General features: G+C 39.4%; 2 protein-coding genes, 3 long non-coding RNA genes and 1 pseudogene across 35 annotated transcripts in view; 3 read left to right on the top strand and 3 right to left on the bottom strand.

The window, feature by feature from the left end:
- Positions 1-87, top strand: part of nsfl1c (NSFL1 (p97) cofactor (p47)) — a 44,799-nt gene extending 44,712 nt beyond the window's left edge. Inside the window, exon 9 of the mRNA XM_088440969.1 lies at positions 1-87. This exon is cut by the window's left edge and continues 361 nt beyond it. The gene's annotated coding sequence lies outside the window, so the exon portion shown is untranslated.
- Positions 88-9,989: 9,902 nt separating this feature from the next.
- LOC148426841 (uncharacterized) lies at positions 9,990-20,580 on the bottom strand. Of its 31 annotated transcripts, none has more exons than XR_015864786.1 (8): positions 16,083-16,207; positions 15,909-16,006; positions 15,673-15,798; positions 15,510-15,559; positions 14,287-14,351; positions 14,131-14,219; positions 13,754-13,824; positions 9,990-12,546 (listed from the first exon to the last, which is right to left on the bottom strand). It is a non-coding gene; the product is annotated as an uncharacterized LOC148426841 (long non-coding RNA). The 31 variants fall into 31 exon arrangements; XR_015864787.1 differs by having other exon boundaries at positions 15,909-15,961; XR_015864802.1 differs by lacking the exons at positions 15,909-16,006; positions 16,083-16,207 and adding exons at positions 14,672-14,713; positions 19,575-20,580 and having other exon boundaries at positions 12,344-12,546; positions 14,287-14,363; positions 15,376-15,559; positions 15,636-15,798.
- Positions 20,581-45,184: 24,604 nt separating this feature from the next.
- Positions 45,185-48,955, bottom strand: LOC148426840 (uncharacterized). The gene is made up of 2 exons (XR_015864925.1): positions 48,041-48,955; positions 45,185-45,678 (listed from the first exon to the last, which is right to left on the bottom strand). It is a non-coding gene; the product is annotated as an uncharacterized LOC148426840 (long non-coding RNA).
- Positions 48,502-133,938, top strand: LOC148426839 (charged multivesicular body protein 4c-like). Its single transcript, XM_088409154.1, has 5 exons — positions 48,502-48,826; positions 120,149-120,326; positions 122,547-122,661; positions 132,549-132,672; positions 132,811-133,938. Exons 1-5 carry the CDS (start codon positions 48,643-48,645, stop codon positions 132,876-132,878), a joined length of 669 nt encoding a protein of 222 aa, XP_088265280.1. The 5' UTR covers positions 48,502-48,642; the 3' UTR covers positions 132,879-133,938.
- Positions 133,939-139,092: 5,154 nt separating this feature from the next.
- LOC148426838 (uncharacterized) lies at positions 139,093-139,550 on the bottom strand. Its single transcript, XR_015864924.1, has 2 exons — positions 139,364-139,550; positions 139,093-139,220 (listed from the first exon to the last, which is right to left on the bottom strand). It is a non-coding gene; the product is annotated as an uncharacterized LOC148426838 (long non-coding RNA).
- Positions 139,551-143,407: 3,857 nt separating this feature from the next.
- The window catches only part of LOC148426837 (uncharacterized), a 1,484-nt pseudogene continuing 712 nt past the window's right edge, over positions 143,408-144,179 (top strand).

Raw genomic sequence — 144,179 nt, 5'->3', positions numbered from 1 at the left:
TTGCTGAAGATGCTGGGTTTCCAATGCACTAGCCTTCATCTGTAAACCAAGAACACCATTCCATAGGAATAAAAAATATGAAAAGCTCTTCGTTTTCCGATCACTTCCATTGCTTTTGTGGAGTAAACCAAGGAACAAAGACCATTTGGTTCCGGTTAGTTTTGAGCCTCATCCCCACCCACGCCATCCCACCCCCGTGTATGCTGTTATCCCAGCAAGACTGTAGGTTTTGTTTTTGTGTGGCATCATGCATAGTTTGGTTTTTCAATTAATACAAAATTATTATTGAGTAACAAGCGTTCCTGTTGTATAATGTCAACACTGGCCTGTAGCTGCAGAAGTTGGACGTCTTCTATGCATCCTGGAAAAACATTGGAATAAGTTTGGACCTCGGAGAAAATAAATTCCTTCAATGTGAAAAGAGGCGGGGTCTTGTGTATTCACCATTTTTGGGCAGTATTTGGAAATTCATGGTTTGATTATAGAAATATCATCCAGTATTTTGGACTCCCCTGAAGACGTCTCTGTCAAATTGTAACGTTCCTGCTTGGTATGTATATTTAGGGCCCGAGCAGCAATCGCTGCGAGGTCCCTATTGTTCCTGTCCAGATTATTATTTATATTATGATTATTATTAATATTATTATTAGGGCCCGTGCAGCAACCGCTGCGAGGTCCCAATTGTTCCTGTCCAGATTATTACTATTATTATTAGGGCCCGAGCAGCGACCGCTACGAGGTCCCTATTGCTGTCCAGATTATTATTAGCTGCGAGAGCCCTCTTGTTTTTCTCCAGATTATTAGGGCCCGAGCAGCTACCGCTGCGGCCTAAACATGCACGAAAAGTCACCAAATTTTGCACAGTTGTCGGGTCTGGTGAAAAATGTGATATTTTAGTTTTTCCTAAAACAAAGCAAAAAAGCTTGCTCTGCAGCGCCACCTAAGGTCGAAAAAGTGCAGCTGGTCCCGGCCCGTTTGATCTAGCGCTACGAAAATTTTGAGGCATATGTAGGACCTAGACATCTACAAAAAAATCAGCGCTAGCCATGTGCTCAAATGTACAGAAAAAGAGTTAGGAATTTTTGAATGTGCATTTTTGGCCCATTTTTGCACGTTTGCAGGTTCCAAACTGCTCCTTGTTTCTCCTAAACGCTTTACCCAATCGCCTTCAAATTTGCTCTGGTCCATATTCAGACATAGGGGCACAACTGGGCAAAATTTGGTGAAGATCCGCCGACATATATGATAGGGGTGGTGCTTCAAATTTTGTGTTCATTTTTTCCTTCGCAAAGAGTGACAAAAACCTTAATAACTCTGATGTACAAGCTTAAAGAAAAATCTAAAACTTCAGACACATTAAGACTTATGTCTTTAACACCTTTAAAATAAAGTGGGCCCCTGGTTTACGAACTACGTACAAACCTTTCGTCTTACGAACAATCTGACATGCCGCCGGTAATCGTGCAACACGGTTATCTTCGTTTTGCTGCGTCAACAAAGTTGTTTAGGCTTGTCATGGTCACACTGAACGCTATTGCTCTTACAATGTCACAGTCACTGTCTCACTCACGGTGTCAGTCAAAGAGTCAGTCACGGAGATGCCGATATGCTGTTGGTCGATTAAGGTCACAGTCCCGGTCTCACTCACGGAGATGCGATATACTATTGGCCAGCGTCACGTCAATCACAGAAATGTCGTTATGCTTGGCCGAACGCCTTCATCTACCTCAGTGTTTCCCAACCTTTTGATCACCGCGTCACATTTAAAGCCTTGAGAGTGCTGTCCGCGGCACAGTCATGGCCGTAAATTTAGACAGCGGACCGGGGGGATAATTTCCCGCGGCACAACTGACAATATCTGTGCTGATGTGCCACGGCACGATGCCGCTGTGCCGCGGCACACAGCGGTTGATAAACATGGATCTAGCTTGATGGCACAGCTGGTCGGTGTGTTGTGAAGACTTTGCAAACGTTTATCTGTTAGACGTGTCTGCTAAAATTGCTAGTGGCGGTAAAGGGAGAAGTAAGAGGATGATGACAATAGAAACGAAGCAGGAGATAATAAAAAAAAAATACGAAGGAGGCGCAAGCATGGTTAACCTTGCTCGTGAGTATGGCCGTAACAGCTCGGCAATCTTCTAAGGGCAAGACTTTCCTTGCCGGGGGACGGACCTCGATCGAGAACAAAATTGAGAGGCTTCTTCTATTATGGATTAAAGAGAAGGAAATCGCCGGTGATATGTTGTAGTTTGAGAAAAGTTCCCGTTTAAGAAAATAAATCAATAAATTCTGCGGGTTGGTCTCTGCTCCCCTCCGCCTCCACCCAGCTCAAGTCACGTCGCCCCCAAAGGTAAATGTCATTTTTCCTTTGTATATGTTATTTAATTTAACTGTACAGTAGATTGTTACTCAATTTTTAATATGTGTATAAAGTCGTGATGTTTTTACCTAAGGTTTTTGTACGCGTTGCACGCATTCACTAATTAACATAGGTTTGGATTGCCCGTCATACGAGCAGTTCGAGTTACGAGCGTAGCCGCTGAACGGATTAAGTTCGTAACACGGGGGCCCACTGTACTATTTTTGAAAAAGCTACGAGCGCCGCCTAGTGGTTGATTAAAATTCATTTTTTACACTTTCGTGTATTGTGCTCAGTCTGAGTAAAACAAGTGAAAATTGGTCAGAACATCATTAAGACATGGAATATCAGGGTTTTAAAATTTTGCAACTTTTCGATAATGGGCGTGGTCTGCACGCCATCTCAAAGTCAGATGACTCGCCGAAACGAAAAAAGTGGCTGTAATTGGCCTCAAAATGGCCTTATGAGTGGAAAATAGCCTCTGACTCCCGGCCCGTTTGACCGAGAGCTACAAAAATTTGTAGCCTTATGTAGGACCTCGAGCCCTACAAAAAAGTCAGCGCGAGCCATATGCTCAGATGTACAGAAAGAGAGTTATGAATTTTTGAATGTGCACTTTTGGCCCGTTTTTACTCATTTGCAGGTCCCGAACTGCTCCTTTTTTCTCCCAAACGCTTGACCCAATCGACTTCAAAATTGTTGTGTTTTATCAGAGGAGGAGGCACAATTGATCAAATTTACTGCCATCAAATATGTTGGGGGCGGAGCTTCATAATATGCCTTTGATGTTTACTTTGCCACATGTGACACAAACCTTTATAACTCAGCTTTACAAGCTTGGAAAAATCTGAAACTTCACAGACACATGAAGATTCAAGCCCTTCACACATGTTTAAAAAAATCTTCAGTTACTTATAAGGCCACCGAGTGGCAAACAAAAATGTCAGTCTGATGTCTCACCAAACGAACAAAGTTGCTGTATTTGGACCCAGATGGTCTTATCTTTTCTCAACTTCATATATTTGATGAGTTTCCAATGCGAAATACACCCATCAACGTATTTTTTGTCATAGGGCGAGCGCTACCTAGTGGCAGCCAAAAATATAACATTTTTTAATCGTTTTTATGTGTTTAGCGAAGCCCTTTAAAGTACTATCGCTGAAAATAAGTCTGACAAGCCTCTAGACAGCCCTGCTGACCTCCACCAAGTTTCGGTAATGGGTGTGGCCCCTACGTCCATTTTCATTCCGAAGCTTTATCGGACCATTAAAAGCTGCTGTAATTTGACCCAGATGATCTGATCTTCTCACAAGTTCACACATTGGATGAAAATCTTCTCCTGAAGACGTCGACAAACTTATGTTCCAGTTTAAAGCTAGCGCCACCTAGTGGCTGCAAAAAATGTCATTAGTCGAAAGATTACAGTCAATCCTGTTTGGTTTGATCTACAGCTATGAAACTTTTTAGGCAAATGAAGGACTGTAAGACCTACAAAAAAGTCAATAAGAGTGATGTGCTAGGATGTACAGAAAAATTGTTATGAATTTTTTTAAAGTGCAGTTTTGCCCCATTCTTAGACATTAGCTGGTCTAAATCTAGTGCCTTTTTCTCTTAAACGGTTCACCCAATTAACTTTTACGTTGGCATGGACTATTAGCAGATATAGCGGCACAAATATGCCAAAAATCGTGAAGATCCCATGATTTGTAAGATGTGGGCAGAGCTTCAAATTATTTTGAATATTTCCTTCGCCAAGAGTGACAAAAACCTTAATTACTCAGCTGTTTCAGCTTCAAAACATGTGAAACTCTGCAGGGACTTTAAAAGTCATGCCCTAATACAGCAATGTGATAAACTTCCAAATCATGTACAGCCCCACCTCGTGACGGACAAAAATCTCATTTTTTACAGTATCATGTACTGTGCAATGCCTGTTTGACTAAATCAGGGGTCGGCAACCCCTTTTTTTTCGTTTTATTGTGGTTTCTGTAGGGGGACAAACATGACAAAAACATTCTTAACATTTTCCAATGCTGTAAAAATGTGTAAAATAAATATTATATTTCAACATTTCTGTCAACGAAGAATTACGTCATAGCCTGAGACACGCGTTTCTGTTAGCAGGGCAGGATGCTAGGCAAGTCGCTGTTGTAAACAAACCGGCGGCCATCACCCATGGATCCCAAAGGGAAAAAGAGGAAAATAACTGAGGAGAACAGACGATTCAACATTTCTTGGACCGAATCATTTGTATTTGTTGCCAATGCAGAAGGATTGCTCGAATGTTTGCTCTGTAGCGAGAAGTTGTCAAACAACAAAAATAGCAATGTGGAACAACATTTTCAGGGAAGGCGTTCTACATTTACAGCCAAGTACCCAGTTGGCAATGAGAGAAAAAGTGCGATTGCATTACTTCTGCATAAATTAGAGAAGCGCAAAAATATATTTAAGAAGTGGATTGCATCTCCAAACTCCACGACTGCTGCAAGTTTCGTTGCAACCCGGGAGATAATAAAACGTGGCAAACCGTTTACAGTTGGTGACTACATGGAGTCATTCATCAACATAACACCAATTTAAGGACTACATAACCAAAACCGGGATAATACAAAAAAAAAAAAAAAAAGACACGCCTCTCTCCGCCAAGACAGTGAAGGAAAGAACGATTAAAATGGCAGGCAACACCAATCAACAAATCAAGGACATTAATTCAGCGCCAGCATACTCAATTGCCAGTGATGTGATCGATATTGAACAGACTGCGTGTTTATGCAGTTATGTGGCTGATGTTTTATTTTTATAGATGCAGGCTACGTTTTATTGCCCTCTATTGCCCCGATAAGGGCCACCTTATGCACGTTCCATTTTGTTTTTTTCGAATCCTCATGAATAAAATCTTCTAAAATCCGCTTTATTTAATTTAATCAAAGCAATGAAACATAATTCATTAATTTTTTAATTTAGTTAAACTTGAGGCGGCATCGCATAAAAGGAGTAGTCATGTGTGTCAGGATGCACTGCAGGATAAATAAACATTTAATCATGAAGCTTCGTTATGTATTCGTAGTTAATCATTTTGATAGTTGGCTAATATAGCTATTATAGATACTGTACATACAGCATGTGTTGCCTTCATTACAAGGCTTTTATTTTTTTGCGGCTCCAGACATATTTGTTTTTGTTTTTTTTGGTCCATTATGGCTCTTTCAACATTTTGGGTTGCCGACCCCTGGACTAGACCAATTGTTCTTTCAGCAACGCCGTTGGCTTGTGGTGTGTAAGGGGGCGGGTAAACTCTTGTTACTCCCCACTTTTGACAACATTTGTCTACTTGAGCATTCCTGAAATGAGTCCCATTGTCGGTTCTTAGTTCTTTTGGTATGCCAAGCCATTTGCATCCTTCGTTAAAAGTCTGTATAACACTATTGGCATTAGCTTTTTCTTACTGCGTTCACACCAAAGTGTCCTGACATTGAGTCCACAAACACAATAAGGTACTTCTCACCTTTAGTGCCGTTTACTCCCATGGGTCCTCCTACGTCCATGCAGATTGATCCCCAGGTAACAGTGCTCTTGATTGACAGTCCATCCGCTCACTGTCCTCGCCGTCCTGCATTGTACTGGTTTCACAGTACGCACGCGTGCAGAAGTTCGCGTATTTTCTTGTCGGGAATCCAAAGTTCCAGCTTTTCCAACTCTGTTCGTGTGGGCAAAGGGCCTCTGTGGCCTAGCGCTTCATGTACGGCTGTAACCACTTCCCTCATGAACTCTTCTGGGACGACTCTTCCACGCAGGGTCTTGTCCCAGCTTGTTGCCCCTACAACAACAACTCATTCCACCGCAAGCAATTAGGGTAGGCCGAGGCCTTCCTCTTCTCGTTATAGTGCTTGGCCAGTCAATCCCATTGCTTGATCGATGTTTCAATCTTGTTCAAGGTTGCATCTCGACCCATCCTTATGAAGGTCGTATCAGTTTCCATTTCAGCCGTAATTCTTCTTAGAACTTTGACATATCTGGTAGGGGTTATGACTTGTTTCAACTTTTACCACACGTTCAGTAGTGTGACCCCTTGTTAGTTGTTCTTTGGCTCTGTCTATGGGTATCTTCGTCCTCCTCTTCGTCATCCACCCATCTCTTGTAAACTTCCTCCGATGTTTCTCCCAGGCTGACAGGGTCTCTGGTGATGAATTGCAACCACATCTTCTTTGCTATTTCTCCCTCTGGTGCGTCGCGGACCAGGGGCCACATTGCATACAAGTATTTGCTTGCTGTTTCTTTCTGGAACTTGGGTCGAACCATTGCTTTCAGGGCTTTGAAGGCTCTCATGTCTTTCTCAGGGTCTTTGTGCACTATTCCATATCCCACGCTCTAGACAGGTGTGTCAATTCTGGCCGGGGTCCCCTTCTTTGACAGAGTCACCACCCATGGTGTTGTCCCGAGCGGTGCGGGAGTAGTTGTTATGGGCTCATCATCTTGATCCAACTCCAAGCTTTGAGTGCCACTCTAGCATGGACTGCTTCAAAAATCTGCCCATCACGTCATATAGGATAGTCACGAATTCTTCTCTGAAGTTCTTTGTCAGTTTCGTGCAGCTTACCAGGTTGTGGTAAGTCGGTAGTATCAGCAGATTCATGGAATCTTTGTAGGTGATCCTCACACCCATTGTCACTTTTTCATCTTTCCTTTCCATCCAAAACATGGGGTGCAAGTACTCTCTTTGTCCTACTTCAGGAATGAAATTCTTCCTCCCTTCCTTGGTCATGAGACATCCTATTCCAGGATTTTTAGCCAGTCGTTCAGATGCACGGTAGATGTCCAAAATCGGCTGCGGCTTCTTGACACCCTTACGAGTAGCTCCCCTAACCATCTTCAGAGCCTGACTTCCCATACTCATGGGGGAGGCGAATCATGTTATGGACTGTCGATCCTCTTCCTCAGCAGAGGTCCCCCGGTCAGTGCCTACTGTTTCGGGCACTAGCTTATCTTCAGACGCTTCGCTCTCATCATGGCTGAGGTTTTCCTCACTTCGTGGGACTTCTTGAATCGTCTCGAGGAGCACAGCCATGCCTTTGTCGTCAATGTCTTCTGTGCTCTAAGATGCTGCTCTCGGCTCTTCTGGAACCTCGACTCGAGGGGTTCGCGGTGGTAAAGGATGATAGGAGCTTGTTGACTCCGGTGATGTTACGGCTACAAGGTCAAATGTCACCACAGTGGTCTGACGCCTTTTCCTCTTCGCTCGCTCCTCTCGGGGCAAGCTACTTTTTCCTGGAGTTGCAAGTATGCTGCTGGGGGTCGATGCTCCTCCGCTCAAGTTGATTATTTGTTCTGCTTCATCTGCCATTTCAATTTCTTCTTCTTGCACGGGTACTATTTTGGTTCTCGGTGTGAGTACAGGCGATTGTGTGACGCTCCTAGGCGTGTAGGTCAAGATGGATGAAGCCATGCTGGGTGGTTTCAGCCTCGCAGGTTGTCTCATTTCCTGCTGTTGTTGAACTTCTTATAGCTGCTTTTCAGCTTTCTTGAGGGCTTGTTCTAAGTTAACTTTCAGGGCTTCCTGCTCTCTATCTTTTTTCTGCCCCGTAGATATTTGTATGATGAACTCTACTCCTTCTCTAGCAGTTAAAGATGACATATGTACCTTGAGGGCTCCAGCGGGGATGTCCTTGGCAATTTTCAATGACATCCGTCTGGACTTGATTCCATTCACGTCGATAGCCACTCTTGTGGCTCCTCGTTCCAAGGCCATGTCCATTGGGTGGCGAGGCTTTTGGCCATTTCCTCTAGGTAACTTTTTTGATCCACTTCAGCTCCCCACTTCGGAAAGCGAACATGTATCAAGAGATAGTGATGGGAGGCGCTGCCGCTCAACACGACAAAGTGGGCTCCCATTCTTTCTCTTCTGTAGTCCTCTGCTCCTTCACTCAGCAGTTTTGTTGGATTTTTTTGTTGTAAGGCAGTTTCTCAACTATATTTTGCAAGGCCCCCCCTAGAAAAGAGAAAACTTTTCGCCCAGTCGATACACTGAATATAAGATTATTAATGATGAAACTTTAAGTATACAAACACATGTATCCATTTTAACATTAACAACAGAGAAACGCAATATAAATCAACTTTCAACGACTGTTTATTTTTATCACGTTTATGCGGGGTATAGCTGAGTCTAAAACGGAAAAAAAAGCAAGTGCGCCAAAGTGCTTGAAACTAAAAGAAAATTATTACTTTATTGTAATTACATTCCACATGACAGCAAGTGTTCATTAAAAATTTTGTTCCTCGGATGATTGCTGATCTCATCTAAGAGCCCAAAAAGTCGAAAAGGAAAAATGAGTCTCAGATTCAAAAAGTTCCTTCTCAAAAATGTGGGTTCCGCACTGTGAACAGCAACTCTTCGGCAACTTCTTGTGCAAGTTTTGCACACTTCTGACTCTCGGTCAGTTCTTTGAGTTCTTCTGACTCCCAGTTTTTCACTTTTTCCTCTGCCAATCGATAGATTACGCAGTCCCATGACACAGTTCCTCTGGCTATAGCATATTTAGCAGCCCTTAAAAGCATTAAAAGTAATTTTACTGCGCACCAAAGCAGCAATTGGTAACGCATTCCACCCATACTAGCGTGGCACATACTATAAGGAAACTGGTCACCGTTGTCTCACTTTGACAGTCTTATTCTTTTCGCCGCAAGACCACACTAGTTTAGCTTTGAAAGTTCTTTTTTAGAAAGAGATATTCTTGAAAGATACTATCATGTATCAATTTAAGCTTTCAGTCATGAAATTTACAAGGTTAAGTCGCTCTTGCAATGTTTTGGGAAGAAAAACGTCTATAGAAGCGATTTTCTATTTTTTGGAACCGTGGATTCAAATACTCGATTTGACGCAATATTTTTTAATCAGGTCCCATCTGGTGTGCCACATGACTGATCTGCTCTTACCGCAGTCCTGTCAATCATCCAAGGACAACTAACAGTCCGTACCAACTCTCCATTTAAAGGGTTAAGATGTCCCGTTAACCGAGCACAGCTCTAACGCTGCATCGCCGGGCAACGAACATCTGCGTAAGCTGGTGTTAGAAATGATTCGTTCTGGTTCTCACTGCCTAAGTTTTAAAGCGTCTATCTGTCTTACGCCATCCCACTGCCTCGTCGAGTAACCTAATGCGACGTGCCCACCGAAAGCGAACGAGGCAAAAAAGCGGAGAGCTTTGTATCGTAGTCAATGGAGGCCGCACAACTGGGCGCGAATGCGCGTCAAGCGACGCGATGGACACTAATGGAGCGACGCGAATGGCCGCGCGCGGTCACGAGAAGCAAAACGTCGCCTTTTGCATGAATTTAATTTTTTTTTAACTTTCTTCACGGGAACATTCAATGGCTCACGCAGGGGGTAGGAATGAATCATGGCGGCCGCTTTGCGGTCACCGGGAGCCATCCAACATGGCCAGCTGAGCTTTCAATATAAAACAGTCAAGCAAGAGCACTAACCTGGCTTGTAGAAAGGCGGAAGCGAGAACTTGGAACAACTGGTATGTGCAGCGTTTGCTTAACTTAAAAGCTGTTGAACCGTAGTTACTGTGCTTAGCTAACGATAGCGCAGCATTGTCAGCACAATATTTAGCATGGTCTCAGCCACTTGATGGTGACATTGAAACTTTTATTTTTTGGCAGACTATTGCCGCAAAGCAAGGGACACGCAGTGTGAAAAAAAAAAGAAAAAAAGGTGCTGTTGGTGATAATATTGGCTCTGTCACATCCCAGAAAAGTGAAAGTTCTCAGCAATGCTCTTCTTTCCGGATCTACCGTAAAGTGCACAGCAAGCTCGCTCCACTCCCCTCCCCTCTCCTCGTGCGACAAAAAAGTGGACAAAAAGTACAACAGTGACAGAAAGCCAGACCTCTCCACGCATATGTGGCTCGTTCCCGTCAAGGGCTTTTTAAGGCCAGCAGCTACAGGAGAGCACTGCCAGGTTATACCTTCGCCTTGCTCATCTTCAGCACAGTGAAGCCCCAGCGGTCCCATTCCGTGTTTCCCCAACCTCGTGCACATCCTTGGTTTGCACTTTGTTATTCTAGTATATTCTCTTTCACATGTTTTTTGTTGTACTTTGTTTCAGTCGCTTTCATGTGGTCCCCGCTCCCTTGTTTGACTCACGCCCCCATTTTGGACTCTTACTTCAGACACGTTTTGTCTCGCTTTGTTTTGAACTTTGTAATTTAGGTTGTGCATTGTCATTTGGCTTTTTTCCTTTTTGTTCCACACTCGACGTACGCTTTTTGTTAAATAAACTGACTTGAGCCTAAACACCTGAGCGTCTGGCTGGGGTCCTCACCTGCATGCGGTTATTCACGACAAAAAACAGGTAAAGAGGAGGCCTGTCGAACATGCAGTAGCAGTTCATTGCATGGTTTTGGAACTGTGACGGCAAATGCTCATTCGCCTCTGACTTTAAGTCTAGCTTTCGGCACTCTCAGGAGCAACCACTCAGCTGACCTGAGAGAACAGCTTGAGGAATACGGGTGCAGCAGCTCAGCTAGGTAAGGTGTGACAAGACCATTCAAGGCTTTAAAAGCAAATAAGAGAATTTTAAAAAAAATCCTAAAATGGACAGGCAGTCAATGGAGTGAAGCTAAAATCAGTGAAATATTCTCATATTTACTTACGCCACTTAAAAGCCGTGCAGCAGCATTTTGAACCAGTTGCAGATGACTAATGGAGGACCCACCAACCCCCAGATAAAGTGCATTGCAGTTATCCAATCGAGTGGCCACAAAGCATCAATTACTCTTTGAAATTGTTTTCTCTGCAGGACTGGTTTAATTTTTGCTAGCTGCCTCTAGCTTTGCTAACTGGAAAAAGCTTGACTGCACCACAGCTTTAATTTATATGCAGTAGCTACGACGGTCTCGACTTACAATATTTCAAGGGCACGTACGCACGCAGTAAACAATTGGCCATCACCATGGAAGTGAAATTGGATATTAAGCGGTCTAAAAATGGTGAGACGCCAACAAACAAGTTGTTGTGCCACAGAGAGGCTGCTCGAGTGCTATGTTCTGTTTTTGGGTGTGTTGATGTAATAAAAGTGACGGTTGAGATCAAGGCTGGTCTGTCCTACAGGCAAAACAGTTTCCTGCCTGGGGCACTATGTGTACTCAGGGCGCCGCCAGTGGCCCTCACAAAAAAAAAAAGTGGGCGCTCAGGTGCTCCCTCCTATAAAAATGAAAAGTCACAAGCCCTCGGGCGTGCAGGGCACAAAACGGAGAAAAGAGAAAGGAAAGCCCAATTAAGAGGTAAGCTATGTCAACAAAGCACTGTTTTGCGTTTTGCGTTGTGTTATTTTAGGCTGATTGGTGCTAACGCTAGTGTTAGCTAAGTAATAAAGAGAAAGGCAAACCTAGATAAGATAATGCAGCTATTGCTAGATTCATACAGATTGAGATGAATGCTCAACCCTCACATTTGGGCTTCGGAATTTTATTACCAAAATCTAGGTTACTCCTATACACCTGCATTGCAGAGCTGCAAAACCCAAACCCTCATCATCATGCTTGCCTAACTTGCCTTGAGTCTCAAAATTAGTCGCAGGCTGCACCATTATACCAGTGATGATGTGGGTACAGCTAGGGTTGCCACCCGTCCCATAAAATACGGAATCATCCTTTTTTTTGGCAGTTACTCTTGCGTCCCGTATGGAACTGATACGGGATGCGATCTGTTCCATATTCTGTAATCTCTTTGTCAAAGAGTATTGAATAGCACCTTTTCTATGCATGCAAGCATGTTTAATGCCACTAGAACTGGCTGACTTTGTTAGTAATTTTGTTAAAACTGCACTATGTGACCTTTATAAATGTGAATGAGACATCCAATGCACAATTATCTCATTTGAAGATTGTTTTATCGTTTCTTTGTATTTTTTTCTCTTCCCTCCTAAAGGAGTAAAACTGACTTTATGTGGGCCAGAAAATCAATCAAAAAAAAAAAAAAACATGTTTGTGTTTTTTAATTTGTTGTGGTATCTGAGTGATGTTGGGGAGGGGCAAATGCCAATCTCGCTGGGGTAGCAAGATGCGTAGGACCGGCCATGGTTGAGATCGACCCTGCCTCCCCGCCGCCATTCTCACGAGAACCTGGCTGCAGAAATCCTCTGTCAACTCGGTTCCGGCGGAGCTTGCAGTCTCAGTACACCTCTGCTGTGAGAACAGGAAGAGGGGAGGAATTTCAAAATAAAACCACACATTCAAACTAAAATATTAATTCCTTGTGTATAATACACATTTTTACATTTATTTATATACTGAACCTTTCAACTTTTATAAACTTTATTCGTTATTTGTTCTGTATGAGAGCCAGTGACTTATGCCTGTAAACCATATTATGCCATTCTGTATATATTGCACGCGATATTTATTCTGTCCTAGTAGGATAAAAAGCCACCCATATTACCTGTATTTCATATACAAACAAAGCTTTTGATGTGGACATTTAAAGCATTAGCCTTGTCTTTTTCAAAACACTATATTAGACAATACAATATTGTCATGTTGTAGACTAATACACTGTGGTGGTTAACTATACAACTGAAGTCATAACAAAAAACTAATGGCGGGTGATTAGGGCTCAAGCGTTAATAGCTGTAAACCCAGGGATTTTTCAGACATGTATTTTAAATATATTATTTCTCACTATATGCAAAGGGAAATATTCTAAGCCTTTATTATAATTTTGATGATTATGGCATACAGCTTATGAAAACCCCAAATGAAAAATCGATTTTTTTTTAATATTTTATGAAATCAAAAAAAAAATCAATATTATAAAAATAAAGCTTGAAATATCTTGTTTTGCATGTAATGAGTGTGTGTAATATATTATTTTCACTTTTTAAGTTGAATTACTGAAACAAATGAACTTTTACACCATATTTTAATTAAGAGACCTTCAGCTGTAAATAAAGTAGTTGATCAAATGCAATGTTCCCATGAAGGGTAGGAATAACATGCCAGTGCAGTTATTTTCTTTTGAGTAGCATAATTAATTACTTCTCTCCTGTACATATGCCAATATCTCATAAGATGTGATAGACCTATACATCATTTTCTGTACTATACTTGCTGCCTCTTCACGATCATTTCACTTTGAATGGATTGCAACAGTTATTTTTCAACATGTTTTTTTCCAATTTGATTTTTTTATTATTCTGTAGGCTTTTCTGAACCAACATAAATATTGTTTTTTTGCTAATTATGTTCTTTTGCTGCTGGAACACCTAAATAACATTCAACCTCAAGTCTTGAAATCAGACTTCATAATGAAAGAGAATGATTAAATACTGAATGAGAAAACAAACAAAACAGATGAAAATATGATAAAATATTCTTAGCCTTTTATATTGACATTAATTTTCACTCAGCGTGATGTTCCACATCAGTAGGTCTGACTGAGACCTCAGCCTGCTGCTCTTCTTCCTGAAAATATAAATGATCAGTTGTAATTTTCAAATAAGCACCAAAAAGGTTGAAAGACTCTATCAGGGCCATTTAGCATAATCCACTTGACATATTAGAAAGCTCAACAAATGTAAATTCTCAATCCAATAATAAATTATCTAGACATTGTTTACTTCTAATTTGAAGCCAGTAAGTGTGTCTTAAACTCAAGAGTGACATTTCCACAATTGGAGCAATACTTTAAAAGGAGTGGGGAAAAAATAAGGAAATGGAAAAGCTCATTTCCAACCTGAAATAAAATCTGACCTCAGTCATGTCATTCACCTTTTTCTTCTTTAGCCTGAACACTGGGGGCACTTCACCTTATAGAAGGGCTTTGGAGGAATGTCAAGTGGGCAAAGCGTTTCCCATGGCTAACAAATAATTAAACAAATTAAATGAATAAAATGACTATCCCGTGTAAAAACTTTGTGATCTCACCTTCCAAGATCAAAATTTTCCATCAGAATGATGCCCCACCACTTCCGCAAAAGTGGCATGTCCATCTGAAAAATGAACTAAACAAATTGGAATGAAAGGTCAGAGTAAATGTTTATTTGATTGAATGTATTAACTCACAATAGTGAAGTCAAAGGGAGCATCTAATGTGGTGTAAAGGGAATACTAGGAATAAAACAGTGTATTTAATGTCATGTTTTATAGCACAAAGAATTACAGTCAAATAATGTCTATACTATCAACATGATGCCACAGTCAATCCCGAATGGTTGTCTTGGAAAACTCTAGGAAGAAGTCAGTTATGTAATGGTTTTACAAAATACTTTCGATCTTTCAATAGATACATCTATTTCACAGAAATTTATACCTGTAGTTGTAAACTGTAATCCAGTCTTCTCTGTCCAGTTTCCTGTGTATTATATACAAGGATTTCACATTTTAAAATGAATAACGAATTAATGCAAGAACGAAAAATAAAACCCTAATGTTTACTACTTACATAACGATGTGTATTATGTACAAGGGTTTCGTAAAGATGAATTAATAAAACGTTCGATTTTATTTTGAATTTGTTCTGCCCTCCCTTTTCTCACAGCGGAAGTGTACTGAGACTGCAGGCTCTTCCGGAACGACTTTAAAGAGGATGTCGGCCTATAGGTGCCTCTCGCCATTCTTGCCGCCGACCGCGTGCACATCAGCATGGAGTAAGATCGCTGTCTAAAAGGCGTATCCGTGTTTTCAAAGAAATGTATGCGTGTTTTCAGATTTGTATCAGTTTTTTACCACTCGTATGAGTAAGACTCTCGCGAGACACGTGCGAGAATCTCCCCTTTGGAAGCACGAATCTTCCTTTGCACGCGTAAAATCGCTGTCAAAAAGGCGTATCCGTGTGGAATATGCAAATTGATATGACGTCACCTCACCAGGCAATGTCAGTGGATCTGCGATTAGTCAACACGCTTTTTGACAGCGTTCAGATTCCATACGTCAACATTACAAAAATTAATTGTAGGTGTGGTTCCAATATTTTTATTGTATCTTAAAACAATAATTAAAAAGTTAGTAGGCTACTTAAATAAGGCTGGAACGTCCTTGTCCGGTACACAGGAGAGGCGAGGCACTTCCAATCAATTAAAACCACCATCTAGTGAAACACACGCACACAAACACACACTAGTGACCACAACAAAAATAAAATCACCAACACTGAAAATAGAAGCCCTCATCCAGTGTCGCCGGGGATGAGTCTCGAGCCCTGTAAAAGAAAATTTAAAAGCGGGTAAATAAATAGTTTCACGAACCATCAAAAATGCCTAAAGACTAAAATCAACCCAAAATGGGTGTTAAAAGTCCAGTAAAACAAATCACAGTCCGAACGGGGGAGAGGGCGCTGGCTTCCGCCTGGGAATTCTCGGAGGTGGACGGCTGGGACGTGGAGCACCTCCGGCTGAATCAGGTGAAAGCCGCTCGGACGTGAAGGTCCAGTAAAACCAGCTAAAACAAAGCAACAGCGGCTACAACGTTCAATGACCGCTGCATAGGGAAACACAAGAAACGATCACGCACCACAGGAAGGGACTCACACATGTAGAGCAGATACTCACGTCACTGGGAAGACAGGAACACAGCCGCTCATTCGGCTGTGTTGCCGATCAAACTGGGTTTAAGAAAAGCTTGCTGTGTTGTGCCCCTCGGGGCCTTACTTTAACAACATAGAATCGAAATCCACGATATCAAATTGGCAATGGGATAATACAAGGCGGCAGCCAAGACATTACCTTGCGTAACTTGATTGACGCCAATGGGAGGTACCCCGGAAGTGAGTAGATCTCTACGCAAATGGATCAGTGAAGGGCTAGAGCAGGGGTGGGCAACTCCAGCCCTCGAGGGCCGGGGTCCTGCATGTTTTCCAGTTTTCTCTCCCTAAAACACCTGATTTAAACCATTAGCTCATCAACAAGCTCTGCTGGAGCTTGAGAATAATCCTAATCATTTGATTCAGGTGTGTTTGAGAGAGAAAACAGGAAAACATGCAGGACACCGGCCCCCGAGGCCTGGAGTTGCCCACCCCTGGGCTAGAGCATAGGTGTCGAACTCCCGGCTTCGAGGGCCGGCATCCTGCATGTTTTCCGGTTTTCTTTCCCCAACACACCTGATTCAAATGATTAGCTCATTAGCAAGCTCTGCAGGAGCTTCAAAATGATCCCAATCATTTGAATCAGGTGTTTTTGAGGGAAAAGGTTTGAAAACATGTAGGATATCGGCCCTCGAGGACTGGAGTTCGACACCTGTGGGCTAGAGCATGACCTGTTTTATAGCGGGGCCTTAATTGTAAATTGGCCACCGCTGTGAGGTGCAGGGTACAACCCCTGCCACCAGGAGGCAGCTCTAGCACCTCGTGCCACACTAAATTTGCTGAGAATGGAGAAAATACTAACACCGATGTATTTGAAACTTCCAGTAGACCCAAAAATTAAAGAAACACACTTTAAAATTATGAACGCCACTCATCTAAATAATTATTACGTTTATGTTTTACTATTGAAGACAACATGTGCACGTTCTGTAAAAATGATATTGAAACCACGGATCGTATGTTCTTTTCATGTCCATTAATACAATTATTTTGGAAGGACCCCAATCTCTGTATCTCTCCTAAATTTGAATCACTTCCAGCTCATTTTTCAATCGATCCCATCATTTTTGGTGTCATACTTCTGAATAGGAAAATTGACATTCCTGTAAATATCTTATGTATGGTCAAATTTCTCATCCACAAGAAAAGGTTTCACCAATGTATCCCTGTCTTGATAAATGTTATCATAGTATTATGTAATTATGTTAAAACGTTGAAGTTTATTGCACGACCAGGTGTGCAAGTAATTTACAATATCTTGAAGGAAATCCCCTATGTAACATATTGTCTCTGTTAGATCTTTTTTCTCTCTCTTTTCATTTATGTTGTATTGTTTCCTTATCCAGTTAGTTGCTTATTGTCAGTATTATCTTTAAAAGACAACAAAGACAAACCCAGCTGCTAAGCAGCAAAATAGATCAACCAAGAGGGGAGGCTTGGCTCTCACTCTCGTGCTCGCCAACACCGTTTGAAGCCTAACTGTCCCCCGCCTGCTTTTTATTCATTCAGCAAAGCATTGCACATTACAAGATATAGCAAAAAGAGCCAGCCGGGCGCCACCAAGAGCTGGGCCAAGGTCCCAGCTCAAATTTTCCTGCATCAACAGTTTTATCTAAGGACAGGGGCGATATGAACTAGGACTGCACACTATTCTAGACGACATATAATGATAACAACTTTCTTTCACTATTTTGAAAATGTACGTGAATATTTTTCTTCAATTTGTAAATCTATCTATACTGTTCCCTTGGCAATTACGCTGTATTGAAATCAGGACTTTTAAACTATTGCCATTTTGTAATTCATTCTGTTTGTTAAATAAAGGTAAAAAAAAATCCATACATCAACAGCTGATTGTTTGCAACGTGAATGTCCATTTATCCGTAAATTATTTCATGAAACTGGACTGACAGGCTGATGACCTGTGACTCAAAATCCATATATTGTTTGAAAATTATCAATATAAATTATAAATTGGTAACGAATTAATTGTCACATAACCCCAACACTAAATAAGTATATAAATACAAAAAGAAAACTTTCTTGTAATTAATTAATCTTTATTTCATAATAGGATTCCACTTCAGCGTCCATGTGTTCCATTAAGACCAATTCTTTTCCAAATCAACTGCGGCACTTAGTTCGGACACCAGAAGTCACTAGCTGTTCCAGAAGCTTCCCGAATTTACGACATTCTCCCCCAAAAATTGCCATCATAGCCGCAAACGGCCCAAAAATGCTTCATTTGGGCTTTAATAAAATGCGCACACATTATCCTTAAGACTGAAGCCATTGAAAGCCTGTGTTAATTTCGCTTTCAATTCGGCCACTTTTTCATACATCTCCACGGCTTGTAACAGAATGACGTGGTTGCGCTCACTCGGGAAGAAGTGGCTGCTGGGCTGTTTGCGGTTGCACTTCAAAACAAGAGTTCTCTACAAAATAAAATGCGGTGCAAGAATAAAGTTTATCCGACAAAACGGGCGCAAAAAGAGGGAGAGCAATAGTACGATACTTTACAGTACAGTACATATAAAGTAATCTAATTCATTAATTTATGTTTTTTTTCGTTATTATTTGAATGGCATTCGGACTTACACTGAAATTTGGGTTACCACGCATCTTAAGAACAGATCCACGTTGTAAGTCGAGGACCATCGGTATGCATTTATTTATATGTCAGTGGTGGGCTGTCAGGGTCAGCAAGGCCATCTCTGTTAGCCTAATTTTGAATTTATTTAACTATATATTGACTGATCTGCTCTTACTGCAGTCCTGTCAGCTATCTGAGGACAACTAACAGTCCTGACCGACTCTCCGTGTAAAGGGTTAAGACGTCCCGTTAGTCCAGCACAGCTCTAACGCTGTATCGCCAGGCGACGGACATCTGCGTAAGCCGGTGTCGAGGAGGATACGTTCTGGTGCTCACAGCCTTTAAATTTTTAAGCGTCTACCCATCTTACTTTAATCCGCCGACTCGTCGAGTAACCGTTGAGACGAGAAGGTAGAAAAAACACGCAAATTATATATTTGGCTGCTCCTCACTCTAAAAGATCATTTGCACTTGTTAAGACCAGAATAGGGTTTAGCAGTCTTATACGACCACTCGGGTACGTTTGTTTTAACTTCAACCAACTCTGAGTAACTAAACTTTAATCAAGAATGGCACTGCCGATGTAAAGGCAATATCATTACTTCACTTACAAAAGACTAGGAGGATCTCTAATTTTGGTCTATAAGAATGACTGAGATAGAATAAAGAATGAAATTTTGAAATATTTATTTAGCGAAAGCAAAGCAAATAATTATTCACAGTATCAAAAAGTACATGGCTGGGCCTACCATGCCCTCTTAATACATAATACACAAAAACACATTCAATACATTTTGTCTTTCAGCTAATAAATGATTAAGATAAAACTTCGTCCAAGGCTATGAAAAACCATGCACAAAAACAAGTATAATGAAATAAAGAATTTAAAACATAATGAAAGGAGTGGAAAGTTTCTAAAAAGTCTAATACCAATTTTGGAAGAGAATCAAAGTGATCAGTTTCAATTCTCCTACATTGCGAATTAATGACATTATTAGTTGGGCTATCGGATGGATTTAGAATTTAGAATGACTTCCTTACCGGTTTGCTGCTTGAAATCCTCCGAAGGCTAACAACGTCGCAAGAATTTAAAAAGTGTCCAATTCTGAGAGTGACAGAGTCCTACTCCGACTTGGTGGTTTACACCCGAAGCCTGGAGAGGATCCTCACGCTTTTGGCAGGCAAAGGCAAAAAAGGAAGCTACGAGTTTTGGGTGTTGGCCTTTTTATAGGACCCCAATCCCATGACTCGATGTACGCGTAATGGAACATACTTTGAACGATCTTAGCCTTAAATGGAGGACTTTGAACGATCTTAGCCTTAAATGGAGGAAGTGAAAGTGTCACTGTGACACTTTGAGCACTTTTAATCGAACGATCGGACATGACTAATGTCAACTCAAGGCCAGGCAGCAGCCTTTCCACCAAAAATAAGCATACATGGGCATTTGTTCCTCTTTTGGTATGCTGACCTGGCAGCTCAGTGTCTGTGCTGGCCGTTTAGTAACTTTCCACTTGAACACCCGAACATTCCAATATGATTCAGCTGTATCTTGATCAAAGATACAGTTTAAAATGGTAATAACAAATTGCATATTTCAAATCAGGCTAAAAAAGGCAATAACATATCATATGTGCACATTTACAGAATAAACATGAACATAGGTCTTAACATTTGTGATCAACTGACACTTTTTCCAATGGCAGTTACAGAGTAATATTGAGCATGACTTATTGCTAAAAGCTTGCTTTGATCTTGTGGCCTCACAATGTGTCTTCATTGTGAGTTGACTTCATGGACTTCTTTAATGTTGGTTGTCTTCAGAGATGATTTGGTGTCTGCTGTTTATGATATATTTATTTATAATATATTTATATTATATTCATTTATTTGTTTTATTCCAGTCGAGGTCAATTCTGACTGGTATCTTAAGCCAATAATTTACATGGTAATTTTACATCAATTTGGCTCAATGTTACATCAACATGGCGCATTATTCCATCACATCGCTGCACTACCTGCGTTCACCACTATGTGTCGCCATTGCCCTCATCACATTACCTGACAATATATATTATATATATATATATATATATATATATATATATATATATATATATATATATATATATATATATATATATATATATATATATATATATATATATATAAATTACTCTCCATATTCTGTTATTTTCGTGTCATATTATATCCATATGGTTACACTCCTCCTAAGTGCTGCAGTTTTAGTGTACAGTTTTTAGTCAATTAAAATTCTGCTAACGTGTGCTGCCAGGCAGACTTCATGGCAGACTTAATGTCTGCCTGAGCACAAAGGCACTGTGCATTCACTTGAAAAGTAGAAGGCTTCTGTGCAGTGTGCAATGATATATTGTGTAAGGGCCCATAATTTTATTGTCTGCGTTCTCGTTAGCTTGATTTCATCCACCTGTCTGGTGACACTTTGTCCAGTTTTGCTCCCCTGTTCGGTCTTGCCTCATTTCCTAATTAAAACTTCCTTTTTTTGAGCCACATATTTCTCAGTTTTCCTGCATTTATCGGGTACCCTTCCTTCCTCCCCCCAACTCAGCATGCCCAGACATGACACTTATATTAAATTGCCATTTACTGTATAATTTAGCGTAAAATCTTGTTAAAGCTTGCCTGCTCTTCGGGGACTTTATAAAACTTTGTGGACAAATAATTTGAGACTATTGAAACTTATTCTAAATTTTGGCACATAGAATGATACGTTTTAATTGCTGATGCGGGTTTATTGATGTTAAATGCTCTGGAAAATAACGTGCATAGCCCAGTAATGTGTTTTTGCATGTTTGTTTAAAAAATCTCAAGTATCCCCCTGGTGTTTTGTTGGAATCATTATTGCTAGAATAGTTGTAATTATAGTGATCATACATTTGCTACAAAATATTAATGCTCGCAATGAAGAAATGCTTTGCTGTGTGAATGAATAAATATATACTGAATGATATTAAAGAATAAATAAACTGCTGATGTACTGCTAGGTATGTTGATGGTACCCTGAGAGAATGAGTGCACTGTTTGTGGGAAAAGAACTGTCTTGTCATTGTTTTCTCTCCAGCAGAAAGAAGGCCGCTCAAGCCTGCCAGTCGAAGCGTTCCCATAGCTGTGACTCTTATCGATGTTTTTGCTATGCATTATCAGAATGTTTCGCTACGTATTTTTTCATACATGCATTAGTTTCTCACCCACATGCTCACACATAGAAGGCCAAGTACACAAGGTCCCGGCCATAGACTTGCATTTTTTCCTGCCCCTTGAGGGCCGGGACCTTCATGTAGTTAGGGATTTCTGTATCAAATAAAAGTAAGGGGAGTTGTAGAGATTGGCAGAGCGCAGTAAAATTGTCCTTGGCCAGTTCCTCTTCGCTCCCCTCATGCATGAGTTGGGAAGATTGCCTTGTCTCCTTTTTTGTGTACAGTTTCTTACAAATGTCTGACAAATGAACCTGACAAGTTTCTTCAAGTACCCCCATTTGACAACCACTGAATAAGACCCTTGGAAAGTTTGGTGACACAAATTCCCTTGGATGATAATATGAGTTGAACGTTCATATATATGTGTAGTACATATACAGTATATGTATGCATATATTATGGCTGTCAAGGTGAACTGGATGTGAATTAACATTGCATAAAGCGTTAAGAGAAATTGTCCTCTGTTAACTCTGTTCTGACTTCTATGGCAGCTGTTAACTTTGCAATGCTGCCAAGACAGACAAAGATGGACATCGAAGTACTATGAAAGTTTTACTTTTTCTTCATTGGCAAATTGAGAAAACAAAATGTGCACTTTACAAGCCAGGTTTCTGAATTGTTTACATGAGAAGACTGTTGGGAAAATGCCAGTGGGATTTGGTAGTTTAGTTCGAGTAAAAACGTAGTATTGAAGGATCACAGGAAGCTATTACAATTGTTGATTCATGGATGAATAATTTATATCTCAAGGTTTTATTGCGGCCGGTGACTGGCGTTTAAGTACGTTTTTTTTTTTTTTTGTACATCTTATTTGGTTCTTATGGAAGGCCATACCCGCCAGTGGAAAAAAAAATTCCGCCGGTATAAAAAAAAAAAAAAAAAAACATAAGGTTCTTCTTTGCATGCAACATAATTACATCCTACATGACCTACAAATTTGCCATCTACCGGAGTACCACATAATACAGCAACAGTATGCAACATTATCTGGCAAGATACCACAACAGTGGGAACGGAATCCTGTTTAATTTTCTTTGATTTGGGAGTTTCGAAATAGTTCCAAGAACTGAATCAAGTGTTCTGATCGTCATGGATGCCAAGCGCGTTGAAAAAGGCGAAACGCTTGGACGGACGATTCCGCCCCTGGAGGCTCGGCTGCAGCCGAGTTTGCGAATTAGTTGGGCGCAGCTGCTACTGGCGCATTTAGCGGCTGCTCGCTTCTTATGACAGCCGCCGACGCCGCCAGTCTCGTTTTTTTTCTGCCGGCCAGAGCCAAGCAACCGCTGAGCCATCGCCTCTCCCGTGGACAAGGAGGAAGGTGAAGAAGCGGGACATGGCCAGAGCACAACAAGTGCGAGTGCTGGAGCCGCAACACGAGCTCAAATTCCGAGGTAATCTGCCACAGCAGTAGATTTAAGTAAAGTTGGCAAGATATTGGCAGATTCGGACTTTCGCGATCAATACCTCTCAGATAAAACGTCGTCGAAACACCAAAGTCGCCTTTATGCCTCCTTTGTCACGCGGACTACCAGCTACAATGTCAAAAAAAGACATTTGTAAAATATTTAAACCGTTTCTTTCGGTGAAAATACTCAATTGACCTCTGTGAGAAGCAGAGGCTGGGAGAGTGCGCAAGGGACCGTCTGCAAATTACGAGACGAGGGGGGGGGGGGGGGGGGGGGGGGAACCAATAACGCCACAATTTGTAAATATGAATTCAACGAACACATCAAAGACATTAACATAATCATATTGGGACAGTGCTTTTGAATAAAAAAGCGTTTAATTTTGGACAAGTTTTGTTCTTAAAAAGCATTAATAAAATGAATATTCATCTATAGCTCCAATATTGTTTAATATAAGGAGTCCAAAATCACTGGGCACATTCATGACATTTTCATGATCACACTACAACACACGTTTTTTAAATAAATTATTTTGATAAATTTTGAGGATTTATTTTAAATGCTTGTTAATCATTTATACCCTCAAAATCAATCACTGGCTCCCCTTTTTGAGTTGGGCTAAATCACTACAACGATCAATGAAGTACTCCCAATTATGCTACATCCTCTGGTTTTCAAATAAATCCCTTTGCCTAATTTTAAGGAATATTTTATCATTATTGATCAATATTTACCAATATATTGATCAATAGCTCTGAGGTTGGTTGGGTTAGAGACCCCAAAATCACCACACGCATCAATGAAATCCCTCTCCTTATGCTACATCCTCTGGTTTTCAAATAATTCCCTTTGCCTAATTTTAAGGATTTTTTTACGATTAATGATCAATATTTACCCATATATTGATCATTAGCTCTGAGTTTGGTTGGGTTAGAGACTCCAAAATAAACACACAAATCGGTGACATTCCTCCCCTTATGCTACATCCTCTGGTTTTCAGATTAATCCCTTTGTCTAATTTAATGATTTTTTTATGATTATTGATCAATAATTACCCATATATTGATCAATAGCTCTGCTGTTGGTTGAGTTAGAGACTCCAAAATCCACAAATACATCAGTGACATTCCTCCCTTCATGCTACATTCTTTGGTTTTCAAATAAATCCCTCTGCCTATTTTTAATGATTTTTTATTATTATTGAGCAATATTTACACATATATTGATCAATAGCTTTGCTGTTGGTTGGGTTAGAGATTCAAAAATCACCACAAAATTCGGTGACATCCCTCCCCTTATGCTACATTCTCTGGTTTTCAAATAAATCCCTCTGCAAAATGTTAAGGATTTTTTTATGATTACTGATCAATATTTACCAATATATTGATCAATAGCTCTGAGTTTGGTTGGGTAAGGGACCCCAAAATCACCAAACACATCAGTGACATTCCTCCCTTCATGCTACATTCTTTGGTTTTCAAATAAATCCCTCTGCCTATTTTTAATGATTTTTAAATGATTATTGATCGTTGGGTTGTTGGTTGGGTAAGGGGCTCCAACATCACCACACACATCAGTGGCATCCCTCCCCTTAGGCTACATTCTCTGGTTTTCAAATAATTCCCTTTGCCTAATTTTAAGGATTTTTTTACAATTATTGATCAATATTTACCCATATATTGATCAATAGCTCTTTGTTTGGTTGGGTTAGGGACCCCAAAATCACCACATACATTAATGACATCCCTCCCCTTATGCTACATTCTTTGGTTTTCAAATAAATCCCTCTGCCTAATTTTAAGGTTTTTTTCATGATTATTGATCAATAATTACCCATATATTGATCAATAGCTCTGCTGTTTGTTGGGTTAAAGACTCCAAAATCACCACGCACATCAGTGGCATCCCTCCCCTTAGGCTACATTCTCTGGTTTTCAAATAATTCCCTTTGCCTAATTTTAAGGATTTTTTTACGATTAATGATCAATATTTACCCATATATTGATCATTAGCTCTGAGTTTGGTTGGGTTAGAGACTCCAAAATAAACACACAAATCGGTGACATTCCTCCCATTATGCTACATCCTCTGGTTTTCAGATTAATCCCTTTGTCTAATTTAATGATTTTTTTATGATTATTGATCAATAATTACCCATATATTGATCAATAGCTCTGCTGTTGGTTGGGTTAGAGATTCCAAAATCACCACACAAATTGGTGACATGCCTCCCCTTATGTTACATTCTCTGGTTTTCAAATAAATCCCTTTGCCTAATTTTAAGGATTTTTTTATGATTACTGATCAATAATTACCCATATATTGATCAATAGCTCTGCTGTTGGTTGGGTTAGAGATTCCAAAATCACCACACAAATTGGTGACATGCCTCCCCTTATGTTACATTCTCTGGTTTTCAAATAAATCCCTTTGCCTAATTTTAAGGATTTTTTTATGATTACTGATCAATATTTACACATATATTGATCAATAGCTCTGCTTTTGATTGGGTTAGGGACTCCAAAATCACCACACACATCAGTGACACCCCTCCACTAATGCTCCACTCTCTGGTTTTCAAATAAATTCTTTTGCCTAGGTTTAAGGATTTTTTTTACGATCATTGATCAATATTTACATATATATTGATCAATAGCTCTGAGTTTGGTTGGGTACATATATATATATATATATATATATATATATATATATATATATATATATATATATATATATATATATATATATATATATATATATATATATAGTCATTTCCAGTGTCACTGCCGTCCCAGCCGTACTTCATGCGATAGATCCCGAGTTCATCCATTTCATTCCGTTCAAACTTCATATCATTCCACATATTCATGTTTAGTGCGGGTCTATTTTTCAAGTTTCAACTTTTCATCGTTTTCCTACATTTTAAGTTTTTGTACCGTAAAAATGGCCTAATGTTAAGTGAATGGGGTGGTCTTCGTACTTTATTTTTAAACTTTAACGGTATCCGCATTTCCTATGTCCCCGTGGCTCATGGGAATTGTAAGCCGTATTCCAACTTCATGTTCGTGGGTTCAATCCCAGGTTGCGTCTTTTCGCACATTCAGTGTTTTTTTTTTCCAGTTAATTCCGTATTTTCTTTTGGTTTCAACTCCTTCCCAGTTCATCCAATTCATGCCGTTCAAACTCCATATCATTCCACATATTCACGTGAAGTGCTTTTGTATTTTTCAAGGTTCAACTATTCATCGTTTTCCTACAATTCACGTTTTTATACTATTCATATTTAAAGTATTTAGCCTTTTCAAACTGTTCTTACTTTCATTTCATCTTACTTTTCATTCCACAGTTGAACTTTTCTCAGTTTTTTAACTTTGTATTATTCGTAGTTCTTCACAGAGTCTCGTTCAAACATATTTCATTCTCTTTATTTACAGCTTTCACAGTGAGGGTTGACATCGCCCCCCCCGTGGCCCAGTGGTAGAGTTGTCATCTTCAACATGTCCGTGCCCCGGTTCGGGCAAATCGCGTTTCACGTTTCCAGTTGTTTTTTCTCTTCTGCTTTTAATTCGGATCATCCACACTTTTTTAAGATTAAAACATTCGGATTTTTTTCAGTTTTCAACTTTGTGTTATTCATATTTTTTCACACATTCACATCATTCCACAGTTCAACTTTGTTCAATTTTTCAACTTTGTATTATTCATATTTCTTCACATTACCATTATACCACAGTTCAACTTTCAGCTAAAATTCAAGTTTTTCTACCGTAAAAAATGGCCTAATGTTAAGTGAATGCTGTGATTCAAAAACATGCAGGATACAAGCCCTCGAGGACTGGAGTTTGAAACCTACAGTTTAGTTACACAAAGTACACCATTTCCCATGATGCCGTCGGGCGGCCATCTTAGACCACTGAAGACTCCAACTCCCATCTGCCCTCATGGGCGGCCATCTTGGATATTTTCTTAGACGTCTCATTACCTGTCACTTCTGCTTCCACCTAGTACAGCATCTGGCTTGGTGAACTCAGCTTGATTCATACATTCAGTTTTTTTCAGTTTTTCAGTTTTCAACTTTGTTTTATTCATATTTCAAGCACTAAAAAAACTGAAAAGTTTGCTTAGGCATCATTTTTTAACTCCTGATAATGAGCTAATCATTTGAATGAGGTGGATTTGAATGAGGTGGATTGTGGATTGCTTGAAACAGTGAAGCATTGTGAATAATACAAAGTTGAAAAACTTTGTATTTTCTCTTCTGCTTTTACTTCGGATCATCCACACTTTTTTACGATTCAAACATTCGTTTTTTTTTTCAGTTTCTCAGTTTTTCAACTTTGTCGGATTCATAATTTTTCACAGATTCACTTCATTCTCCAGTTCAACTTTTTCAGTTTTTCATTCATATCTTCAAATTCCACAGTTCAACTTTTATTCAGTTTTTCAACTTTGTATTCATATTTCTTCACAGATTCACACCATTCAATCGTTCCACGTAATTCCACTTTTCACCTCCCAAACCTTCAACGGTTTCACCTTCACACGCAATTTCTTCAGAAATTGCACATTTTCTAGTTATTATTATTATTTTTTTTATTCCGACCGTTTTTTAGGTACGTTTCAACTCATTCCCAGTTCATCCAATTCATGCCGTTCAAACTTCATATCATTCCACATATTCATGTTTAGTGCGGGTCTATTTTTCAAGTTTCAACTTTTCATCGTTTTCCTACAATTTAAGTAAAAATGGCCTAATGTTAAGTGAATGGGCTGGTCTTCGTGCTTTATTTTTAAACTTTAACGTTTTCGATATTTCCCATGTCTCCGTAGCTCATGGGATTTGTGTATCGCATTCGCACTTCATGTTCGTGGGTTCAATCCCAGGCTGCGTCATTTTTTAGTTGTGTGAGTCTTTTTTAGTTAGTGCGGGTCTATTTTTCAAGTTTCAACTTTTCATCGTTTTCCTACAATTTAAGTTTTTGTACCGTAAAAACGGCCTAATGTTAAGTGATTGGAGCGTTCTTCCTACTTCCTTTTAAAGCGTTCACGGTTTCGTCATTTCCCGTGGCTCAGAAGTTCTGATGACGTATATCTACTACATGTTCGTGCGTTCGATCCCCGCTGTGTCTTTTCACACATTCAGTGTTTTTTTTCAGTTAATTCAGTATTTTTTTTTTGGTTTCAATTCCTTCCCAGTTCATCCAATTCATGCCGTTCGAACTTCATATCATTCCACATATTCACGTGAAGTGCTTTTTTATTTTTCAAGGTTCAACTATTCATCGTTTTCCTACAATTTACGTTTTTTATACTATTCATATTTAAAGAATTTAGCCTTTTCAAACTGTTCTTACTTTCATTTCATCTTTTCATTCCACAGTTGAACTTTTTTCAGTTTTTTAACTTTGTATTATTCGTAGTTCTTCATAGATTCACGTTCAAAAATACTTCATTCCCTATATTTCAAGCTTTCCCAGTGTGGTCTTACACTGCCCCCCAGTGGCCCAGTGGTAGAGTTGTCATCTTCAACATGTCCGTGTCCCGGTTCGGGCAAATCGCGTTTCACGTTTACAGTTCAACTTTCAGCTACAATTCAAGTTTTTGTACCGTAAAAATTGTCTAATGTTACGTGAATGGTGTTGTTAAGAAGTTTCTGATTATACTTAACGATTTCGTGTTTGAATCGTTCTGTTATTACTATTTACGTCTGGACATGTTTCTCCTGTGGTCATGTGATCTTCCTAGCAACCGCCTAGCAACTAATCACAAGTTGTGTTTCATTCCTGCACTACCAATCAGGACTCTGTTCACACTATCATAGGTTGTTTTGCTCTTTCACCGGTAGTCGGCAGGTATCGTTGTAACGGACAGTCATTTTTTCTGCTTTCAATCATTCTGTGGATTATCTCATTCCTTTCATTATTATTCCGTGCGTCCATGAGAATGTAAGTACAGTTTGAATATGTTGTCCGTTCGTGGTTTTGGATACATGTTTACGTTTGCACTGCTTCACTTTGTCCATTAATGTCTTAAGTTGTTATTGCACCTAAGTTTGGTATAATTGCTAAAGGCAAATATACCGTACTTTTCATACTTCACTTTTAGTATTCACGTTAAAGTTTCATCCACAAAATGTGCATATTTGTCGCATGTTTGCCGTGTGTGCCAATGTGATCCTTACGCCGTAAGGGAGTGACGTCACCGCCCACTCAAATCTATTCGGCACCATTAACCCTTTCCTACCTAACGCACATTTTGGAACGATTGGGTTGAATTCATTCTTCCTATCATTGTACGGTATGTTTGCCTGTGTTGTTTATGTTATTCTAAGCTAATATAGAGTCATATGAGCATATGATGTAACATATTGTACAATGTTAGTTATGTTAGTTATCAATGTTTAGTGAATGTTCTCTGCTCTCCTTTGCAGAGACCACACACCCACAATCAAACATAGAACACACACAGAACACACAAACACAGAAACACACACACACCAACCCAGATAAATAAATAGAACATTATATACAAATAAAGAGTGGCATGAGAGTGTGCATCGTCTTTATGTTCTGCCGGACAACCTGATAAGATTGAGGATCCTCTGAATCAGTCAAGTACAGTCCTTTCAAGGAGGTCACAAGTTTGGACGCTACTCCGACACCTCCATTACAGGTGTGATTCAAAAACATGCAGGATACAAGCCCTCGAGGACTGGAGTTTGACACCTATAGTTTAGTTACACAAAGTAATCCATTTCCCATGTTGCCATCGGGCGGCCATCTTAGACCACTGAAGACTCCAACTCCAATCTGCCCTCATGGGCGGCCATCTTGGATATTTTATTAGACGTCTCATTACCTCTCACTACTGCTTCCACCTAGTACGGCATCTGGCTTGGTTAACTCAGCTTGATTCATACGTTTTAGTTTTTTTCAGTTTTTCAACTCTGTATTATTCACATTTCTTCACTGTTTCACATCAATCCACAATCCACCTCATTCAATCCACCTCATTCAAATGATAAGCTCATTAACAGGAGTTTAAAACTCCAGTCCTCGAGGGCTGATATCCTGCATGTTTTTGAATCACGTCATTCACTTAACATTAGGCCTAATGTCACAGATTCACATTATTCCAGTTCAACTGTTCTCAGTTTGTTAACTATGTAGGATTCATAATTTTTCACAGATTCAAATCATTCTACAGTTCAACTTTTTTTCAGTTTTTCATTCATCTTCAAATTCCACAGTTCAACTTTTTTCAGTTTTTCAACTTTGTATTCATATTTCTTCACAGATACACACCATTCAATTGTTCCACATCATTCCACTTTTCAACTCCCAAACCTTCGACAGTTTCACCTTCACACGCAATTTCTTCAGAAATTGCACATTTTCTAGTTATTATTATTTTTTTTATTCCGACCGTTTTTTAGGTACGTTTCAACTCATTCCCAGTTCATCCAATTCATGCCGTTCAAACTTCATATCATTCTACATATTCATGTTTAGTGCGGGTCTATTTTTCAAGTTTCAACTTTTCATCGTTTTCCTACAATTTAAGTTTTTGTACCGTAAAAATGGCCTAATGTTAAGTGAATGGGCTGGTCTTCGTGCTTTATTTTTAAACTTTAACGTTTTCGATATTTCCTATGTCTCCGTGGCACATCGGATTTGTGTACCGCATTCGCACTTCATGTTGTGGGTTCAATCCCAGGCTGCGTCATTTTTTAGTTGTGTGAGTCTTTTTTAGTTAGTGCGGGTCTATTTTTCAAGTTTCAACTTTTCATCGTTTTCCTACAATTTAAGTTTTTGTACCGTAAAAACGGCCTAATGTTAAGTGATTAGAGCGTTCTTCCTACTTCCTTTTAAAGCGTTCACGGTTTCGTCATTTCCCGTGGCTCAGACGTTCTGTTGACGTATATCTACTACATGTTCGTGCGTTCGATCCCCGCTGTGTCTTTTCACACATTCAGTGTTTTTTTTCAGTTAATTCAGTGTTTTTTTTTTGGTTTCAACTCCTTCCCAGTTCATCCAATTCATGCCGTTCGAACTTCATATCATTCCACATATTCACGTGAAGTGCTTTTTTATTTTTCAAGGTTCAACTATTCATCGTTTTCCTACAATTTACGTTTTTTATACTATTCATATTTAAAGAATTTAGCCTTTTCAAACTGTTCTTACTTTCATTTCATCTTTTCATTCCACAGTTGAACTTTTTTCAGTTTTTTAACTTTGTATTATTCGTAGTTCTTCATAGATTCACGTTCAAAAATACTTCATTCCCTATATTTCAAGCTTTCCCAGTGTGGTCTTACACTGCCCCCCAGTGGCCCAGTGGTAGAGTTGTCATCTTCAACATGTCCGTGTCCCGGTTCGGGCAAATCGCGTTTCACGTTTACAGTTCAACTTTCAGCTACAATTCAAGTTTTTGTACCGTAAAAAATTGTCTAGTGTTAAGTGAATGGTGTTGTTAAGAAGTTTCTGATTATACTTAACGATTTCGTGTTTGAATCGTTCTGTTATTACTATTTACGTCTGGACATGTTTCTCCTGTGGTCATGTGATCTTCCTAGCAACCGCCTAGCAACTAATCACAAGTTGTGTTTCATTCCTGCACTACCAATCAGGACTCTGTTTACACTATCATAGGTTGTTTTGCTCTTTCACCGGTAGTCGGCAGGTATCGTTGTAACGGACAGTCATTTTTTCTGCTTTCAATCATTCTGTGGATTATCTCATTCCTTTCATTATTATTCCGTGCGTCCATGAGAATGTAATTACAGTTTGAATATGTTGTCCGTTCGTGGTTTTGGATACATGTTTACGTTTGCACTGCTTCACTTTGTCCATTAATGTCTAAGTTGTTATTGCACCTAAGTTTGGTATAAATGCTAAAGGCAAATATACCGTACTTTTCATACTTCACTTTTAGTATTCACGTTAAAGTTTCATCCACAAAATGTGCGTGTTTGTCGCATGTTTGCCGTGTGTGCCAATGTGATCTTTCCGCCGTAAGGGAGTGACGTCACCGCCCACTCAAATCTATTCGGCTCTATTAACCCTTTCCTACCTAACGCACATTTTGGAACGATTGGGTTGAATTCATTCTTCCTATCATTGTACGGTATGTTTGCCTGTGTTGTTTATGTTATTCTAAGCTAATATAGAGTCATGTGAGCATATGATGTAACATATTGTACAATGTTAGTTATGTTAGTTATCAATGTTTAGTGAACGTTCTCTGCTCTCCTTTGCAGAGACCACACACCCACAATCAAACATAGAACACACACAGAACACACAAACACAGAAACACACACACACCAACCCAGATAAATAAATAGAACATTATATACAAATAAAGAGTGGCATGAGAGTGTGCATCGTCTTTATGTTCTGGCCGGACAACCTGATAAGATTGAGGATCCTCTGAATCAGTCAAGTACAGTCCTTTCAAGGAGGTCACAAGTTTGGACGCTACTCCGACACCTCCATTACAGGTGTGATTCAAAAACATGCAGGATACAAGCCCTCGAGGACTGGAGTTTGACACCTATAGTTTAGTTACACAAAGTAATCCATTTCCCATGTTGCCATCGGGCGGCCATCTTAGACCACTGAAGACTCCAACTCCAATCTGCCCTCATGGGCGGCCATCTTGGATATTTTATTAGACGTCTCATTACCTCTCACTACTGCTTCCACCTAGTACGGCATCTGGCTTGGTTAACTCAGCTTGATTCATACGTTTTAGTTTTTTTCAGTTTTTCAACTCTGTATTATTCACATTTCTTCACTGTTTCACATCAATCCACAATCCACCTCATTCAATCCACCTCATTCAAATGATAAGCTCATTAACAGGAGTTTAAAACTCCAGTCCTCGAGGGCTGATATCCTGCATGTTTTTGAATCACGTCATTCACTTAACATTAGGCCTAATGTCACAGATTCACATTATTCCAGTTCAACTGTTCTCAGTTTGTTAACTATGTAGGATTCATAATTTTTCACAGATTCAAATCATTCTACAGTTCAACTTTTTTTCAGTTTTTCATTCATCTTCAAATTCCACAGTTCAACTTTTTTTCAGTTTTTCAACTTTGTATTCATATTTCTTCACAGATACACACCATTCAATTGTTTCACATCATTCCACTTTTCAACTCCCAAACCTTCAACGGTTTCACCTTCACACGCAATTTCTTCAGAAATTGCACATTTTCTAGTTATTATTATTATTATTATTTTTTTATTCCGACCGTTTTTTAGGTACGTTTCAACTCCTTCCCAGTTCATCCAATTCATGCCGTTCGAACTTCATATCATTCCACATATTCACGTGAAGTGCTTTTTTATTTTTCAAGGTTCAACTATTCATCGTTTTCCTACAATTTACGTTTTTTATACTATTCATATTTAAAGAATTTAGCCTTTTCAAACTGTTCTTACTTTCATTTCATCTTTTCATTCCACAGTTGAACTTTTTTCAGTTTTTGAACTTTGTATTATTCGTAGTTCTTCATAGATTCACGTTCAAAAATACTTCATTCCCTATATTTCAAGCTTTCCAGTGTGGTCTTACACTGCCCCCCAGTGTCCCAGTGGTAGAGTTGTCATCTTCAACATGTCCGTGTCCCGGTTCGGGCAAATCGCGTTTCACGTTTACAGTTCAACTTTCAGCTACAATTCAAGTTTTTGTACCGTAAAAATTGTCTAATGTTAAGTGAATGGTGTTGTTAAGAAGTTTCTGATTATACTTAACGATTTCGTGTTTGAATCGTTCTGTTATTACTATTTACGTCTGGACATGTTTCTCCTGTGGTCATGTGATCTTCCTAGCAACCGCCTAGCAACTAATCACAAGTTGTGTTTCATTCCTCCACTACCAATCAGGATTCTGTTTACACTATCATAGGTTGTTTTGCTCTTTCATCGGTCAGTCGGCAGGTATCGTTGTAACGGAGAGTCATTTTTTTCTGCTTTCAATCATTCTGTGGATTATCTCATTCCTTTCATTATTATTCCGTGCGTCCATGAGAATGTAAGTACAGTTTGAATATGTTGTCCGTTCGTGGTTTTGGATACATGTTTACGTTTGCACTGCTTCACTTTGTCCATTAATGTCTTAAGTTGTTATTGCACCTAAGTTTGGTATAATTGCTAAAAGCAAATATACCGTACTTTTCATACTTCACTTTTAGTATTCACGTTAAACTTTCATCCACAAAATGTGCATATTTGTCGCATGTTTGCCGTGTGTGCCAATGTGATCCTTACGCCGTAAGGGAGTGACGTCACCGCCCACTCAAATCTATTCGGCTCCATTAACCCTTTCCTACCTAACGCACATTTTGGAACGATTGGGTTGAATTCATTCTTCCTATCATTGTACGGTATGTTTGCCTGTGTTGTTTATGTTATTCTAAGCTAATATAGAGTCATGTGAGCATATGATGTAACATATTGTACAATGTTAGTTATGTTAGTTATCAATGTTTAGTGAATGTTCTCTGCTCTCCTTTGCAGAGACCACACACCCACAATCAAACATAGAACACACACAGAACACACAAACACAGAAACACACACACACCAACCCAGATAAATAAATAGAACATTATATACAAATAAAGAGTGGCATGAGAGTGTGCATCGTCTTTATGTTCTGGCCGGACAACCTGATAAGTTTGAGGATCCTCTGAATCAGTCAAGTACAGTCCTTTCAAGGAGGTCACAAGTTTGGACGCTACTCCGACACCTCCATTACAGGTGTGATTCAAAAACATGCAGGATACAAGCCCTCGAGGACTGGAGTTTGACACCTATAGTTTAGTTTCACAAAGTAATCCATTTCCCATGTTGCCATCGGGCGGCCATCTTAGACCACTGAAGACTCCAACTCCAATCTGCCCTCATGGGCGGCCATCTTGGATATTTTATTAGACGTCTCATTACCTCTCACTACTGCTTCCACCTAGTACGGCATCTGGCTTGGTTAACTCAGCTTGATTCATACGTTTTAGTTTTTTTCAGTTTTTCAACTCTGTATTATTCACATTTCTTCACTGTTTCACATCAATCCACAATCCACCTCATTCAATACACCTCATTCAAATGATAAGCTCATTAACAGGAGTTTAAAACTCCAGTCCTCGAGGGCTGATATCCTGCATGTTTTTGAATCACGTCATTCACTTAACATTAGGCCTAATGTCACAGATTCACATTATTCCAGTTCAACTGTTCTCAGTTTGTTAACTATGTAGGATTCATAATTTTTCACAGATTCAAATCATTCTACAGTTCAACTTTTTTTCAGTTTTTCATTCATCTTCAAATTCCACAGTTCAACTTTTTTTCAGTTTTTCAACTTTGTATTCATATTTCTTCACAGATACACACCATTCAATTGTTCCACATCATTCCACTTTTCAACTCCCAAACCTTCAACGGTTTCACCTTCACACGCAATTTCTTCAGAAATTGCACTTTTTCTAGTTGTGTGAAGGTGAAACCTTCACACTTATGTTTTTCTCCACCTTTATTGTGTGAAGGTGAAACCTTCACACTTATGTTTTTCTCCACCTTTATTGTGTGAAGGTTTCACCTTCACACTTATGTTTTTCTCCACCTTTATTATTATTATTATTTTTTTTATTCCGACCGTTTTTTAGGTACGTTTCAACTCATTCCCAGTTCATCCAATTCATGCCGTTCGAACTTCATATCATTCTACATATTCATGTTTAGTGCGGGTCTATTTTTCAAGTTTCAACTTTTCATCGTTTTCCTACAATTTAAGTTTTTGTACCGTAAAAATGGCCTAATGTTAAGTGAATGGGCTGGTCTTCGTGCTTTATTTTTAAACTTTAACGTTTTCGATATCTCCTGTGGCGCATGGGATTTGTGTACCGCATTCGCACTTCATGTTGTGGGTTCAATCCCAGGCTGCGTCATTTTTTAGTTGTGTGAGTCTTTTTTAGTTAGTGCGGGTCTATTTTTCAAGTTTCAACTTTTCATCGTTTTCCTACAATTTAAGTTTTTGTACCGTAAAAACGGCCTAATGTTAAGTGATTGGAGCGTTCTTCCTACTTCCTTTTAAAGCGTTCACGGTTTCGTCATTTCCCGTGGCTCAGACGTTCTGTTGACGTATATCTTCTACATGTTCGTGCGTTCGATCCCCGCTGTGTCTTTTCACACATTCAGTGTTTTTTTTCAGTTAATTCAGTATTTTTTTTTTGGTTTCAACTCCTTCCCAGTTCATCCAATTCATGCCGTTCGAACTTCATATCATTCCACATATTCACGTGAAGTGCTTTTTTATTTTTCAAGGTTCAACTATTCATCGTTTTCCTACAATTTACGTTTTTTATACTATTCATATTTAAAGAATTTAGCCTTTTCAAACTGTTCTTACTTTCATTTCATCTTACTTTTCATTCGACAGTTGAACTTTTCTCAGTTTTTTTAACTTTGTATTATTCGTAATACTTCACAGATTCACCTTCAAACATACTTCATTCCCTTTATATAAAGCTTTTTTACAGTGTGGTCTGACACCGCCCCCCAGTGGCCCAGTGGTAGAGTTGTCATCTTCAACGTGTCCGTGTCCCGGTTCGGGCAAATCGCGTTTCACGTTAACAGTTGTTTTTTCTCTTCTGCTTTTAATTCGGATCATCCACACTTTTTTAAGATTAAAACATTCGGATTTTTTTCAGTTTTCAACTTTGTGTTATTCATATTTTTTCACACATTCACATCATTCCACAGTTCAACTTTGTTCAATTTTTCAACTTTGTATTATTCATATTTCTTCACATTACCATTATACCACAGTTCAACTTTCAGCTAAAATTCAAGTTTTTCTACCGTAAAAAATGGCCTAATGTTAAGTGAATGCTGTGATTCAAAAACATGCAGGATACAAGCCCTCGAGGACTGGAGTTTGAAACCTACAGTTTAGTTACACAAAGTACACCATTTCCCATGATGCCGTCGGGCGGCCATCTTAGACCACTGAAGACTCCAACTCCCATCTGCCCTCATGGGCGGCCATCTTGGATATTTTCTTAGACGTCTCATTACCTGTCACTTCTGCTTCCACCTAGTACAGCATCTGGCTTGGTGAACTCAGCTTGATTCATACATTCAGTTTTTTTCAGTTTTTCAGTTTTCAACTTTGTTTTATTCATATTTCAAGCACTAAAAAAACTGAAAAGTTTGCTTAGGCATCATTTTTTAACTCCTGATAATGAGCTAATCATTTGAATGAGGTGGATTTGAATGAGGTGGATTGTGGATTGCTTGAAACAGTGAAGCATTGTGAATAATACAAAGTTGAAAAACTTTGTATTTTCTCTTCTGCTTTTACTTCGGATCATCCACACTTTTTTACGATTCAAACATTCGTTTTTTTTTTCAGTTTCTCAGTTTTTCAACTTTGTCGGATTCATAATTTTTCACAGATTCACTTCATTCTCCAGTTCAACTTTTTCAGTTTTTCATTCATATCTTCAAATTCCACAGTTCAACTTTTATTCAGTTTTTCAACTTTGTATTCATATTTCTTCACAGATTCACACCATTCAATCGTTCCACGTAATTCCACTTTTCACCTCCCAAACCTTCAACGGTTTCACCTTCACACGCAATTTCTTCAGAAATTGCACATTTTCTAGTTATTATTATTATTTTTTTTATTCCGACCGTTTTTTAGGTACGTTTCAACTCATTCCCAGTTCATCCAATTCATGCCGTTCAAACTTCATATCATTCCACATATTCATGTTTAGTGCGGGTCTATTTTTCAAGTTTCAACTTTTCATCGTTTTCCTACAATTTAAGTTTTTGTACCGTAAAAATGGCCTAATGTTAAGTGAATGGGCTGGTCTTCGTGCTTTATTTTTAAACTTTAACGTTTTCGATATTTCCCATGTCTCCGTAGCTCATGGGATTTGTGTATCGCATTCGCACTTCATGTTCGTGGGTTCAATCCCAGGCTGCGTCATTTTTTAGTTGTGTGAGTCTTTTTTAGTTAGTGCGGGTCTATTTTTCAAGTTTCAACTTTTCATCGTTTTCCTACAATTTAAGTTTTTGTACCGTAAAAACGGCCTAATGTTAAGTGATTGGAGCGTTCTTCCTACTTCCTTTTAAAGCGTTCACGGTTTCGTCATTTCCCGTGGCTCAGAAGTTCTGATGACGTATATCTACTACATGTTCGTGCGTTCGATCCCCGCTGTGTCTTTTCACACATTCAGTGTTTTTTTTCAGTTAATTCAGTATTTTTTTTTTGGTTTCAATTCCTTCCCAGTTCATCCAATTCATGCCGTTCGAACTTCATATCATTCCACATATTCACGTGAAGTGCTTTTTTATTTTTCAAGGTTCAACTATTCATCGTTTTCCTACAATTTACGTTTTTTATACTATTCATATTTAAAGAATTTAGCCTTTTCAAACTGTTCTTACTTTCATTTCATCTTTTCATTCCACAGTTGAACTTTTTTCAGTTTTTTAACTTTGTATTATTCGTAGTTCTTCATAGATTCACGTTCAAAAATACTTCATTCCCTATATTTCAAGCTTTCCCAGTGTGGTCTTACACTGCCCCCCAGTGGCCCAGTGGTAGAGTTGTCATCTTCAACATGTCCGTGTCCCGGTTCGGGCAAATCGCGTTTCACGTTTACAGTTCAACTTTCAGCTACAATTCAAGTTTTTGTACCGTAAAAATTGTCTAATGTTACGTGAATGGTGTTGTTAAGAAGTTTCTGATTATACTTAACGATTTCGTGTTTGAATCGTTCTGTTATTACTATTTACGTCTGGACATGTTTCTCCTGTGGTCATGTGATCTTCCTAGCAACCGCCTAGCAACTAATCACAAGTTGTGTTTCATTCCTGCACTACCAATCAGGACTCTGTTTACACTATCATAGGTTGTTTTGCTCTTTCACCGGTAGTCGGCAGGTATCGTTGTAACGGACAGTCATTTTTTCTGCTTTCAATCATTCTGTGGATTATCTCATTCCTTTCATTATTATTCCGTGCGTCCATGAGAATGTAAGTACAGTTTGAATATGTTGTCCGTTCGTGGTTTTGGATACATGTTTACGTTTGCACTGCTTCACTTTGTCCATTAATGTCTAAGTTGTTATTGCACCTAAGTTTGGTATAATTGCTAAAGGCAAATATACCGTACTTTTCATACTTCACTTTTAGTATTCACGTTAAAGTTTCATCCACAAAATGTGCGTGTTTGTCGCATGTTTGCCGTGTGTGCCAATGTGATCCTTACGCCGTAAGGGAGTGACGTCACCGCCCACTCAAATCTATTCGGCTCCATTAACCCTTTCCTACCTAACGCACATTTTGGAACGATTGGGTTGAATTCATTCTTCCTATCATTGTACGGTATGTTTGCCTGTGTTGTTTATGTTATTCTAAGCTAATATAGAGTCATGTGAGCATATGATGTAACATATTGTACAATGTTAGTTATGTTAGTTATCATGTTTAGTGAATGTTCTCTGCTCTCCTTTGCAGAGACCACACACCCACAATCAAACATAGAACACACACAGAACACACAAACACAGAAACACACACACACCAACCCAGATAAATAAATAGAACATTATATACAAATAAAGAGTGGCATGAGAGTGTGCATCGTCTTTATGTTCTGGCCGGACAACCTGATAAGATTGAGGATCCTCTGAATCAGTCAAGTACAGTCCTTTCAAGGAGGTCACAAGTTTGGACGCTACTCCGACACCTCCATTACAGGTGTGATTCAAAAACATGCAGGATACAAGCCCTCAAGGACTGGAGTTTGACACCTATAGTTTAGTTACACAAAGTAATCCATTTCCCATGTTGCCATCGGGCGGCCATCTTAGACCACTGAAGACTCCAACTCCAATCTGCCCTCATGGGCGGCCATCTTGGACATTTTATTAGACGTCTCATTACCTCTCACTAGTGCTTCCACCTAGTACAGCATCTGGCTTGGTTAACTCAGCTTGATTCATACGTTTTAGTTTTTTTCAGTTTTTCAACTCTGTATTATTCACATTTCTTCACTGTTTCACATCAATCCACAATCCACCTCATTCAATCCACCTCATTCAAATGATAAGCTCATTAACAGGAGTTTAAAACTCCAGTCCTCGAGGGCTGATATCCTGCATGTTTTTGAATCACATCATTCACTTAACATTAGGCCTAATGTCACAGATTCACATTATTCCAGTTCAACTTTTCTCAGTTTGTTAACTATGTAGGATTCAAAATTTTTCACAGATTCAAATCATTCTACAGTTCAACTTTTTTTCAGTTTTTCATTCATCTTCAAATTCCACGGTTCAACTTTTTTTCAGTTTTTCAACTTTGTATTCATATTTCTTCACAGATTCACACCATTCAATCGTTCCACATCATTCCACTTTTCAACTCCCAAACCTTCAACGGTTTCACCTTCACACGCAATTTCTTCAGAAATTGCACATTTTCTAGTTATTATTATTATTATTCTGCCGTTTTTTGGGACGTTTCATCTCTTTCCCACTTTATCCGATTCACGCCGTTCCAATTTCATCTTATTCCACTTATTCCCATTCGGGGCGCGTGTATTTTTATAATTCCAATTATTCATAGATTTCCCACAATTCCCTGTTTTCCGAGCCAAAAGTGCCATTGACTTACATTGGGTGATTTTTCATTTCAATATTACATCTTTTACGTTTCATATTTTCAAAATTTAACTCATTCAGCTTGCCTTAGGGATCATTCTCATCATTCCAGTAATACATAGTTTCCAATAATTTCCCATAATTCCATATTTTTCCCACCTTTAATATTTCATAATGCATTTCCAATGGGAGGGCTTCCCATTCATTCTCAATGGGACAATTAACAGTTCACATTTTGATGTTTCCCATTTCATATTCATAACATTGAACTTATTCATTCCACCTTATGGCTCATTCCCAACAATTCAATAAATCAAAATTATTAATAATTTCCCATAATTCCATATTTTTCACCTATAACAATTTGTTATTCATTCCAAAAGGCAGATTTTACTTTTCCTATTTGAAGCTTCCTCATTTTGCATTCAATTCATTCAGCCAATTCATTTCACATTGTCATCATTACACATATTCACACAAACCAGTAATTCATAACAATATTAATAAATTTACCCATAATTCCTCATTCCCATTTTCCTCACCAAAACTTTGTAACCTTCTATCTTGGCCATTCCTGCTCCGATTCCCACCGTTCCAACTTTAATCGATTCCCCCAGTTCCCGCCATTCCATGGTGGCATCCATTTTCCTTTTCCCAGAAATAAAAAATTACCCACAATTCCACTTTTTCAGTTTTTCCCTTATATCTTTGCCATTCCTTCTCCGATTTCCACCATTCCAACTTTAATCGATTCCCCTGATGCCCGCCATTCCATTCGTGTATCCATTTTCCTCTTCCCATAATTCAAGATATTCCCACAATTCCACATGCTGTACCTTTAATGAACCAATTCATCTTCAATGAGGTCATTCATTGTGTTGGGGTTTGGCCTTTGTGGACTACTGTTTAGGTAGACAAAGTACTCCATTTCCCATGGGGTCGTCAGGTGGCCATCTTGGACACTTGACTACATACAATGAGACTCCATTTCCCATCAACCCTCAGGGGCGGCCATCTTGGATATCTGATCAGACATCTCATGAGCGCTCAGCCCAACTTCCACCCAGGATGGCAGCCATCTTGGTTAACTCAGAACAATAAAAACGACTCTCTCCAAATGTTGAACATCCAATCTATTAAATATAATCTCCCAAATTTCAGAATTTGTTGTTTGAGTGTACTTTTTTTCTCACTTTTAGAAATTTTGTGATATTTTACAAAATTCAAAGAATTGTTGTTTTTTTCACTTAATGACTACAGGTGTTTGTCCGATTCAGTCTGATTCAGCGTTTGATCGTTCATCTTGAGCCTGCCAATGACCTCCTGGTGTCATTTACCCATAAAGCATCTTTTTTGCATAAGTAATAGCCCCCTAAAACCCGCGAAAAATCAGATTTTTTATGTTTCCTCTTGTGATATCTCCATTTGCGTCCGACCTATACTTATCGTTCCAACTTTAGGTGTTTCCCATTATGGGTTAGATTGCCAAGAACACCCTCGCACCAAAAAATTCAAGTTTTTACCATTTTTTTACCCATAATTCCTCAGTTTAATTGTTCTTTCCAAAACATTGTAACTTTCTGTCTTCGCCAAACTTCATCCGATTCCGACCGTTCAAACTCTAATCGATTCCATTCATCCACGCCAATTCATTGGTGTATTCATTTACCTCTTTCCAGGAATCAAAATTTTCCCACAATTCCACACACTGTACCTTTAATGAACCAAATCATTTTCAATGAGGTCATTCATTGTGTGGGCGTTTGGCCTTCGTGGACTACTGTTCAGGTAGACAAAGTACTCCATTTCCCATGGGGTCATCAAGCGGCCATCTTGGACACTTGCCCACATACACTGAGACTCCATTTCCCATCAACCCTCAGGGGAGGCCATCTTGGATATCTGATCAGACAACTCATTCAGTTTTTCCCTTCTATCTTTGCCTGTCTTAGTCCGATTCCGACTGTTCCAATTTTAATCGATTCCCCCGATGCCCGCCATTCCATTTTTACCCACAAATCAAAAATTACCCACAATTCCACTTTTTCTGTTTTTCCCTTATATCTTTGCCATTCTTCATGTGATTCCTACCGTTCCAACTTTAAACGATTCCCCTAAGTTCTGCCATTTCATGGTGATATCCATTTACTTCTTCCCAGTATTCAAAAATTACCCACAATTCCACTTTTTTTGTTTTTCCCTTATCTTTTCCATTTTTCATCCGATTCCAACCGTTCCAACTTTAATCGATTCCCCCAAGTCCCGCCATTCCATGGTGGTATCCGCTTTTTCCCCAGAATTTAAAATTTACCCACAATTCCACTTTTTCAGTTTTTCCCTTATATCTTTGCCATTCTTCATCCGATTTCGACCGTTCCTACTTTAATCGATTCCCCCAATTCCTTCCATTCCACATCATTCAACACCTCTCCTTTCAGGTGTTTCACCTTCACACGCAATTTCTTCAGGAATTGCACATATTCTAGTTACTATTATTCTGCCGTTTTTTGGGACCTTTCATCTCTTTCCCAGTTTATTCGATTCACGCCGTTCCAATTTTATCTTATTCCACTTATTCCCATTCGGTGCGCGTGTATTTTTTATAATTCCAATTATTCATAGATTTCCCAAAATTCTCTGTTTTCCGCGCCAAAAAACTTACTTACATTGGGTGATTTTTCATTTCATTATTACATCTTTCACATTTCTTATTTTCAAAATTTAACTCATTCAGCTTGCCTTAGGGATCATTCCCATCATTCCAGTAATTCATAGTTTCCAATAATTTCCCATAATTCCATATTTTTCCCACCTTCAATATTTCATAATGCATTTCCAATGGGAGGGCTTCCCATTCATTCTCAATGGGACAATTAACATTTCACATTTTGATGTTTCCCATTACATATTCATAACATTTAACTCATTCATTCCACCTTATGGCTCATTCCCAACAATTCAATAAATCAAAATTATTAATAATTTCCCATAATTCCATATTTTTTACCTATAACAATTTGTTATTCATTCCCAAAGGCAGCTTTTACTTTTCCTATTTGAAGCTTCCTCATTTTGCATTCAAATCATTCAGCTAATTCATTTCATATTGTTTAATTCATTTCATACCAGTAATTCATAACAATATTAATAATTTTACCCATAATTCCTCATTCCCATTTTCCTCACCAAAACTTTGTAACCTTCTATCTTGGCCATTCCTGCTCCGATTCCCACCGTCATTCCATGGAGGTATCCATTTCCCTTTTCCCAGAAATCAGAAATTACCCACAATTCCACTTTTTCAGTTTTTTCCTTATATCTTTGCCATTCCTTCTCCAATTTCCAAGGTGTGTTTGAGAGAGAAAACTGGAAAACATGCAGGACACCGGCCCCCGAGGACCGGAATTTCCCACCCCTGCTATATATTGTGTGTTGCCTTTTAGAATGCATGCATGAGTATGTATGCATACCTTTATATGTTTGAAAATATGTATATTTATTTTATTTGCCCCTCCCATTGTGTGTGGGTGCGTGTGTGCGCAGTATGTGTGTGAATAAGTGTTGCTGTCTAGGGAATTGGGGTTTTTGTTAACACACATGGAAATCATTTATTTGTACATGATCCTGTTACATGTGTGTCATTGAAGTTTTGTAAAATCAATATAATAAAACTATGCTTAAAGTCTGTGATGAAGTTTGCCCAGACAAAAGACAGCTCTTTTTAAACGTAAATAATGCTGAACAAAACATCACACAGAAGTCGACTTACCGTTGAACACCTTCATTGTTTTGAGGATTTCCTCAGCTCAAAGCCTGACCCGAACATTGATGAACTTGTTACAAATGAGACACCACCAAGTATCAGTCTCAGCCTCAAACAAGTGTACTCTGTTCAAGTTTAAAAGTTAAATATGCACATGACTTTTCCTTGAAGAAAGTCTTGTTTTTGGTTGAGATTTTTGCACTTTATTTTATTGTATTTCGATGCAATATATTTTTTAAATTATTTCAGTTGTGTGAATGATATAAAACTGTTCATATTATGTATTTCTTTGAAGTTGCCTAAATTCAGCCCACTTTTGCTAAATGAGAGAATATACTAAGATCACTTCATTCATTTAATGTTCATGTTATGAGTTTTTTTTTTTTTTTTTAATAAAGGACATTTGTATTTTGTGCCTGATGAAATTAAAAATCACTGACAGAAGTCATAAGAAAATATTGCTTATTTTATCCAATCATATTGTAATATATTTATGTTTTCAGAAGGTTAAATTTTGGTTTCAATGAAGATCAGTCCGGCCCTCTGCTCGTAACCAAATGTTTTATTTGGCCCTCCGTCCATTTGACTTTGACACCCCTGAATTACAGTGTAATGGATTTCATAAATAGGGGAACCACTGTATAAGTCGAACTCTCTAATATGGGAGGTTGAAACTTAAAAAACAAAACCTTGACTTGTCCCTGAAAAAATAGCGTCATTAAACAAAAACTTACATAATGCAAAATGTGCTAGTCATCGATTATTCCACGATAGCACTTGACCACTCGTTCTCATTTGTGCACTGACGATTGCATGTGTGTGTCTTTCCCTCATTTGATTTGCGTTGTGTGCACGGCAGGAGAAAGCTGGGTCGCGGAAGAGAAACATGGCAGGAGCCTCGTCCCCGTCCACACCGCCTTCCTGGCTCACCGTGTCCTCGGCCGTCGGGGACCGAGGGCCTTCGTTCTTGGCGTCATCGTGGGCAAGCTGTTGGTGTAGACTCGCGCCAAGGGATGGACAAGGCGGAAGCTTGCCGGCACTGGATGGAAGAGGACACCTTTTTTTTCCCCTCTGTCATTATTTTCAAGCACTGTTCTGGCTTGTGGCGGGGCTCAAAAAAATTGAAAGTGTAAGAAAACAAGCACAAGTAACAGTCGTGCTGAAGACTTCAAGCGATCTCCCACCGTCACTTCACACACGTCTTCTGCTTACCAATAATCGGCACACAGGTCGAACACTTGTCGAGTGAACATTTACATATATTGTGGGTTTACCTCCACTTTATCTATGGAAATGTTTGAGGCTAGAGAGGATGGATGTTTGCTTTCAGCGGCCCATGACCAATAGATATCCTGCAACCTTAAGTTGGGTGGGTGAGTGTTACATTTTCCACTAGTCACGCTGTGCAAAAATTTGTTGGGTTTTCCCAGAGTGCACTTCGCCAGCGACGGCCCTCTGCTTGTGTGTGCAAAGCTTGCTCATTTAGGGGCCCTCACCAATGCCACAACTTCATGCCACACTAATGTGGACCTTTTCAATAAACACTTGTGTCACGTCTAGGCATGGCGACGTGAGGCGGTGGAGGGAAAGGGGCTCAAAAACGCAGGAGGACGGAGAGGGTTTGGTCAAACAAAAGTGCTCTTTTAATAATAAAACAGGGCAGGAAAAGCAGAAGACAAAAACTTGACAAAGTAGCAAAATAAATGAGGAACGGAATATAACTCACGAGACTAAATGGGACTACGGGGGAAGACTGGAGGACGAGAGGCACAGGGAACACGAAGTGACGAGGTACAATAATCCGACAAGAGCAACAGAGGGACGGTGGTTTAAATACAAGGAGACTAATTACTGACAACACACTACAGCTGGATGGGGACAGGAGGCAGGGGAACCGGATAGGCTAACACGAGAGGAGCAGGGGCACATGGACAACAGGTGGACGAGATAAAACTAACGAGACAGAGAAAGGCAGATGCAGGGAAAAACACAAATGAATGATGAAATGAACCAGGAACTACTTAAACTAAATCCAAAAACCCGAAAACCCCAGACAGAACGTGACAACTTGTATGCAACAATCGTACAAAACTGTCGTCACTGCTTTGCATCATTGTTTTCAGGCTTTTCTATTTTTTCAATAAACACTTGTATGCAACAATAGTACAAAACTGTCACTGCTTTGTATCATTGTTTTCAGGCTTTTCTATTTTTTCAGTTCCATACGACAGTTTGCGTATCTATACATGAATTTTACCATCCATCGTAGCGAATGAGAAGTGTTGACAAAGTCAAAGAGTTGATTGTCATGTGCACAGTGTATAAACAAGTTTGAATGTAGAAGTACTAAGTTAAGACCCCCCCAAAAAGGTATTAACATACAAGTAACACAGGTGTGAACCGTAAGTGGATACTTTACGTACACATCTGGAACTGGTAAGATATAAGAATATTGAAAGCTAAGATTTGGGGGACGAAACAGGACATTGGGGCTAATCTGTTGTTGAATATGTTCAACTGTTTCCTGCAAAGCCATGTCAAATAACCTTTATTTGGAAGTAAGTGTGCGTACCAGCGTGCACGGGAAGTGTTGAGTATGAGCTTGCGCAAAATAAATACGGTGAGCAGCGCTCACAGCGGAAGGATTGGTGAAAGGCTGGTACTTTTCTCAACGAAATGCAAATAGCTAAAGGATATGAACTAATCCAGGGGTGTCCAAACCTTTTGCAAAGTGGGCCAGATTTGGTGTGTTAAAAATTTAGGGGAGGGTGGGGGGGGCAACCTTGGCAGGTGTTCTTTACATATAACAGCAATTAATTTAAAATTAATTTCAGCGAACCGTTCTGTGTTTTAACATTTGCTTTTTTATTTTCATTTCAGCTTAAGCATGTCTTTTGTAACCACTTTTTTTTAACACTTATTTACTTTTTTGTAACAGTTGAACAGAAACAATTGTACTCTTGGGTGCAAATTACATTTGAAACAAAAAAAAATGTCTCACCATAGCAGTTTAATATTTATAGAATTTTTAAACACAATAACAGAGAAATGAACAAATAATAGTCATATCAACAAGTGCGGGGCTCATTTAAAATTTGAAATTAGTAACCATAAAACTTGATTGGATTTTTAAATGGTTATTCTAGAGTGAAAACTTAAAAAAAAAAAAAAAAACTTTTCAGACATATCGTGACGGAAAAATGACTTGTCCGCATGAGTGTGATGGGTGAAACTGAGATATGGAGTGCAGGACAAAGGCCAGGTGTGGCTCTATGGCAGTAGCATGGATGCACAAGAAGATGAGAGTCCGATAGCCGTGTCCTCACACGGCTCTAATTTAAGTTCATAACCGAAAATGTCTTCTCACACAAATACGTCGAATGAGTTTATCATTTTCTTACCAAATGCTCGAATCTCTCGGACATTTGTCCTTATCCAGCTGTCAGTAAAAGTTGGCGATATAAAGCTGCTGGTGCTGACCGCAGCTCACAGCGTCACACTGCAGCTCAACTTTCCTCCTTTTGTTGATTGTCGCCATTTTAGAAAATCAAGGGCTCATACAGTCAATTAACTGTACTAATTTGCTGTTCTAATTGAGCCACATTTAGCACACGCTGGTAACAGCGCTGCTGCCCAATGTATTAATTCTCCATGCAGGCCAAACTTTATTGATTTTATGACGGAGGCTGCAGGCCGGCCCCGGGCCGGACTTTGGTCTGAACAAATCGCTTTGGCGCCAGCTACATGGATAAAACTGCCGCAAAAATGTCCAGCGCAACATCTTCTATACAACATATGACCGGCAGATGACGACAAAGTGCCAGCAATCGGGTGTCGTTGATTGTGACGTCACCGGGCCTTGTCCCGGAAATAGAGAAACATCAACACACACTCGATTGGGTGAAGTGACAGGAGTCACCAAGCAGCAAGCTAGCCAAGTCCGGCCGACGGAATATTTCCGCGAATACATCTATAGTTTTAGACACCGCGTTAACGCATAGCCATGCCATTGTTTGACAAGCTATTTGGCGGGGGCGGAAAAGGGGGTAAAGGACCGAGCCCACAGGAGGCGATCCAGAAGCTACGCGAAACCGAGGAGATGCTAACCAAGAAGCAGGAATTTTTGGAGAAAAAGATTGAACAAGAGCTGCAAATTGCCAAGAAAAACGGCACGAAAAACAAGAGAGGTAAGCCATCCGCGCGCCTATCTGTGGCTGGCGCGTCTTCCGCCTTTACGCGAGCTTATTGTCTTTCATCCTAGCTCGGAGTCAGCAAGTTAGCCGAGTTGTTGGCCGTCGTAGTTGTTTTGCCACTTGGCAGCCTCCTCCAGCGATAAGCGTTCGGACCGATCGATTACCTTAGATTATCTGACTTTTAGTTCACTCCCGAGTATGTTCCCCGGCGTTTTCCGCCTTCGCTCGCCATGCTTTTGATAAAGAGGGATTTCAAACTAAGTGGTCTAAAACTAATGAAGATGGAGAGGCGGATGGTGTCAGAACAAGAAGGCTTGGTGAACGACTCAAAGGCAACATCCTTCCACGACTCAAAGGAGTGCACTTAGTACAAAGTCGTCACAACTTGCTCCTTAGTTGACTAGCTGTACACTGGCACGTGATGGTGGGGGGAGCGCAATCTCGTTGAGCCTCTCAAACTACTTTATTTTTACTTTGCACCCTGTTCTTGTTTGATCAATGTTCCAAGTAACAGCGAAACAGCAGGAACCACCATGCTATTTTTTGCACTTATTTGTTCAATATGCACCAATCGGCCCAATCAGATCTGCTGTGCAACAACAAAACATTGGTACCTCTACTTACGAATGCCTCTTGTTACAAAAAAATCAGGTTATGAAACACATCGGAGGAAAATACTGTCTCCAGTGACCAGAGAAAATTCAAGATATGTTGATGCCAAATAATATGAGACTCGAGACACTAGCATTCGCGCCAGCGTGGGCACTGGGTAGCCTCTGAGTATCACCTGAGTAGCCTGCAGACTTGTTTTGCAAATAAGTGATAAAGCATTATTTTCTTACGATTATATTACATTATAATATATATTAAATTACATATACACTACATATAGCATATTACAGATATACATATTTATTCCAGCTGTTACTTGATTACAGTGGACCCCCTGGTTTATGACGTCCCTGCCTTACTTATTTTTCACCTTACAACGTGGACTGCAACGTTTTTTTGGCCCTTCTTTACGCCATTTTTTTTCGCCTTATAGCACTGCAAACATGGCGGTCAGTGTGTGTGTGTGTGTCTACGAGGCGCACCCGCACTCATAAGTCACTACCCGCGCCACTGCTTACGTCACTACAATGCGGGTCTGCTATTGGTCAGTATCACGACTCCGTAAGATACTGTTCGGAGTCATTGGTCAGAGTCATGGGGGTCACAAAGATGCTGGTCGGCTTTTGGTAGGTGGACAGGGTCACAAAGATGGCTGCATAAAGATTTTATCTTGTTTGAGAGTGCTTTTAATATGGTATTTATTGTGCATTTTAGTGCTTACTTCAAACTTTGATTGGTCAGCCATTGGTCCCAAGGTTGCTAGTAATGTTAAAGAGAGAAGTTAGAAGATGATTTATAAGGAAACGAAGTTAGAGATAATTAAGAAATACGAAGAAGGCTAAGATAGCTAGCCTAGGCTAGGCTACCTTCACTAGTGAATATGGCCATAACAAGCTAGTCACTTCACTTTAAGGAAAATAAATTCTTCATATATTTTTTTTTTATTTACGATACTATAAAATTTTTATACATGTATATTATATATAAGTAGCACTTACTATACTATTTTGATACAATGTTTTAATATGTATGTATGATTTTGATGTTTTTACCTAGAGTTTTACATGCATTAGCTAATTTACACATGTTTGGATTGCCTGCCCTATAGCGATCCCAACAGTGGAACGGATTAATCTCGTAAACCGGGGGCCCACTGTATGTCCTTTGTATGTTAAGCACATGTGAAGAAATTGACAATAAAATTGACTTTGACTTTGACTATTGCGAGAAATCAATAACATGGTCAGGGTCTTCACATAAACTGATAGCCCTTCGTATTACTCAGTACCAAAGAAGTAGCTCCCAGTTTCAAAAAGGTTGGTGACCCCTGCTCTAATGTCATGCGTTATCACAACTCGTGATGTCCAATGTATTTGTAAAACTTTTTTTTTTTTTAATCATTTATTAATATGCTTGCCCATAAACAAGACAATAGTTTTGTGCATTGATGTTTACTGTAGACTTCCACTTTTCATCTTCACTTAATCAATCAATCAATCAATCAGTCAATCAAATTTTATTTCTAGACCCCTGAATCACCGAAGTCTCAAAAGGCTTCACAGGTGAAAAGAAGTCATGTCGAGACTTCTTTTGAAAAAAGAAGTCATACAGAGACATCTTTTTGGTGTAAGGTACACAACAGCATCCCCTGTCAATGCTCCCAGAAGGGGAAGGAAAAACTCAATAACCCAAATTTGGGCAGAATCAGAAACCTTCACAAGGGACCATACATCGGAGGAGCCCCCTTCCAGGCCCACAGGTTGAAGTGGATGCTGCATGTACCTAATACAGACAGATAAAGATACACAATGCAAACAAATACAGATACACAATATAGACTAGAATATGTGCAATTCCTAAAGAAATTGCATGTGAAGGTGAAACATCTGAAGGGAGAGGTGTTGAATGATGTGGAATGGCAGGAATTGGGGGAATCTATTAATGTATAAAAGTCAGAATCCAACAAAGAATGGCAAATATATAAGGGAAAAAGTGGAATTGTGGGTAATTTTTGAATTGGATAGGCGGTCATTGGGGGAATTGATTAAAGTTGGAACGGTTGGAATTGGATGAAAAATGGCAAAGACCACCATGGAATGCCGGGACTTGGGGGAATCGATTAAAGTTGGAATGGTCGAATTCGAATGAAGAATGGCAAAGATATAAGGGAAAAACTGAACAAGTGGAATTGTGGGTAATATTTGAATTGTGGGTAAAATTGGAATGGCGTACATCGGTGAAATTGATTACAGTTGGAACGGTCGGAATCGCTTAAAGAATGGCAAAGATAGAAGGAAAAAACTGAAAATGTGGAATTGTGGGTAAATTTTGAATTGTAGGAAGAAGAAAATGGATAGACCAATGGAATAGCGGGAATATGGGGAATCGATTTAGTTGGAACGGTAGGAATCAGATGAAGAATGGTGAAGACAAAAGGTCACAAAGTTTTGGCAAGAACAAATAACTGAGGAATTATGGGTAAAAAAGTGGGAAAAAATTTGACATTCTTGGTGCGAGGGTGTTCTTGGTAATCTTATCAGATTAGGGAAACACCTAAAGTTGGAACAATAAGCATAGATCGGACACAAATGGAGATATCACAAGAGGAAACAGAAAAAATCTGATTTTTCGCGAGTTTTAGGGGGCTATTACTTATGCAAAACAGATGCATTGTGGGTAAATGACACTCAGAGGTCATAGGCAGGGTCAAGATGAACGGTTAAACGCTGAATCGGCCTGAATCGGACAAACACATGTAGTCATTAAAGTGAAAACAACAACAATTTTTTGCATTTTGTAAAGTATCACAAAATTTCAAAAAGTAAGAAAAATTACACTTAAATTTCAAATTCTGAATTTTGGGGAATTATATTTAATAGTTTGGATGTTCAACATTTGGACAGAGTCGTTTTTATTGTTCTTTGTTAACCAAGATGGCCGCCATCCTGGGTGGAAGTTGGGCTGAGCGCTCATGAGATGTCTGATCAGATATCCAAGACGGCCGCCACTGAGGATTGATGGGAAATGGAGTCTCAGTGTATTTAGTCAAGTGTCCAAGATGGCCACCTGACGACTCCATGGGAAATGGAGTACTTTGTCTACCTAAACAGTAGTCCATGAAGGCCAAACGCCCACACAATGAATGACCTCATTGAAAATGAATTGGTTCATTAAAGGTACAGTATGTGGAATTGTGGAAAAATTTTGAATTCTGGTAAGAGGTAAATGAATACACCAATGAACTGGTGGAGATGAATGGAGTCAATTAGAGTTTGAACGGTCGGAATCGGATGAAGAATGGCGAAGACAGAAGGTTACAATGTTTTGGCAAGAACAATTAACTGAGGAATTATGGGTAAAAAAATGGGAAAAAAACTTGAAATTTTCTGTGCGAGGGTGTTCTTGGTAATCTTACCAGAAACACCTAAAGTTGGAACCACTACTACAGGTCGGACGCAAATGGAGATATCACAAGAGGAAACATAAAAAAATCAGATTTTTCCCAAGTTTTAGGGGGCTATTACTTATGCAAAAATGATGCATTATGGGTAAATGACACTCTGAGGTCATAGGCAGGGTCAAGATGAACAGTTAAACGCTGAATCGGCCTGAATCGGACAAACACCTGTAGTCATTAAAGTGAAAAAAACAATTTTTTGAATTTTGTAAAATATCATAAAATTTCATAAACTAAGAAAAGAGTACATCTAAAGTTCAAATTCTGAATTTTGAGGGACTTTATTTCATAGTTTGGATGTTCAACATTAAGAGAGTGTTGTTTTTATTGTTCTGAGTGAACCAAGATGGCCGCCATCCTGGGTGGAAGTTGGGCTGAGCGCTCATGAGATGTCTGATCAGATATCCAAGATGGCCACCCGTGAGGGCTGATGGGAAATGGAGTCTCAGTGTATGTAGTCAAGTGTCCAAGATGGCCACCCGACGACCCCATGGGAAATGGAGTACTTTGTCTACCTAAACAGTAGTCCACGAAGGCCAAACACCCACACAATGAATGACCTCATTGAAAATGAATTCGTTCTTTATATGTACAGTATGTGGAATTGTGGGGAAATTTTGAATTCTGGGAAAAGGAAAATGGATACCACAATGGAATGGCGGGAACTGGGGGAATCGATTAAATTTGGAACGGTGGGAATCGGAGCAGGAATGGCCAAGATAGAAGGTTACAAAGTTTTGGTGAGGAAAATGGGAATGAGGAGTTATGGGTAAAATTATTCAAAATGTTATGAATTACTGGAACGTGTGAATATGTGTAATGATGACAATGTGAAATGAATTAGCTGAATGATTTGAATGCAAAATGGGCAAGCTTCAAATAGGAAAAGTAAAATCTGCCGTTGGGAATGAATAAATTGTTATAGGTGAAAAATATGGAATTATGGGAAATTATTAATAATTGCCAATTATTGATTTGATGGGAATGAGCCATAAGGTGAAATGAATGAAATAAATGTTATGAATATGAAATGGGAAACATCAAAATGTGAAATGTTAATTGTCCCATTGAGAATGAATGGGAAGCCCTCCCATTGGAAATGCATTATGAAATATTGAAGGTGGGAAAAATATGGAATTATGGGAAATTATTGGAAACTTTAAATTACTGGAATGATGAGAATGATCCCTAAGGCAAGATGAATGAGTTAAATTTTGAAAATATGAAATATGAAAGATGTAATAATGAAATGAAAAATCACCCAAAGTAAGTCAATGGGATTTTTGGCGTGGAAAACAGGGAATTTTGGGAAATCTATGAATAGTTGGAATTATAAAAATACACGCGCCCCGAATGGGAATAAGTGGAATAAGATGAAATTGGAACGCCGTGAATTGGATAAACTGGGAAAGAGAAGAAACGTGCCGAAAAACGGCAGAATAATAATAACTAGAAAATGTGCAATTTCTGAAGAAATTGCGTGTGAAGGTGAAACCGTTGAAGGTTTGGGAGTTGAAAAGTGGAATGATGTGGAACGATTGAATGATGTGAATCTGTGAAGAAATATGAATACAAAGTTGAAAAACTGAAAAAAAGTTGAACTGTGGAATTTGAAGATGAATGAAAAACTGAAAAAAGTTGAACTGTAGAATGATGTGAATCTGTGAAAAATGAATCCTACAAATTTGAAAAACTGAGAAACTGAAAAAAAACGAATGTTTGAATCATAAAAAGTGTGGATGATCCGAAGTAAAAGCAGAAGAGAAAATACAAAGTTTTTCAACTTTGTATTATTCACAATTCTTCACTGTTTCACATCAATCCACAATCCACCCCATTCAAATGATTAGCTCATTATCAGGAGTTTAAAAATGATCCCTAATCAAACTTTTTCAGTTTTTTTTTTTACTGCTTTAAATATGAATAATACAGAGTTGAAAAACTGAAAAAAAACTGAAAGTATGAATCAAGTTAACCAAGCCAGATGCTGTACTTAGGTGGAAGCAGTAGTGAGAGGTAATGAGACATGTAATAAAATATCCAAGATGGCCGCCCATGAGTGCAGATGGGAGTTGGAGTCTTCGGTGGTCTAAGATGGCCGCCCGATGGCATCATGGGAAATGGAGTACTTTGTGTAACTAAACTGTGGGTGTCAAACTCCAGTCCTCGAGGGCTGGTATCCTGCATGTTTTTGAATCTCACCATTAACTTAACATTAGGCCTAATTTCACAGATTCACATTATTTCAGTTCAACTTTTCTCAGGTTTTCAACTTTGTAGGATTCATAATTTTTCACAGATTCACATCATTCTACAGTTCAACTTTTTTCAGTTTTTCATTCATCTTCAAATTCCACAGTTCAACTTTTTTTCAGTTTTTCAACTGTATTCATATTTCTTCACAGATTCACACCATTCAATCGTTCCACATCATTCCACTTTTTCAACTCCCAAACCTTCAACAGTTTCACCTTCACACGCAATTTCTTTAGGAATTGCACATTTTCTAGTTATTCATCCGATTCACGCCGTTCCAATTTCATCTTATTCTAATTATTCGTGTGATGACCGCGTGTATTTTAATTTTTCAAATTATTGATCGTTTACCCACAATTCCGTTTTCCCCGCCAAAAGTCCCATTCACTTAACATTGGGTGAGTTTACGTTTCATATTTACAGCTTTCACATTTCATATTTTCAGTATTTACCTCATCCATCTTGTCTTAGGGATCATTCCCATCATTCCAGTAATAAATACATTTCAATATTTTCCCATAATTCCATATTTTTCCATCTTTAAATATTCATAATTCATTTCAAATGGGAGGGCTTCCCATTCATTCCCAATGGGAGATTAAACATTTCACATTTTGAGCTTTCCTAATTATATTCATAACATTTAACTCATTCATTCCGCCTTATGGCTCATTCCCATCATTCCAATAGTTCATAATTGTTCATGTTTTCCCATAATTCCATATTTTTCACCTATAACAATTCATAATTCAATCCCAGTGGCGGATTTAACTTTTCTTCATTGAAGCTTCTCCACTTCACACTCACATCATTCAGTTAATACATGTCACATTCTTAGTATTCATAACTATTATTATAATTTTACCCATAATTCCTTATTCCCATTTTCCTCACCAAAACTTTGTAACCTTCTATCTTGGCCATTCCTGCTCCGATTCCCACCGTTCCAAATTTAATGGATTCCCCCAAATCCCGGCATTCCAAAGGGGTAGCTTCCCAGAACTTAAAATTTTACTCACAATTCCTCATTCTGTAGATTTTAGATTACCTCTTGCGTTTTCTCCATTTGCGTTAGACTTATACTAGTTGTTCCAACTTTAGTAATTGGGTAGATTGCCAAGAACACCCTCGCACCAAAAATTTCAAGTTTTTTCCCATTTTTTTACCCATAATTCCTCAGTTAATTGTTCGTGCCTAAACTTTGTAACCTTCTGTCTTCGCCATTCTTTATCCGATTCCCACCGTTCCAACTTTAATCGATTCTCCGGATTCCCGCCATTCCATTCGTGTATCCATTTTCCACTTCCCATAGTTCAAAATTTTCCCACAATTCCACATACTGTACCTTTAATGAACCAATTCATTTTCAATGAGGTCATTCATTGTGTGGGCGTTTGGCCTTCATGGACTACTGTTTAGGTAGACAGAGTACTCCATTTCCCATGGGGTCGTCAGGTGGCCATCTTGGACACTTGACTAAATACACTGAGACTCCATTTCCCATCAACCCTCAGGGGCGGCCATCTTGGATATCTGATCAGACATCTCATGAGCGCTCAGCCCAACTTCCACTCAGGATGGCGGCCATCTTGGTTAACTCAGAACAGTAAAAACAACACTCTCCTAATATTGAACAGCCAAACTATTAAATATAATCCCCCAAAATTCAGAATTTGAATTTTAAGTGTACTTTTTTCTCACTTTTTGAAATTTTGTGATATTTTACAAAATTCAAAAAATTGTTGTTGTTTTCACTTTAATGACTACAGGTGTTTGTCCGATTCAGGCCGATTCAGTGTTTAACTGTTCATCTTGACCCTGCCTATGACCGCCGAGTGTCATTTACCCACAATGCATCTGTTTTGCATAAGTAATAGCCCCCTAAAACTCGCGAAAAATCTAATTTTTGATGTTTCCTCTTGTGATATCTCCATTTGCGTCCAACCTATACTTATCGTTCCAAATTTAGGTGTTTCCCATTATGGCTTAGATTGCCAAGAACACCCACGCACCAAAAATGTCAAGTTTTTCCCATTTTTTACCCATAATTCCTCAGTTACTTGTTCTTGCCAAAACATTGTAACCTTCTATTTTCGCCATTCTTCATCCGATTCCGACCGTTCAAACTGAAATCGATTCCCCCGATTCCCGCCATTCCATTTTTACCCACAATTCAAAAATTACCCACAATTCCACTTTTTCAGTCTTTCCCTTCTATCTTTGCCATTCTTCATCTGATTCCGACCATTCCAGTTCTCACCATTCCTTGCTGGTATCCATTTTCCTCTTCCCAAAATTCAAAATTGACCCACAATTCCACTACTTCAGTTTTTCCCTTCTATCTTTGTCATTTAACACCTTTGGCTTCAGAGGTTACACCTTCACACACAACTTCTTCAGAAATTGCAAATATTCTAGTTATTAGGGCCCGAGCAGCTACCACTGCGAGAGCCCTCTTGTTTTTCTCCAGATTATTATTAGGGCCCGAGCAGCTACCGCTGCGAGAGCCCTCTTGTTTTTCTCCGGATTATTAGGGCCCGAGCAGCTACCGCTGCGAGAGCCCTCTTGTTTTTCTCCGTATTATTATTAGGGCCCGAGCAGCTACCGCTGCGAGAGCCCTCTTGTTTTTCTCCGGATTATTAGGGCCCGAGCAGCTACCGCTGCGAGAGCCCTCTTGTTTTTCTCAAGATTATTATTATTATTATTAGGGCCCGAGCAGCTACCGCTGCGAGAGCCCTCTTGTTTTTCTCCAGATTATTAGGGCCCGAGCAGCTACCGCTGCGAGAGCCCTCTTGTTTTTCTCCGGATTATTAGGGCCCGAGCAGCTACTGCTGCGAGAGCCCTCTTGTTTTTCTCCGGATTATTATTATTATTATTAGGGCCCGAGCAGATACCGCTGCGAGAGCCCTCTTGTTTTTCTCCAGATTATTATTCTTATTATTATTAGGGCCCGAGCAGCTACCGCTGCGAGAGCCCTCTTGTTTTTCTCCGGATTATTATTATTATTATTATTATTATTAGGGCCCGAGCAGCTACCGCTGCGAGAGCCCTCTTGTTTTTCTCCAGATTATTAGGGCCCGAGCAGCTACCGCTGCGAGAGCCCTCTTGTTTTTCTCCAGATTATTAGGGCCCGAGCAGCTACCGCTGCGAGAGCCCTCTTGTTTTTCTCCGGATTATTATTATTAGGGCCCGAGCAGCTACCGCTGCGAGAGCCCTCTTGTTTTTCTCCAGATTATTATTATTATTATTATTATTATTATTATTATTATTATTAGGGCCCGAGCAGCTACCGCTGCGAGAGCCCTCTTGTTTTTCTCCAGATTATTATTATTAGGGCCCGAGCAGCTACCGCTGCGAGAGCCCTCTTGTTTTTCTCCAGATTATTATTCTTATTAGGGCCCGAGCAGCTACCGCTGCGAGAGCCCTCTTGTTTTTCTCCAGATTATTATTATTAGGGCCCGAGCAGCTACCGCTGCGAGAGCCCTCTTGTTTTTCTCCAGATTATTATTCTTATTATTAGGGCCCGAGCAGCTACCGCTGCGAGAGCCCTCTTGTTTTTCTCCAGATTATTAGGGCCCGAGCAGCTACCGCTGCGAGAGCCCTCTTGTTTTTCTCCAGATTATTAGGGCCCGAGCAGCTACCGCTGCGAGAGCCCTCTTGTTTTTCTCCAGATTATTATTATTATTAGGGCCCGAGCAGCTACCGCTGCGAGAGCCCTCTTGTTTTTCTCCGGATTATTATTATTATTAGGGCCCGAGCAGCTACCGCTGCGAGAGCCCTCTTGTTTTTCTCCAGATTATTATTATTATTATTAGGGCCCGAGCAGCTACCGCTGCGAGAGCCCTCTTGTTTTTCTCCAGATTATTAGGGCCCGAGCAGCTACCGCTGCGAGAGCCCTCTTGTTTTTCTCCGGATTATTAGGGCCCGAGCAGCTACCGCTGCGAGAGCCCTCTTGTTTTTCTCCAGATTATTATTATTATTATTATTATTAGGGCCCGAGCAGCTACCGCTGCGAGAGCCCTCTTGTTTTTCTCCGGATTATTATTATTATTATTATTATTATTATTATTATTTACTGTGCAGCGCTTTTCCATTTTTGAGGGCCTAAACATGCACGAAAAGTCACCAAAATTTGCACATTTGTCGGGCCCGGTGAAAAATTGGATATTTTTGTGTTTCCCAAAACAATGCAAAAAAAATGGCTCTGCAGCGCCACCTAAGGTTGAAAAAGTGCACCTGGTCCCGGCCCGTTTCACCTAGAGCTACGAAAATTTTTAGGCATATATAGGACCTAGAGACCTACAAAAAAGTCAGCGCGAGCCATGTGCTCAGATGTACAGAAAAAGAGTTATGAATTTTTGAATGTGCATTTTTGGCCCATTTTTGCACGTTTGCAGGTCCCAAACTGCTCCTTGTTTCTCCTAAACGCTTTACTCAATCGCCTTCAAATTTGCTGTGGTCCATATTCACACATAGGGGCACAAGTGGGCAAAATTTGGTGCAGATCCGCTGACATATATGATAGGGGCGTGGCTTCAAATTATGTGTTCAATTTTTCCTTCGCCAAGAGGGACAAAAACCTTAATAACTTTGATGTACTATCTTAAAAAAATCTAAAACTTCATAGACACATGAAAACTTATGTCTTTAACACATTTGAAAAAAGTTTTTTTCAATACCTACTAGCGCCGCCTAGTGGTTGATTAAAATGTCATTTTTTACAGTTTCATGTATTGTGCTCAGTCTGTTTGAGTAAAACAAATGAAAATTGGTCAGAATATCATTAAGACATGGAATATTAAGATTTTAAAATTTTATGACTTTTCGATAATGGGCGTGGTCTGCACGCCACTTCAAAGTCAGATGACTCGCCAAAACGAAAAAAGTGGCTGTAATTGGCCCCAAAATGGCCTTATGAGTGGAAAATAGCCTCTTACTCCCGGCCCATTTGACCTAGAGCTACAAAAGTTTGTAGCCTTATGTAGGACCTTGAGCCCTACAAAAAAGTCAGCGCGAGCCATGTGCTCAGATGTACAGAAAGAGAGTTATGTATTTTTGAATGTGCACTTTTGGCCCGTTTTTGCTCATTTGCAGGTCCCGAACTGCTCCTTTTTTCTCCCAAACGCTTGACCCGATCGACTTCAAATTTGCTGTGATGTTTTATCTGACTGTGAGGCACAATTGTTCAAATTTTCGTGATGATCCGCCATCAAATATGTTGGGGGCGGGGCTTCATATTATGCCTTTGATGATTACTTTGCCACATGTGAAACAAACCTTTATAACTCAGCTTTACAAGCTTAGAAAAATCTGAAACTTCACATACACATGAAGACTTAAGCCCTTAACACAAGTGTTTAAAAAAATCTTCAATTGCTTATAAGGCCATCTAGTGGCAAACAAAAATGTCAGTCTGATGTCTCGCCAAAACGAACAAAGTTGCTGTATTTGGACCCAGATGGTCTTATATTTTCTAAACATTACATATTTGATGGATTTCCAATGCGGAATACACCTATCAACTTATTTTTTGTTATAGTGCGAGCGCCACCTAGTGGCAGCCAAAAATATAGAATTTTTAAACGTTTTTATGTGTTTAGCTGAGCCCTTTGAAGTAATATCGCTGAAATTAAGTCTGCAAAGCCTCTAGACAGCCTTGCTGACCTCCACCAAATTTTACGAAGTTTCGATAATGGGCGTGGCCTCTACGACCATTTTCAATCCAAAGCTTTATCTGTCCAGTAAAAGTTGCTGTAATTTGACCCAGATGATCTGATCTTCTCACAATTTCACACATTGGATGAAAATATTCTCCTGAACATATCGACAAAAATATATTCCAGTTTAAAGCTAGCGCCACCTAGTGGCTGCAAAAAATGTCATTAGTCGAAAGATTACAGTCAATCCTGTTTGGTTTGACCTAGAGCTATGAAACTTTGTAGGCAAATGAAGGACTGCAAGACCTACAAAAAAGTCAATAGAAGTGATGTGCTAGGATGTACAGAAAAATTGTTATGATTTTTTTTAATGTGCAGTTTTGTCCCATTCTTAGACATTAGCTGGTCTCAAACTAGTGCCTTTTTCTCTTAAAAAATTCACCCCATTACCTTCAACTTTGGCATGAATCATTATCCAACTGAGGGGCACACATAGTCCAAATATCGTGAAGATCTCTTGACATAAAAAATTGGGGCGGAGCTTCAAATTATGTTTAATACTTCCTTCGCCAAGAGTGACAAAAATATTATTAACTCAGCTATGACAGCTTCAAACCATCTGAAACTTTCCTGCGCCTTTAAAAGTCATGCAATAATACAGCTATGTGATAAACTTTCAAATCATTTACAGCACCACCCAGTGGCGGACAAAAATCTCATTTTTTATACTTTTATGTACTGTGAAATGCCTGTTTGACTAAATGACCTCAAAAATGGTCAGAAAAGCTATGACACATTGGAACATTAAGGTTCCCAAATTTTATGACTTTTCATTAAAGGGCGTGGCCTCTATGCAAACTCAAAGTCTGATGTCTCGCCAAAACGATAAAAGTTGCTGTAATTGGACCTAGATGATCTGATGTTTGCAAAACTTCATATTTGGGATGCGAGTCCAATGTGAAACACACCTACAAGCCTATTTTTTATCATAGTACGAGCGCCACCTAGTGGCAGCAAAAAATATAGCAAATCCTTAATGTTTTTATGTACTCTGCTGAGCCCCTTGAAGTGATATCCCTTAAATGTTTTCTGAAAAGCCAGTGGCCATGCCTTATGCCCTCCACAAATCAGTACAATGTTTCGACAGTGGGTGTGGCCTATATGGCATTGAAAGTCACAAAATTGGAACAATAAAAGCTGCAGTAACTCCACCCACATTGTCCCACCTTGTCTAACTTTGACATATTTGGTAAGAGTCCTGCACTGAAGTCATCTACAACTACTTTTTCATCGTTATTAGTCCTTGTTCATACCCCGACCTGTTCATACCCCAACGTGCACAGGTCTGCGAGGGCCCTTTATAGCTGCTTGCAGCTCTAGTTATTATTATTATTATTTACTGTGCAGCGCTTTTCCATTTTTGAGGGCCTAAACATGCACGAAAAGTCACCAAAATTTGCACATTTGTCGGGCCCGGTGAAAAATTGGATATTTTTGTGTTTCCCAAAACAACGCAAAAAAAATGGCTCTGCAGCGCCACCTAAGGTCGAAAAAGTGCACCTGGTCCCGGCCCGTTTGACCTAGAGCTACGAAAATTTTTAGGCATATGTAGGACCTAGAGACCTACAAAAAAGTCAGCGCGAGCCATGTGCTCAGATGTACAGAAAAAGAGTTATGAATTTTTGAATGTGCATTTTTGGCCCATTTTTGCACGTTTGCAGGTCCCAAACTGCTCCTTGTTTCTCCTAAACGCTTTACTCAATCACCTTCAAATTTGCTGTGGTCCATATTCACACATAGGGGCACAAGTGGGCGAAATTTGGTGCAGATCCGCTGACATATATGATAGGGGCGTGGCTTCAAATAATGTGTTCAATTTTTCCTTCGCCAAGAGGGACAAAAACCTTAATAACTTTGATGTACTAGCTTAAAAAAATCTAAAACTTCATAGACACATGAACACTTATGTCTTTAACACCTTTAAAAAAAGTTTTTTTAAATACCTACTAGCGCCGCCTAGTGGTTGATTAAAATGTCATTTTTTACACTCTCATGTATTGTGCTCAGTCTGTTTGAGTAAAACAAGTGAAAATTGGTCAGAATATCATTAAGACATGGAATATTAAGATTTTAAAATTTTATGACTTTTCGATAAAGGGCGTGGTCTGCACGCCACTTCAAAGTCAGATGACTCGCCAAAACGAAAAAAGTGGCTGTAATTGGCCCCAAAATGGCCTTATGAGTGGAAAATAGCCTCTTACTCCCGGCCCATTTGACCTAGAGCTACAAAAATTTGTAGCCTTATGTAGGACCTCGCGCCCTACAAAAAAGTCAGCGTGAGCCATATGCTCAGATGTACAGAAAGAGAGTTATGAATTTTTGAATGTGCACTTTTGGCCCGTTTCTGCTCATTTGCAGGTCCCGAACTGCTCCTTTTTTCTCCCAAACGCTTGACCCGATCGACTTCAAATTTGCTGTGATGTTTGATCTGACTGTGAGGCACAATTGTTCAAATTTTCGGGATGATCCGCCATCAAATATGTTGGGGGCGGGGCTTCATATTATGCCTTTGATGATTACTTTGCCACATGTGAAACAAACCTTTATAACTCAGCTTTACAAGCTTAGAAAAATCTGAAACTTCACATACACATGAAGACTTAAGCCCTTAACACAAGTGTTTAAAAAAATCTTCAATTGCTTATAAGGCCATCTAGTGGCAAACAAAAATGTCAGTCTGATGTCTCGCCAAAACGAACAAAGTTGCTGTGTTTGGTCCCAGATGGTCTTATCTTTTCTAAACTTCATATATTTGATGGGTTTCCAATGCGGAATACACCTATCAACGTATTTTTTGTTATAGTGCGAGCGCCACCTAGTGGCAGCCAAAAATATAGCATTTTTTAAACGTTTTTATGTGTTTAGCTGAGCCCTTTGATGTAATATCGCTGAAATTAAGTCTGAAAAGCCTCTAGACAGCCCTGCTGACCTCCACCAAATTTTACGAAGTTTCGATAATGGGCGTGGTCTCTACGACCATTTTCATTCCGAAGCTTTATCTGTCCAGTAAAAGTTGCTGTAATTTGACCCAGATGATCTGATCTTCTCACAATTTCACACATTGGATGAACATATTCTCCTGAACATATCGACAAAAATATATTCCAGTTTAAAGCTAGCGCCACCTAGTGGCTGCAAAAAATGTCATTAGTCGAAAGATTACAGTCAATCCTGTTTGGTTTGACCTACAGCTATGAAAATTTGTAGGCAAATGAAGGACTGCAAGGCCTACAAAAAAGTCAATAGAAGTGATGTGCTAGGATGTACAGAAAAATTGTTATGAATTTTTTTAATGTGCAGTTTTGTCCCATTCTTAGACATTAGCTGGTCTCAAACTAGTGCCTTTTTCTCTTAAACGATTCACCCCATTACCTTCAACTTTGGCATGAATCATTATCCAACTGAGGGGCACACATAGTCCAAATATCGTGAAGATCTCTTGACATAAAAGATGGGGGCGGAGCTTCAAATTATGTTTAATATTTCCTTCGCCAAGAGTGACAAAAATATTATTAACTCAGCTATGACAGCTTCAAACCATCTGAAACTTTCCTGGGCCTTTAAAAGTCATGCAATAATACAGCTATGTGATAAACTTTCAAATCATTTACAGCGCCACCCAGTGGCGGACAAAAATCTCATTTTTTATACTTTTATGTACTCTGAAATGCCTGTTTGACTAAATGAACTCAAAAATGGTCAGAAAAGCTATGACACATTGGAACATTAAGGTTCTCAACTTATATGACTTTTCATTAAAGGGCGTGGCCTCTATGCAAACTCAAAGTCTGATGTCTCGCCAAAACGGTAAAAGTTGCTGTAATTGGACCTAGATGATCTGATGTTTGCAAAACTTCATATATGGGATGGGAGTCCAATGTGAAACACACCTACAAGCCTATTTTTATCATAGTACGAGCGCCACCTAATGGCAGCAAAAAATATAGCAAATCCTTAATGTTTTTATGTACTCTGCTGAGCCCCTTGAAGTGATATCCCTTAAATGTTTTCCGAAAAGCCAGTGGCCATGCCTTATGCCCTCCACAAATCAGTACGATGTTTCGACAGTGGCTGTGGCCTATATGGCATTGAAAGTCACAAAATTGGAACAATAAAAGCTGCAGTAACTCCACCCACATTGTCCCACCTTGTCTAAATTTTACATATTTGGAAAGAGTCCTGCAATGAAGTGATATACAACTACTATTTCATCATTCATAGTCCTTGTTCATACCCCGACCTGTTCATACCTCAACGTGCACAGGTCTGCGAGGGCCCTTTATAGCTGCTTGCAGCTCTAGTTATTATTATTATTTACTGTGCAGCGCTTTTCCATTTTTGAGGGCCTAAACATGCACGAAAACTCACCAAAATTTGCACATTTGTCGGGCCCGGTGAAAAATTGGATAATTTTGTGTTTCCCAAAACAATGCAAAAAAAATGGCTCTGCAGCGCCACCTAAGGTTGAAAAAGTGCACCTGGTCCCGGCCCGTTTGACCTAGAGCTACGAAAATTTTTAGACATATGTAGGACCTAGAGACCTACAAAAAAGTCAGCGCGAGCCATGTGCTCAGATGTACAGAAAAAGAGTTATGAATTTTTGAATGTGCATTTTTGGCCCATTTTTGCACGTTTGCAGGTCCCAAACTGCTCCTTGTTTCTCCTAAACGCTTTACTCAATCACCTTCAAATTTGCTGTGGTCCATATTCACACATAGGGGCACAAGTGGGCAAAATTTGGTGCAGATCCGCTGACATATATGATAGGGGCGTGGCTTCAAATTATGTGTTCAATTTTTCCTTCGCCAAGAGTGACATAAACCTTAATAACTTTGTTGTACTAGCTTAAAAAAATCTAAAACTTCATAGACACATGGAAACTTATGTCTTTAACACCTTTAAAAAAAGTTTTTTAAAATACCTACTAGCGCCGTCTAGTGGTTGATTAAAATGTCATTTTTTACACTTTCATGTATTGTGCTCAGTCTGTTTGAGTAAAACAAATGAAAATTGGTCAGAATATCATTAAGACATGGAATATTAAGGTTTTAAAATTTTACGACATTTCGATAATGGGCGTAGTCTGCACGCCACCTCAAAGTCAGATGACTCGCCAAAATGAAAAAAGTGGCTGTAATTGGCCCCAAAATGGCCTTATGAGTGGAAAATAGCCTCTCACTCCCGGCCCGTTTGACCTAGAGCTCCAAAAATTTGTAGCCTTATGTAGGACCTCGACCTCTACAAAAAAGTCAGCGCGAGCCATGTGCTCAGATGTACAGAAAGAGAGTTATGAATTTTTGAAGGTGCACCTTTAGCCCGTTTTTGCTCATTTGCAGGTCCCGAACTGCTCCTTTTTTCTCCCAAACGCTTGACCCGATCGACTTCAAATTTGCTGTGATGTTTTATCTGACTCTGAGGCACAATTGTTCAAATTTTCGTGACGATCCGCAATCAAATATGGTGGGGGCGGGCCTTCATATTATGCCTTTGATGATTACTTTTCCACATGTGAAACAAATCTTTATAACTCAGCTTTACAAGCTTGGAAAAATCTGAAACTTAACAGACACAGGGAGACTCAAGCCCTTAACACAAGTGTTTAAAAAAATCTTCAATTGCTTATAAGGCCATCTAGTGGCAAACAAAAATGTCAGTCTGATGTCTCGCCAAAACGAACAAAGTTGCTGTGTTTGGTCCCAGATGGTCTTATCTTTTCTAAACTTCATATATTTGATGGGTTTCCAATGCGGAATACACCTATCAATGTATTTTTTGTTATAGTGCGAGCGCCACCTAGTGGCAGCCAAAAATATAACATTTTTTAAACGTTTTTAAGTGTTTAGCTGAGCCTTTTGAAGTAATATCGCTGAAATTAAGTCTGAAAAGCCTCTAAACAGCCTTGATGACCTCCACCAAATTTTACGAAGTTTCGATAATGGGCGTGGCCTCTACGACCATTTTCATTCCGAAGCTTTATCTGTCCAGTAAAAGTTGCTGTAACTTGACCCAGATGATCTGATCTTCTCACAATTTCACACATTGGATAAAAATATTCTCCTGAACATATCGACAAAAATATATTCCAGTTTAAAGCTAGCGCCACCTAGTGGCTGCAAAAAATGTCATTGGTCGAAAGATTACAGTCAATCCTGTTTGGTTTGACCTACAGCTATGAAACTTTGTAGGCAAATGAAGGACTGCAAGACCTACAAAAAAGTCAATAGAAGTGATGTGCTAGGATGTACAGAAAAATTGTTATGAATTTTTTTAATTAAAGTTTTGTTCCATTCTTAGACATTAGCTGGTCTCAAACTAGTGCCTTTTTCTCTTAAATGATTCACCCCATTACCTTCAACTTTGGCATGAATCATTATCCAACTGAGGGGCACACATAGTCCAAATATCGTGAAGATCTCTTGACATAAAAGATGGGGGCGGAGCTTCCAATTATGTTTAATACTTCCTTTGCCAAGAGTGACAAAAATCTTAATAACTCAGCTATGACAGCTTCAAACCATCTGAAACTTTCCTGGGCCTTTAAAAGTAATGCAATAATACAGCTATGTGATAAACTTTCAAATCATTTACAGCGCCACCCAGTGGCGGACAAAAATCTTATTTTTTATACTTTTATGTACTGTGAAATGCCTGTTTGACTAAATGAACTAAAAAATGGTCAGAAAAGCTATGACACATTGGAACATTAAGGTTCTCAACTTTTATGACTTTTCATTAAAGGGCGTGGCCTCTATGCCAACTCAAAATCCGATGTCTCGCGAAAACGGTAAAAGTTGCTGTAATTGGACCTAGACCATCATATATTTTTAAAACTTCATATATGGGATGGGAGTCCAATGTGAAACACACCTACAGGCCTATTTTTTAATCATAGTACGAGCGCCACCTAGTGGCAGCAAAAAATATAGCAAATCCTTAATGTTTTTATGTACTCTGCTGAGCCCCTTGAAGTGACATCCCTTAAATGTTTTTTGAAAAGCCAGTGGCCATGCCTTATGCCCTCTGCAAATCAGTACGATGTTTCGACAGTGAATGTGGCCTATATCGCATTGAAAGTCACAAAATTGGAACAATAAAAGCTGCAGTAACTCCACCCACATTGTCCCACCTTGTCTAAATTTTACATATTTGGTAAGAGTCCTGCACTGAAGTCATCTACAACTACTTTTTCATCGTTCATAGTCCTTGTTCATACCCCGACCTGTTAATACCCCAACGTGCACAGGTCTGCGAGGGCCCTTTATAGCTGCTTGCAGCTCTAGTTATTATTATTATTTACTGTGCAGCGCTTTTCCATTTTTGAGGGCCTAAACATGCACGAAAAGTCACTAAAATTTGCACGTTTGTCGGGCCCGGTGAAAAATTGGATATTTTTGTGTTTCCCAAAACAATGCAAAAAAAATGGCTCTGCAGCGCCACCTAAGGTCGAAAAAGTGCACCTGGTCCCGGCCCGTTTGACCTAGAGCTACGATAATTTTTTGGCATATGTAGGACCTAGAGCCCTACAAAAAAGTCAGCGCGAGCCATGTGCTCAGATGTACAGAAAAAGAGTTATGAATTTTTGAATGTGCATTTTTGGCCCATTTTTGCACGTTTGTAGGTCCCAAACTGCTCCTTGTTTCTCCTAAACGCTTTACTCAATCACCTTCAAATTTGCTGTGGTCCATATTCACACATAGGGGCACGAGTGTGCGAAATTTGGTGCAGATCCGCCGACATATATGATAGGGGCGTGGCTTCAAATAATGTGTTCAATTTTTCCTTCGCCAAGAGGGACAAAAACCTTAATAACTTTAATGTACTAGCTTAAAAAAATCTAAAACTTCATAGACACATGGAAACTTATGTCTTTAACACCTTTAAAAAAAGTTTTTTTAAATACCTACTAGCGCCGCCTAGTGGTTGATTAAAATGTCATTTTTTACACTCTCATGTATTGTGCTCAGTCTGTTTGAGTAAAACAAATGAAAATTGGTCAGAATATCAATAAGACATGGAATATTAAGGTTTTAAAATTTTACGACTTTTCGATAATGGGCGTAGTCTGCACGCCACCTCAAAGTCAGATGACTCGCCAAAACGAAAAAAGTGGCTGTAATTGGCCCCAAAATGGCCTTATGAGTGGAAAATAGCCTCTTACTCCCGGCCCATTTGACCTAGAGCTCCAAAAATTTGTAGCCTTATGTAGGACCTCAAGCCCTACAAAAAAGTCAGCGTGAGCCATATGCTCAGATGTACAGAAAGAGAGTTATGAATTTTTGAATGTGCACCTTTGGCCCGTTTTTGCTCATTTGCAGGTCCCGAACTGCTCCTTTTTTCTCCCAAACGCTTGACCCGATCGACTTCAAATTTGCTGTGATGTTTTATCTGACTGTGAGGCACAATTGTTCAAATTTTCGTGACGATCCGCCAACAAATATGTTGGGGGCGGGGCTTCATATTAAGCCTTTGATGATTACTTTGCCACATGTGAAACAAACCTTTATAACTCAGCTTTCCAAGCTTGGAAAAATCCGAAACTTCACAGACACATGAAGACTCAAGCTCTTAACACATGTGATTAAAAAAATCTTAAATTGCTTATAAGGCCACCTAGTGGCAAACAAAAATGTCAGTCTGATTTCTCGCGAAAACGAACAAAATTGCTGTATTTGGACCCAGATGGTCTTATCTTTTCTAAACATTACATATTTGATGGATTTCCAATGCGGAATACACCTATCAACTTATTTTTTGCTATAGTGTGAGCGCCACCTAGTGGCAGCCAAAAATATAGCATTTTTTAAAAGTTTTTATGTGTTTAGCTGAGCCCTTTGAAGTAATATTGCTGAAATTAAGTCTGACAAGCCTCTAGAGAGCCTTGCTGACCTCCATTAAATTTTACGAAGTTTCGATAATGGGCGTGGCCTCTGTGACCATTTTCATTCCGAAGCTTTATCTGTCCAGTAAAAGTTGCTGTAATTTGACCCAGATGATCTGATCTTCTCACAATTTCACACATTGGATAAAAATATTCTCCTGAACATAGCGACAAAAATTTATTCCAGTTTAAAGCTAGCGCCACCTAGTGGCTGCAAAAAAAGTCATTAGTCGAAAGATTACAGTCAATCCTGTTTGGTTTGACCTACAGCTATGAAACTTTGTAGGCTAATGAAGGACTGTAAGGCCTACAAAAATGTCAATAGAAGTGATGTGCTAGGATGTACAGAAAAATTGTTATGAATTTTTTTAATGTGCAGTTTTGTCCCATTCTTAGACATTAGATGGTCTCAAACTAGTGCCTTTTTCTCTTAAACGATTCACCCCATTACCTTCAACTTTGGCATGAATCATTATCCAACTGAGGGGCACACATAGTCCAAATATCGTGAGGATCTCTTGACATAAAAGATGGGGGCGGAGCTTCAAATTATGTTTAATACTTCCTTCGCCATGAGTGACAAAAATCTTAATAACTCAGCTATGACAGCTTCAAAACATCTGAAACTTTCCTGGAACTTTAAAAGTCATGCAATAATACAGCTATGTGATAAACTTTCAAATCATTTACAGCGCCACCCAGTGGCGGACTAACATCTCATTTTTTATACTTTTATGTACTGTGAAATGCCTGTTTGACTAAATGAACTCAAAAATGGTCAGAAAAGCTATGACACATTGGAACATTAAGGTTCTCTACTTTTATGACTTTTCAATGAAGGGCGTGGCCTCTATGCCAACTCAAAATTCGATGTCTCGCGAAAACGGTAAAAGTTGCTGTAATTGGACCTAGACGATCTGATATTTTTAAAACTTCGTATATGGGATGGGAGTCCAATGTGAAACACAACTACAAGCCTATTTTTTATCATAGTACGAGCGCCACCTAGTGGCAGAAAAAAATATAGCAAATCCTTAACGTTTTTATGTACTCTGCTGAGCCCCTTGAAGTGATATCCCTTAAATGTTTTCTGAAAAGCCAGGGGCCATGCCTTATGCCCTCCACAAATGAGTACGATGTTTCCACAGTGGGTGTGGCCCATACGGCATTGAGAGTCACAAAACTGTAACAATAATAGCTGCAGTAACTCAACCCAAATTGTCCCACCTTGTCTAAATTTTACATATTTGGTAAGAGTCCTGCACTGAAGTCATCTACAACTAAGTTTTCATCGTTCATACTCCTTGTTCATACCCCGACCTGTTCATACCCCAACGTGCACAGGTCTGCGAGGGCCCTTTATAGCTGCTTGCAGCTCTAGTTATTAGGGCCCGAGCAGCTACCGCTGCGAGAGCCCTCTTGTTTTTCTCCAGATTATTATTATTATTATTATTATTATTATTATTATTATTATTATTATTATTATTTACTGTGCAGCGCTTTTCCATTTTTGAGGGCCTAAACATGCACGAAAAGTCACCAAAATTTGCACATTTGTCGGGCCCGGTGAAAAATTGGATATTTTTGTGTTTCCCAAAACAATGCAAAAAAAATGGCTCTGCAGCGCCACCTAAGGTTGAAAAAGTGCACCTGGTCCCGGCCCGTTTGACCTAGAGCTACGAAAATTTTTAGGCATATGTAGGACCTAGAGACCTACAAAAAAGTCAGCGCGAGCCATGTGCTCAGATGTACAGAAAAAGAGTTATGAATTTTTGAATGTGCATTTTTGGCCCTTTTTTGCACGTTTGTAGGTCCCAAACTGCTCCTTGTTTCTCCTAAACGCTTTACTCAATCACCTTCAAATTTGCTGTGGTGCATATTCACACATAGGGGCACAAGTGGGCAAAATTTGGTGCAGATCCGCTGGCATATATGATAGGGGCGTGGCTTCAAATTATGTGTTCAATTTTTCCTTCGCCAAGAGGGACATAAACCTTAATAACTTTGATGTACTAGCTTAAAAAAATCTAAAACTTCATAGACACATGGAAACTTATGTCTTTAACACCTTTGAAAAAAAATTTTTTTAATACCTACTAGCGCCGCCTAGTGGTTGATTAAAATGTCATTTTTTACACTTTCATGTATTGTGCTCAGTCTGTTTGAGTAAAACAAATGAAAATTGGTCAGAATATCATTAAGACATGGAATATTAAGGTTTTAAAATTTTACGACTTTTCGATAATGGGCGTAGTCTGCACGCCACCTCAAAGTCAGATGACTCGCCAAAACGAAAAAAGTGGCTGTAATTGGCCCCAAAATGGCCTTATGAGTGGAAAATAGCCTCTCACTCCCGGCCCGTTTGACCTAGAGCTCCAAAAATTTGTAGCCTTATGTAGGACCTCGAGCCCTACAAAAAAGTCAGCGCGAGCCATGTGCTCAGATGTACAGAAAGAGAGTTATGAATTTTTGAATGTGCACTTTTGGCCCGTTTTTGCTCATTTGCAGGTCCCGAACTGCTCCTTTTTTCTCCCAAACGCTTGACCCGATCGACTTCAAATTTGCTGTGATGTTTTATCTGACTGTGAGGCACAATTGTTCAAATTTTTGTGATGATCCGCCATCAAATATGTTGGGGGCGGGGCTTTATATTATGCCTTTGATGATTACTTTGCCACATGTGAAACAAACCTTTATAACTCAGCTTTACAAGCTTGGAAAAATCTGAAAATTCACAGACACATGAAGACTCAAGCCCTTAACACAAGTGTTTAAAAAAATCTTCAATTGCTTATAAAGCCATCTAGTGGCAAACAAAAATGTCAGTCTGATGTCTCGCCAAAACGAACAAAGTTGCTGTGTTTGGTCCCAGATGGGCTTATCTTTTCTAAACTTCATATATTTGATGGGTTTCCAATGCGGAATACACCTATTAACGTATTTTTTGTTATAGTGCGAGCGCCACCTAGTGGCAGCCAAAAATATAGCATTTTTTAAACATTTTTATGTGTTTATTTGAGCCCTTTGAAGTACTATCGCTGAAATTAAGTCTGAAAAGCCTCTAGACAGTCCTGCTGACCTCCACCAAATTTTACGAAGTTTCGATAATGGGTGTGGCCTCTACGGCCATTTTCATTCCGAAGCTTTATCTGTCCAGTAAAAGTTGCTGTAATTTGACCCAGATGATCTGATCTTCTCACAATTTCACACATTGGATGAAAATATTCTCCTGAACATATCGACAAAAATATATTCCAGTTTAAAGCTAGCGCCACCTAGTGGCTGCAAAAAATGTCATTAGTCGAAAGATTACAGTCAATCCTGTTTGGTTTGACCTACAGCTATGAAACTTTGTAGGCAAATGAAGGACTGCATGTCCTACAAAAAAGTCAATACAAGTGATGTGCTAGGATGTACAGAAAAATTGTTATGAATTTTTTTAATGTGCAGTTTTGTCCCATTCTTAGACATTAGCTGGTCTCAAACTAGTGCCTTTTTCTCTTAAATGATTCACCCCATTACCTTCAACTTTGGCATGAATCATTATCCAACTGAGGGGCACACATAGTCCAAATATCGTGAAGATCTCTTGACATAAAAGATGGGGGCGGAGCTTCAAATTAGGTTTAATACTTCCTTTGCCAAGAGTCACAAAAATCTTAATAACTGAGCTATGACAGCTTCAAACCATCTGAAACTTTCCTGGGCCTTTAAAAGTAATGCAATAACACAGCTATGTGATAAACTTTCAAATCATTTACAGCGCCACCCAGTGGCGGACAAAAATCTAATTTTTTATACTTTTATGTACTGTGAAATGCCTGTTTGACTAAATGAACTCAAAAATGGTCAGAAAAGCTATGACACATTGGAACATTAAAGTTCTCAACTTTTATGACTTTTCAATAAAGGGCGTGGCCTCTATGCAAACTCAAAGTCTGATGTCTCCCCAAAACGGTAAAAGTTGCTGTAATTGGACCTTGATGATCTGATGTTTGCAAAACTTCATATATGGGATGGGAGTCCAATGTGAAACACACCTACAAGCCTATTTTTTATCATAGTACGAGCGCCACCTAGTGGCAGCAAAAACTATAGCAAATCCTTAACGTTTTTATATACTCTGCTGAGCCCCTTGAAGTGATATCCCTTAAATGTTTTCTGAAAAGCCAGTGGCCATGCCTTATTCCCTCCACATATCAGTACGATGTTTCGACAGTGGGTGTGGCCTATATGGCATGGAAAGTCACAAAATTGGAACAATAAAAGCTGCAGTAACTCCACCCACCTTGTCCCACCTTGTCTAAATTTTACATATTTGGTAAGAGTCCTGCACTGAAGTCATCTACAACTACTTTTTCATCGTTATTAGTCCTTGTTCATACCCCGACCTGTTCATACCCCAACGTGCACAGGTCTGTGAGGGCCCTTTATAGCTGCTTGCAGCTCTAGTTATTATTATTATTATTATTATTTACTGTGCAGCGCTTTTCCATTTTTGAGGGCCTAAACATGCACGAAAAGTCACCAAAATTTGCACATTTGTCGGGCCCGGTGAAAAATTGGATATTTTTGTGTTTCCCAAAACAATGCAAAAAAAATGACTCTGCAGCGCCACCTAAGGTCGAAAAAGCTCACCTGGTCCCGGCCCGTTTGACCTAGAGCTACGAAAATTTTTAGGCATATGTAGGACCTAGGGACCTACAAAAAAGTCAGCGCGAGCCATGTGCTCAGATGTACAGAAAAAGAGTTATGAATTTTTGAAAGTGCATTTTTGGCCCATTTTTGCACGTTTGCAGGTCCCAAACTGCTCCTTGTTTCTCCTAAACGCTTTACTCAATCGCCTTCAAATTTGCTGTGGTCCATATTCACACATGGGGGCACAAGTGGGCAAAATTTGGTGCAGATCCGCTGACATATATGATAGGGGCGTGGCTTCAAATTATGTGTTCAATTTTTCCTTCGCTAAGAGGGACAAAAACCTTAATAACTTTGATGTACTAGCTTAAAAAAAATCTAAAACTTCATAGACACATGGAAACTTATGTCTTTAACACCTTTAAAAAAAGTTTTTTTAAATACCTACTAGCGCCGCCTAGTGGTTGATTAAAATGTCATTTTTTACACTTTCATGTATTGTGCTCAGTCTGTTTGAGTAAAACAAATGAAAATTGGTCAGAATATCATTAAGACATGAAATATTAAGGTTTTAAAATTTTACGACTTTTCGATAATGGGCGTAGTCTGCACGCCACCTCAAAGTCAGATGACTCGCCAAAACGACAAAAGTGGCTGTAATTGGCCCCAAAATGGCCTTATGAGTGGAAAATAGCCTCTCACTCCCGGCCCGTTTGACCTAGAGCTCCAAAAATTTGTAGCCTTATGTAGGACCTCGAGCCCTACAAAAAAGTCAGCGCGAGCCCTATGCTCAGATGTACAGAAAGAGAGTTATGAATTTTTGAATGTGCACCTTTAGCCCGTTTTTGCTCATTTGCAGGTCCCGAACTGCTCCTTTTTTCTCCCAAACGCTTGACCCGATCGACTTCAAATTTGCTGTGATGTTTTATCTGACTGTGAGGCACAATTGTTCAAATTTTTGTGATGATCCGCCATCAAATATGTTGGGGGCGGGGCTTTATATTATGCCTTTGATGATTACTTTGCCACATGTGAAACAAACCTTTATAACTCAGCTTTACAAGCTTAGAAAAATCTGAAACTTCACAGACACATGGAGACTCAAGCCCTCAACACAAGTGTTTAAAAAAATCTTCAATTGCTTATAAGGCCATCTAGTGGCAAACAAACATGTCAGTCTGATGTCTCGCCAAAACGAACAAAGTTGCTGTGTTTGGTCCCAGATGGACTTATCTTGTCTAAACTTCATATATTTGATGGGTTTCCAATGCTGAATACACCTATCAACGTATTTTTTGTTATAGTGCGAGCGCCACCTAGTGGCAGCCAAAAATATAGCATTTTTTAAACGTTTTTATGTGTTTAGCTGAGCCCTTTGAAGTAATATCGCTGAAATTAAGTCTGAAAAGCCTCTAGACAGCCTTGCTGACCTCCACCAAATTTTACGAAGTTTCGATAATGGGCGTGGCCTCTACGACCATTTTCATTCCAAAACTTTATCTGTCCAGTAAAGGTTGCTGTAATATGACCCAGATGATCTGATCTTCTCATAATTTCACACATTGGATGAAAATATTCTCCTGAACATATCGACAAAAATATATTCCAGTTTAAAGCTAGCGCCACCTAGTGGCTGAAAAAATGTCATTAGTCGAAAGATTACAGTCAATCCTGTTTGGTTTGACCTACAGCTATGAAACTTTGTAGGCAAATGAAGGACTGCAAGACCTACAAAAAAGTCAATAGAAGTGATGTGCAAGGATGTACAGAAAAATTGTTATGAATTTTTTTAATTAAAGTTTTGTCCCATTCTTAGACATTAGCTGGTCTCAAACTAGTGCCTTTTTCTCTTAAATGATTCACCCCATTACCTTCAACTTTGGCATGAATCATTATCCAACTGAGGGGCACACATAGTCCAAATATCGTGAAGATCTCTTGACATAAAAGATGGGGGCGGAGCTTCCAATTATGTTTAATACTTCCTTTGCCAAGAGTGACAAAAATCTTAATAACTCAGCTATGACAGCTTCAAACCATCTGAAACTTTCCTGGGCCTTTAAAAGTAATGCAATAATACAGCTATGTGATAAACTTTCACATCATTTACAGCGCCACCCAGTGGCGGACAAAAATCTTTTTTTTTTTACTTTTATGTACTGTGAAATGCCTGTTTGACTAAATGAACTAAAAAATGGTCAGAAAAGCTATGACACATTGGAATATTAAGGTTCTCAACTTTTATGACTTTTCATTAAAGGGCGTGGCCTCTATGCCAACTCAAAATCCGATGTCTCGCGAAAACGGTAAAAGTTGCTGTAATTGGACCTAGACGATCTTATATTTTTAAAACTTCATATATGGGATGGGAGTCCAATGTGAAACACACCTACAAGCCTATTTTTTAATCATAGTACGAGCGCCACCTAGTGGCAGCAAAAAATATAGCAAATCCTTAATGTTTTTATGTACTCTGCTGAGCCCCTTGAAGTGACATCCCTTAAATGTTTTTTGAAAAGCCAGTGGCCATGCCTTATGCCCTCCACAAATCAGTACAATGTTTCGACAGTGGGTGTGGCCTATATCGCATTGAAAGTCACAAAATTGGAACAATAAAAGCTGCAGTAACTCCACCCACATTGTCCCACCTTGTCTAAATTTTACATATTTGGTAAGAGTCCTGCACTGAAGTCATCTACAACTACTTTTTCATCGTTCATAGTCCTTGTTCATACCCCGACCTGTTAATACCCCAACGTGCACAGGTCTGCGAGGGCCCTTTATAGCTGCTTGCAGCTCTAGTTATTATTATTATTATTATTATTATTTACTGTGCAGCGCTTTTCCATTTTTGAGGGCCTAAACATGCACGAAAAGTCACCAAAATTTGCACATTTGTCGGGCCCGGTGAAAAATTGGATATTTTTGTGTTTCCTAAAACAATGCAAAAAAAATGGCTCTGCAGCGCCACCTAAGGTCGAAAAAGTGCACCTGGTCCCGGCCCGTTTGACCTAGAGCTACGAAAATTTTTAGGCATATGTAGGACCTAGAGACCTACAAAAAAGTCAGCGCGAGCCATGTGCTCAGATGTACAGAAAAAGAGTTATGAATTTTTGAATGTGCATTTTTGGCCCATTTTTGCACGTTTGTAGGTCCCAAACTGCTCCTTGTTTCTCCTAAACGCTTTACTCAATCACCTTCAAATTTGCTGTGGTCCATATTCACACGTAGGGGCACAAGTGGGCAAAATTTGGTGCAGATCTGCTGGCATATATGATAGGGGCGTGGCTTCAAATTATGTGTTCAATTTTTCCTTCGCCAAGAGGGACAAAAACCTTAATAACTTTGATGTACTATCTTAAAAAAATCTAAAACTTCATAGACACATGGAAACTTATGTCTTTAACACCTTTAAAAAACGTTTTTTTAAATACCTACTAGCGCCGCCTAGTGGTTGATTAAAATGTCATTTTTTACACTTTCATGTATTGTGCTCAGTCTGTTTGAGTAAAACAAATGAAAATTGGTCAGAATATCAATAAGACATGGAATATTAAGGTTTTAAAATTTTATGACTTTTCGATAATGGGCGTAGTCTGCACGCCACCTCAAAGTCAGATGACTCGCCAAAACGAAAAAAGTGGCTGTAATTGGCCCCAAAATGGCCTTATGAGTGGAAAATAGCCTCTCACTCCCGGCCCGTTTGACCTAGAGCTCCAAAAATTTGTAGTCTTATGTAGGACCTCGAGCCCTACAAAAAAGTCAGCGCGAGCCATATGCTCAGATGTACAGAAAGAGAGTTATGAATTTTTGAATGTGCACTTTTGGCCCGTTTTTGCTCATTTGCAGGTCCCGAACTGCTCCTTTTTTCTCCCAAACGCTTGACCCGATCGACTTCAAATTTGCTGTGATGTTTGATCTGACTGTGAGGCACAATTGTTCAAATTTTCGGGATGATCCGCCATCAAATATGTTGGGGGCGGGGCTTCATATTATGCCTTTGATGATTACTTTGCCACATGTGAAACAAACCTTTATAACTCAGCTTTACAAGCTTAGAAAAATCTGAAACTTCACATACACATGAAGACTTAAGCCCTTAACACAAGTGTTTAAAAAAATCTTCAATTGCTTATAAGGCCATCTAGTGGCAAACAAAAATGTCAGTCTGATGTCTCGCCAAAACGAACAAAGTTGCTGTGTTTGGTCCCAGATGGTCTTATTTTTTCTAAACTTCATATATTTGATGGGTTTCCAATGCGGAATACACCTATCAACGTATTTTTTTTTATAGTGCGAGCGCCACCTAGTGGCAGCCAAAAATATAGCATTTTTTAAACGTTTTTATGTGTTTAGCTGAGCCCTTTGATGTAATATCGCTGAAATTAAGTCTGAAAAGCCTCTAGACAGCCCTGCTGACCTCCACCAAATTTTACAAAGTTTCGATAATGGGCGTGGTCTCTACGACCATTTTCATTCCGAAGCTTTATCTGTCCAGTAAAAGTTGCTGTAATTTGACCCAGATGATCTGATCTTCTCACAATTTCACACATTGGATGATAATATTCTCCTGAACATTTCGACACAAATATATTCCAGTTTAAAGCTAGCGCCACCTAGTGGCTGCAAAAAATGTCATTAGCCGAAAGATTACAGTCAATCCTGTTTGGTTTGACCTACAGCTATGAAACTTTGTAGGCAAATGAAGGACTGCAAGACCTACAAAAAAGTCAATAGAAGTGATGTGCTAAGATGTACAGAAAAATTGTTATGAATTTTTTTAATGTGCAGTTTTGTCCCATTCTTAGACATTAGCTGGTCTCAAACTAGTGCCTTTTTCTCTTAAACGATTCACCCCATTACCTTCAACTTTGGCATGAATCATTATCCAACTGAGGGGCACACATAGCCCAAATATCGTGAAGATCTCTTGACATAAAAGATGGGGGCGGAGCTTCTAATTATGTTTAATATTTCCTTCGCCAAGAGTGACAAAAATATTATTAACTCAGCTATGACAGCTTCAAACCATCTGAAACTTTCCTGGGCCTTTAAAAGTAATGCAATAATACAGCTATGTGATAAACTTTCAAATCATTTACAGCGCCACCCAGTGGCGGACAAAAATCTCATTTTTTATACTTTTATGTACTCTGAAATGCCTGTTTGACTAAATGAACTCTAAAATGGTCAGAAAAGCTATGACACATTGGAACATTAAGGTTCTCAACTTATATGACTTTTCATTAAAGGGCGTGGCCTCTATGCAAACTCAAAGTCTGATGTCTCGCCAAAACGGTAAAAATTGCTGTAATTGGACCTAGATGATCTGATGCTTGCAAAACTTCATATATGGGATGGGAGTCCAATGTGAAACACACCTACAAGCCTATTTTTATCATAGTACGAGCGCCACCTAATGGCAGCAAAAAATATAGCTAATCCTTAATGTTTTTATGTACTCTGCTGAGCCCCTTGAAGTGATATCCCTTAAATGTTTTCTGAAAAGCCAGTGGCCATGCCTTATGCCCTCTACAAATCAGTACGATGTTTCGACAGTGGCTGTGGCCTATATGGCATTGAAAGTCACAAAATTGGAACAATAAAAGCTGCAGTAACTCCACCCACATTGTCCCACCTTGTCTAAATTTTACATATTTGGTAAGAGTCCTGCACTGAAGTCATCTACAACTACTTTTTCATCGTTCATAGTCCTTGTTCATACCCCAACCTGTTCATACCCCAACGTGCACAGGTCTGCGAGGGCCCTTTATAGCTGCTTGCAGCTCTAGTTATTATTATTATTTACTGTGCAGCGCTTTTCCATTTTTGAGGGCCTAAACATGCACGAAAAGTCACCAAAATTTGCACATTTGTCGGGCCCGGTGAAAAATTGGATATTTTTGTGTTTCCCAAAACAATGCAAAAAAAATGGCTCTGCAGCGCCACCTAAGGTCCAAAAAGTGCACCTGGTCCCGGCCCGTTTGACCTAGAGCTACGAAAATTTTTAGGCATATGTAGGACCTAGAGACCTACAAAAAAGTCAGCGTGAGCCATGTGCTCAGATGTACAGAAAAAGAGTTATGAATTTTTGAATGTGCATTTTTGGCCCATTTTTGCACGTTTGCAGGTCCCAAACTGCTCCTTGTTTCTCCTAAATGCTTTACTCAATCGCCTTCAAATTTGCTGTGGTCCATATTCACACATAGGGGCACAAGTGGGCAAAATTTGGTGCAGATCCGCTGACATATATGATAGGGGCGTGGCTTCAAATTATGTGTTCAATTTTTCCTTCGCCAAGAGGGACAAAAACCTTAATAACTTTGATGTACTAGCTTAAAAAAATCTAAAACTTCATAGACACATGGAAACTTATGTCTTTAACACCTTTAAAAAAAGTTTTTTTAAATACCTACTAGCGCCGCCTAGTGGTTGATTAAAATGTCATTTTTTACAGTTTCATGTATTGTGCTCAGTCTGTTTGAGTAAAACAAGTGAAACTTGGTCAGAATATCATTAAGACATGGAATATTAAGATTTTAAAATTTTATGACTTTTCGACAATGGGCGTGGTCTGCACGCCACCTCAAAGTCAGATGACTCGCCAAAACGAAAAAAGTGGCTGTAATTGGCCCCAAAATGGCCTTATGAGTGGAAAATAGCTTCTTACTCCCGGCCCATTTGACCTAGAGCTACAAAAATTTGTAGCCTTATGTAGGACCTCGAGCCCTACAAAAAAGTCAGCGCGAGCCATGTGCTCAGATGTACAGAAAGAGAGTTATGAATTTTTGAATGTGCACTTTTGGCCCATTTCTGCTCATTTGCAGGTCCCGAACTGCTCCTTTTTTCTCCCAAACGCTTGACCCGATCGACTTCAAATTTGCTGTGATGTTTGATCTGACTGTGAGGCACAATTGTTCAAATTTTTGTGATGATCCGCAATCAAATCTGTTGGGGGCGGGGCTTCATATTATGCCTTTGATGATTACTTTGCCACATGTGAAACAAACCTTTATAACTCAGCTTTACAAGCTTAGAAAAATCTGAAACTTCACATACACATGAAGACTTAAGCCCTTAACACAAGTGTTTAAAAAAATCTTCAATTGCTTATAAGGCCATCTAGTGGCAAACAAAAATGTCAGTCTGATGTCTCGCCAAAACGAACAAAGTTGCTGTGTTTGGTCCCAGATGGTCTTATCTTTTCTAAACTTCATATATTTGATGGGTTTCCAATGCGGAATACACCTATCAACGTATTTTTTGTTATAGTGCGAGCGCCACCTAGTGGCAGCCAAAAATATAGCATTTTTTAAACGTTTTTATGTGTTTAGCTGAGCCCTTTGATGTAATATCACTGAAATTAAGTCTGCAAAGCCTCTAGACAGCCCTGCTGACCTCCACCAAATTTTACGAAGTTTCGATAATGGGCGTGGTCTCTACAACCATTTTCATTCCGAAGCTTTATCTGTCCAGTAAAAGTTGCTGTAATTTGACCCAGATGATCTGATCTTCTCACAATTTCACACATTGGATGAAAATATTCTCCTGAACATATCTACAAAAATATATTCCAGTTTAAAGCTAGCGCCACCTAGTGGCTGCAAAAAATGTCATTAGTCGAAAGATTACAGTCAATCCTGTTTGGTTTGACCTACAGCTATGAAACTTTGTAGGCAAATGAAGGACTGTAAGACCTACAAAAAAGTCAATAGAAGTGATGTGCTAGGATGTACAGAAAAATTGTTATGAATTTTTTTAATGTGCAGTTTTGTCCCATTCTTAGACATTAGCTGGTCTCAAACTAGTGCCTTTTTCTCTTAAACGATTCACCCCATTACCTTCAACTTTGGCATTAATCATTATGCAACTGAGGGGCACACATAGTTTAAATATCGTGAAGATCTCTTGACAGAAAAGATGGGGGCGGAGCTTCAAATTATGTTTCATACTTCCTTCGCCAAGAGTGACAAAAATATTAATAACTCAGCTATGACAGCTTCAAACCATCTGAAACTTTCCTGGGACTTTAAAAGTCATGCAATAATACAGCTATGTGATAAACTTTCAAATCATTTACAGCGCCACCCAGTGGCTGACAAAAATCTCATTATTTATACTTTTATGTACTGTGAAATGCCTGTTTGACTAAATGAACTCAAAAATGGTCAGAAAAGCTATGACACATTGGAACATTAAGGTTCTCAACTTTTATGACTTTTCAATAAAGGGCGTGGCCTCTATGCCAACTCAAAATCCGATGTCTCGCCAAAACGGTAAAAGTTGCTGTAATTGGAACTAGATGATCTGATATTTTTTAAAACTTCGTATATGGGATGGGAGTCCAATGTGAAACACACCTACAAGCCTATTTTTTATCATAGTACGAGCGCCACCTAGTGGCAGCAAAAAAAAATAGCAAATCCTTAATGTTTTTATGTACTCTGCTGAGCCCCTTAAAGTGATATCCTTAAAATGTTTTCTGCAAAGCCAGTGGCCATGCCTTATGCCCCCCACATATGAGTACAATGTCTCGACAGTGGGTGTGGCCTATATGGCATTGAAAGTCACAAAATTGGAACAATAAAAGCTGCAGTAACTCCACCCACATTGTCCCACCTTGTCTAAATTTTACATATTTGGTAATAGTCCTGCACTGAAGGGATCTACAACTAATTTTTCATCATTCATAGTCCTTGTTCATACCCCGACCTGTTCATACCCCAACGTGCACAGGTCTGCGAGGGCCCTTTATAGCTGCTTGCAGCTCTAGTTATTATTATTATTATTTACTGTGCAGCGCTTTTCCATTTTTGAGGGCCTAAACATGCACGAAAACTCACCAAAATTTGCACATTTGTCGGGCCCGGTGAAAAATTGGATAATTTTGTGTTTCCCAAAACAATGCAAAAAAAATGGCTCTGCAGCGCCACCTAAGGTTGAAAAAGTGCACCTGGTCCCGGCCCGTTTGACCTAGAGCTACGAAAATTTTTAGACATATGTAGGACCTAGAGACCTACAAAAAAGTCAGCGCGAGCCATGTGCTCAGATGTACAGAAAAAGAGTTATGAATTTTTGAATGTGCATTTTTGGCCCATTTTTGCACGTTTGCAGGTCCCAAACTGCTCCTTGTTTCTCCTAAACGCTTTACTCAATCACCTTCAAATTTGCTGTGGTCCATATTCACACATAGGGGCACAAGTGGGCAAAATTTGGTGCAGATCCGCTGACATATATGATAGGGGCGTGGCTTCAAATTATGTGTTCAATTTTTCCTTCGCCAAGAGTGACATAAACCTTAATAACTTTGTTGTACTAGCTTAAAAAAATCTAAAACTTCATAGACACATGGAAACTTATGTCTTTAACACCTTTAAAAAAAGTTTTTTAAAATACCTACTAGCGCCGTCTAGTGGTTGATTAAAATGTCATTTTTTACACTTTCATGTATTGTGCTCAGTCTGTTTGAGTAAAACAAATGAAAATTGGTCAGAATATCATTAAGACATGGAATATTAAGGTTTTAAAATTTTACGACATTTCGATAATGGGCGTAGTCTGCACGCCACCTCAAAGTCAGATGACTCGCCAAAATGAAAAAAGTGGCTGTAATTGGCCCCAAAATGGCCTTATGAGTGGAAAATAGCCTCTCACTCCCGGCCCGTTTGACCTAGAGCTCCAAAAATTTGTAGCCTTATGTAGGACCTCGACCTCTACAAAAAAGTCAGCGCGAGCCATGTGCTCAGATGTACAGAAAGAGAGTTATGAATTTTTGAAGGTGCACCTTTAGCCCGTTTTTGCTCATTTGCAGGTCCCGAACTGCTCCTTTTTTCTCCCAAACGCTTGACCCGATCGACTTCAAATTTGCTGTGATGTTTTATCTGACTCTGAGGCACAATTGTTCAAATTTTCGTGACGATCCGCAATCAAATATGGTGGGGGCGGGCCTTCATATTATGCCTTTGATGATTACTTTTCCACATGTGAAACAAATCTTTATAACTCAGCTTTACAAGCTTGGAAAAATCTGAAACTTAACAGACACAGGGAGACTCAAGCCCTTAACACAAGTGTTTATAAAAATCTTCAATTGCTTATAAGGCCATCTAGTGGCAAACAAAAATGTCAGTCTGATGTCTCGCCAAAACGAACAAAGTTGCTGTGTTTGGTCCCAGATGGTCTTATCTTTTCTAAACTTCATATATTTGATGGGTTTCCAATGCGGAATACACCTATCAATGTATTTTTTGTTATAGTGCGAGCGCCACCTAGTGGCAGCCAAAAATATAACATTTTTTAAACGTTTTTAAGTGTTTAGCTGAGCCTTTTGAAGTAATATCGCTGAAATTAAGTCTGAAAAGCCTCTAAACAGCCTTGATGACCTCCACCAAATTTTACGAAGTTTCGATAATGGGCGTGGCCTCTACGACCATTTTCATTCCGAAGCTTTATCTGTCCAGTAAAAGTTGCTGTAACTTGACCCAGATGATCTGATCTTCTCACAATTTCACACATTGGATAAAAATATTCTCCTGAACATATCGACAAAAATATATTCCAGTTTAAAGCTAGCGCCACCTAGTGGCTGCAAAAAATGTCATTGGTCGAAAGATTACAGTCAATCCTGTTTGGTTTGACCTACAGCTATGAAACTTTGTAGGCAAATGAAGGACTGCAAGACCTACAAAAAAGTCAATAGAAGTGATGTGCTAGGATGTACAGAAAAATTGTTATGAATTTTTTTAATTAAAGTTTTGTTCCATTCTTAGACATTAGCTGGTCTCAAACTAGTGCCTTTTTCTCTTAAATGATTCACCCCATTACCTTCAACTTTGGCATGAATCATTATCCAACTGAGGGGCACACATAGTCCAAATATCGTGAAGATCTCTTGACATAAAAGATTAGGGCCGAGCTTCCAATTATGTTTAATACTTCCTTTGCCAAGAGTGACAAAAATCTTAATAACTCAGCTATGACAGCTTCAAACCATCTGAAACTTTCCTGGGCCTTTAAAAGTAATGCAATAATACAGCTATGTGATAAACTTTCAAATCATTTACAGCGCCACCCAGTGGCGGACAAAAATCTTATTTTTTATACTTTTATGTACTGTGAAATGCCTGTTTGACTAAATGAACTAAAAAATGGTCAGAAAAGCTATGACACATTGGAACATTAAGGTTCTCAACTTTTATGACTTTTCATTAAAGGGCGTGGCCTCTATGCCAACTCAAAATCCGATGTCTCGCGAAAACGGTAAAAGTTGCTGTAATTGGACCTAGACCATCATATATTTTTAAAACTTCATATATGGGATGGGAGTCCAATGTGAAACACACCTACAGGCCTATTTTTTAATCATAGTACGAGCGCCACCTAGTGGCAGCAAAAAATATAGCAAATCCTTAATGTTTTTATGTACTCTGCTGAGCCCCTTGAAGTGACATCCCTTAAATGTTTTTTGAAAAGCCAGTGGCCATGCCTTATGCCCTCTGCAAATCAGTACGATGTTTCGACAGTGAATGTGGCCTATATCACATTGAAAGTCACAAAATTGGAACAATAAAAGCTGCAGTAACTCCACCCACATTGTCCCACCTTGTCTAAATTTTACATATTTGGTAAGAGTCCTGCACTGAAGTCATCTACAACTACTTTTTCATCGTTCATAGTCCTTGTTCATACCCCGACCTGTTAATACCCCAACGTGCACAGGTCTGCGAGGGCCCTTTATAGCTGCTTGCAGCTCTAGTTAGGGCCCGAGCAGCTACCGCTGCGAGAGCCCTCTTGTTTTTCTCCAGATTATTATTATTATTATTATTATTATTATTATTATTATTTACTGTGCAGCGCTTTTCCATTTTTGAGGGCCTAAACATGCACGAAAAGTCACCAAAATTTGCACATTTGTCGGGCCCGGTGAAAAATTGGATATTTTTGTGTTTCCCAAAACAACGCAAAAAAAATGGCTCTGCAGCGCCACCTAAGGTCGAAAAAGTGCACCTGGTCCCGGCCCGTTTGACCTAGAGCTACGAAAATTTTTAGGCATATGTAGGACCTAGAGACCTACAAAAAAGTCAGCGCGAGCCATGTGCTCAGATGTACAGAAAAAGAGTTATGAATTTTTGAATGTGCATTTTTGGCCCATTTTTGCACGTTTGCAGGTCCCAAACTGCTCCTTGTTTCTCCTAAACGCTTTACTCAATCACCTTCAAATTTGCTGTGGTCCATATTCACACATAGGGGCACAAGTGGGCGAAATTTGGTGCAGATCCGCTGACATATATGATAGGGGCGTGGCTTCAAATAATGTGTTCAATTTTTCCTTCGCCAAGAGGGACAAAAACCTTAATAACTTTGATGTACTAGCTTAAAAAAATCTAAAACTTCATAGACACATGAACACTTATGTCTTTAACACCTTTAAAAAAAGTTTTTTTAAATACCTACTAGCGCCGCCTAGTGGTTGATTAAAATGTCATTTTTTACACTCTCATGTATTGTGCTCAGTCTGTTTGAGTAAAACAAGTGAAAATTGGTCAGAATATCATTAAGACATGGAATATTAAGATTTTAAAATTTTATGACTTTTCGATAAAGGGCGTGGTCTGCACGCCACTTCAAAGTCAGATGACTCGCCAAAACGAAAAAAGTGGCTGTAATTGGCCCCAAAATGGCCTTATGAGTGGAAAATAGCCTCTTACTCCCGGCCCATTTGACCTAGAGCTACAAAAATTTGTAGCCTTATGTAGGACCTCGCGCCCTACAAAAAAGTCAGCGTGAGCCATATGCTCAGATGTACAGAAAGAGAGTTATGAATTTTTGAATGTGCACTTTTGGCCCGTTTCTGCTCATTTGCAGGTCCCGAACTGCTCCTTTTTTCTCCCAAACGCTTGACCCGATCGACTTCAAATTTGCTGTGATGTTTGATCTGACTGTGAGGCACAATTGTTCAAATTTTCGGGATGATCCGCCATCAAATATGTTGGGGGCGGGGCTTCATATTATGCCTTTGATGATTACTTTGCCACATGTGAAACAAACCTTTATAACTCAGCTTTACAAGCTTAGAAAAATCTGAAACTTCACATACACATGAAGACTTAAGCCCTTAACACAAGTGTTTAAAAAAATCTTCAATTGCTTATAAGGCCATCTAGTGGCAAACAAAAATGTCAGTCTGATGTCTCGCCAAAACGAACAAAGTTGCTGTGTTTGGTCCCAGATGGTCTTATCTTTTCTAAACTTCATATATTTGATGGGTTTCCAATGCGGAATACACCTATCAACGTATTTTTTGTTATAGTGCGAGCGCCACCTAGTGGCAGCCAAAAATATAGCATTTTTTAAACGTTTTTATGTGTTTAGCTGAGCCCTTTGATGTAATATCGCTGAAATTAAGTCTGAAAAGCCTCTAGACAGCCCTGCTGACCTCCACCAAATTTTACGAAGTTTCGATAATGGGCGTGGTCTCTACGACCATTTTCATTCCGAAGCTTTATCTGTCCAGTAAAAGTTGCTGTAATTTGACCCAGATGATCTGATCTTCTCACAATTTCACACATTGGATGAACATATTCTCCTGAACATATCGACAAAAATATATTCCAGTTTAAAGCTAGCGCCACCTAGTGGCTGCAAAAAATGTCATTAGTCGAAAGATTACAGTCAATCCTGTTTGGTTTGACCTACAGCTATGAAAATTTGTAGGCAAATGAAGGACTGCAAGGCCTACAAAAAAGTCAATAGAAGTGATGTGCTAGGATGTACAGAAAAATTGTTATGAATTTTTTTAATGTGCAGTTTTGTCCCATTCTTAGACATTAGCTGGTCTCAAACTAGTGCCTTTTTCTCTTAAACGATTCACCCCATTACCTTCAACTTTGGCATGAATCATTATCCAACTGAGGGGCACACATAGTCCAAATATCGTGAAGATCTCTTGACATAAAAGATGGGGGCGGAGCTTCAAATTATGTTTAATATTTCCTTCGCCAAGAGTGACAAAAATATTATTAACTCAGCTATGACAGCTTCAAACCATCTGAAACTTTCCTGGGCCTTTAAAAGTCATGCAATAATACAGCTATGTGATAAACTTTCAAATCATTTACAGCGCCACCCAGTGGCGGACAAAAATCTCATTTTTTATACTTTTATGTACTCTGAAATGCCTGTTTGACTAAATGAACTCAAAAATGGTCAGAAAAGCTATGACACATTGGAACATTAAGGTTCTCAACTTATATGACTTTTCATTAAAGGGCGTGGCCTCTATGCAAACTCAAAGTCTGATGTCTCGCCAAAACGGTAAAAGTTGCTGTAATTGGACCTAGATGATCTGATGTTTGCAAAACTTCATATATGGGATGGGAGTCCAATGTGAAACACACCTACAAGCCTATTTTTATCATAGTACGAGCGCCACCTAATGGCAGCAAAAAATATAGCAAATCCTTAATGTTTTTATGTACTCTGCTGAGCCCCTTGAAGTGATATCCCTTAAATGTTTTCCGAAAAGCCAGTGGCCATGCCTTATGCCCTCCACAAATCAGTACGATGTTTCGACAGTGGCTGTGGCCTATATGGCATTGAAAGTCACAAAATTGGAACAATAAAAGCTGCACTAACTCCACCCACATTGTCCCACCTTGTCTAAATTTTACATATTTGGAAAGAGTCCTGCAATGAAGTGATATACAACTACTATTTCATCATTCATAGTCCTTGTTCATACCCCGACCTGTTCATACCTCAACGTGCACAGGTCTGCGAGGGCCCTTTATAGCTGCTTGCAGCTCTAGTTATTATTATTATTTACTGTGCAGCGCTTTTCCATTTTTGAGGGCCTAAACATGCACGAAAAGTCACCAAAATTTGCACATTTGTCGGGCCCGGTGAAAAATTTGATATTTTTGTGTTTCCCAAAACAATGCAAAAAAAATGGCTCTGCAGCGCCACCTAAGGTCGAAAAAGTGCACCTAGTCCCGGCCCGTTTGACCTAGAGCTACGAAAATTTTTAGGCATATGTAGGACCTAGAGACCTACAAAAAAGTCAGCACGAGCCATGTGCTCAGATGTACAGAAAAAGAGTTATGAATTTTTGAATGTGCATTTTTGGCCCATTTTTGCACGTTTGCAGGTCCCAAACTGCTCCTTGTTTCTCCTAAACGCTTTACTCAATCGCCTTCAAATTTGCTGTGGTCCATATTCACACATAGGGGCACAACTGGGCAAAATTTGGTGCAGATCCGCTGACATATATGATAGGGGCGTGGCTTCAAATTATGTGTTCAATTTTTCCTTCGCCAAGAGTGACATAAACCTTAATAACTTTGATGTACTAGCTTAAAAAAATCTAAAACTTCATAGACACATGGAAACTTATGTCTTTAACACATTTAAAAAAAGTTTTTTTCAATACCTACTAGCGCCGCCTAGTGGTTGATTAAAATGTCATTTTTTACAGTTTCATGTATTGTGCTCAGTCTGTTTGAGTAAAACAAGTGAAAATTAGTCAGATTATCATTAAGACATGGAATATTAAGATTTTAAAATTTTATGACTTTTCGATAATGGGCGTGGTCTGCACGCCACTTCAAAGTCAGATGACTCGCCAAAACGAAAAAAGTGGCTGTAATTGGCCCCAAAATGGCCTTATGAGTGGAAAATAGCCTCTTACTCCCGGCCCATTTGACCTAGAGCTACAAAAGTTTGTAGCCTTATGTAGGACCTCGAGCCCTACAAAAAAGTCAGCGCGAGCCATATGCTCAGATGTACAGAAAGAGAGTTATGAATTTTTGAATGTGCACTTTTGGCCCGTTTTTGCTCATTTGCAGGTCCCGAACTGCTCCTTTTTTCTCCCAAACGCTTGACCCGATCGACTTCAAATTTGCTGTGATGTTTTATCTGACTGTGAGGCACAATTGTTCCAATTTTCGTGATGATCCGCCATCAAATATGTTGGGGGCGGGGCTTCATATTATGCCTTTGATGATTACTTTGCCACATGTGAAACAAACCTTTATAACTCAGCTTTACAAGCTTAGAAAAATCTGAAACTTCACATACACATGAAGACTTAAGCCCTTAACACAAGTGTTTAAAAAAATCTTCAATTGCTTATAAGGCCATCTAGTGGCAAACAAAAATGTCAGTCTGATGTCTCGCCAAAACGAACAAAGTTGCTGTGTTTGGTCCCAGATGGTCTTATGGTTTCTAAACTTCATATATTTGATGGGTTTCCAATGCGGAATACACCTATCAACGTATTTTTTGTTATAGTGCGAGCGCCACCTAGTGGCAGCCAAAAATATAGCATTTTTTAAACGTTTTTAAGTGTTTAGCTGAGCCCTTTGAAGTAATATCGCTGAAATTAAGTCTGCAAAGCTTCTAGACAGCCTTGCTGACCTCCACCAAATTTTATGAAGTTTCGATAATGGGCATGGCCTCTGCGACCATTTTCAATCCGAAGCTTTATCTGTCCAGTAAAAGTTGCTGTAATTTGACCCAGATGATCTGATCTTCTCACAATTTCACACATTGGATGAAAATATTCTCCTGAACATATCGACAAAAATATATTCCAGTTTAAAGCTAGCGCCACCTAGTGGCTGCAAAAAATGTCATTAGTCGAAAGATTACAGTCAATCCTGTTTGGTTTGACCTAGAGCTATGAAACTTTGTAGGCAAATGAAGGACTGCAAGACCTACAAAAAAGTCAATAGAAGTGATGTGCTAGGATGTACAGAAAAATTGTTATGATTTTTTTTAATGTGCAGTTTTGTCCCATTCTTAGACATTAGCTGGTCTCAAACTAGTGCCTTTTTCTCTTAAACAATTCACCCCATTACCTTCAACTTTGGCAAGAATCATTATCCAACTGAGGGGCACACATAGTCCAAATATCGTGAAGATCTCTTGACATACAAAATTGGGGCGGAGCTTCAAATTATGTTTAATATTTCCTTCGCCAAGAGTGACAAAAATATTATTAACTCAGCTATGACTGCTTCAAACCATCTGAAACTTTCCTGGGCCTTTAAAAGTCATGCAATAATACAGCTATGTGATAAACTTTCAAATCATTTACAGCGCCACCCAGTGGCGGACAAAAATGTCATTTTTTATACTTTTATGTACTCTGAAATGCCTGTTTGACTAAATGAACTCAAAAATGGTCAGAAAAGCTATGACACATTGGAACATTAAGGTTCTCAATTTATATGACTTTTCATTAAAGGGCGTGGCCTCTATGCAAACTCAAAGTCTGATGTCTCGCCAACACGGTAAAAGTTGCTGTAATTGGACCTAGATGATCTGATGTTTGCAAAACTTCATATATGGGATGGGAGTCCAATGTGAAACACACCTACAAGCCTATTTTTATCATAGTACGAGCGCCACCTAATGGCAGCAAAAAATATAGCAAATCCTTAATGTTTTTATGTACTCTGCTGAGCCCCTTGAAGTGATATCCCTTAAATGTTTTCTGAAAAGCCAGTGGCCATGCCTTATGCCCTCCACAAATCAGTACGATGTTTCGACAGTGGCTGTGGCCTATATGGCATTGAAAGTCACAAAATTGGAACAATAAAAGCTGCAGTAACTCCACCCACATTGTCCCACCTTGTCTAAATTTTACATATTTGGTAAGAGTCCTGCACTGAAGTCATCTACAACTACTTTTTCATCGTTCATAGTCCTTGTTCATACCCCGACCTGTTCATACCCCAACGTGCACAGGTCTGCGAGGGCCCTTTATAGCTGCTTGCAGCTCTAGTTATTATTATTATTATTATTTACTGTGCAGCGCTTTTCCATTTTTGAGGGCCTAAACATGCACGAAAAGTCACCAAAATTTGCACATTTGTCGGGCCCGGTGAAAAATTGGATATTTTTGTGTTTCCCAAAAAAATGCAAAAAAAATGGCTCTGCAGCGCCACCTAAGGTCGAAAACGTGCACCTGGTCCCGGCCCGTTTGACCTAGAGCTACGAAAATTTTTAGGCATATGTAGGACCTAGAGACCTACAAAAAAGTCAGCGCGAGCCATGTGCTCAGATGTACAGAAAAAGAGTTATGAATTTTTGAATGTGCATTTTTGGCCCATTTTTGCACGTTTACAGGTCCCAAACTGCTCCTTGTTTCTCCTAAACGCTTTACTCAATCGCCTTCAAATTTGCTGTGGTCCATATTCACACATAGGGGCACAAGTGGGCAAAATTTGGTGCAGATCCGCTGACATATATGATAGGGGCGTGGCTTCAAATTATGTGTTCAATTTTTCCTTCGCCAAGAGTGACAAAAACCTTAATAACTTTGATGTACTAGATTAAAAAAATCTAAAACTTCATAGACACATGGAAACTTATGTCTTTAACACCTTTAAACAAAGTTTTTTTAAATACCTACTAGCGCCGCCTAGTGGTTGATTAAAATGTCATTTTTTACACTTTCATGTATTGTGCTCAGTCTGTTTAAGTAAAACAAATGAAAATTGGTCAGAATATCATTAAGACATGAAATATTAAGGTTTTAAAATTTTACGACTTTTCGATAATGGGCGTAGTCTGCACGCCACCTCAAAGTCAGATGACTCACCAAAACGAAAAAAGTGGCTGTAATTGGCCCCAAAATGGCCTTATGAGTGGAAAATAGCCTCTCACTCCCGGCCCGTTTGACCTAGAGCTCCAAAAATTTGTAGCCTTATGTAGGACCTCGAGCCCTACAAAAAAGTCAGCGCGAGCCATGTGCTCAGATGTACAGAAAGAGAGTTATGAATTTTTGAATGTGCACTTTTGGCCCGTTTTTGCTCATTTGCAGGTCCCGAACTGCTCCTTTTTTCTCCCAAACGCTTGACCTGATCGACTTCAAATTTGCTGTGATGTTTTATCTGACTGTGAGGCACAATTGTTCAAATTTTTGTGATGATCCGCCATCAAATATGTTGGGGGCGGGGCTTTATATTATGCCTTTGATGATTACTTTGCCACATGTGAAACAAACCTTTATAACTCAGCTTTCTAAGCTTGGAAAAATCTGAAACTTCACAGACACATGGAAACTCAAGCCCTTAACACAAGTGTTTAAAAAAATCTTCAATTGCTTATAAGGCCATCTAGTGGCAAACAAAAATGTCAGTCTGATGTCTCGCCAAAACGAACAAAGTTGCTGTGTTTGGTCCCAGATGGTCTTATCTTGTCTAAACTTCATATATTTGATGGGTTTCCAATGCGGAATACACCTATCAACGTATTTTTTTTTATAGTGCGAGCGCCACCTAGTGGCAGCCAAAAATATAGCATTTTTTAAACGTTTTTATGTGTTCAGCTGAGCCCTTTGAAGTAATATCGCTGAAATTAAGTCTGACAAGCCTCTAGAAAGCCTTGCTGACCTCCACCAAATTTTACGAAGTTTCGATAATGGGCGTGGCCTCTATGACCATTTTCATTCCGAAGCTTTATCTGTCCAGTATAAGTTGCTGTAATTTGACCCAGATGATCTGATCTTCTCAAAATTTCACACATTGGATAAAAATATTCTCCTGAACATAGCGACAAAAATATATTCCAGTTTAAAGCTAGCGCCACCTAGTGGCTGCAAAAAATGTCATTAGTCGAAAGATTACAGTCAATCCTGTTTGGTTTGACCTACAGCTATGAAACTTTGTAGGCTAATGAAGGACTGTAAGACCTACAAAAATGTCAATAGAAGTGATGTGCTAGGATGTACAGAAAAATTGTTATGAATTTTTTTAATGTGCAGTTTTGTCCCATTCTTAGACATTAGCTGGTCTCAAACTAGTGCCTTTTTCTCTTAAACGAGTCACCCCATTACCTTCAACTTTGGCATGAATCATTATCCAACTGAGGGGCACACATAGTCCAAATATCGTGAAGATCTCTTGACATAAAAGATGCGGGCGGAGCTTCAAATTATGTTTAATACTTCCTTCGCCATGAGTGACAAAAATCTTAATAACTCAGCTATGACTGCTTCAAAACATCTGAAACTTTCCTGGGACTTTAAAAGTCATGCAATAATACAGCTATGTGATAAGCTTTCAAATCATTTACAGCGCCACCCAGTGGCGGACTATAATCTCATTTTTTATACTTTTATGTACTGTGAAATGCCTGTTTGACTAAATGAACTCAAAAATGGTCAGAAAAGCTATGACACATTGGAACATTAAGGTTCTCAACTTTTATGACTTTTCATTAAAGGGCGTGGCCTCTATGCAAACTCAAAGTCTGATGTCTCCCCAAAACGGTAAAAGTTGCTGTAATTGGACCTAGATGATCTGATGTTTGCAAAACTTCATATATGGGATGGGAGTCCAATGTGAAACACACCTAAGAGCCTATTTTTCATCATAGTACGAGCGGCACCTAATGGCAGCAAAAAATATAGCAAATCCTTGATGTTTTTATGTACTCTGCTGAGCCCCTTAAAGTGATATCCCTTAAATGTTTTCTGAAAAGCCAGTGGCCATGCCTTATGCCCTCCACAAATCAGTACAATGTTTTGACAGTGGGTGTGGCCTATATGGCATTGAAAGTCACAAAATTGGAACAATAAAAGCTGCAGTAACTCCACACATATTGTCCCACCTTGTCTAAAGTTTACATATTTGGTAAGAGTCCAGCACTGAAGTCATCTACAACTACTTTTTCATCGTTCATAGTCCTTGTTCATACCCCGACTTGTTCATACCCCAACGTGCACAGGTCTGCGAGGGCCCTTTATAGCTGCTTGCAGCTCTAGTTATTCTTATTATTATTATTATTTACTGTGCAGCGCTTTTCCATTTTTGAGGGCCTAAACATGCACGAAAAGTCACCAAAATTTGCACATTTGTCGGGCCCGGTAAAAAATTGGATATTTTTGTGTTTCCCAAAACAATGCAAAAAAAATGGCTCTGCAGCGCCACCTAAGGTTGAAAAAGTGCACCTGGTCCCGGCCCGTTTGACCTAGAGCTACGAAAATTTTTAGGCATATGTAGGACCTAGAGACCTACAAAAAAGTCAGCGCGAGCCATGTGCTCAGATGTACAGAAAAAGAGTTATGAATTTTTGAATGTGCATTTTTGGCCCATTTTTGCACGTTTGCAGGTCCCAAACTGCTCCTTGTTTCTCCTAAACGCTTTACTCAATCACCTTCAAATTTGCTGTGGTCCATATTCACACATAGGGGCACAAGTGGGCAAAATTTGGTGCAGATCCGCTGACATATTTGATAGGGGCGTGGCTTCAAATTATGTGTTCAATTTTTCCTTCGCCAAGAGTGACATAAACCTTAATGACTTTGTTGTACTAGCTTAAAAAAATCTAAAACTTCATAGATACATGGAAACTTATGTCTTTAACACCTTTGAAAAAAGTTTTTGTAAATACCTACTAGCGCCGCCTAGTGGTTGATTAAAATGTTATTTTTTACACTTTCATGTATTGTGCACAGTCTTTTTGAGTAAAACAAATGAAAATTGGTCAGAATATCATTAAGACATGGAATATTAAGGTTTTAAAATTTTACGACATTTCGATAATGGGCGTAGTCTGCACGCCACCTCAAAGTCAGATGACTCGCCAAAACGAAAAAAGTGGCTGTAATTGGCCCCAAAATGGCCTTATGAGTGGAAAATAGCCTCTCACTCCCGGCCCGTTTGACCTAGAGCTCCAAAAATTTGTAGCCTTATGTAGGACCTCGAGCCCTACAAAAAAGTCAGCGCGAGCCATATGCTCAGATGTACAGAAAGAGAGTTATGAATTTTTGAATGTTCACTTTTGGCCCGTTTTTGCTCATTTGCAGGTCCCGAACCGCTCCTTTTTTCTCCCAAACACTTGACCCGATCGCCTTCAAATTTGCTGTGATGTTTTATCTGACTGTGAGGCACAATTGTTCCAATTTTTGTGACGATCCGCCAACAAATATGTTGGGGGCGGGGCTTCATATTATGCCTTTGATGATTACTTTGCCACATGTGAAACAAACGTTTATAACTCAGCTTTACAAGCTTGGAAAAATCTGAAACTTCACAGACACATGGAAACTTAAGCCCTTAACACAAGTGTTTAAAAAAATCTTCAATTGCTTATAAGGCCATCTAGTGGCAAACAAAAATGTCAGTCTGATGTCTCGCCAAAACGAACAAAGTTGCTGTGTTTGGTCCCAGATAGTCTTATCTTTTCTAAACTTCATATATTTAATGAGTTTCCAATGCGGAATACACCTATCAATGTATTTTTTGTCATAGTGCGAGAGCCACCTAGTGGCAGCCAAAAATATAGCATTTTTAAAACGTTTTTATGTGTTTAGCTGAGCCCTTTGAAGTCATATCGCTGAAATTACGTCTGAAAAGCCTCTAGACAGCCCTGCTGACCTCCACCAAATTTTACGAAGTTTCGATAATGGGCGTGGCCTCTACGACCATTTTCATTCCAAAGCTTTATCTGTCCAGTAAAATTTGCTGTAATTTGACCCAGATGATCTGATCTTCTCACAATTTCACACATTGCATGAAAATATTCTCCTGAACATATCGACAAAAATATATTCCAGTTTAAAGCTAGCGCCACCTAGTGGCTGCAAAAAATGTCATTAGTCGAAAGATTACAAACAATCCTGTTTGGTTTGACCTACAGCTATGAAACTTTGTAGGCAAATGAAGGACTGTAAGACCTATAAAAAAGTCAATAGAAAACATGTGCTAGGATGTACAGAAAAATTGTTATGAATATTTTTAATGTGCAGTTTTGTCCCATTCTTAGACATTAGCTGGTCTCAAACTAGTGCCTTTTTCTCTTGAACGATTCACCCCATTACCTTCAACTTTGGCATGAATCATTATCCAACTGAGGGGCACACATATTCCAAATATCGTGAAGATCTCTTGACATAAAAGATGCGGGCGGAGCTTCAAATTATGTTTAATACTTCCTTTGCCAAGAGTGACAAAAATCTTAATAACTCAGCTATGACAGCTTCAAACCATCTGAAACTTTCCTGGGACTTTAAAACTTTCAAATCATTTACAGCGCCACCCAGTGGCGGACAAAAATCTCATTTTTTATACTTTTATGTACTGTGAAATGCCTGTTTGATTAATTGAATTCAAAAATGGTCTGAAAAGCTATAACACATTGGAACATTAAGGTTCTCAACTTTTAAGACTTTTCAATAAAGGGCGTGGCCTCTATGCCAACTCAAAATCCGATGTCTCACGAAAACGGTAAAAGTTGCTGGAATGGGACCTAGAAGATCTGATATTTTTAAAACTTCATATATGGGATGGGAGTCTACTGTGAAACACACCTACAAGCCTATTTTTTATCATAGTACGAGCGCCACCTAGTGGCAGCAAAATATATAGCAAATCCTTAATGTTTTTATGTACTCTGCTGAGCCTCTTGAAGTGATATCCCTTAAATGTTTTCTGAAAAGCCAGTGGCCATGCCTTATGCCCTCCTCAAATCAGTACGATGTTTTGACAGTGGGTGTGGCCTATATGGCATTGTAAATCACAAAATTGGAATAATAAAAGCTGCAGTAACTCCACCCACATTGTCCCACCTTGTCTAAATTTTACATATTTGGTAAGAGTCCTGCACTGAAGTCATCTACAACTACTTTTTCATCGTTCATAGTCCTTGTTCATACCCCGACCTGTTCATACCCCAACGTGCACAGGTCTGCGAGGGCCCTTTATAGCTGCTTGCAGCTCTAGTTAGGGCCCGAGCAGCTACCGCTGCGAGAGCCCTCTTGTTTTTCTCCAGATTATTATTATTATTATTAGGGCCCGAGCAGCTACCGCTGCGAGAGCCCTCTTGTTTTTCTCCAGATTATTATTATTATTATTATTATTATTATTATTATTTACTGTGCAGCGCTTTTCCATTTTTGAGGGCCTAAACATGCACGAAAAGTCACCAAAATTTGCACATTTGTCGGGCCCGGTGAAAAATTTGATATTTTTGTGTTTCCCAAAACAATGCAAAAAAAATGGCTCTGCAGCGCCACCTAAAGTTGAAAAAGTGCACCTGGTCCCGGCCCGTTTGACCTAGAGCTACGAAAATTTTTAGGCATATGTAGGACCTAGAGACCTACAAAAAAGTCAGCGCGAGCCATGTGCTCAGATGTACAGAAAAAGAGTTATGAATTTTTGAATGTGCATTTTTGGCCCATTTTTGCACGTTTGTAGGTCCCAAACTGCTCCTTGTTTCTCCTAAACGCTTTACTCAATCACCTTCAAATTTGCTGTGGTCCATATTCACACATAGGGGCACAAGTGGGCAAAATTTGGTGCAGATCCGCTGGCATATATGATAGGGGCGTGGCTTCAAATTATGTGTTGTATTTTTCCTTCGCCAAGAGGGACATAAACCTTAATAACTTTGATGTACTAGCTTAAAAAAATCTAAAACTTCATAGACACATGGAAACTTATGTCTTTAACACCTTTGAAAAAAGTTTTTTCAAATACCTACTAGCGCCGCCTAGTGGTTGATTAAAATGTCATTTTTTACACTTTCATGTATTGTGCTCAGTCTGTTTGAGTAAAACAAATGAAAATTGGTCAGAATATCATTAAGACATGGAATATTAAGGCTTTAAAATTTTACGACTTTTCGATAATGGGCGTGGTCTGCACGCCACTTCAAAGTCAGATGACTCGCCAAAACGAAAAAAGTGGCTGTAATTGGCCCCAAAATGGCCTTATGAGTGGAAAATAGCCTCTCACTCCCGGCCCGTTTGACCTAGAGCTCCAAAAATTTGTAGCCTTATGTAGGACCTCGAGCCCTACAAAAAAGTCAGCGCGAGCCATATGCTCAGATGTACAGAAAGAGAGTTATGAATTTTTGAATGTGCACCTTTGGCCCGTTTTTGCTCATTTGCAGGTCCCGAACTGCTCCTTTTTTCTCCCAAACCCTTGACCTGATCGACTTCAAATTTGCTGTGATGTTTTATCTTACTGTGAGGCACAATTGTTCAAATTTTTGTGATGATCCGCCATCAAATATGTTGGGGGCGGGGCTTTATATTATGCCTTTGATGATTACTTTGCCACATGTGAAACAAACCTTTATAACTCAGCTTTACAAGCTTGGAAAAATCTGAAAATTCACAGACACATGAAGACTCAAGCCCTTAACACAAGTGTTTAAAAAAATCTTCAATTGCTTATAAAGCCATCTAGTGGCAAACAAAAATGTCAGTCTGATGTCTCGCCAAAACGAACAAAGTTGCTGTGTTTGGTCCCAGATGGGCTTATCTTTTCTAAACTTCATATATTTGATGGGTTTCCAATGCGGAATACACCTATTAACGTATTTTTTGTTATAGTGCGAGCGCCACCTAGTGGCAGCCAAAAATATAGCATTTTTTAAACATTTTTATGTGTTTAGCTGAGCCCTTTGAAGTAATATCGCTGAAATTAAGTCTGAAAAGCCTCTAGACAGCCCTGCTGACCTCCACCAAATTTTACGAAGTTTCGATAATGGGTGTGGCCTCTACGGCCATTTTCATTCCGAATTTTTATCTGTCCAGTAAAAGTTGCTGTAATTTTACCCAGATGATCTGATCTTCTCACAATTTCACACATTGGATGAAAATATTCTCCTGAACATATCGACAAAAATATATTCCAGTTTAAAGCTAGCGCCACTTAGTGGCTGCAAAAAATGTCATTAGTCGAACGATTACAGTCAATCCTGTTTGGTTTGACCTACAGCTATGAAACTTTGTAGGCAAATGAAGGACTGCATGCCCTACAAAAAAGTCAATACAAGTGATGTGCTAGGATGTACAGAAAAATTGTTATGAATTTTTTTAATGTGCAGTTTTGTCCCATTCTTAGACATTAGCTGGTCTCAAACTAGTGCCTTTTTCTCTTAAATGATTCACCCCATTACCTTCAACTTTGGCATGAATCATTATCCAACTGAGGGGCACACATAGTCCAAATATCGTGAAGATCTCTTGACATAAAAGATGGGGGCGGAGCTTCAAATTATGTTTAATACTTCCTTTGCCAAGAGTAACAAAAATCTTAATAACTCAGCTATGACAGCTTCAAACCATCTGAAACTTTCCTGGGCCTTTAAAAGTAATGCAATAATACAGCTATGTGATAAACTTTCAAATCATTTACAGCGCCACCCAGTGGCGGACAAAAATATCATTTTTTATACTTTTATGTACTGTGAAATGCCTGTTTGACTAAATGAACTAAAAAATGGTCAGAAAAGCTATGACACATTGGAACATTAAGGTTCTCAACTTTTATGACTTTTCATTAAAGGGTGTGGCCTCTATGCAAACTCAAAGTCTGATGTCTCCCCAAAACGGTAAAAGTTGCTGTAATTGGACCTAGATGATCTGATGTTTGCAAAACTTCATATATGGGATGGGAGTCCAATGTGAAACACACCTACAAGCCTATTTTTTATCATAGTACGAGCGCCACCTAGTGGCAGCAAAAAATATAGCAAATCCTTAATGTTTTTATGTACTCTGCTGAGCCCCTTGAAGTGATATATCCCTTAAATGTTTTCTGAAAAGCCAGTGGCCATGCCTTATGCCCCCCACAAATCAGTACAATGTTTCGACAGTGGGTGTGGCCTATATGGCATCGAAAGTCACAAAATTGGAACAATAAAAGCTGCAGTAACTCAACACACATTGTCCCACCTTGTCTAATTTTTACATATTTGGTAATAGTCCTGCACTGAAGTGATCTACAACTACTTTTTCATCATTCATAGTCCTTGTTCATACCCCGACCTGTTCATACCCCAACGTGCACAGGTCTGCGAGGGCCCTTTATAGCTGCTTGCAGCTCTAGTTATTATTATTATTTACTGTGCAGCGCTTTTCCATTTTTGAGGGCCTAAACATGCACGAAAACTCACCAAAATTTGCACATTTGTCGGGCCCGGTGAAAAATTGGATAATTTTGTGTTTCCCAAAACAATGCAAAAAAAATGGCTCTGCAGCGCCACCTAAGGTTGAAAAAGTGCACCTGGTCCCGGCCCGTTTGACCTAGAGCTACGAAAATTTTTAGACATATGTAGGACCTAGAGACCTACAAAAAAGTCAGCGCGAGCCATGTGCTCAGATGTACAGAAAAAGAGTTATGAATTTTTGAATGTGCATTTTTGGCCCATTTTTGCACGTTTGCAGGTCCCAAACTGCTCCTTGTTTCTCCTAAACGCTTTACTCAATCACCTTCAAATTTGCTGTGGTCCATATTCACACATAGGGGCACAAGTGGGCAAAATTTGGTGCAGATCCGCTGACATATATGATAGGGGCGTGGCTTCAAATTATGTGTTCAATTTTTCCTTCGCCAAGAGTGACATAAACCTTAATAACTTTGTTGTACTAGCTTAAAAAAATCTAAAACTTCATAGACACATGGAAACTTATGTCTTTAACACCTTTAAAAAAAGTTTTTTAAAATACCTACTAGCGCCGTCTAGTGGTTGATTAAAATGTCATTTTTTACACTTTCATGTATTGTGCTCAGTCTGTTTGAGTAAAACAAATGAAAATTGGTCAGAATATCATTAAGACATGGAATATTAAGGTTTTAAAATTTTACGACATTTCGATAATGGGCGTAGTCTGCACGCCACCTCAAAGTCAGATGACTCGCCAAAATGAAAAAAGTGGCTGTAATTGGCCCCAAAATGGCCTTATGAGTGGAAAATAGCCTCTCACTCCCGGCCCGTTTGACCTAGAGCTCCAAAAATTTGTAGCCTTATGTAGGACCTCGACCTCTACAAAAAAGTCAGCGCGAGCCATGTGCTCAGATGTACAGAAAGAGAGTTATGAATTTTTGAAGGTGCACCTTTAGCCCGTTTTTGCTCATTTGCAGGTCCCGAACTGCTCCTTTTTTCTCCCAAACGCTTGACCCGATCGACTTCAAATTTGCTGTGATGTTTTATCTGACTCTGAGGCACAATTGTTCAAATTTTCGTGACGATCCGCAATCAAATATGGTGGGGGCGGGCCTTCATATTATGCCTTTGATGATTACTTTTCCACATGTGAAACAAATCTTTATAACTCAGCTTTACAAGCTTGGAAAAATCTGAAACTTAACAGACACAGGGAGACTCAAGCCCTTAACACAAGTGTTTAAAAAAATCTTCAATTGCTTATAAGGCCATCTAGTGGCAAACAAAAATGTCAGTCTGATGTCTCGCCAAAACGAACAAAGTTGCTGTGTTTGGTCCCAGATGGTCTTATCTTTTCTAAACTTCATATATTTGATGGGTTTCCAATGCGGAATACACCTATCAATGTATTTTTTGTTATAGTGCGAGCGCCACCTAGTGGCAGCCAAAAATATAACATTTTTTAAACGTTTTTAAGTGTTTAGCTGAGCCTTTTGAAGTAATATCGCTGAAATTAAGTCTGAAAAGCCTCTAAACAGCCTTGATGACCTCCACCAAATTTTACGAAGTTTCGATAATGGGCGTGGCCTCTACGACCATTTTCATTTCGAAGCTTTATCTGTCCAGTAAAAGTTGCTGTAACTTGACCCAGATGATCTGATCTTCTCACAATTTCACACATTGGATAAAAATATTCTCCTGAACATATCGACAAAAATATATTCCAGTTTAAAGCTAGCGCCACCTAGTGGCTGCAAAAAATGTCATTGGTCGAAAGATTACAGTCAATCCTGTTTGGTTTGACCTACAGCTATGAAACTTTGTAGGCAAATGAAGGACTGCAAGACCTACAAAAAAGTCAATAGAAGTGATGTGCTAGGATGTACAGACAAATTGTTATGAATTTTTTTAATGTGCAGTTTTGTCCCATTCTTAACCATTAGATGGTCTCTAACTAGTGCCTTTTTCTCTTAAATGATTCACCCCATTACCTTCAACTTTGGCATGAATCATTATCCAACTGAGGGGCACACATAGTCCAAATATCGTGAAGATCTCTTGACATAAAAGATGGGGGCGGAGCTTCCAATTATGTTTAATACTTCCTTTGCCAAGAGTGACAAAAATCTTAATAACTCAGCTATGACAGCTTCAAACCATCTGAAACTTTCCTGGGCCTTTAAAAGTAATGCAATAATACAGCTATGTGATAAACTTTCAAATCATTTACAGCGCCACCCAGTGGCGGACAAAAATCTTATTTTTTATACTTTTATGTACTGTGAAATGCCTGTTTGACTAAATGAACTAAAAAATGGTCAGAAAAGCTATGACACATTGGAACATTAAGGTTCTCAACTTTTATGACTTTTCATTAAAGGGCGTGGCCTCTATGCCAACTCAAAATCCGATGTCTCGCGAAAACGGTAAAAGTTGCTGTAATTGGACCTAGACCATCATATATTTTTAAAACTTCATATATGGGATGGGAGTCCAATGTGAAACACACCTACAGGCCTATTTTTTAATCATAGTACGAGCGCCACCTAGTGGCAGCAAAAAATATAGCAAATCCTTAATGTTTTTATGTACTCTGCTGAGCCCCTTGAAGTGACATCCCTTAAATGTTTTTTGAAAAGCCAGTGGCCATGCCTTATGCCCTCTGCAAATCAGTACGATGTTTCGACAGTGAATGTGGCCTATATCACATTGAAAGTCACAAAATTGGAACAATAAAAGCTGCAGTAACTCCACCCACATTGTCCCACCTTGTCTAAATTTTACATATTTGGTAAGAGTCCTGCACTGAAGTCATCTACAACTACTTTTTCATCGTTCATAGTCCTTGTTCATACCCCGACCTGTTAATACCCCAACGTGCACAGGTCTGCGAGGGCCCTTTATAGCTGCTTGCAGCTCTAGTTATTATTATTATTATTATTATTTACTGTGCAGCGCTTTTCCATTTTTGAGGGCCTAAACATGCACGAAAAGTCACCAAAATTTGCACATTTGTCGGGCCTGGTGAAAAATTTGATTTTTTTGTGTTTCCCAAAACAATGCAAAAAAAATGGCTCTGCAGCGCCACCTAAGGTCGAAAAAGTGCACCTAGTCCCGGCCCGTTTGACCTAGAGCTACGAAAATTTTTTGGCATATGTAGGACCTAGAGACCTACAAAAAAGTCAGCACGAGCCATGTGCTCAGATGTACAGAAAAAGAGTTATGAATTTTTGAATGTGCATTTTTGGCCCATTTTTGCACGTTTGCAGGTCCCAAACTGCTCCTTCTTTCTCCTAAACGCTTTACTCAATCGCCTTCAAATTTGCTGTGGTCCATATTCACACATAGAGGCACAAGTGGGCAAAATTTGGTGCAGATCCGCTGACATATATGATAGGGGCATGGCTTCAAATTATGTGTTCAATTTTTCCTTCGCCAAGAGTGACATAAACCTTAATAACTTTGATGTACTAGCTTAAAAAAATCTAAAACTTCATAGACACATGGAAACTTATGTCTTTAACACATTTGAAAAAAGTTTTTTTCAATACCTACTAGCGCCGCCTAGTGGTTGATCAAAATGTCATTTTTTACAGTTTCATGTATTGTGCTCAGTCTGTTTAAGTAAAAAAAGTGAAAATTGGTCAGAATATCCTTAAGACATGGAATATTGAGATTTTAAAATTTTATGACTTTTCGATAATGGGCGTGGTCTGCACGCCACTTCAAAGTCAGATGACTCGCCAAAACGAAAAAAGTGGCTGTAATTGGCCCCAAAATGGCCTTATGAGTGGAAAATAGCCTCTTACTGCCGGCCCATTTGACCTAGAGCTACAAAAGTTTGTAGCCTTATGTAGGACCTCGAGCCCTACAAAAAAGTCAGCGCGAGCCATATGCTCAGATGTACAGAAAGAGAGTTATGAATTTTTGAATGTGCACTTTTGGCCCGTTTTTGCTCATTTGCAGGTCCCGAACTGCTCCTTTTTTCTCCCAAACGCTTGACCCGATCGACTTCAAATTTGCTGTGATGTTTTATCTGACTGTGAGGCACAATTGTTCAAATTTTCGTGATGATCCGCCATCAAATATGTTGGGGGCGGGGCTTCATATTATGCCTTTGATGATTACTTTGCCACATGTGAAACAAACCTTTATAACTCAGCTTTACAAGCTTAGAAAAATCTGAAACTTCACATACACATGAAGACTTAAGCCCTTAACACAAGTGTTTAAAAAAATCTTCAATTGCTTATAAGGCCATCTAGTGGCAAACAAAAATGTCAGTCTGATGTCTCGCCAAAACGAACAAAGTTGCTGTGTTTGGTCCCAGATGGTCTTATCTCTTCTAAACATTACATATTTGATGGGTTTCGAATGCGGAATACACCTATCAACGTATATTTTGCTATAGTGCGAGCGCCACCTAGTGGCAGCCAAAAATATAGCATTTTTGAAACATTTTTACGTGTTTAGCTGAGCCCTTTGAAGTAATATCGCTGAAATTACGTGTGACAAGCCTCTAGACAGCCTTGCTGACCTCCACCAAATTTTACGAAATTTCGATAATGGGCGTGGCCTTTACGTCCATTTTCATTCCGAAAATTTAACGGACCAGTAAAAGCTGCTGTAATTTGACCCAGATGATCTGATCTTCTCACAATTTCACACATTGGATGAAAATCTATTCCTGAAGACATCGACAAACATATATTCCAGTTTAAAGCTAGCGCCACCTAGTGGCTGCAAAAAATGTCATTAGTCGAAAGATTGGAGTCATCCCTGTTTGGTTTGACCTAACACTATAAAAGTTTTTAGGCATATGTAGGATTGTAAGACCTACAAAAAAGTCAATAAGAGTGATGTGCTAAGATGTACAGAATAATTTTTATGATTTTTTTTTTATGTGCAATTTTGCCCCATTCTTAGACATTAGCCGGTCTAAATCTAGTGCCTTTTTCTCTTAAACGGTTCACCCGATTAACTTCTACGTTGGCATGGACTATTAGCAGATATAGCGGCACAAATCTCCCAAAAATTGTGAAGATCCCATGACTTGTAAGATGTGGGCGGAGCTTCAAATTGTTTTGAATATTTCCTTCGCCAAGAGTGACAAAAACCTTAATAACTCAGCTGTTTCAGCTTCAAATCATGTGAAACACTTGCAAGGAGTTTAAAAGTCATGCCCTAATACAGCTATGTGATAAACATCCAAATCATTTACAGCGCCACCTAGTGGCGGACAAAAATCTAATTTTTTACACTCTCATGTACTGTGCAATGTCTGTTTGACTACATGAACTAAAAAATGGTCAGAAAAGCTATGACACAGTGGAGAATGAAGGTTCTCATTTTTTATGATTTTTTAATAAAAGGCGTGGCCTGTATGCCAGCTCAAAGTCCGATTTCTCAACAAAACAGTAAAAGTTGCTGTAATTGGACCTAGATGATTTGATGTTTGCAAAACTTCATATATGGGATGAGTGTCCAATGTGAAACACACCTACAAGCCTATTTTTTATCATAGTATGAGCGCCACCTAGTGGCAGCAAAAAATATAGCAAATCCTTAATGTTTTTATGTACTCTGCTGAGCCCCTTGAAGCGATATCCCTTAAATGTTTTCTGAAAAGCCAGTGGCCATGCCTTATGCCCCCCACAAATCAGTACAATGTTTCGACAGTGAATGTGGCCTATATGGCATTGAAAGTCACAAAATTGGAACAATAAAAGCTGCAGTACCTCCACACAACATTGTCCCATCTTGTCTAAATTTTACATATTTGGTAATAGTCCTGCACTGAAGTGATCAACAACAAATTTTTCATCATTCGTAGTCCTTGTTCATACCCCGACCTGTTCATACCTCAACGTGCACAGGTCTGCGAGGGCCCTTTATAGCTGCTTGCAGCTCTAGTTCTTATTATTATTATTATTTACTGTGGCCCTTTAAAAGTAATGCAATAATTTAGCTATGTGATAAACTTTCAAATCATTTACAGCGCCACCCAGTGGCGGACAAAAATCTCATTTTTTATACTTTTATGTACTGTGAAATGCCTGTTTGACTAAATGAACTAAAAAATGGTCAGAAAAGCTATGACACATTGGAACATTAAGGTTCTCAACTTTTATGACTTTTCAATAAAGGGCGTTGCCTCTATGCCAACTCAAAATCCCATGTCTCGCGAAAACGGTAAAAGTTGCTGTCATTGGACCTAGACGATCTGGTATTTTTTAAACTTCATATATGGGATGAGAGTCCAATGTAAAACACACCTACAAGTCTGATTTTTATCATAGTACGAGCGCCACCTAGTGGCAGCAAAAAATATAGCAAATCCTTAATATTTTTATGTACTCTGCTGAGCCCCTTGAAGTGATATCCCGTAAATGTTTTCTGAAAAGCCAGTGGCCATGCCTTATGCCCTCCACAAATCACTACGATGTTTCGACAGTGGGTGTGGCCTATATGGCATTGAAAGTCACAAAATTGGAACAATAAAAGCTGCAGTTACTCCACCCACATTGTCCCACCTTGTCTAAATTTTACATATTTGGTAAGAGTCCTGCACTGAAGGGATCTACAACTACTTTTTCATCCTTCATAGTCCTTGTTCATACCCCGACCTGTTCATACCCCAACGTGCACAGGTCTGCGAGGGCCCTTTATAGCTGCTTGCAGCTCTAGTTAGGGCCCGAGCAGCTACCGCTGCGAGAGCCCTCTTGTTTTTCTCCAGATTATTATTATTATTATTATTATTATTATTATTATTATTTACTGTGCAGCGCTTTTCCATTTTTGAGGGCCTAAACATGCACGAAAAGTCACCAAAATTTGCACATTTGTCGGGCCCGGTGAAAAATTGGATATTTTTGTGTTTCCCAAAACAATGCAAAAAAAATGGCTCTGCAGCGCCACCTAAGGTTGAAAAAGTGCACCTGGTCCCGGCCCGTTTGACCTAGAGCTACGAAAATTTTTAGGCATATGTAGGACCTAGAGACCTACAAAAAAGTCAGCGCGAGCCATGTGCTCAGATGTACAGAAAAAGAGTTATGAATTTTTGAATGTGCATTTTTGGCCCTTTTTTGCACGTTTGTAGGTCCCAAACTGCTCCTTGTTTCTCCTAAACGCTTTACTCAATCACCTTCAAATTTGCTGTGGTGCATATTCACACATAGGGGCACAAGTGGGCAAAATTTGGTGCAGATCCGCTGGCATATATGATAGGGGCGTGGCTTCAAATTATGTGTTCAATTTTTCCTTCGCCAAGAGGGACATAAACCTTAATAACTTTGATGTATTAGCTTAAAAAAATCTAAAACTTCATAGACACATGGAAACTTATGTCTTTAACACCTTTGAAAAAAATTTTTTTTAATACCTACTAGCGCCGCCTAGTGGTTGATTAAAATGTCATTTTTTACACTTTCATGTATTGTGCTCAGTCTGTTTGAGTAAAACAAATGAAAATCGGTCAGAATATCATTAACACATGGAATATTAAGGTTTTAAAATTTTACGACTTTTCGATAATGGGCGTAGTCTGCACGCCACCTCAAAGTCAGATGACTCGCCAAAACGAAAAAAGTGTCTGTAATTGGCCCCAAAATGGCCTTATGAGTGGAAAATAGCCTCTCACTCCCGGCCCGTTTGACCTAGAGCTCCAAAAATTTGTAGCCTTATGTAGGACCTCGAGCCCTACAAAAAAGTCAGCGCGTGCCATGTGCTCAGATGTACAGAAAGAGAGTTATGAATTTTTGAATGTGCACTTTTGGCCCGTTTTTGCTCATTTGCAGGTCCCGAACTGCTCCTTTTTTCTCCCAAACCCTTGACCTGATCGACTTCAAATTTGCTGTGATGTTTTATCTGACTGTGAGGCACAATTGTTCAAATTTTTGTGATGATCCGCCATCAAATATGTTGGGGGCGGGGCTTTATATTATGCCTTTGATGATTACTTTGCCACATGTGAAACAAACCTTTATAACTCAGCTTTACAAGCTTGGAAAAATCTGAAAATTCACAGACACATGAAGACTCAAGCCCTTAACACAAGTGTTTAAAAAAATCTTCAATTGCTTATAAAGCCATCTAGTGGCAAACAAAAATGTCAGTCTGATGTCTCGCCAAAACGAACAAAGTTGCTGTGTTTGGTCCCAGATGGGCTTATCTTTTCTAAACTTCATATATTTGATGGGTTTCCAATGCGGAATACACCTATTAACGTATTTTTTGTTATAGTGCGAGCGCCACCTAGTGGCAGCCAAAAATATAGCATTTTTTAAACATTTTTATGTGTTTATTTGAGCCCTTTGAAGTAATATCGCTGAAATTAAGTCTGAAAAGCCTCTAGACAGCCCTGCTGACCTCCACCAAATTTTACGAAGTTTCGATAATGGGTGTGGCCTCTACGGCCATTTTCATTCCGAAGCTTTATCTGTCCAGTAAAAGTTGCTGTAATTTGACCCAGATGATCTGATCTTCTCACAATTTCACACATTGGATGAAAATATTCTCCTGAACATATCGACAAAAATATATTCCAGTTTAAAGCTAGCGCCACCTAGTGGCTGCAAAAAATGTCATTAGTCGAACGCTTACAGTCAATCCTGTTTGGTTTGACCTACAGCTATGAAACTTTGTAGGCAAATGAAGGACTGCATGTCCTACAAAAAAGTCAATACAAGTGATGTGCTAGGATGTACAGAAAAATTGTTATGAATTTTTTTAATGTGCAGTTTTGTCCCATTCTTAGACATTAGCTGGTCTCAAACTAGTGCCTTTTTCTCTTAAATGATTCACCCCATTACCTTCAACTTTGGCATGAATCATTATCCAACTGAGGGGCACACATAGTCCAAATATCGTGAAGATCTCTTGACAGAAAAGATGGGGGCGGAGCTTCAAATTATGTTTAATAATTCCTTCGCCAAGAGTGACAAAAATGTTAATAACTCAGCTATGACAGCTTCAAACCATCTGAAACTTTCCTGGGACTTTAAAAGTCATGGAATAATACAGCTATGTGATAAACTTTCTAATCATTTACAGCGCCACCCAGTGGCGGACAAAAATCTCATTTTTTATACTTTTATGTACTGTGAAATGCCTGTTTGACTAAATGAACTAAAAAATGGTCAGAAAAGCTATGACACATTGGAAGATTAAGGGTCTCAACTTTTATGACTTTTCATTAAAGGGCGTGGCCTCTATGCAAACTCAAAGTCTGATGTCTCCCCAAAACGGTAAAAGTTGCTGTAATTGGACCTAGATGATCTGATGTTTGCAAAACTTCATATATGGGATGGGAGTCCAATGTGAAACACACCTACAAGCCTATTTTTTTATCATAGTACGAGCGCCACCTAGTGGCAGCAAAAAATATAGCAAATCCTTAATGTTTTTATGTACTCTGCTGAGCCCCTTGAAGTGATATCCCTTAAATGTTTTCTGAAAAGCCAGTGGCCATGCCTTATGCCCTCCACAAATCAGTACGATGTTTCGACAGTGGGTGTGGCCTATATGGCATTGAAAGTCACAAAATTGGAACAATAAAAGCTGCAGTAACTCCACCCACATTGTCCCACCTTGTCTAAATTTTACATATTTGGTAAGAGTCCTGCACTGAAGTCATCTACAACTACTATTTCATTGTTCATAGTCCTTGTTCATACCCCGACCTGTTCATACCCCAACGTGCACAGGTCTGCGAGGGCCCTTTATAGCTGCTTGCAGCTCTAGTTCTTATTATTATTATTTACTGTGCAGCGCTTTTCCATTTTTGAGGGCCTAAACATGCACGAAAAGTCACCAAAATTTGCACATTTGTCGGGCCCGGTGAAAAATTGGATATTTTTGTGTTTCCCAAAACAATGAAAAAAAAATGGCTCTGCAGCGCCACCTAAGGTCGAAAAAGTGCACCTGGTCCCGGCCCGTTTGACCTAGAGCTACGAAAATTTTTAGCCATATGTAGGACCTAGAGACCTACAAAAAAGTCAGCGCGAGCCATGTGCTCAGATGTACAGAAAAAGAGTTATGAATTTTTGAATGTGCATTTTTGGCCCATTTTTGCACGTTTGCAGGTCCCAAACTGCTCCTTGTTTCTCCCAAACGCTTTACTCAATCGCCTTCAAATTTGCTGTGGTCCATATTCACACATAGCGGCACAAGTGGGCAAAATTTGGTGCAGATCCGCTGACATATATGATAGGGGCGTGGCTTCAAATTATGTGTTCAATTTTTCCTTCGCCAAGAGTGACAAAAACCTTAATAACTTTGATGTACTAGCTTAAAAAAATCTAAAACTTCATAGACACATGGAAACTTATGTCTTTAACACCTTTAAAAAAAGTTTTTTTAAATACCTACTAGCGCCGCCTAGTGGTTGATTAAAATGTCATTTTTTACACTTTCATGTATTGTGCTCAGTCTGTTTGCGTAAAACAAATGAAAATTGGTCAGAATATCATTAAGACATGGAATATTAAGGTTTTAAAATTTTACGACTTTTCGATAATGGGCGTAGTCTGCACGCCACCTCAAAGTCAGATGACTCGCCAAAACGAAAAAAGTGGCTGTAATTGGCCCCAAAATGGCCTTATGAGTGGAAAATAGCCTCTCACTCCCGGCCCGTTTGACCTAGAGCTCCAAAAATTTGTAGCCTTATGTAGGACCTCGAGCCCTACAAAAAAGTCAGCGCGAGCCCTATGCTCAGATGTACAGAAAGAGAGTTATGAATTTTTGAATGTGCACCTTTAGCCCGTTTTTGCTCATTTGCAGGTCCCGAACTGCTCCTTTTTTCTCCCAAACGCTTGACCCGATCGACTTCAAATTTGCTGTGATGTTTTATCTGACTGTCAGGCACAATTGTTCAAATTTTTGTGATGATCCGCCATCAAATATGTTGGGGGCGGGGCTTTATATTATGCCTTTGATGATTACTTTGCCACATGTGAAACAAACCTTTATAACTCAGCTTTACAAGCTTGGAAAAATCTGAAAATTCACAGACACATGAAGACTCAAGCCCTTAACACAAGTGTTTAAAAAAATCTTCAATTGCTTATAAAGCCATCCAGTGGCAAACAAAAATGTCAGTCTGATGTCTCGCCAAAACGAACAAAGTTGCTGTGTTTGGTCCCAGATGGGCTTATCTTTTCTAAACTTCATATATTTGATGGGTTTCCAATGCGGAATACACCTATTAACGTATTTTTTGTTATAGTGCGAGCGCCACCTAGTGGCAGCCAAAAATATAGCATTTTTTAAACATTTTTATGTGTTTAGCTGAGCCCTTTGAAGTATTATCGCTGAAATTAAGTCTGAAAAGCCTCTAGACAGCCCTGCTGACCTCCACCAAATTTTATGAAGTTTCGATAATGGGTGTGGCCTCTACGGCCATTTTCATTCCGAAGCTTTATCTGTCCAGTAAAAGTTGCTGTAATTTTACCCAGATGATCTGATCTTCTCACAATTTCACACATTGGATGAAAATATTCTCCTGAACATATCGACAAAAATATATTCCAGTTTAAAGCTAGCGCCACCTAGTGGCTGCAAAAAATGTCATTAGTCGAACGATTACAGTCAATCCTGTTTGGTTTGACCTACAGCTATGAAACTTTGTAGGCAAATGAAGGACTGCATGACCTACAAAAAAGTCAATAGAAGTGATGTGCTAGGATGTACAGAAAAATTGTTATGAATTTTTTTAATGTGCAGTTTTGTCCCATTCTTAGACATTAGCTGGTCTCAAACTAGTGCCTTTTTCTCTTAAATGATTCACCCCATTACCTTCAACTTTGGCATGAATCATTATCCAACTGAGGGGCACACATAGTCCAAATATCGTGAAGATCTCTTGACATAAAAGATGGGGGCGGAGCTTCAAATTATGTTTAATACTTCCTTTGCCAAGAGTAACAAAAATCTTAATAACTCAGCTATGACAGCTTCAAACCATCTGAAACTTTCCTGGGCCTTTAAAAGTAATGCAATAATACAGCTATGTGAGAAACTTTCAAATCATTTACAGCGCCACCCAGTGGCGGACAAAAATCTTATTTTTTATACTTTTATGTACTGTGAAATGCCTGTTTGACTAAATGAACTAAAAAATGGTCAGAAAAGCTATGACACATTGAAACATTAAGGTTCTCAACTTTTATGACTTTTCATTAAAGGGCGTGGCCTCTATGCAAACTCAAAGTCTGATGTCTCCCCAAAACGGTAAAAGTTGCTGTAATTGGACCTAGATGATCTGATGTTTGCAAAACTTCATATATGGGATGGGAGTCCAATGTGAAACACACCTACAAGCCTATTTTTTATCATAGTACGAGCGCCACCTAGTGGCAGCAAAAAATATAGCAAATCCTTAATGTTTTTATGTACTCTGCTGAGCCCCTTGAAGTGATATCCCTTAAATGTTTTCTGAAAAGCCAGTGGCCATGCCTTATGCCCTCCACAAATCAGTACAATGTTTCGACAGTGGGTGTGGCCTATATGGCATTGAAAGTCACAAAATTGGAACAATAAAAGCTGCAGTAACTCCACCCACATTGTCCCACCTTGTCTAACTTTGACATATTTGGTAAGAGTCCTGCACTGAAGTCATCTACAACTACTTTTTCATCGTTATTAGTCCTTGTTCATACCCCGACCTGTTCATACCCCAACGTGCACAGGTCTGCGAGGGCCCTTTATAGCTGCTTGCAGCTCTAGTTATTATTATTATTTACTGTGCAGCGCTTTTCCATTTTTGAGGGCCTAAACATGCACGAAAAGTCACCAAAATTTGCACATTTGTCGGGCCCGGTGAAAAATTGGATATTTTTGTGTTTCCCAAAACAATGCTAAAAAAATGGCTCTGCAGCGCCACCTAAGGTTGAAAAAGTGCACCTGGTCCCGGCCCGTTTGACCTAGAGCTACGAAAATTTTTAGGCATATGTAGGACCTAGAGACCTACGAAAAAGTCAGCGCGAGCCATGTGCTCAGATGTACAGAAAAACAGTTATGAATTTTTGAATGTGCATTTTTGGCCCATTTTTGCACGTTTGCAGGTCCCAAACTGCTCCTTGTTTCTCCTAAACGCTTTACTCAATCACCTTCAAATTTGCTGTGGTCCATATTCACTTATAGGGGCACAAGTGGGCAAAATTTGGTGCAGATCCGCTGACATATATGATAGGGGCGTGGCTTCAAATTATGTGTTCAATTTTTCCTTCGCCAAGAGTGACATAAACCTTAATAACTTTGTTGTACTAGCTTAAAAAAATCTAAAACTTCATAGATACATGGAAACTTATGTCTTTAACACCTTTGAAAAAAGTTTTTTTAAATACCTACTAGCGCCGCCTAGTGGTTGATTAAAATGTTATTTTTTACACTTTCATGTATTGTGCACAGTCTGTTTGAGTAAAACAAATGAAAATTGGTCAGAATATCATTAAGACATGGAATATTAAGGTTTTCAAATTTTACGACATTTCGATAATGGGCGTAGTCTGCACGCCACCTCAAAGTCAAATGACTCGCCAAAACGAAAAAAGTGGCTGTAATTGGCCCCAAAATGGCCTTATGAGTGGAAAATAGCCTCTCACTCCCGGCCCGTTTGACCTAGAGCTCCAAAAATTTGTAGCCTTATGTAGGGCCTCGAGCCCTACAAAAAAGTCAGCGCGAGCCATATGCTCAGATGTACAGAAAGAGAGTTATGAATTTTTGAATGTTCACTATTGGCCCGTTTTTGCTCATTTGCAGGTCCCGAACTGCTCCTTTTTTCTCCCAAACGCTTGACCCGATCGCCTTCAAATTTGCTGTGATGTTTTATCTGACTGTGAGGCACAATTGTTCAAATTTTTGTGACGATCCGCCAACAAATATGTTGGGGGCGGGGCTTTATATTATGCCTTTGATGATTACTTTGCCACATGTGAAACAAATCTTTATAACTCAGCTTTACAAACTTAGAAAAATCCGAAACTTCACAGACACATGGAGACTCAAGCCCTTAACACAAATGTTTAAAAAAATCTTCAATTGCTTATAAGGCCATCTAGTGGCAAACAAAAATGTCAGTCTGATGTCTCGCCAAAACGAACAAAGTTGCTGTGTTTGGTCCCAGATAGTCTTATCTTTTCTAAACTTCATATATTTAATGAGTTTCCAATGCGGAATACACCTATCAATGTATTTTTTGTTATAGTGCGAGTGCCACCTAGTGGCAGCCAAAAATATAGCATTTTTTAAACTTTTTTATGTGTTTAGCTTAGCCCTTTGAAGTAATATCGCTGAAATTAAGTCTGAAAAGCCTCTAGACAGCCCTGCTGACCTCCACCAAATTTTACGAAGTTTCGATAATGGGCGTGGCCTCTACGACCATTTTCATTCCAAAGCTTTATCTGTCCAGTAAAATTTGCTCTAATTTGACCCAGATGATCTGATCTTCTCACAATTCCACACATTGCATGAAAATATTCTCCTGAACATATCGACAAAAATATATTCCAGTTTAAAGCTAGCGCCACCTAGTGGCTGCAAAATATGTCATTAGTCGAAAGATTACAAACAATCCTGTTTGGTTTGACCTACAGCTATGAAACTTTGTAGGCAAATGAAGGACTGTAAGACCTACAAAAAAGTCCATAGAAAAAATGTGCTAGGATGTACAGAAAAATTGTTATGAATTTTTTTAATGTGCAGTTTTGTCCCATTCTTAGACGTTAGCTGGTCTCAAACTAGTGTCTTTTTCTCTTAAAGGATTCACCCCATTACCTTCAACTTTGGCATGAATCATTATCCAACTGAGGGGCACACATAGTCCAAATATCGTGAAGATCTCTTGACATAAAAGATGCGGCCGGAGCTTCAAATTATGTTTAATACTTCCTTCGCCAAGAGTGACAAAAATCTTAATAACTCAGCTATGACAGCTTCAAACCATCTGAAACTCTTCTGGGCCTTTAAAAGTAATGCAATAATACAGCTATGTGATAAACTTTCAAATCATTTACAGCGCCACCCAGTGGCGGACAAAAATCTCATTTTTTATACTTTTATGTACTGTGAAATGCCTGTTTGACTAAATGAACTAAAAAATGGTCAGAAAAGCTATGACACATTGGAACATTAAGGTTCTCAACTTTTATGACTTTTCATTAAAGGGCGTGGCCTCTATGCAAACTCAAAGTCTGATGTCTCGCCAAAACGGTAAAAGTTGCTGTAATTGGACCTACATGATCTGATGTTTGCAAAACTTCATATATGGGACCGGAGTCCAATGTGAAACACACCTAGGAGCCTATTTTTTATCATAGTACGAGCGCCACCTAATGGCAGCAAAAAATATAGCAAATCCTTAATGTTTTTATGTAGTCTGCTGAGCACCTTGAAGTGACATCCCTTAAATGTTTTTTGAAAAGCCAGTGGCCATGCCTTATGCCCTCCACAAATCAGTACGATGTCTCGACAGTGAATGTGGCCTATGTTGCATTGAAAGTCACAAAATTGGAACAAAAAAAGCTGCAGTAACTCCACCCACATTGTCCCACCTTGTCTAAATTTTACATATTTGGTAAGAGTCCTGCACTGAAGTCATCTACAACTACTTTTTCATCGTTCATAGTCCTTGTTCATACCCCGACCTGTTAATACCCCAACGTGCACAGGTCTGCGAGGGCCCTTTATAGCTGCTTGCAGCTCTAGTTATTATTATTATTTACTGTGCAGCGCTTTTCCATTTTTGAGGGCCTAAACATGCACGAAAAGTCACCAAAATTTGCACATTTGTCGGGCCCGGTGAAAATTTGGATATTTTTGTGTTTCCCAAAAAAATGCAAAAAAAATGGCTCTGCAGCGCCACCTAAGGTTGAAAAAGTGCACCTGGTCCCGGCCCGTTTGACCTAGAGCTACGAAAATTTTTAGGCATATGTAGGACCTAGAGACCTACAAAAAAGTCAGCGTGAGCCATGTGCTCAGATGTACAGAAAAAGAGTTATGAATTTTTGAATGTGCATTTTTGGCCCATTTTTGCACTTTTGTAGGTCCCAAACTGCTCCTTGTTTCTCCTAAACGCTTTACTCACTCACCTTCAAATTTGCTGTGGTCCATATTCACACATAGGGGCACAAGTGGGCAAAATTTGGTGCAGATCCGCTGGCATATATGATAGGGGCGTGGCTTCAAATTATGTGTTCAATTTTTCCTTCGCCAAGAGGGACATAAACCTTAATAACTTTGATGTACTAGCTTAAAAAAATCTAAAACTTCATAGACACATGGAAACTTATGTCTTTAACACCTTTAAAAAAAGTTTTTTCAAATACCTACTAGCGCCGCCTAGTGGTTGAATAAAATGTCATTTTTTATACTTTCATGTATTGTGCTCAGTCTGTTTGAGTAAAACAAGTGAAAATTGGTCAGAATATCATTAAGACATGGAATATTAAGATTTTAAAATTTTATGACTTTTCGATAATGGGCGTGGTCTGCACGCCACTTCAAAGTCAGATGACTCGCCAAAACGAAAAAAGTGGCTGTAATTGGCCCCAAAATGGCCTTATGAGTGGAAAATAGCCTCTCACTCCCGGCTCTTTTGACCTACAGCTACAAAAATTTGTAGCCTTATGTAGGACCTCGAGCCCTACAAAAAAGTCAGCGCGAGCTATATGCTCAGATGTACAGAAAGAGAGTTATGAATTTTTGAATGTGCACTTTTGGCCCGTTTTTGCTCATTTGCAGGTCCCGAACTGCTCCTTTTTTCTCCCAAACGCTTGACCCGATCGACTTCAAATTTGCTGTGATGTTTTATCTGACTGTGAGGCAAAATTGTTCAAATTTTCGTGACAATCCGCAATCAAATATGTTAAGGGCGGGGCTTCATATTATGCCTTTGATGATTACTTTGCCACATGTGAAACAAACCTTTATAACTCAGCTTTACAAGCTTGGAAAAATCTGAAACTTTACAGACACATGGAGACTCAAGCTCTTAACACAAGTGTTTAAAAAAATCTTCAATTGCTTATAAGGCCATCTAGTGGCAAACAAAAATGTCAGTCTGATGTCTGGCCAAAACGAACAAAGTTGCTGTGTTTGGTCCCAGATGGTCTTATCTTTTCTAAACTTCATATATTTGATGGGTTTCCAATGCGGAATACACCTATTAACGTATTTTTTGTTATAGTGCGAGCGCCACCTAGTGGCAGCCAAAAATATAGCATTTTTTAAACGTTTTTATGTGTTTAGCTGAGCCCTTTGAAAGTAATATCGCTGAAATTAAGTCTGAAAAGCCTCTAGACAGCCCTGCTGACCTCCACTAAATTTTACAAAGTTTCGATAATGGGCGTGGCCTCTACGACCATTTTCATTCCGAAGCTTTATCTGTCCAGTAAAAGTTGCTGTAATTTTACCCAGATGATCTGATCTTCTCACAATTTCACACATTGCATGAAAATATTCTCCTGAACATATCGACAAAAATATATTCCAGTTTAAAGCTAGCGCCACCTAGTGGCTGCAAAAAATGTCATTAGTCGAACGATTACAGTCAATCCTGTTTGGTTTGACCTACAGCTATGAAACTTTGTAGGCAAATGAAGGACTGCATGCCCTACAAAAAAGTCAATACAAGTGATGTGCTAGGATGTACAGAAAAATTGTTATGAATTTTTTTAATGTGCAGTTTTGTCCCATTCTTAGACATTAGCTGGTCTCAAACTAGTGCCTTTTTCTCTTAAATGATTCACCCCATTACCTTCAACTTTGGCATGAATCATTATCCAACTGAGGGGCACACATAGTCCAAATATCGTGAAGATCTCTTGACATAAAAGATGGGGGCGGAGCTTCAAATTATGTTTAATATTTCCTTTGCCAAGAGTAACAAACATCTTAATAACTCAGCTATGACAGCTTCAAACCATCTGAAACTTTCCTGGGCCTTTAAAAGTCATGCAATAATACAGCTATGTGATAAACTTTCAAATCATTTACAGCGCCACCCAGTGGCGGACAAAAATCTCATTTTTTATACTTTTATGTACTGTGAAATGCCTGTTTGACTAACTGAACTCAAAAATGGTCAGAAAAGCTATGACACATTGGAACATTAAGGTTCTCAACATTTATGACTTTTCAATAAAGGGCGTGGCCTCTATGCCAACTCAAAGTCCGATGTCTCACCAAAACGGTCAAAGTTGCTGTAATTGGACCTAGACGATCTGATATTTTTAAAACTTCATATATAGGCTGGGAGTCAGATGTGAAACACACCTACAAGCCTATTTTTATCATGGTACGAGCGCCACCTAGTGGCAGCAAAAAATATAGCAAATCCTTAATGTTTTTATGTACTCTGCTGAGCCCCTTGAAGTGATATCTCTTAAATGTTTTCTGAAAAGCCAGTGGCCATGCCTTATGCCCTCCACAAATCAGTACGATGTTTCCACAGTGGGTGTGGCCTATACGGCATTGAAAGCCACAAAACTGTAACAATAAAAGCTGCAGTAACTCCACCCACATTGTCCCACCTTGTCTAAATTTTACATATTTGGTAAGAGTCCTGCACTGAAGTCATCTACAACTAAGTTTTCATCGGTCATACTTCTTGTTCATACCCCGACCTGTTTATACCCCAACGTGCACAGGTCTGCGAGGGCCCTTTATAGCTGCTTGCAGGTCGAGTTCCTTTATGTGTTTCATTACTTCCAAGTTTGTGTCTTTGTCCTGTTGGGTGACTTGTTAAGCACCATCAGGTTTTCTGATACCAGGTTGCACATTTTACTTCAAAGATGCTTTTTTGCAACAGTTCCATTCCATAGTCAGCTTTTAGCGCTGACACGTTGTCCTTTCTGCAGCGGCACTGCAGGCTTTGAAAAGAAAGAAGCGCTACGAGAAGCAGCTGGGCCAGATTGACGGCACCTTGTCCACCATCGAGTTCCAGAGAGAAGCTTTGGAGAACGCCAACACCAACACTGAAGTGTTGAAAAACATGGGCTTTGCTGCCAAGGCCATGAAGTCTGCCCATGAAAACATGTAAGCGCTTTGGCATCGTTGTCTTATGATATCAATTCTGGACCATGGATGGATGGAGGGATGACGGGAGGGAGAGACGATGGATGGATGGATCCATCCATCCATCCATCGGAACAATCCATCCATCCAACCAACCATCCGTCGGAACTATGCATCCATCAGAACCATCCAACCATCCGTCGGAACCATCCATCCATCCACCCACCCACCCATATCAATATCCACGCATGTGCAACAAAATAGACACAACGTCATATCTCGCACAACATGTACAGTCATGGCCAAACATTTTGAGAATGACACAACTATTAATTTTTCACAAAGTCTGCTGCTTCCTGGTTTTTAGGTGGTTTTGTTGGCTGCTTCTATAGTATAATGAGAATTATTGAGATTATTGTTTTTTGAGAATTACACAAAATTCATGCACTACCTGTAAGTCAATATTTGCTGTGCTGCCCCTTTTTCAAGACCTCTGCAATTCTCCTTTGCATCTCTCCTACTGTTCATCAAATCCTGACTGATGGCAGTCCATTCTTGCATAATCAATGCTTGGAGTTTGTCAGAATTTGTGGGTTTTTGATTGTCCACCTGCCTCTTGCCAATTGACCACAAATTCTCAATGGGCTTAAGATTTGGGCAGTTTCCTGACCAAGGGCCCAAAATCTTAATCTTTTGCTCCCCAGGCCATTTTGTTATGACTTGCTTTATGGCAAGAATCTCCATCATGCTGGAAAAGGCAGTCTTCATCACCAATCTCCCAACCGTCCGGTTGGGAGAAGTTGCACTCTGCGGACGTTCTGGTACCATTCTTTATTCATGGCTGTGTTTTTAGGCTAGATTGTGAGAGAGCCTACTCTCTTGACAGAAAAGCAACCCCACACATGAATGGTCTCACGATGCTTCTCTGTTGGCATGAGACGACTGATGGTAGCGCTTACCTTGTCTTCTCCAAACAAGCCTTCTTCCAGATGCCCCAAACAATTGGAAGTAGGAGTCATCAAAGAAAATGACTTTAACCTAGTCCCGAACATTCCAGTCCGTGTACCTTCTGCAGATTATCATTCTGTCCTTGATGTTTTTACTGGAGAGAAGTGGCTTCTTTGCTGCCGTCCTTGACACCAGGCCTTCTCCAAAAGTCTTTGCCTCACTGCGTGTCCAGATATATTCACACCTGGATGCTGCCATTCCTGAGCAAGCGCTGCACTGGTGGTGGTCCAATCCCACAATCGAAACACTTCAGGAGACGGTCCTGGCGCTTGCTGGACTTTCTTGGCCATCCTGGAGCCTGTTTGGCAACAACTGAACCTCTCTCCTTGAAGTTCTTGATAATTCGATTGATGGTTGACTGAGGTGCAATTTTACTCGCTGCTATATACTTTCCGGTTAGGTCCTTTTTGTGCAATGCAATGATGGCTGCACGTGTTTCCTTGCAGGTAACCATGATTAACAGAAGACTTAACAATGGCGTCATTCACCATCTTCATTTTAAAGTGTCCACTCACTCAATCATGACAGATTGATCCCCAGCCTTGTCTGCATCAACACCCACACCTTTGGTAATGTGTGTTATTGAAATTGCATGACCTGGTCCCTAAGAGGCAGGGCTGAAATGCAGTAGAAATGTGATTTTGGTGATAAAGTTCATTTTTCAAGGCAAAAAGGGACTTTGCAATTATTTGTAGTTGAGCTTATCACACTTTATAACATTATGGAGTATATGCAAATTGCCATTATGTATATAACTGTAGCAACAGACTTTGTGAAAGTTAGTAGTTGTGTCATTCTCAAAACTTTTGGCCATGACTATAGATGACTGGGGAGGGGCGGTGGGGGAATTGGAGTTGGAGAAGGTGGAGTCTGTTGATCAGTCCAAGGCCACTTGGTAGGAGGGGGGCGACTAGCTTTGGAGCGTCTGGAAAAATTCTATCCAGGAGAGGGAGTTCAGATAACGGTTTGTTTTGGGAGCATCAATCCAGCCTGACACTCAATGAAGGAATGGAGGAGGTTACGAAAGCACTCACCTGTTCTGCTGTCATCAGATGAGCCAGCACCAGTCTCGGCTAGCCGTTGTGGGCCGAGAAGTATGCTGCATTGAAATGCGCTTGGACATTTCCTACTGGGAAAAAAGCCCATTGATGCATTAAACATCAGTAACTGCACAAATAATTGTTTAAAAAAATAAAAAGAGTTGACAAAGTTTCCACTCACTGTCATTTTCAGGGACATCGACAAGGTGGACGACCTGATGCAGGACATAACGGAGCAGCAGGAGTTAGCCCAAGAAATCTCCGATGCCATCTCAAAGCCTGTCGGCTTTGGAGAAGATCTGGATGAGGTGGGAAGCACCACATCCGCCCGTTTGAATTTCAGGCAAAGCACTTTTTTAAAAAAAAAAAAATCTTTTTATTCATACATTTCGAAAAACAATGGTCTCTGAAATACAGCATGTAACAAAGCCTCATACGTGCACATCCGATAAACGAGTAAACATGCTTAAGGAGTGCAATACCAGATATTGCATGAGAAAAAAACCATTTGGTAAACAGGCATCTTCAGCAACCATTTTAACACCAAACATCCATCCATTCCACTCCACGCACTCAGACGTAACATGAAACAACCAAAAACACACAGTGTATCAACAAGTACGACCGTAGCCAAAGGATTAATGAAGAAAATAAATAAATAAAAAATAAAATTAAAAAAGGGGGGGGGGGCATCCACTCGCTGTCTGGGCAAATCACGACATTTTCCAAATAATCGTAGAAGGGTTTCCATGTCTCACTGAAGGAAGAACTTGCGCCAGAGAGTGAAAACCTCATCTTTTCCCACTTGATATGGGTCAGAACCTCTCGAAGCCAGCTGTTTTGCGTCGGAGGGAGAGCGTGCTTTCACTTAAATAAAATTAGGCGCCTTGCCAGCAAAGTAGTAAAGGCCAGTACGTGCCGCTTAGTGACTGGCAGGTAGGTACTGAGGAGGGGGGACTACCAAAAAGTGCGGTGCATGGGTCCAAGTGTAGGTCGACTCTGAGTACCACTGGTAATGTACGGAATATCTGATGCCAAAAGCTAGTAAGTGCAAGGCAGGAAAAAAACATATTAGTATGGTTAGACGGCGATTGGTCACATCTATTGCAACTATTGCTAAACCCAGGGTAAATTTTGGCAAGCCTCTCATTTGCACCCTCATAATGCACCCTGAAAAGAATCTTGCTTTGAATTAGACCATGCCTTGCGCAGACCGAGGAAGAATGTACAAGTTTGCAGATTATTGCCCATTGTTCGGCTAACAACGGTGTACCCAGCTCCTCCTCCCATCTCTGTTTTATAAGCTCTAATGATTGAGGGCTAGAGGATCCCATTAAATTATAGATTATGGAAATTGCTCGCCTTTGGTCTACGTCTACCATAAGCACCTGGTCAACCAAGGATTCAGGCGGTTTGTTGGGAAAAAAAGAATAGGCGGATCGAACGAAATGCCTGATCTGTAAAAAAATGGAAAAAGTGAGATTGGGGGAGCTGAAACCGGGCAGATAACTCCTCAAAGTTGGCAAAGTGGTCATTTATGTAGAGATCCCGGATCTGCACCATGCCCTTGCTTCGCCAGTTGGCAAAGGTAAGGTCAGAACTGGCCGGAGTGAATAGGTGGTTCCGGACAATCGGGGCAAAAGTTGATGGTTCAATCAGGCCATAATTTTTACGAAATTGGGTTCAAATTCTCAGCGAGCTGAGGACAACCTTGTTCTGAGGGATGACGTTCACTTTGAGTGGCAATCGTGTGGTAAGGAGGGAATGTAGGGGAAGTCTCGAGGATCTCAACTCAATTTCGGTCCAGGAGGGACGTGTGTTGAGACCTCCGTCCAACCAGCGGATAAGTTTCACTATATTGCATGCCCCGTAGTATTGAATAAAATTAGGTAGCATGAGACCACCTTGACATTTTGATAGTTGTAGCAAAGCCTTTTTGATGCTAGGGGGCTTGGCCGACCACAAAAATGATGAGATCAAACGATTTAGCTGACAGAAAAAATGTTTTCTTATAAAGACGGGGATGTGTTGAAACAGATAAAGAAACCTAGGGAGCACCACCATTTTGACAAGGTTGACCCTGCCCGACAAAGAGAGAGGAAGAGCCGGCCAGCGGGCCAAGTCCTGCTTGCATTTCTCCACTAAAGGACGGAAATTCGCCTCAAACAGGTTATTAAAGGCTGGGGTGATGAACACGCCTAAATAACGAAACCCACGTGGTGTAATCTTGAATGGGAGGGCAACTAAAGTTGTCTTAGACAGATGGTTGAGAGGAAGCAGTTCGCTTTTACCATAATTCAGTTTGTAACCTGAAAATTTGCCAAATTGAGTCAATATGTCTATGACAATGGGGACCGATGTAGAGGGGTTTGACAGATAAAAGCAGCAAATCGTCAGCGTAAAGGGACAGCTTATGAGTGATGCCGCATCTTGAGATACCTTCAATCCTTTCCTCGGATCAAAGCCAAATGGCCAATGGTTCTACAGCCAAGGCAAATGGGGGGGGGGAAGAGGGCAACCCTGCCTGGTACCCCGATGCAGAGTGAAGGTGGGAGAGCTGACATGGTTTGTGATGATACGTGTGGTTGGAGACTCATAAAGCAGCCTGATCCATGAAATGAACTGTGTGCCAAAGCCAAATTTTTCCATAACATAAAACAGGTACTGCCACTCAACCTTGTCAAACGCCTTCTCCGTATCCAAGGAGACCACTACCTCGGGCGGGCCAGATCCGGTGGAGCTGACGATATGAAGAAGCCATCTTGTATTGTACGAAGAACTCCGTCCAGTCATAAAACCTGTCTGATCAGCTGAGATCAGCGTGGGCAATGCTTGTTGTAATCTCATCGCCAGAATTTTGGCCAAGATCTTTTGGGCAACGTTTAAAAGAATAATGGGTCTATAGCTACCGCATTCTAGGGGATCTTCATCTTTCTTCAAAAGAAGAGAGATATTAGCCTCACAGAGAGTTGAAGGAAGTCTACCGGTAGAAAAAGCCTCATTATACGTATTCATCAGATGTGGAGCCACAGAATCCACGAACGTCTTGTAAAATTCTACCCAAAGCCATCAGGACCTGGGGATTTACCTGTCTGCAGCTGCCTAATCGCTTCACGCACCTCCATCAGCGTGATAGGAGCGCCTATCTTTCCAGCCAAATCAGCGTCAACTTTTGGGTAAGCAAGCTTTTCTAGAGGGTTGTGGCCCACCCAGACTCGCGGTACGCACTCTGATTTATAAAGGTTCAAGTAGAAACCTAAGAAAATGTCATTGATCAATTTAGGGTCTGCAGTGACTACTCCGGCAGATGACCTTAGCCTCGGTATTAACCTAGAAAGCGCGGTAGTTCTGGCATGATGAGCAAGAAGTCTTCCAGCTTTGTCTCCCATCTCAAAGTAAAGTTGCCTGGTCCTCAACAACTTTGCCTCCACCTTCACTGTTGTTAAAGTGTCATATTCAGCCTGCAGTTTAAAACGTTCATCGTAAAGAGCACGTGAGGTGTCAGCGGCATGTTGTCTGTCATGCTGCAAAATGCGCTCTGAGAGCCAAGCTAGTCTGCCTGTTTCTGCCTTCTTCCTCTGAGATGAGAACGAGATTGCTTGCCTTCGCAAATATGCCTTGAATGACTCCCATAGTATGCCTCTAGTGATGTCCGCCGTGTCATTTATTTGAAAAAAAGTAGTGATTTCATTCTGGTAAAAAAGCTTAAAATCTGGATTGTTTATTAAAAAAATGAGAAAGCTTCCATTGAATGGTCGGAACTATGGAATTTGGAAAGTTCAAGTCCACGGAGGTAGGGGCGTGGTCCAAAATAACAATGCTGTGATACACACTGGTGTTCACTCAATCCAGTAACCTGGTGTCCAAGAGGAAGAAGTCAATCCTTGAGTAACTACGGTGAACATGGGAACAAAAACGAAAAAGCCTTATCGGTTGGGTGAAGAAACCTCCAGGGGTCACTGAGACCAATTTGGTTCCCTATAGACTTCAACGTTTTGGCAGAGTTAAGACAGGCCAACGGGTCTGGAAGAAGACCTGTCTAAAATGGGATCCTGAATAAGGTTGAAATCACCGCCCACAATCGGATAGTACTGATCTATGTCCGGGAAGGAGGATAAAAGTCGAGTAATGAATCGATCGTCATCCCCCACAGGAGCATAGACACTTACCAGGAGTACTGGGATATCAAACAACTTACCCAAATCAGCGACAAAGCGCCCGTTTGGGTCAGCAACTGTATTCGTTTGTTCAAACGGTACGTTCTTACCAATGACAATCGCCGCGCCCCTAGCTCTCGAAGAAAATGTCGAGTGGAAAACGTGACCCATCCAGGGCCGTTTGAGGCAGGAAACCTCAGAGCTCTTCAAATGAGTCTCCTGGAGGAAACAAATATCCCCATTAAACTGTTTCAAATGAGAAAGCACCTTTTCTCTTTTGGTAGTCCCATTGATCCCCCTAACATTCCATGATACCACTCTACATCCCTGGCCGCGCGAAGTACGAATATGAGACATTGCTCATCCTTCACAACATGAACTGCTGCGAACAAGATGCCCGGGGGGGAAGGGGGGGGGCGGCGGAGCGCAACATTAATAACAACACTGATCTGGCGTTCTTTTGCTGAAAGCTAGCTTTCACCATGCTTTGCCCATTTGACTTGTCGTCGTTCCTGGAAAATGGACAAATGGACGTGTGCAATGTAATAGCTTAACTTGCGTTAGCGTTTGCGTCTTGAACGAGCCAATGTTCTCTTCCCTCGTGTCTGGCTGCGGTCGAATACATGCAGAGGTCGGACAAAATAATTGGAACACTCCTTTTTCTAGTACTTCGTCTTATTTTCAGTCCAACATATTGATCCGAGTTTCATTATATTGGTATATATTCACTGTGAATAGATTGTTCTTGCTACTCAAGTGTATATTATCCATTATGTAGCAGATTTATTTGATATTTATTTGTAATGCCTGACCTAACTGCTTTTGAAAAAGGCCAAACTGTTGGAGCTCGCATGGCAGGAGCTTTGATCACCAAAACCGCTGAGCTTTTGAGTGTTTCCAGAGCTACCACATCGATAATACTTAAGTAAAGTTGGCAAGATATGGGCAGATTCGGACTTTCGCGATCAAGACTTCACAGGCAAACCGTTGTCGAAACAACCAATGATGCCTTTGTTCCTCCATCATAACATGGACTACTAGCTACAATGGCAAAAAAGACATTGGTGAAAGATTTAAACCGTCTGTTTCGCTGAAAAGACGCCATTGATCTCTACGAGCAGCAGAGGCTGGGCGAGTGCGCAGGGACCGTCTGCAAATTACTAGCTGAAGAGGGAACCCAAAAAAAAAAAAAAACAACAGTAGCGCCACAATTTGTGACTATGAAATCAATGAACACTTCAAAGACATTAATATGATCATATTACAACAGTGCTTTGGGATGAAAAAGCGTTTATATAATTTTGGACGTTTTGTTCGTAATAATCATTAATAAACTCAATATTTGTTTATGGCTCCAATATTGCTTAATATAAGGAGTCCAAAATCACTGCACACATCAATGACGTTTTCACGATCATACTACAACTGTCGTTTTTCAAATGAATTGTTTTGTTAAATTTTGGTGATTTATTTTAAATGCTTGTTAATAATTTATACCCTCATAATGAATCACTGACTCCCCTTGTTGAGTTAGGGTAAACACTCCAAAATCACTACAACCATCAATGAGATCCCCCCAATCATGCTAGAACTGCTGGATTTCTAATAAATGCCTTTGTCTAATTTTAAGGATTTTTTTATGCATATTTATCATAATTTGTCAATATATTGATGAATAGCTCTGCTTTTGGTTGGATTAGAGACCCCCAAATCATCACACATATCTGTCACATCCTTCTCTTCATGCTAAAACCTCTGGTAAAAAAAAATCTGTTAAGAAGTTTCTGATTGTAGTTAACGATTTCGTCTTTGAATTGTTTCTGTTATTACTATTTACGTCTGGACATGTTTCTCCTATGGTCATGTGCTATTCCTAGCAACCGCCTAGCAGCCAATCACAAGTTGTTTTTCATTCCTTCACCACCAATCAGGACTCTGTTTACACGGGCATAGGTTGTTTTGCTCATACTGTACAGAAACTAAGCATTAATAAACCCAGATAAATAAATAGAACATTATATACCAAAAAAGGAGTGGCATGAGAGTGTGCATCGTCTTTATGTTCTGGCCCGACAACCTGGTGAGATTGAGGATCCTTTGAATCAGTGTTAAATACAGTCCTTTCAAGGAGGTCACAAGTTTGGGCGTTATTCCGACACCTCCAATACAAAATCTCTTTGCTAAAAGGGATTTTTTTAGATTGTAGAGAGATTGTAGATTTCAGAGATTGTAGCATGAAGGAAGGGATGTGAAAGATGTGTGTGTTGATTTTGGCATCTCTAAACCGACCAACTCCAGAGCTATTGATCAATGTATTGCTAAATATTGATCAATAAGCATAAAAATCCTTACAATTAGGCAAAGGGAATTATTAGAACACTCGAGGTTGTAGCATAAAGGATGCGATGTGACAGATGTGTGTGGTCATTTGGAGGTCTCCAACTCAACCAACCTCAGAGCCATTGATCAATATATTGGTAAATTATGATCAATACGCATAAAAACAAATCCTTAAAATTAGGCAAAGGGATTCATTATAGAAGCAGAGGTTGTAGCATGAAAGGAGGGATGTGACTGGTGTGTTTGGTAATTTTGTGGTCTCTAAACCAACCAATTGATAAGCATAAAAAAAATCCTTAAAATTGGGTCTCTAACCCAACAAACAGCCAAGCTATTGACCAATATGTTGGTAATTCTTGATCAATAAGCATAAAAAAAAATCCCAAAATTAGGCAAAGGGATTTTTTAGAAAACCATTTTTTTTATTATGAAGGGAGGGATGTAAAAGATATGTGTGGTGATTTTGGGGCATCAAACCCAACAAACTACCGAGCTATTGATCATTATATTTGTAATTATTGATCAATAAGCATTAAAAAAAAAAAAACAACTTAAAATTAGGCAAAGGGATTTATTAGAAAACCAGAGATTGTAGCATGAAGGGAGGGATGTTACAGAAATATGTGGTGATTTTGGGGTCTCTAACCCAACAAACGGCCGAGCTATTGATCAATGTATTGGTAGTTATTGATCAATAAGCATAAAAAAATCCTTAAAATTAGGCAAAGAGATTTAATAGAAAACCAGAGATTGTAGCATGAAGGGAGGGAACTGCTGTGAACAAGATGGGGGCAAAACAAAAAAAAACACACACACACACGCCACAGTCAAATTCAAACTCTCACACACATATCTAACATACATGCTCCAGTATAGCTTCCAGTTTATATTCAGTCTCATCACTATCCTTACCACTAGATGCCCCCATACGGAGACAACGTAAAAAAGAGAGAGAGAAAAAATAAAAATTAAAAAAAGAACTAGCATTCAGAATATAAAGGACAAGACACACCAAATTCAAAACCCCTTCTTGGTAATCGTGTTAAGAAAACAAAGTAATGTAGTACTCAAAAGAAAAAAAATTGGTCACACCAAAAAAACTGAAACAATGACTTCTATAGGACCTATAATTCAACTGCTTAAGTCTCAGCAGGGTAAACAAAAATTAGACACGCAGCGCGGCCGATCCAACCAAGAACACTAACAACAAAAATAAAGTTGACAGCAGTGATCCTGAGCGATCATGAACGCGGATGTAAACACTAAATAAGTAATCCGACTGCTTGTTTAATCAGTGTTCTTTTGCCCAATTATGATAAAACAGCCAACAGCAGGACATTAAGGTATCCGAAAATAGTCATTGCAATCTTTGAAATAACTTTGCTCGGGAAGAAGCCGAAGACAACCGCAGGTAACCTCCGAGCAAAATGAGCTAAGCCGAGAGGTATGAAAATTGGGATACAAAAAAGATGTATTAAGCTTGGCTCGCGTTCACAAAGGCAGAGGCCTCGGCTACTGAAGAAAAACGTTTTTTATCACCGTCTTTTTTTGTGATTTGGAGCCTCGCTGGGTAGAGCAGCACTGGTTGGAGACCCATGTTGTATAGCTTCGCCATAACTTCGCGGTAGGCCATGCGTTGCTCCAGGACGTCGGCCGAATAGTCCTCGTAGATGCGAATCATGAAATTTCTGTTCATTCTTACGCCTGCGAGCCTCCCGAATGATCAACTCCTTCGTCTGATGTCGGTGAAAACACACAATCACCAGCCTGGGTTTGTCTCGGAGTGAAGGCTTGGCGACGAGGCTGCGGTCGGCCTGATCCAGCTCGGGCGGAGCCGGCAACTGTTGCTCGCCAAATAATTCCACCAGAACCTCCGAAAAAAAAAGATGTAGGCTGAGGGCCCTCCATTGACTCTGGGACGCCAATAATTCGCAGGTTGTTTCGCCGGCTTCGCCCCTCCAAGTCCGCGTTTTTCGCTTTTAGTTTAGCATACGCATCCGTTAGCATGGAACACGTGGCCTCCAAGCCACGAATGCGTTCATCGGACAAGTTGAGCCCGGACTCCAGGGACACAAGTCGTCCGCCGTAGCCAGCAACTATCGATTGCAAAGAGTCCAGCTTGGTCTCCATAGCAGTGAACGCCGTCTTGAATCCGCCGACATCGCCGCTGTTATAGACTTCCTGTGTTCCTCCAACAGGCTGGTAAGAGCTTGCATGCTAACTTGGTTAGCCGTGCCAGAAGTGTCCTCTTTCCTTGTGTCTTTATCTTTCGCGGGTCGCGTTCCAGACGCCATGAAGTATATCCAGGAATGTACGGCCACAAATCTTCGAACATGTAAACGAATGCGAGTCGTAAAAAGGTGTGTTATGTCAGGTTAGTGCGGGAGCAACCCGTCCACGCATCTACTCCATTCGCCTCTCCACCGGAAGTCCCAGGCAAAGCACTTTTGATCATTTGTGCATCTGAGCGCATGTCGTGTCTTGCAAGTGACTAGCGTAATTTGTCCCATAGTGGATTTAGTTTTTGAATTCGACATTATAGGATTCGTTTACGGACATTGTTTATATCCATGAGTTTATTTGTCCTTTTTGGGCTCATGTGAGTGTGTCAAAATCATGCTGAGAATCACTTCACATTGCTACCCAGCTGGTACCGTTTTGAAACTTGATTCTGATCACAAGATCTTCTGATCTATTCAAGCTGCCGTGAGTCATATCTCAACTGTGCCCTTTAAGACAGGGTTGTCAAATCATGTTAAATATTTGTAGAAAACAAGAACCTCACATTTATTATTCTTTTTAAAACTGTCCAAAGTAACACAAGTACAACATCACCATTATTCATAAAACATTTCGAGTGTTTCATTTTTTTTTTTAATTCAGTTCATTTTTAATAACATAATCTCGTATTAAGCCCATTTGCGGGCTAGAACCGGCCCACGGGCTGTATGTTTGACACCCCTGCTTTAAAAGTAGAAGGGACAAAAAACTATTTCCGAGTGCCATGGACCAATAAAATCATGGTAAATATTTAGTTAAGTTTAAAACAACAACCAAAAATTTATTTTTCTTTTTAACTCATGAAGTGCCATTGATGAGACTTTTCGTCCTTTAAGATAGTATTGACACAAAGAAATAATACAATTCTGATCAAATGCGATTTTTTTATGAAGAGTAGCTGTCACCCTTGACTAACGCTTACCTAATATAAGCCAGTTGAGTACTGTAGTGATAACTGTGACCATTGGATAGCAGTGTTTCCACACTTATAACACAGCTATTATCTTCATGCAATTCAAAGTAAGGAATGAAAGTCAATCTTTCATATGAAAGCACCTATATTTACATAGACATACAGTAGCATTCAATATTCTGTTGGTCTTGAAAGGTGAGTGAAAATGCTAAAAATACTGGCTCTTGAGAAGTTTTGTTTTCCAATAACGTTTGGCAATGAAAGCGTTAATACTGCCCAAAATAAAACAAGTACAACATCCGCCATTGATCATAAAACATTTCATGTTTTACATTTATGAAAAAATTCAGCTCATTTTTAGACAATATAAAATGATCTTGCGGGCTGGATTAAGCCCAATTGCGAGCCAGAATCGGCCCACGGGCTGTACGTTTGACACCGCTGCTTTATGCATAGTGAGAAGAAAAAAAAAATCCGCATGATGTTAGCTGGCTGTCTTGGTCAGGATGAACTTCTGGCCGAGTTGGAGGAGCTGGAACAAGAAGAGCTGGACAAAAATCTGCTGGATGTGGGACCGGCGGATGTCACCCTCCCCAATGTGCCTTCTACTTCATTACCTTCCAGACCCGGTGAGAGCTGCTCAAACCACTTTGTTTTATTGTTTTTATACATTTTTTGTTTATATATGCTAGACTGAAAAGAAGAAGGAGCGTTGTATTTTTGAGGCTGGTAGATCTGCTAACCTTGAATTTGTCTTCTCATCCAAGCGGCAAAGAAAGAGGACGACGAGGACGACATGGGCGACCTGAAGCGTTGGGGAATGGAAGCCATCTAAAGGCGTCTAGCTTGCCCGTATGGTGGAAGGAGGGAGCTGAAGAAAGAAGGACTGACAAGCTGTTGCGTGTTTGTTTGTGATGCAAAAAATGCCTCAACTCAATTTCACACTCCTCCCCTTCCTACCCCATGTGTTGTCTTTCTCTGCCCAACTCTTTGATTTTCCTCCCTTTTCTTACTTGGAAGCAAGTCACTGCTATTTTATGAGCGAGTGCGACATTGACGCTCCGTGGCTTGCGCACGCAAGAAGATGACTCGGCCTGAAGTTCTGATTTATTCTATTCAAATCAAAGCCTGTGTTCCATCCCAGTCTGAGCACATGAAAGCGTTTAAAGTCTAGTCTCGAAGGGCCCGCTTCCTGCACATTCGATTGAAGTCGATTGAAACCTTGAGCTTCGTAATGATGCCGATGAAGTGGAACTTAAAAAACATGCAGGTGAGACGCTTTCAGGCCTTTAGGCCCCATCCCAACAGGAACACCCCCAAAAATAGCCACCTGCTCACCAGTGGTTACGTAGTCTTTTGCTGGAAAATTGGGACACATGTCTCTTTTTCTATTTGTGCCACAGCTGAGAGCCTCTCCCTTTTCAGTTATGGCAAGCATGCAAAAAAAGTGTCAGCAAGCAGCAGGCATGACAAGAAGAGGAACAAGTTGAGAGCAACCTTTAGCTCCTTATTTCTCACATTTAAGGTCTATGTTTCAAATGTTAGGATGTTAGACTACTACTCGCAGCTACAGTCACATTTCAACGATACCAACAAAGGGGCGGAACGATTGTTGCTCGATGCGTCTTTAACATTTGCTTACATTTTACGTGGGATCTTGATTGGTGTTTTAGTGTATATATATATATATATATATATATATATATATATATATATATATATATATATATATATATATATATATATATATATATGTATGTATGTTTCTTTTTTTTTTTTTACATTGGCTGGAAAACACTTCAATGGAACCTCAGATGGGCAAGCATGTATGCATTTCAAACTTTTATTTATCCAGATGAGAATATTTGAAAATGCATTAAAAGACAATTCTTGTATGTGTGACCTCTTTTTTTCCCTGTTCTGTAGCGAGATACAATCGAAGTATTAAAGCAGAATTTCAACAGGTCGGCCTGAGCTCATACACCATCTTTTAGTCGTTTTTAGTCAAATTCTTGTGATTTCTTTAATAAGTTGTCTGAGTGGTTCTGATATGTAAACAAGCATATCCTTGGCAAATATTTGTTTTGAAGGTTCGAGGGGAAAGCAATAGAATTTAAGTGACGTACTTAATTTGATACTTTGGCGGTTTAGACACGGAGTCGGGGAGGAGCCAAGATGGCGACGAGGCTATAGACGTTTTATGGAACTATCCTCGAACTGTTTTAAAATAAGTTGCATCAAAGTAATAGATAACTATCGAAAGTTATGTCAACCACTAGCTCAGTTAAACGCAAAACTGAAGGCCAACTGCCTGTTACCCCAACTAAAGCTTCGTGCTCGAAAAAGGGCAAAATTGAGAAAATGGATGAAGACATTGCGGATAGCATCGTCAAAGCGTTAACGCTAGCTATCGAAAATCAAGACAAGTCGACCGAAAAGTTGATAGAGGACGTCCAAAAGTCCATTGACTTCATCTCAGCCGAGGTGAGAGGAATGAAGACAAAATTAGACAAGACAGTCATGAGAGTTAAAAAGAATGAAGAAAAGTTACAGAAGTTGAAATACCAAGTGATGATTTCAAGATACAAGAGAAGATGGAATTTACACTTGCGCGGGCTGCCGGAGGTAGAGGGAGAGTTGGTGAGATCAAAGGTGATCAACATTTGTCAGAACGTGGCTCCAGGTGCCACAGAAAAGTTCCCAGATGTGATCGACTCCGTTCACGGGCTGGTTCCCCAAAAAGCCGTCAAGCCCAGACAAGGGGCCCGTGCTATAATCATTCAATTCACGATGTGGCATTTCCGTGATTTGATTTGGAAGGAATCTAAGAACCATGAATATCTTCGACAAAATAATCTTCGCTTTCAAGAGGATCTTTCACAGGAGGATCAGGAGAGTCGGGAGCGGTTGTGGCCACTGGTCCAGCGAGCCCGTCAGGAGAGGAAAATTGCTTATTTTGTCGGGGGGAGAGCCTTTGTCAACTGAAAGGAGATTTCGCTCCCTCACGCGGAGGAGGAGAAGCAAGGGCTGCCTGCTGCATCCTCACAGTAAGGGCGGTTAAGGCAGTGTGGCATTGCTGAAGAGGAGGAAGAGATGGCGTGAGACGGAATGACTGATCTGATGCACGGGTTTGAAACTTACGTCGAGGATACATTCTGTTCTGTGTGCGCTTATAACCAGTGTTCTTTCACAGGTGTAAGTGACATTTGTTTATTTTAATAATTTCGTTTATAAAGTTATTTCCAGTGAATGCTCGAGGTTTAAGAGACATTACAAAACGGAAGGCACTTTTTCTTTATGCTAAAAGTTTTGATGCAGTGTTGGAATTTATTTCTAAATCAACATAAACTCAAGTTCGTAATCTGACTCCAATTTGTAACCTTACCCAACTGCCACTCATCCAACAATTTGCGCGCTCGTTCTGCAATAGAAAGGTATCAGGAAGCTGGCATTTTCACACACAAGTGGATTTATTCCTAACACACAGATCTAATACAGGCACCTGGGTCTCGGGTCCCTCTCAATACAGCCCTGTACGCCTCTGTTGCCACCAGCAGACGTACTCTCCATCCGAGTTGCCCAGCAATGAGTTATCCTACACAATATGCAAATGGCACAGCAACAAAGGCATCCTGACATTATTTTATTGGCTATGTGTATACTACAGTTAACTTAAGCTTGCTCTCATTGGTCTTTCTTTCCCTGCAGAATCGCTTGCTTCTCCTCCTGGTTGTAGTTTTCCTCACAGTTGTTTTCCATCAGCTGCCTCTGGGTTATCTTGTCCCTGCATCCTCCCCGCGACTAGCACCGTTTGCTCTGAAACATTCCATTCTTACACTCCCTCGCACTACACATCCTGTTTTGTTCACTTTACAGTCTCACACTCTCATACACAGAATGTAGCAACATCTAATGAACTACTTTAAGCTCAAACTCTTATGTTCCTTTAGCAGACTTCTGTCTAATCCAGGAATCGCACTCTTTATCTGAAGACCATACCTTTTGGAAGTCGCAGTGACTTAAGTAAAGTTGGCGAGATATTGGCAGGCAGATTCGGACTTTCGCGATCAATACCTCTCAGACAAAACATCGTCGAAACACCAAAGTTGCCTTTATGCCTCCTTCATAACACGAACTACCAGCTACAATGTCAAAAAAGACATTTGTAAAATATTTAAACCGTTTCTTTCGCTGAAAAGACGCAATTGATCTCTATGAGCAGCAGAGGCTGGGCGAGTGCGCAAGGAACCGTCTGCAAATTACTAGACGAGGAGGGAAAAAAAAACAATAACGCAACAATTTGTGATTATGAATTCAACGAACACACCAAACACATTAACATAATCATATTGGAACAGTGCTTTTGGGTAAAAAAAAAAAGTCTGTTAAATTTTGGACAAGTTTTGTTCTTAAAAATCATTAATAAACTGTATATTCATCTATAGCTCCAATATTGTTTAATATAAGGAGTCCAAAATCACTGGGCATTCATGACATTTTCATGATCGCACTACAACACTCGTTTTTTAAATAAATTATTTTGATAAATTTTGGGGATTTATTTTAAATGCTTGTTAATCATTTATACCCTCAAAATGAATCAGTGGCTCCCCTTTTTGAGTTGGGGTAAACCCTCCTAAATGACTACAACCATCAATGAAGTACTCCCAATTATGCAACAACTGCTGGTTTTCTAATAAATTCCTTTGCCTAATTTTAAGGATTTTTTAAATGCATATTGACCATAATTTACCAATATATTGATTAATAGCTCTGCTGTTGGTTGAGTTAGGGACTCCAAAATCACCACAGACAACAGTGACACCCCTCGCCTTATGCTACATTCTTTGGTTTTCAAATAAATCCCTCTGCCAAATTTTAAGGATTTTTTTATGATTACTGATCAATATTTACCAATATATTGATCAATAGCTCTGAGTTTGGTTGGGTTAAAGACTCCAAAGTCACCCCACACATCAGTGACATCCCTCCCCTTATGCTACATCCTCTGGTTTTCAAAAAAATCCCTCTGCCTAATTTTAAGGATTTTTTTAATGATTATTGATCAATAATTACCCATATATTGATCAATAGCTCTGCTGTTGGTTGGGTTAGGGACTCCAAAATCACCACACACATCAGTGGCATCCCTACCCTTAGGCTACATTCTCTGGTTTTCAAATAAATCCCTCTGCCTAATTTTAAGGATTTTTTATGTTTATTGATCAATATTTATCAATATATTGATCAATAGCTCTGCTGTTGGTTGGGTTAGAGACTCCAAAATCACGGCACACAACAGTGGCATACCTTCCCTTAGGCTACATCCTCTGGTTTTCAAATAATACCCTCTGCCTAATTTTAAGGATTTTTTTATGACTATTGATCAATATTTACACATATATTGATCAATAGCTCTGAGTTTGGTTGGGTTAGGGATCCCAAAATCACCACACACATCAATGACATCCCTCTCCTTATGCTACGTCCTCTGGTTTTCAAATATATCCCTCTGCCTAATTTTAAGGATTTTTTTATGATTATTGATTAATAATTACCCATATATTGATCAATAGCTCTGCTGTTGGTTGGGTTAGGGACCACAAAATCACCACACATATCAGTGGCATCCCTCCCATTAGGCTACATTTCCTGGTTTTGAAATAAGTCCCTCTGCCTAATTTTAAGGAATATTTTATCATTATTGATCAATAATTACCCATATATTGATCAATAGCTCTGCTGTTGGTTGGGTTAGGCACTCCAAAATCACCACACACATCAGTGGCATCCTTACCCTTAGGCTACATTCTCTGGTTTTCAAAAAAATCCCATTGCCAATTTTTAAGGAATTTTTTACGATTATTGATCAATATTTACCCATATATTGATCAATAGCTCTGTTGTTGATTGGGTTAGGGACTCCAAACTCATCTAACACATTAGTGACATCACTCCTCTTATGCTACATCCTCTGGTTTTCAAATAAATCCCTCTGCCTAACTTTAAGGATTTTTTTATGTATATTGATCAATATTTACCCATATATTGATCAATAGCTCTGCTGTTGGTTGGGTTAGGGACTCCAAAATCACCACACACATCAGTGACATCTCTCTCCTTAGGCTACATTCTCTGGTTTTCAAATAAATCCCTCTGCCTAATTTTAAGGATTTTATTTATGTTTATTGATCAATATTTACCCATATATTGATCAATAGCTCTGCTGTTTTGGTTGGGTTAGGGACTCCAAAATCACCACACTCATCAGTGGCATCCTTACCCTTAGGCTACATTCTCTGGTTTTCAAATAAATCCCTCTGCCTAATTTTAAGGATTTTATTTATGTTTATTGATCAATATTTACCCATATATTGATCAATAGCTCTGCTGTTGATTGAGTTAGAGATTCCAAAATCACAACACAATTCGGTGACATCCCTCACCTTATGCTACATTCTTTGGTTTTCAAATAAATCCTTTTTCCAAATTTTAAGGATTTTTTATGTTTATTGATCAATATTTATCAATATATTGATCAATAGCTCTGCGGTTGATTGGGTTAGGGACTCCAAAATCACCACACACATCAATGACACCTCTCCCCTTAGGCTACAACCTCTGGTTTTCTAAAAAAAAACCTCTTTGCCAAATTTTAAGGATTTTTTTTATGCTTATTGATCACTACTTACCAATATATTGATCAATAACTCTGCTGTTGGTTAGTTTAGAAACTCCAAAATCATCAGACACATCAGTGACACTCCTCCCTTTATGATAAATTCTCTGGTTTTCCAAAAAATCACTTTGCCTAATTTTTGTTTTTTTTTATGGTTCTGCCTTATTTTTTATTTATTTTTATCGTTATTGATCAATATTTACCATACTTCATTTATTTGGGGAAATTTTTACTCATCAATTATTTTTTACTTTGATGTTCATCGATAGCTTCTCAGTTGGTCAGGTTAGAGATGCTAAATCACTGCACGTATAGATGACCATCTGTTTGATTTCATTATTGATTGTAACATAACCAACAACACCATATCTTCAGCCATCTTCACTTTATTGAGTTGCATATGACGCAATACCATGCTTTGTTTTCATTTGGTATTTTTTTTCTCCTCATCCCCAGACAGTTGGTATGGAACCATCTTTTGCATGCTCCACACTGAATCTACACAAAACATGATAAAAGTGTTATCAATATGCATGTTTGTATCATTGAATTCCTATTTTAATCATGATCTTTCTCATTCTTGTTAACGATTGAGAGCTACAAAACAAATCTAGAAAATATCTAAAAAACATTAAAATTACCCAAATCAGATCAACTGCAGCATTTGGCTGGTTTGTACTTCCACAGAAGGAGCAGAAGTCATCTTTGGAAACTGAAAATGCAGATGCAAACGCATATTGTATGTATATGTGGGGGTTTCTTTTACAAATTAATGAGAAACGCTAAACAGTAAATTACAAATTCTGCCAGATACCTGATCCTTGGAGTAATTCTTCTGCCATATCTCTTCTGAGTTGTTGAATTGATTTTTTTGAAGGGTTGATTCGATACTCCTTAGGAATGTTCGGGAAATCTTTTACAGTGATCTTTGCCATCTATGTAAGAAAACTGATGATGATATAACTTTGTATGGAGTATGGACAAACCCTTTTTTGAAAGAAAAAGTTTACATATATATATATATATATATATATATATATATATATATATATATATATATATATATATATATATATATATATATATATAGATATATATATATATAGATAGATAGATAGATAGATAGATAGATAGATAGATAGATAGATAGATAGATAGATAGATAGATATACATTATTACACATGAGGAACTGTTCTATTGCAATACAGGTGAAGCAACAGGTATGGAAGGTAGTTAAATAAAAACGAACACATGGGGAATAACATTGAAAAGAAAGTATGAGGAAATGTTTGAGTGATTTTACGGTGACTATTCTAAAAAACAGCCGAGCTATTGATCAATATATGGGTAATTATTGATCAATAACCATAAAAAATCCTTAAAAATTGGCAAAGGAATATACAGTCGGCCCCCGGCTTACGAGCACCCTGATTTACGAACAATTCGCCTTACGAGCGTGGATCAGGGAGATTTTTGTCCTCCGCTTACGAACAAACCTCTCGCCTTATGAGCAATTCGACATGCCGGCCATTGAGTATTTAGAAATGTTCTCGTTTAATTGCGTCAATGAAATCAACAGTAGCGACATCCTCAATCATCAGTAGATACTTGTGGCAGTAACGTGAACGCTATTGGTCTTACAACGTCACACTGACTGTCTCACTCACGGTGTCTAAATATATTACCATTTAAGTGTAGTGTTTGTACAGCTAAAGGGAAAAACAGCTGACATGAAATTAAATGTGCCGATTGCAGGACAAAGAATTGTCATTGGTTTAAATGTGTGTTTTTTTTTTAATTAATTGTCAATACATTCCAACCGTTTAAAAAAAAAGTGCGAATAATTATCAGTCAGTCACGGAGATGCGAATATGCTATTGGTCGATTAAGGTCACCCGGTCTCACTCACGGAGATGCTATTGGCCGGCGTCACATGTCAATCACAGAAATGCCGATATGCTATTGGCCGAACGCCTTTATCTAGCTTGATGGGACAGGATGGAAGGAAGGAGAGAAAATTAGTGAAAAACGGAATGTTGTGAAGACTTTGCAAACTTTATCTGTTAGACATACCTTCTAAAATTACTAGCAGCGGTAAAGAAAGAAATAAGAGGATGATGTTTTAGTATCTGCCTGATTTGCACCCTGACTGAAAGAGTTACTGTAACACTGTAAGACCAATAGCCTATCTATCGTCGTGTTAACGTTGAGCGTTGGACTCTGCTCCCCTCTGCTTACACCCAGCTCACGTCTTGTCGTTTCAAAGGTAAAAGCTATTTATCCATTGTTTTTATTATTTAATGTATGTGTACAGCAGATTATGTCACTCAATTTTAATATATGTATACAGTGTGTCGTTTTTACCTAAGACTTCGGCGCGCGTTGCACGCATTCACGAATTAACATGGGTTTGGATTGCCCGCTATACGAGCAATTCGAGATACAAGCGTAGCCGCTGAACGGATTAAGTTCGTAACCCGGGGGCCCACTGTATTTGAAAACCAGAGGATGTAGCAAAAGGGGAGGGATGTCACTGATGTGTGGGGTGACTGGAATCTTTAACCCAACCAAACTCAGAGCTATTGATCAATATATTGGTATATATTGATCAGTAATCATAAAAAAATCCTTAAAATTTGGCAGAGGGATTTATTTGAAAACCAAAGAATGTAGCGTAAGGGGAGGGATGCCACTGATGTGTGTGTTAATTTTGGAGTCTCTAACCCAACCAACAGGAGAGCTATTGATCAATATATGGGTAAATATTGATCAATAATCGTAAATAAAACTCTTAAAAATAGGCAGAGGGAAGTATTCTAAAACCAGAGAATGTAGCATAAGGGGAGAGATGCCACTGATGTGTGTGGTGATTTTGTAGTCCCTAACCCAACTAACAGCCGAGCTATTGATCAATATATGTGTAAATATTGATTAATAATGATAAAATATTCTTTAAAAACAGGCAGAGGGAATTATTTGAAAACCAGAGAATGTAGCATAAGGGTAGGGATGCCACTGATGTGTGTGTTGATTTTGGAGTCTCTAACCCAACCAACAGCAGAGCTATTGATCAATATATGGGTAAATATTAATCAATAATATAAAAAAAATCCTTAAAATTTGGCAAAGAGATTTATTTGAAAACCAGAGAATGTAGCCTAATGAGAGGGATGCCACTGATGTGTGTGGTGATTTTGGAGTCCCTAACCCAACCAAACTCAGAGCTATTGATCAATATGTTGGTAAATATTGATCAGTAATCATAACAAAATCCTTAAAATATGGCAGAGGGTTTTTTTTTTAAAACCAGCGAATGTAGCATAGGGGGAGGGATGTCACTAATGTGTTTGGTGAGTTTGGAGTCCCTAACCCAATCAACAGCAGAGCTATTGATCAATATATGAGTAAATATTGATCATTAATCATAAAAAATATCTTAAAATTAGGCAGAGGGATATATTTGAAAACCAGAGGATGTAGCATAAGGAGAGGGATGTCATCGATGTGTGTGGTGATTTTGGGGTCCCTAAATCAACCAAACTCAGAGCTATTGATCAATATATTTGTAAATATTGATCAATAATAGTAAAAAATTCCTTAAAATTAGGCAAAGAGATTAATCTGAAAACCAGGGAATGTAGCATAAGGGGTGGGATACCACCGATGTGTTTGGTGATTTTGGAGTCTCTAACCCAACCAACAGCAGAGCTATTGATCAATATATGGGTAAATATTGATCAATAATGATAAAATATTCCTTAAAATTAGGCAGAGGGAAGTATTCTAAAACCAGAAAATGTAGCCTAAGGGGAGGGATGTCACGGATATGTGGGGTGACTTTGGAGTCTTTAACCCAAACAAACTCAGAGGGTATTATTTGAAAACCAGAGGATGTAGCCTAAGGGGAGGTATACCACTGTTGTGTGCCGTGATTTTGGAGTCTCTAACCCAACCAACAGCAGAGCTATTGATCAATATATTGATAAATATTGATCAATAAACATAAAAAATCCTTAAAGTTAGGCAGAGGGATTTATTTGAAAACCAGAGAATGTAGCCTAAGGGTAAGGATGCCACTGATGTGTGTGGTGATTTTGGAGTCCCTAACCAAACCAACAGCAGAACTATTGATCAATATATGGGTAATTATTGATCAATAATCATTAAAAAAATCCTTAAAATTAGGCAGAGGGATTTTTTTGAAAACCAGAGGATGTAGCATAAGGGGAGGGATGTCACTGATGTGTGGGGTGACTTTGGAGTCTTTAACCCAACCAAACTCAGAGCTATTGATCAATATATTGGTAAATATTGATCAGTAATCATAAAAAAATCCTTAAAATTAGGCAGAGGGACTTATTTGAAAACCAGGAAATGTAGCGTAAGAAGAGAGATGTCACTGATGTGTGTGGTGATTTTGGAATCCCTAACCCAATCAACAGCAGAGCTATTGATCAATATATGGGTCATTAATATTGATCAACAATGATAAAAAAAATCCTTAAAAATTGGCAAAGAAATTTACTTGAAAACCAGAGAATGTAGCATAAGCAGAAGGATGTCACTGATGTGTGTGGTGATTTTGGAGTCTCTAACCCGAACCAAACTCAGAGCTATTGATCAATACATGGGTAAATATTGATCAATAATGATAACAAATTCCTTGAAATTAGGCAAAGGGATTACTCTGAAAACCAGAGAATGTAGCATAAGGGGAGGGATGTCACTGATGTGTGTGGTGATTTTGGAGCGTCTAACTCAACCAACAGCAGAGCTATTGATCAATATATGGGTAGATATTGATCAATAATGATTTAAAAAATCCTTTAAATTAGGCAAAGGGATTAATCTGAAAACCAGAGAATGTAGCATATGCTCTGATTGACTTCCGGTTCCGGGGGAGTGTTTTGCTGCTGTCGCTGTTTTATCCTTAGCTGGAGAGACGAACGATATTTTTCTTTTTCTATTTTTCTATTTTTACTACCACCCGTCGGACCTGTGTTCGGTGTTTTTTTTTTTTCTTCGTTTTCCTTCATTTTTGAGGACTGCTTCCATTCTTCGATAGCTAGTGATTCGCCGTTTCTCTGAACAGCTCCTAGCTCCGTTCGTCCTCATGCAGCTCTGCTAGCGTAAGTATTTCGCTCGGCTGTACTAATATAGCATGGCTCCGTGCACCTCCACCTCATCTGTCACTTGCGACACCTGCGTTATTCTCATGGAGAGGCTTTCTCTCCTAGAGGGCCGTGTCCGTCAGCTAGAGCAGAGTAGTCTGATAATCGTAGATCAGATGGACACATCTGATAGTGACAATGCGGGCTGTAGCCCTCCCGCAATGCCGCTAGCGTCGGCTAGTGCGGGTCGTAGCCTACCCGCTAGTTCGGCTAGCATTAGCCCTAAAAAGCCTGCTAGCTGCGGTGAGCCTGTTCGGACGCATAATCGTTTTAGCCCCCTCGCTA

Source organism: Hippichthys cyanospilos, chromosome 2, assembly GCF_059441005.1.
Source record: "Hippichthys cyanospilos isolate Australia breed blue-spotted pipefish chromosome 2, RoL_Hcya_1.0, whole genome shotgun sequence".
In the NCBI taxonomy this organism is placed as follows: domain Eukaryota; kingdom Metazoa; phylum Chordata; class Actinopteri; order Syngnathiformes; family Syngnathidae; genus Hippichthys; species Hippichthys cyanospilos.
The sequence above is the reverse complement of the archived record's forward strand: the minus strand, read 5'-3'. Positions and strand labels throughout refer to the sequence as shown.

Bases quoted from the DNA above. Each gene is read 5' to 3' on its own strand.
- LOC148426839 (XM_088409154.1), top strand. From the start codon at position 48,643: ATGCCATTGTTTGACAAGCTATTTGGCGGGGGCGGAAAAGGGGGTAAA. The intron at 48,827-120,148 runs GTAAGCCATCCG...TCCTTTCTGCAG, and splicing joins CGGCACGAAAAACAAGAGAG to CGGCACTGCAGGCTTTGAAA. The intron at 122,662-132,548 runs GTGGGAAGCACC...TGTCTTGGTCAG, and splicing joins TTGGAGAAGATCTGGATGAG to GATGAACTTCTGGCCGAGTT.